The following is a 144,179-nucleotide window of genomic DNA, read 5'->3' as shown; positions in this document are numbered from 1 at the left end:
ACTCCCAAGGAATAATTCAAATCGGAAAGTCGAGAAATCAAATGGCAAAGTAAAAAGCCACAACACATTAAATAAAGGAATGGATTATATTGTCGTTTTTCAAGTGTTGGAATGATAGGTCTTATTTTTAAAACTATTTAAACGGACTAGATTTCTATTATTGGTTATGTTTTTGAGAATATTATTTTTAAAAAATACTGGTAAAACCGGCTAGATACACACTTAACCCTCTTGCTGCCGGAGGGAGACATATATCAATGTTTAAATTTGAGCAAGCTTCTCCTCTTGTTGTATAAAGTAAAATCACAAAAATACTGAACTCCGAGGAAAATATAATTGGAAAGTCCCTTATCACATGGCAAATTCAAATGACAAAACACACCAAAGGAATGGATAACTGTCATTTTTGACTTGGTACAGGCATTTTCAAACGTAGAAAATGGTGGATTGAACCTGGTTTTTATAGCGCTAAACCTCTCACTTGTACGACAGTATCATTAAATTCCGTTATAAATACAACGATGCGTGAACAAAACAGACATGTAAATAAATTAAAGAGTCAAAATATGGGTACAGCAGTCAACATTGTGTTACAATCTTAAAACAAACAATCATTTACTAAAAAGCACAAACGCATCTATCAAATTAAAATACACATTTATTGCTTCGCGTGTCTGACGTCAGAAAATGTAAACGTCACATAAGAAGAAATTGTGTCATTTAATGTTTATTCAAAACAATTTTATAATTTCACAAGGAGAACGTTGGTATACAGGGTTAAAAAATCAGAAGTTATGTTATCTTTTTCAAATAAAAGACGGAAGATTTTAAACAGTATTTTTCTTCAGTGGATCACAAATCTAACGTCATTTTTGGCTTGACGTCATATATCGAATGACGTCATTGTTGGACATCTGATGTAACAGAGACGTCGAGGTGACGTATTTTCTGGCACACGAAATACAACCTTAAAAAACAACTGGCATCAAGAGGGTTTAAGGTGGCTGACCCCAATAAGGACCCCCGGTAGATTTTTTTTTATTTTCACATATTTTGTAGAATTTTTTATACTGAATTCAAAAATGTTGAGAAAAATGGGGGTCATTAGGCTTGTTTTTTCCATAGAGTGCCTTGAAAAGTGTATTTTAGGGCCTTATTTGCAAATAATCGTGTCTTGCTATTGAGTGTGCTAGAGCGTATATGAAAAATAGTGTAACTGTCTGATATAGACAAATTTCTTCAGTAATATGTATATTTAAATTCTAGCAACTTTTTTGGACAGTTATTTCTTGCATAGCATATTAATGAGCCTTAAATACTTCAAAATGTCCCATTTTTCACGTTTGATTTCTACTAAAATTATCAAACAAACCAATACTGCTCAGAAATTTCCCGGTAGAATTTAAAAAAAAAACGATTATGTTAAACTGATGGGTTTTTGGAACATTTTGGGCACCAAAAAAATGGGGGTATCCAGCTTTGTTTAAATGGTACAGCTCAGCCTCAGCTCGACAAAGCTCCTTGTACCCAAAATTTTGTGTTAGTAGAAAATATGGCCTTATGTCACTTAATACTTTTATTTCTTAATTAAATCTACGTATTACTTTTTTAAACGTGTTAAGCATAAATAATAAAATTGAGAATGGAAATGGGGAATGTGTCAAAGAGACAACAACCAGACCAAATAAAAAACAACAGCAGAGGGTCACCAACAGGTCTTCAATGTAGCGAGAAATTCCCGCACCCGGAGGCGTCCCTCAGCCGGCCCCTAAACAAATATATACTAGTCAAGTGATAATGAACGCCATACTAATTTCCAAATTGTACACAAGAAACTAAAATTAAAATAATACAAGACTAACAAAGGCCAGAGGCTCCTCACTTGGGACAGGCGCAAAAATGCGGCGGGGTTAAACATGTTTGTGAGATCTCAACCCTCCCCCTATACCTCTAACCAATGTAGAAAAGTAAACGCATAACAATACGTACATTAAAATTCAGTTCAAGAGAAGTCCGAGTCTGATGTCAGAAGATGTAACCAAAGAAAATAAACAAAATGACAATAATACATAAATAACAACAGACTACTAGCAGTTAACTGACATGCCAGCTCCAGACTTCAATTAAACTGACTGAAAGATTATGATTTCATCATATGAACATCAGGCACAATCCTTCCCGTTAGGGGTTTAGTATCATACCATCATAACATATATGAGAAGAACATAACCCGTGTCATGCCAACAACTGTTTTTAGAATAAATGTGTTTAGTTCCGATGCAAAGACATTATCAGTGACTCAATATTAACGCCAAAATATGCAATCTTTAATGACTTGACAACAGTATCGTAATTATATCCCTTCTTAATAAGTCTATTCAAAGGTTTTGTAAGTTTCTGAGGTGAATACTGACACCTTTTTGCTTTATAAAGAATATTTCCATAAAAAATTGGATGTGAAATACCTGAACGTATTAGAAGTCTGCATGTTGAGCTATATTTACGAATGATGTCTTTATACCGATGATAAAATTTAGTAAATGTTTTGACTAGTTTGTGATATCGAAAACCCTGGTGTAATAATTTTTCAGTAATACATAAATTTCTCTCGTTAAAATCTAAAACATTGTTACATACACGAGCGAATCGTACAAGTTGAGATATATAAACACCGTAATATGGTGACAAGGGAACGTCACCATCTAAAAACGGATAATTAACGATAGGAAATGAAAAATCATCCCTTTTATCATAAATTTTAGTATTCAGCTTTCCATTAGTGATATAGATATCAAGATCGAGAAAAGGGCAGTGGTCATTGTTAGTATTAGCTTTATTTGAAGTGAGTTCAACAGGATAAATTTCATTAATATACATACTGAAGTCGTCATTATTGAGAGCCAAAATATCATCCAAATATCTAAAAGTATTATTAAATTTGTTTATCAGATGTTGTTTCGATGGGTCTTTGCTTATTTTTGTCATAAATTGTAACTCATAACAATACAAAAACAGGTCCGCAATAAGTGGTGCACAGTTAGTCCCCATTGGAATTCCGATAATCTGACGATATACGGAATCCCCAAAGCGAACAAAAATGTTATCTAGTAAAAATTCAAGGGCATATATAGTATCAAAGCATGTCCAATTAACATAATTTTTTTGTTTATTGCTACTAAAAAATGACCTAAAAGAGAGTTTGAACATATATATTCACATTCTGATTTTTTGAATGCCCATTTAATTAGGTGTGTGATTTTTTTCTTAATGAGAATGTGAGGCAATGTGGTATACAGGGTAGAAAAATCAAAACTTTGAACAGATTCAAAATCACCAATATAAGCATGCAATTTATCAAGTACTTCCAACGAGTTCTTGACACTCCAAAAGTAATTTATTCCACTATTTTCGAAAGCCTTATTTGAACAATTTATTATCAGGTTTTTAATTGTACCAAGTGTGCTGGTAAGAAGAATAGACAATTTAGTAGTTGAACAATGGCTTGAAGACGAAATAAATCTATATTTGTAAGGGGTTTTGTGTAGCTTCGGAAGCCAATACATAGTTGGGACTTTCATTGTATTTGGCTCTGCCTATTTTTTCAAAATGAAAAAATATTTTAATAATCCGTTTGAAATATTTTATTACGTGTTTTTTAACTATGTATTGCATTGTTATTCTTTCGTTATCTCCCTTTACTAATTCGCGCCATTTCTCTACGTCACAAAGAATCTACATGCATGAGGTTGGATGGACAGGGAAGAGTGGAATTACATCATATTTACCAATTGTAAGTTGCAATTGATGATATATAGCGTGCATCTCAATATATTATATCATTCAGATAACAGTTTTTCTCATTTCATGTCCTTAATATCCTGATATTAGAAAATTTTTCTGTGAAGCGAATGTGAGGGATCGTCTCAAAAGTATAATTGCAATGCAGAGCATGCAGAAACTCCAGAAAACAACGTTTAGTGTTTTTGCTTTGGTCTCATGTACTAATTTTGCTGAAATGGTATCAAATGATTAACGTTATAATTGAGTCATTTATTAAAAATTGATTCAGATAAGATAAGATAAGAAAAAGAACATGTAGTGAATGTGTAATATGGTGCGCATTTAGAATATATTTACCATATAAAAGTATTAAATACTGAACTCATTCCTGAAAAAGCAGAACCCTTTAATTTTTTCGAGTGATGATTAATACATCTGAATCAGGACATGTAGTTTGAACCCACCCTCCCCATTTTATAAATGGCTGGATCCGCCCCAGGTCTTAGATACGAGTACATTATTTTACCCCTTATAATACCAGCACTTGCCTCAAAATTATCAACATAACCCTCTAACTCTACTTAGAGAAAAGACATCATCGACTCCCCACCATCCCTTTTTCCCAGGTTCATAGAAGATTTTAAAGAAAAAGATGAGATTGATAGGGGACAGTTTAATTTATGAGACATAACTCATACACAAATCTCAATATTTGATTATATGATATTTTGTTTACCTCTTCCATATGCTGGTCATTTTCGGAAGTTTGTTGTGCATACAGGTTTGTTTGCTCTGCTAGAAAAGAATCGTTCTCCAAAAACAAATGAAAAAGGTCAACAGCTTGTGCGTTCAATGGCAACATGTGCACATGATCTGTCATTTCACTAAAATCTGGGATATCTATATCCTCCAGCTGTTCTGACCAAAAGTCCTCATCAGATGTACTAGTGAGTTGGCTGCTAGGTATTTCACTTAGCTGTGAAACGAACTCGCCATAACTGTCCGGCAATTCCTCAATATCGGAATCAGGGATTCTGTCAGAAAGATCTGAAGCTCCATCAGATTCTTCATTAAATGATAAGTCTGATGTTCTCACTGAACTAGGTGGGCTAAAAGAACCCGGACTTTCACTTTCGTCCTCCAAATCTGATAATCCGAATCCCGAAAATTGCAAGGATTGGGTAGAAAGGAAAATATCCATTTCTTCAGTTGGCCATGTTTTATTACCCAAAATGAATCTCCAAGTACACAAAAGTAAAAGCTGTGTATTTTTGTTGGAAAAATGATATATCATGAACATAGAAGTTCACGGAATACTGTATGGATGTTTTTATTGAAATAAAGTACGGTAATAAAAGGATTTCGTCTTTTTTATGCAAAAAAAGCGGTGCAAGTGGGGTACTACTTTGTTGATTCCGAGTTGTGGGCGGGGTTTGAAGTCCGAGAAGAAAAAGTTTAAAAACTGGTTATTTACTTAGAATTTTTCAAGAATTTTTTTTAAGGCTTAAATGATTCAATTTTCATAAGATATATCATAAAAATGCAATGAAAGGTTTATTTTTTCTGGTTGATAATAGTTATATGTTCCCGCCCACTGTATGACTCGTTGATGCGTAGTCGCCGGAAGTCTGAAAAGGGATTCCCCAAAGAATTCACATGTTTACATTTTACACGGTATCAACCTCTTGACCAAAATGTGTCGGAAAACAGAACGGTATGACACGACTGCATATCTTTCATTTCTTAAATGAATTCCTGATATTCCAAATGTTATTTTAAGCACAATTACGTTTTATAGAGCATTTGATTGCAATTTTCTTGTTGCTTTAAATTTGGACTCGCATCGACTTGATCTGCATCATTTTTGAAATTAAAAAAATCTTACCAGCACTCATTTCACTTCAAACTATATCGTACAAAATGAAGAAAGTGCATTTAATTGACAGTTTTATTAATAACTCATGACAGAAATCGTATTTAATTCGATTTCGGCTGCTTTGAAAAGTTGTCAAAATGGCGACGGCGTTAAAAAAAAAGAAAACAACAAGTTTAAAATTATAATTCACGTTAATAAACAATTATTTCATCAACACAATTAACACCATTTATTAACAAATTTATACTTCCTATTTTGGATACAACTTTGGTAAAATCTGACACGGATTACTTCATCTGAGATAGTAAATGAGGCGTCAAAAGGGGTCATTATGGAGGAAAGCGTAAAAAGGAATGGTTGTTTTCCTGGCTGCATCAAGTTTCCCTTTCCTGCATGTCTATATTGCATACATATTTAGCTGTGTTAGAACCAATAGTTACATTAAGTCTTTGTAAGACTTCTGTTGTGTATTTACTGCCATTGTTGAGTTTGCTTACTGCCGCAGACATTCTATAGTTGAGGGATCTAGATCCACCAAAATGCATGCTTTTTAGGGCTTTCTTGGCAATTACTGAATTGATGGATTCATTTTTTTGGCTTGAAGCTAAAAGAGATAATCTGAAAAATTATAATACAATTATAAATATAAGTAAGCCATCATGTATTGGAAATTCATAAGCATTGCCAATACAGGTTATAAGTTCGAACCCTACACATGGCAGGTGCATTTCACTACAATCATTATTGACTAGGATTATCAGTTTCACTGCAGTAGGTCATGGTTTGTTAACCGCACTAGAACCAGTTAGATATGAATGCCACGAAATAGCCAAAAGTGCTGAAAGTGGTGTTGATCATCTATCAATCAATTAAATAAGAACATTAATATTATGTATGCAAACTGTTTAGTAAAGCTGGAACTCAGTGAGCTGTTTTTGTTACATGTAAATTTTGTATACTGTGTATGTTAATTTGTATAGGATCTTAATCTTAAATGTTGTCCAAAAAATTGTTTTTACATGTGGTGCAAATTTTATGTGCTCAATGGCAGTAAGCCTCGAGTTCAATATTGCATTATTATACAATTTTTCTGTATTGATTTGAATAATAAATTTTATCTACAGGTATGGTTTTCAAAAGAGTTGGATTTTTATGAAAAATGTATGTTACCTGTCTGCATTATTAGCATTGACGTCAAACAAGGAAGTCAGTTTGTCTTTCAGAAGGTTGTCCGATAACGGTTTTCCCCTTGGAAGACCAGTGTGTCTGTAAGTGGTAGTGTGCATGCTATATTTGCACCAATTTCCACATTGAGTATGACCCCCAAATCAGTGCACTGGTATCGATCTGAATGTCGATCCTAGTTGTTCTGGTTTGTCCTTATTCTGATAAAGTGTGTGCGTAAAAAGCCTTTTAAAATATGCAACGACCATATCAGTACACTGGTTGTGTTGTTTTTTTTTTCAAATTCAATAGTTGACCATAAAGGGACCTTTTGGTGTGTTGGATATCACTCCACTTTGTGATTTGGTACTGCAGATTTTTTCTGACATGATATAGAGTTGTCGAGTCATCATCTCCTATAAGGGATGTGTAACTTAGTCCCGTTTGCTCTGACCTTTTAAACATGGTAACTGCCGCAGCAGCTTCCGTGCTTTTGGAAGAACCAGCATGGTTTCTTTGGTATTTGTGTTTTTTTACATTTGTGTTTTTGCATTTTCTGCAATCTTTGTTCATAATGTTGTTATGAAGCACTTTGTTGGTAGCTGCACCTACTATAACGCCAACTCCTGAAAGTATTATACAAAGATATTTTATAATTGTATTGGATATTAAATTTGATGTAAATTGTAAAGATAATTGTATATTTGTTAAATAATTTATTGAAATGTTGATAAACTTTTTGTCCAGTGACAAATATTTTTAACTTTCATAAATATTGTATGATTTTGTATGATGCAACTTGTATTAAATGTTATTTTTTATCAATAATATGTAAATGATGCACTTTTATAGGTCTGTTATGACTTATTTGATTTCTGGATAATAACTTCAGTTTTAAAGAATGTATCTATATGAAATTTTACAAGAAGGCTCAATACCAAAAAAAGAAAGGTTGGGATTTATTTACGGTGTAATGGTAAACAATTTTTTAACAACCTCACTAGAGGGCTTGATTGAGAGCCGGTAAGGCGAAAGTGAGAAAAGTAATTAAGTTGAGATGACCAATTATAATCTGTTTACTGCTATTCTACCTATGACGAATTTGTCAATTTCAATGATAACAGTCACATGCACCCTTAGTTTCTAGAGATAATTTTTCATATCACTCTACTTTTCTGAGAAATGAAATTATCAGTCCTAAAGATCAAAGAAAATTTCGTCAAATAATGATTAACCAGTTCACAACTGTGTGTTTTTAAACAATATTATGTCTTGTAAGGTAGTTAAAATAATGTCCGGTTTTTTGTTTGTTGTACCTGTAAGACTGGTGTGTGCTCGTCCTCTTTTCTGCTATCCCATGTTATAGCTTACAGCTATATTTCGAAAATCTTTTATTTCTATTTTATCTTGAATAGCTTTTTAAACTTTGCAAGCATCGCACATCTCTTCTGTATATTTTTCCAGCTTATCACCAACTTCTTCGTAGGAAGCCAAGGTTTTTTTATCAATGGTTGGTAGATCCATTAGGCTTAGAAGGGTGTTTATTTGTGCGTACCCAAGTCCACAATCGATCATACCTGATAAAAGACAATTTTAATCATAAACAGAATTTAGGGAATTTAATGTGCAAACAAAGACTTTAATTATTAGTATTTATATAAATGTATTTTAGTCGCTTATAATGTTGTGCTATATATTTATATTTATAACTTTTTTCTCTTGCTTGACAGGGTCAAAAAGCGAGACTAAGGTATGCTGTTTCCGGCGTTGGCCACAGCGGTGCAAACAATGTATTGGTTTGTGATTAGGTCTAGTTTATGGTGAACCACTATTGGTAGGTCAAATATTTGGTATGCAGTTGTATTAGTATTGGCATATTTCATTACCATGGATGACCCGCCCCCTCAGTCATGGGCTATTGACTTTGAAATTTTTGCTTATTTTTCATGTATTAGTTTTTGATTAGGTCAGTGTATGGGGAACCACTGGTAAGTAAATAATATGGAGATTTTGTTAACCCCATCCCCTCAGTCATGGTCTATTGACTTTTAAACTTAATAAGCCGGAGGTCAATTACATGTGGTGTATGGAATGATTATAATGATAACATGTTAGTCTGGCAGGTTTCAACTATCATTGACCTCAGTTTCATTGGTCAATGTTAAGTTTTTACACGACTGCCAAAAAAGATTTGCATTTGAATAATGGTATCACGTTGTCGTCAGTGTTGTATGCAGACACCTAATTTCCAGACAATAACTTTAGTATAAGTGTATGGATATTTTTGATATTGTACCACAAGGTTCCATACTATCTCAGAAACCTATGCTGTGTCAAGTCACAATATAATTTCAGAGATGTATCAAGCTTGTATAATGTATCTTACTGGCCCCAATTGTTCAGAGTTCAACTTTTGCGGTTGTATCAAGCTGCACCCTGCAGAGCATTTTATTGTATTTTAGTCTGTCTTTTAAATACTTAGAGTAAAAGGTCCGCTGTTTTCAATCTATTAGATAATTGTGAGGTGCATGTTTGTCTGGCAGATATCATCTTATCTTGACCTGATTTTCATGGTTCATTAGTCAATGTTAACTTTTTGTGTTTTATGCTAATTGATTTATGGAATGAGTGTATGGATCTGTCTGGTAGATACTATCTTACCTTGGGCTCGATTTCACGGATCTGAAGAATGTAAAACTGAAGGTTGATTAGTAAGTGCACTGTTTTTAGTAATGAAAGACAGGAAACTCGACCACAACAGCAATATAAATTTTTAGCCAATTTTTTTTGGCACAAACTATATAGAGTCAAGGTAGTTTTTTTTTTTTTTTTTGTGAAATTGAAGTACCTCAGTTTCATTGGTCAATGTTAAGTTTTTATACGACCGCCAAAAAAAAATTAATGACAAAAACAAATCGGAAGGTCGACCGGTCAAGTTGAGTTCAAGCTGGTCATTTTGAACATGAAATCAATATGAACTGAATTTTTGTTTTAATATTTGACAATTACTCTGGAGTAAGGAGTGAAGCATTTTGTATGATGAAAGCAGTCCGACTTGTGTGTGATGGAAGAGTGGCCAGAGAAAAAGCAGTTTTGATCTCGGAATGAAATTGATGTTACAATAAATTTAATAATAGTGTCTTTTGTTTACGCATCTTTGTTTTTCTGTTTTGATTTTTTCTTTTTTTTTTTTCTTTGTGGAATTATAAGCAGGTGCAGATTAATCATGTTGAGAGGAAAACCATTTATTTTATGGAGTTTATCTCACTCCATTTATAAAAGAGGGCACAAACTAGACTTACCTTATACTATTCTTGTATTGATATCATATTTTTTGATTTCCTGACTTTTACTCTCTCGTGCCGATATCTTGATGTAGACAGGAGAATCTTCCCCGCAAGCGTTGCATCGCAAAAATAGTTCGGATGCTGCTCTGTGTTTGATTTCTCCGACAATATTTTGCAAGAAGACTGGCTCTCCACAGAAAGTACCAAAATGAATTGGATAGAAAATAATCGATGTCTAACAATCTAACACCAACCGTTTTCCCGATCTCGTTTTTCTTTATATTGTATTTATTTGTTGCCGCGATTGAGAACTTTTGTTTTGACTTTGAACAAAAACGTCCATTGAGACGACCCCTGTCAGCCATGATTTCTGAATTCAATTGGACGCGCTCGGCGTTGAAAACATGCGTTAAAATGTGCGCAGTGTTAAAGGGCCGAGCCACCTTAACTTCTATCAAGTTTATTTCAATAGATAAAAAGTAACGTGGGGGTATCCAAATTACACATATTTTGACAGTTTTTTAACCTACGTTTATTTATTCTTCGGACAAATGTTTTCATAATGTGTTTATTTTGTAGATGTATCATTATTTACTATATGGTTTCACCACTCTAATTTTGATTCTAATATGACGTGCTTCTTTTGCTTGATGAATAAACCCATGCTCTAAATCCAATAAAGCAAAATAATGAATTTTATCAAATTAGCATGCATTTAATATATTTCATAAACTGAAAACTCTTCCAAACTCTTAAATGATGCACATGTTGTTACTAATTCATTTATTATGACTGGAATGTTTGACATATTTGACCTAGATACGACAACCGTTCATGCTGGCTGTTCCAAAACTCCTCTCTCTGAAAAATCACAGTGTCAGCTGTTTGCTTCTTTACAAACAAAAAAGGGAGGTTCCTGGAATAGCCTATACAATCGCTTAACCATCGGACATAAAAATGACTTTAAGTGTCCTAATTAGAATCGAAATATTTGATACAAGCTATACTTTATATGTTGTTTTAACATGGGTAGGCATTATATTCGTGTTATTTTAGCCCTCACTATCGCTCGGGCAAAAATAATCAAGAATATAAGGCCTACCCATGTTAAAACAACCAATAAAGTATAGCTTACATCAATTATTTCTTAAATCCATATGGAATCATAGAAAAAATTGGTCTGAACTGACCTCCAAGCCATCAATGATTCTGTTATAAGGTGTACTCAAATTGCACCCATGCGTAAATTCCAATACCATTACCTCAAATTTCTGGCACGCTAGTGAGCGATGCATCGTGGGAAAAGTTGATGATTGAAATATCTTTGTGGAAGACTAAGGATGGCAGGATATCGGAAGAAGTTATTGATGATGCAGAAGAAAAAGGTGGTGTGTGAGTCGTTATAAGAGAAGAATGAACAAATACTCCTGATAAAGTGTCGATGATGGTTTTGGAAGAATCTCACAAAATGGTAGAAATGGTGATATATTGATGGAAGATAGAGGGAGGTGAAAGACTGTCAAAGATACTATCGTACGGAGATTGGACGCCATTATTGTGTCTTCCACTGTGAAGGCCGATGATAAGTTGTTGTCGGTTTCAATAATAATTCCAAACTCTCCAAGGATTGCTAGGATATTATCTTCTTCGTCAATGAGATCATCTTTCTTGTCATCATCCAAAGACATTTGACAAATTTCATGTATGTCGGTTTTTTCATTATAAATTGGCTTGACGGCTTCCCATGCTAAGTTAAACAATATCTTGCTATGGGCCTCTGTTTTATCCGAAAGAAGTAAAAGTAGCTGTGTTTTCGAAAAGAATAATAGTAACAGAAGATCGAAAGTAAACTTACAAAAGATATAACCAAAATAAAACAAACAAACCAAGGAACGATATCAATGTAATTTAAACCATCTGCATTTGTTTGTTCCTGTCCAAAGTCAGGAACCTGTTGTTAAGCGGTTTACGTTTGTTGATGTGGTTCATGAGAGTTTCTTTTTCTCGGTTTTATTTTTATATTAACTAGAACACATACGCGAAATCGCGGGCATTTACAGATTGTAAACTGTTGTAGGAGGATTTTTTTATAAAAGATTTTATGTGAGGGGAATTTCATAAAAGGTATCAAAAGCCCTCTCCCTTTTTCCAAAGTCCGTTATTTGTTTCCTCTCTGTAAAACTCGATTATTATCGTGTTTCTGGCCTAAGACCTCAATTATTCTTCCCCTTTGCTACAATGCATTTTTACGTGAAAGACAAATTAAATTAAAAATTTTGCAGGGGTTTAAACATGAAACAAATGTAACTGCTTATAGACTATTATTATTCTGATAAAATATGCTTCTAGGACATTTTTTCTTTCGAGAGCCCTATTAACATGCCAATGGTAGGATTTGAATCTTGTACTTATAAATGATTATAAGGCTAATTTGAGGGGTGGTCGGCTGGGTCTTCATCCCGGAATCCCGGGCTTAAAAATATGAAATCCAGAAGTCGGAATTTAAAGAGATTTATATCCCGAAATCCCGAAATTCGAAAAAAGAATTCCCGGATCCCGTAAGGATCAATCCCGAAATCCCGAGCTTAAAAACAACCGATCCTAATGTCCCGAAAAAGGTTCTGTCCCCTCTAATTTCTACCCTACTTTCATTTTTGCCAAATCACTTCTTTCACTTTCAAAAATAAATTTGTACGCCCCATTTATGGGCATTATGTTTTCTAGTCTGTGCGTCCGTTTGTTCATCCGTCCATCTGTCCCGCATCAGGTTTAAGTTTTTGATAAAGTTGAAGTCCAATCAACTCGAAACTTAGTAGATATGTTCCCCATGCTGTGATCTTTCTAATCTTAATGCCAAATTAAAGATTTCACCCCATTTTTACGGTCCACTGACCATAGAAAATGAAAGTGCCGATGTGGCAACCATTTAATATGTACACATTCTTGTTTCCACATGTTTTACTTATTTTAATATATTTGCAACTGATATGACCCCTTAAATAGTAAACATATCATAGAAAACAATAGAAAGAATACAGAGAGTCACTATATATTATATAAGTATAATCGTAGTTTACATGTAGATAAACGCGAAAAATAATTGTCCTCTATAAGGAGGTATACCTTGTTGTGGTTCTTGCGATCTGAAAACTATGATATGGAGAACGCTCTGATTGGCTTATTTATTTTTCATTTTTGTTATCTATCATAAGATTGGTTATCAATGTACTTGTGCATGCGTTTAAAACCGGAAGTCTTATGTATGACTTTAAGTCACTCAGATGACGGAAACAATATCCGGATGCCTTTTTATGTCGTTTTCTCCCAAAAAAACTTAATCTGAATAATCATAAGTATGGATGACAAATGCGACTATGCATGTTACCTATAGGACACACAAGCATGATGATTAATTTATTGTGGAAGGAAGAGAAGCGACACACAAAATGAGGTCTTCTCGTTTAATAGTACAGATGACGTCGAATGGCGACGTTTCAAGACATGATGTTTTTTCAGTAAACACTTTATCTGAGTAGAAAGTTGATGAAACAGGGGTATGTCAAAGAACGTCTCGTTCTTTTTCTAAAAAAAGTTCATCGGAAGGTACCAAGACCTTGTTGATAAATATTCCGTATCAACTTCTCAAATAATACACGATGGTCTTGATGTATAGATTCTTCGTACTGATGTTGTTTATCATCTTAACAACGTGGTTTATAGTTCTTTCATTTGTCTTTGTTCTATTATTAATATTACTTTTACTGTTGAATGGTTTCATGTGATTTCCGTTTCACGTGGCTCGGTACTTATACATCTCGTCAATGTGTTTGTATCGGCTTTCATTTTTTTGTGGTTTGTTTTGTATTTGCGACTTTTTGTATTTCTTTTGTTCTTATAACGTGACTCTGTACTTTAAAAGATCCCGTCAGTAGGATATTGTTCTATTTATATGTCATTATGATATATTTCTATTATGAATCACAATATACGTTGAACCACAAACGTCAAAATCATTCAATCGCGTAGTGGAATTCACTATTTTTGGATTCTTATAAATTCTATATATAACTTTTGGACTAGTTTAAATCTCGGTCTATTTCTTAAATTTTTTCTTACATACTTTTGATTTTTTAACCCTGTATGCTAACATTCCCATGAAAATTTTAAAATTGTTTGTACGTACATTGAACGACAAATTTATATGACGTATAAAATTTTCTGACGTCAGACACTCAAATCAATAAATGTGTTCGTAGATAGTAGATGTTTTTGTGTTCTGTTAAATTGTTCCTTTTAAAATTGTTAAACGATGATGACTGATGTACCCATATTTTGACTATTATATTTATTGTGTCTGTTTATTTAACGCATCAATGTAAAAATATCGGAAATTGATGAGACTGTCATTAAAGTGAGAGGGTTAGCGCTATAGAACCAGGTTTAATCCACCATTTTCTACATTTGAAAATGCCTGTACCAAGTCAGGAATATGACAGTTTTTGTCCATTCGTTTTTGATGCGTTTTGTTATTTGATTTTGCCATGTGATTATGGACTTTCCCAATTGATCTTCCTCTAAGTGCAGTATTTTTGTGATTTTACTCTTTGATAAATACTGTGAACTTTTGTGTATATCTAGATATATTTACCTATGTTGAAAAACATGCATAGTATCAAATCATAAAAATATAAATTGTTTAGTCTTTAGAAAGTCTTGGAAGATTTCCGCTGCTAGTTTTGCTAAATAGGTGCAATAGGCCAGTTCCGGGATACGGTTTTCAGACGAGTCTGTCATGCGACTTCCATCACTACGCGACAAAAATGTCTGCATAGAAATTTCAAACACATGTTGAGCAAACAGGAGAAAAAGTTTTATTTTATACTGCGCGAAATATTTGGGAAAATAAAATCTAAAAGGATGGTCACTCTCCCTCGGTCATACGGCAATCACGATTGTGTACTTACGGAACATTAATTATGTCTATACTATCCTACAGAATGACGATTATGAAAGTTCTGGACACTTTTAATAGAGCAGGGATACAGGCGCGCCTTCTATCTGGTAAATGACGTCATAAAGGCGTGCGACCAAAACTACGTATCATAATTAGCATACATGACGATGGTAAACAAGGGAGTCTCATATAAGCGGCAAAGTTATTATTATTATTTTGTGTCAATTTTTATTGATATTTCTGCCATTTTTGCAAGAGTTATATCCCTTTTCAATGCAAATCTCCATAGGAATTTTATATGGTGATTTTTTTAGTCTTACTCCAGTAAGATTTTATGGGACTTTTTTCTGTGTATATTTGGGGTATAATGCTAAAGATTAAACCTTAAAAATCTTCTGTTGCAATTACTTTCAGGTTAGGGTCAAATTTATGCTAGATTGACTGGACTAAATAAGCCTTTTTTTTAGTTATGTGTATATGCACCCCCTAATGTGGTTAGATATTTGTTATTTTAGCTTCCTCTAATGAATAAATTTTACAAGATATATTTGTTTATATGGCAGAAATAATAATGACAGCCAAAATTTGGTGGTCATATACAAAAGAAATATTAAGTGCATTTCAAATATTAAATTCTTGCATATCTGTATCTTTCCTCTATCAATTTTCTTCTTAAATGACCTGAGTCTTCAATACAACAAGAAAATCCCGCGCCCTGAAGCGTGCTTTTAATAGGTGGTCCCTAAACAAAAATATGTACTAGTTCAGTGATGATGGACGTCATACTAAACTCTACATTTGTTTTTGTTTCAATAATGAAATTTCATGTCATATCCAGAATGAGCAGGTAGGCATTTCAATCTGTGGTTTATCATTAACATCTACATCATTAGGTCTCTGGTGGAGAATTGTCTCATTGGCAAACTTAACACCACATCTTTTCTTTTTTATACGTTTGTATGTAACATACACATAGAACAAGGGTAAAACCTGGATTGGAGTAATATAGACTATATCACAGGATTTTTTTGTGTTTATCAACTTGAAATAGATATTTTTTTATATTAAAACATTAAGGGCTGCTCCAGAAAATACTTTATCCCCCAAGAAAACATTAAGGGCAGTTCCAGAAAATACTATGTTCCCCCAGGGAAGGTAATTATTTTTTTTTATGTGGGTGGTTGTATTATGCATTATACTTTCATATATTAAAATAAAAACTTTAATATGTATGAGATATCATTACATTCTAGATTATATTACAATTTCAAAATATATGTGATAATTAAAATTTTATGCTTTAACAAAATTAAAAACAAAGGTCAAATGTTAAAAATAGTGTTGTCTCGTACCAGTAGTAATCTAAAAAATCTGTAAAATTTCACAAATATTTTTCGATTGCTGTAGTTAATTTAGTATAATACGAAAAAATATTTTGTTTTATTTTGTGAACAAGAATATTGTCAACGTAAGAAAACTTTCTTTGATGCAACAAAAACACACCAGACCACAAGATATTTTTTACTTTGATTGATATTTAAATTCATGGTTTCCCTATACCTATGAAATCAACAAAGAAACTAAAAAAATATGAGGTTGTCAGGTGTAGGGCCTGTCTTGCATAAGTTAGTGATTCACATAAACACATACCTAATTCTGTCCCAAACATTGAGAAACATTTAATAGTTTCAGGTTTCATAAATTTTGACACCAGAAACTAGATCATTTTTTATATTTAAATTTTCTCTACATCTATACAGGTGTCATATGTGAAGCAGGATCTGCCTACCCTTCTAGATCACCTCCAGTTTGTAATAGGGTCCGTCTTTAGTGTAACATGTTTTATACACTATTGGTTGTCTGTTGGTCTTTTAAAATTTTTCTTTGGTACCTTTTGCTTCTCTTCTATTATAGCTTTTGTTATAATAAGGGGGCTAGCGGGTCTAAATCATTTTTTTTTAAATATAGGATTTCCCTTTTCTTTTCTATAAATAAACTTTATCCTATTCTTAAAAGAAAAATTAAACAAAAATATGGGGTCACCGTTCATTTAAGCTCACAATCTTCATTTGAAAGAAGAACGTATTTCTGTTAAAGTACTTTTTTTCTGTTGAACTAATAGGAGAAAAAAAGGTAAAATCAAAATAAAAAAAGAACTAAATTACAGAAATTGCTTAAATTTTTCAATAGTTTAGTTTCAGTAAAGTTCATTTGAAAACAATAATAAAAAAATATAGGTCACTGGTGCATGAGTTAAAAAAGTTATTGCAATTTTTATGCAAAAAATGGCATTTTTTTCACCAAAGGATGATAATTTGGAGCATTTTCAATGATATAAACATTTTAAAAAGTCTTCTGGGGCCAAAACGAATTGTTTTTTTTTTGGTTGATTTTTGAACCATATCATAAAGTAACACTAATAGTGTAATAAATAAAATTTGAAATGAAAAAGCAAATGTTTCAATTTTTGCTGATTTTTTTCTTAAGCCTCCTTAAGGTGGTACCCAACACTTTCACTAAAATTAACTTGGCTCGTTTAATTTTCATAAAATTTTGACAATGTATTTACTTTGACCCTTCAACAAAAACATAAAAATTTCAAAAATTTTGAACCAACCGTTTTGTTAGAAAAATTACACTGGTTATATAGCAGTTTGACAAACACCAATTTTCATCATTGAGAATCTTAATATTCCCTTTACAACACAACGTAATTAAAACGTTTAGCTGACCTTACAGAGTTATCTCCCTGTAGTGTTAGGTACCACCTTAAGGGGAAAATGCAATAAAAAAACAAAAACAAATGGTTAAAATCTATTTTTAAGTTCAATATCTCCTAAATACTTCTGCAATTTCCATAATTTCTCTATCGATAGCATTTTTAAGACAATAAAAAAAACTTGAATTTGCCCTTCTGTACTATTTACAACCATGCATGGCAATTATGATGGTTGGCATGTCAGGTCCTGGGACTAGATACCCTAATGATGGTTGTGGACAAGCTTGGTTATATTTGACTCAGTAGTTTCAGATAAGATTTTTGTAAAAGTTAACAGACAATTACGACGGACTTCAAGTGATGAGAAATACTCACTTGACCCTTTGGGTCAGATGAGCTAAAAATGGCACGAATTGATACATCTATCAGCCAACACAAATAGCCAATGAAAACATTTGTATGAATTAAACACGTTACTATAGATATTACCATTTGAAGAAAATCCAAGCAACACTGCCAGTCTTTAATGCATGTTTTGCTTGTCTAAATTACTATAACCATTCACCTAAAAATAACAAAGAAACAATAACATGATAGCAAATTAATTAAAGTTGATAAAGAAAGAGAAAAATAAAAAGTAATAAATGTGTATTTTTTAATTAATTCAGTCAGTTTCCAATGGGAAAATCTATGCAAGAATGTAAGCCAAAGGGGAGATTTTTTGTTACATATTGTTAATATTTCTTGGTTAAGTGCTCACAAGTTATCTCAAATTAAAATATTTAATATGTGCCTGTCCCAAATCTGGAACCAGGAGCCTGAAATGGAGTGATTGGTTTCCATTAAAATTGTTTTCAATTTATTTGGTCCTAAATCTAGCCATTATTTTTTCTGTTTTGGTCTTTTATACTCATGGTTGAAGGCATTACTTATTGTCCCTTCTACCCAAATCAATTGTGACTAGTTGTCACATTGGTAATCATACCACATCTCCATCTTTTCAAACCTCTTTAGAAGCTCCTGTACATGTATGAAGTCTGCCTCATATGAAAAAAAGAACAAATATGAGTACAAATGTATATGTTGATCATATGTTGTTTTCCAAGCACAGAAATTTAGAAACGATTTAGGTAAAATTATTGATCCTTTAAATAAACTTATTTGAAACGGTTACCAAATCAACACTGTAATTAGGTCTTTAATTTTTGTTTTTATTGGTATAATATTGATTTGTTATTATTTAATTAAAATCGAACTTAATATTATAGTTATATACATATGCACATTTATGGATCTTGCAATCTGTCAATACCTGTATCTTCGCATTGCACAAGTTCATGTTTTTTCTCCGAATTACTTTATGACACCTGTTTACTAAATCCAGTAGATGGTGCATGTGTATTGATTGACAAATCAGTCTTAGATGCATGATTCTTTTTATAAGTTGTTATTGGCTTTGAACTAGCTGTCAGTAACTGTGAATATTTGTTTTTCATTCATTTTTTTGTACATTAATTAGGCTGGTTTTTTTTCTATTTTTATGTTGGGATGTACCAGTACCCATCCATGTCAATTTTCTGTTTTTTGTTAGTTAGATGTATTTCTATTTGTATCCTTAAGCTGAGTTAAAAAAAATTCCACTGATTTTCATAGTTTGTTATTATGTTGTATTGTTACACCACTTTTCCAGGTTAGGGGAAGGGTTAGTGCTTTCAAACTAGTTTAACCCTTCACAATCGTATGTGCCTGTCACAAGTCAGGAGCCTGTAGTGGATTTTTGTTGCTGTGACTGTGTTACATATCATTTTTTACATAAATTAAGCCATTACTTTTCTCGTTTGAATTGTTTTACATTTTTTTTTTGAGGCTTTTTATAGCTGACTATGTGGTGTTGGTTTTGTTCTTTGTTGAAGGCTTACAGTGACATATAGTGGTTAATTCTGTGTCATTTAAAGCCCAACAATATTTTGCAAATTTTGCTTAATATCTTTATTTCAAATTATTTAAATAATTTCTGTACAGTTGTAAGACATAATAGTAGTGTCCATGTGGACAATTTTTCATAGAATTTTGGTATTTAATAATGTCCATTGCCATGAAATATTGTCCCTCAACTGGACAGAATTTTACTGCAAAAGTTATGAAAAAGTGTTCACCTACAGAACAAGTTGTCATAGTAGTCACTATTAAATTGTGTCCTCCAAGGGAAGTAATACAAAGGCCATTAAAAAGTTTTATTACACTTGAATATTAATAAAAATCTGAAGGATTGATTAGAAATTGATTAATATACATATGTAAACAAAAAATTAAGGATGGAAGTAAATAGAGAGAAATTAAAGTTTTAAGAAATACCCAGCTAATGATAAGAACAAAAAGGAAGAAGAGTGTAAAGTATAAAATCAAATGTGAAGAACTATACTATATTTATTATGAGAAGAAGGCAATAGAAAATATAGAATTTTGGTATTAAACACTGTCCATTGCCATGGAATGTTGTCCCCTACGTATACAGCATTTTACAGCAACAGTTATGAAATATGGTCCACCTACAGGAAATTTTTTTGTAGTGATTGTTATTTAATTGTGTCCTTCAAGGAAAATAATACTGAACAGCATCTGTCACTTTTTTATTTCAATTTAAATCATCACACATGTATATATATTAAAAGTATAAATAGGAAGATAAGGAAGATATGAGTGTCAATGAGACAACTCTCTGTCAAGGTAACACTGTATTAAAGTTAAAATATGTCCAGTAATAACAAGGCAATGGACATCATTTAATATTTTGATCATATCAAAAAAATATCCTGATGGATATAATGTCCTGAAAAAAAGTGTCCACCAGTTCAGAAGTATAGTATTAAATAATGTTCATGTTCATAGACACTTTTTCATATCCAATGACATATTTTCATAGGAAATTGTGTCCAGGACACATCTAAATAAGTAAATATTGTCCATGTATTTACTATGAAATAATGTCCTCTGGACATCATTTCATAGGGGACATTATTAAATCCTACACAGTATGTGGTTTACCCTAAAACATCTTCTTATATGTGAACTGTTGGTGTCCTATTGTTATTCTTTGTCAAATTAATCATACAGTGTCATGAAGGTATCACTGCCAGATGGGATAGTATCTTGCTCTTTACTTCATCAAAAACTTTAAGGGCATCTGTACCTAAAAAATAAACATTCATTCATGTATGTGAATAGTTATCTAACTTTCAATAGTTAAGAGGGATTTTTTTCCCAAACCATTACAATATTATCTTTGAAAAAAGCAGTACTAGTACACAATGTACTACTGGAATTTATTCACGAAATAAATAAGAAACATTCAGAAACAATTTGTCAACATCTTATTGTGTTTATACATATATCTCAACTTGTTCAATTTGCTCCTGTATGTATTGTAACAATATATTTGATTTTAATGAAAAAAAAATTAATCTCTGAATTATTGAAAATTATTACAAAGTTCTTGATATCACAAACAAGTCAAAACATTTACAAAATGTTATCATCGTACAAGAACATCATTCGTAATTAAAGATCAACATGTAGACATCTTATACTTTCAGGTATTTCACATCCAATATTTTATGGCAATATTCTATACAAAGCACTGAACTTGAACAAGGAGGATCTGAATTAAGGTCATTTCCTGAAAATTGGGAAGCAAGCTAGAGTCCAGATGTAGGTTTTGTTTCCTGTTTGATTTTTTTTATGACCTGAACACCTTTCTTTAATTTCCTTTTACCTCTTTCATATGTAACATGGGCATAAGGTCTGCCTCTTTTCCTAAACAAAGGCATTTTATCTAAAAAAGAAAAAGAAAAAAAGACATAAATTCATCATGCTTTATAGACAGTCCTCAGGAGGGAACAAAGCTATTGAAAATAACATGTAGCAATATTTTTTTTGCAATTCTGGGTCTTGATAATTTATGCATAGCACACCGTGAATTAATTGGCCCACAGTGACACAGTCACATCGAACGTTTATAAAGATAAAACATGGTCCATTGAATTGGAAATGTGCAAATTAAAAGCGGATGCTTATAAAACACTAATAAAATGACAGATTCTAATGAATATATAATACATACTTGTAATTAATGAACAAGAGGCTCTCAACTGTAATTTTTTGCTTAAATCTTCATCAATTATTATTTTTGGTTTTCAAATTAAAAATGCATTTTACCCCTTAGTTTCCTTTTAGCCATAGGGCTGTTTTTTATATGCTAGGAAATAGAATACAAAATTTATACTAGATACTCTAAAGCTCATTCAGCCTAAGTTTGGCGGATTTTAATTCAGCAATTTCAAAGGAGAAGATTTTTTAATATTTAAGAGAACAAATTGTAAATAATAATATTGAGAATTGAATGTAAAAGGCAATTACTCCTTAAGGGTAAATTGAACATTTAGTTCAGAAGACTTATTTGCAGATCTTACTTTGCTTAACATTTTTGCTGTTTACAGTTTAATATCTTTATCTATAATAATATTCAAGATAATAATTGAAAACTGCAAATTTTCCTTAAAGGATCAATTCAGGGGCAATAACCTAAAAATCAGTTACCCTGATGATAATTTCAGGGCGGGTAGACCTTTACCTAATGAATTATATTTTAACTCCTTCTCTGATTTGCTCTAAATGCTTTAGTTTTTGAAATAATTAATTATTTAGCCAAAAACTGCATTCTACCCTATATTCTATTTTTAGCCATGGTGGCCATGTTTTTTTCTTCGGGAAAACAGAAAATAAAACATAAACTTTATTGGAGATACCCTAATTATAATTCACCTCAAGTTAGGTTGAAATTTGTTCAGTAATTTCAAAGGAATATTAAGATTGTTTAAAGTTAGCAAACTTATTCTAAAAGAATTGGTATTAATATTGATTTTGTTATCAGTAAAATAAAAGCAAACTAAATATTATTGTTATATACATATATGCACATTCATGGATCTACAATCTGTTGATACCTTATCTTAGCATTGCACAAGGTCATGTTTTTCTCTGACTGTTTATGACGTCTTTACACTAAATCCATGTGATGTTGGATGTGTAATGATTGATAATTTAGTCTTAGATGCATGATTTTTCTTATTGTTAATGGCTTTGAACTAGCTGTCAGTAACTGTGAGTACTCTCAGATCTGTACTTATGGTCTTTTTGTTGTTGGAATGTTTAAGTGCCCAGCCACTTTCACTCTGTTTTTGTTAGATATATTTCTATTTGTATCCATCTGATGAGTTAAGCCTTTTTCAACTGATTTTTATAGTTCGTTTCAATGTTGTACTATTACACCACTGTCCTATGTTAGGTATGGTTGGGATCTCGCTAACATGTTTAACCCTGTCACATCATGTATGTATGTGCCTGTCCCAAGTCAGGAGCCTGCAATTCAGTGGTTCTTGTTTGTTGCTGTGTTACATATTTGTTTTTCGTTCATTTACTTGTAAATTAATAAGGCCGTTAGTTTTCTCGTTTGAATTGTTTTACATTTGACATTTCCGGGCCTTTTAAAGCTGACTATGCAGTATGGGGTTTGCTCATTGTTGAAGGCTTTATGGTGACCTATAGTTGTTTATTTCTGTGTCATTTGATCTTTTGTGAAGAGTTGTCACATTGGAAATTACACCACATCTTTAATTTTATATGATGAACAAATTGTGCAAAATTGACTTTAAAGGGCAATAACTCCTTAAGTGGTCAATTGACAATTTTGGTCTTTTAACTTTGCTAAACATTTTTGCTGTTTACAGTCTTTATCTATAATAATATTCAAGAAAATAACCAAAAACAGCAATTTTTCCAAAATTTACTATATACATGTAGTGGCAGCAACACAACAATTGGTTGTTCCATTCATCTGCAAATTTCAGGGTTGATAAATCTTGACCTAATGAACAATTAAATTTTGATAACATATTTGCTCTAAACGCTTCAGTTTTTGAAACATTTATAAGACAAAAACTGCATTTTTACCTATGTTCTACAGTGGCGGATCCCTTTTAAAAAGGGGGGGGTTCCAAACCCAGGATAAAAGGGGGGGTTCCAGCTATACAGTCCCCATTCAAATGCATTGATCGGCCCCAAAAAAAAAGGGGTTCCAACCCACTGAACCCGCCCCCCCCCCTCCTGGATCCGCCAATGTTCTATTTTATTTTTAGCCATGGTGGCCGTGTTTTTTTTTACAAAACACAAAATTAAACACTTAGGATCATTTAGAATAAGTTTGCCTGCAACTTGTTCAGTAGTTTCAGAGAAGAAGATTTTTGAAAGCTAACAAACATAATGAACAAACTGTGTAAAATGGCTTTTAGTTTTCTCGTTTGAATTGTTTTATATTGTCTTATCAAAGTTATCAGGGCCTTTTATAGCTGACTATGCGGTATGGGCTTTGCTCATTGTTGAAGGCCGTATGGTGACCTATAGATGTTAATGTTTGTGTCATTTTGGTCTTTTGTGGATAGTTGTCTCATTGGCAATCATACCACATCTTCTTTTTTATATTTAAAGGGATAAATTCACAATTTTGGTCATATTGACTTATTTGTAGATCTTACTTAGCTGAACATTTTTGCTGTGAACAGTTAATCGTTATCTATAATAATATTCAAGTAAATAACCAAAAACTGCAAATGTTCCCTAAAATTACTAATATAGTGGAAGCAACCCCATACCGGTAGCCAGGGGGGGTTCGGACGAACCCCCCCTTGAAATCAAATAAGCACTGTTAAAGTCAACGTCTTGTTCAAATTGTGACTGTTAAAGTCGAGTTCATGAGTCCAACGAACCCCCCCTTGGAAATTCCTGGCTACGGGCCTGAACCCAACAATCAGTTGACGGGTTTGTCTGAAAATTTCAGGGCTAATAGATGTACAGCTAATAAACATTTTTACGCCATGTCAGATTTGCTCTAAATGCTTTAATTTTCAGATATAATCCCAAAACTACATTTTACCCCTATGTTCTATACATGTATTTAGCTTTGGCAATTTGTTTGGCACCCATGTTTTTTAGGAAAGGTGAGCTTAAAACTGAGAGAGACTATTTAGTAACTGTCTGTTTTATGGTAACATTTTAAACCCATGACATGTACATTGTACAGTGATTTCCACTGTGAATAGGCTGGGACAATGTGACCTGATTGCCTGCGGACTATATATAACACAGCTTGCAGACTTCCTCTAGTAATGGAGTTCTGGTATTATATACTCAGTTGTGTAGCCTACATTTTGTAAATTACCCTTATTAACAATACAATCTTAAAAGATATCATGAATATACATATACATGTACCAGTGGTGGATCCAGAGGGAGGGTTCAGGAGGTTGGAACCCCCCCTTTTTTTTGAAGATCAATGCATTTGAATTGGGGACGTATATTTGTACAATGCTTAAAATTGGTTAATTAATAACCCTAAACTTCCTTCAACAACATGCAAGACAGCTGACAGATCCAATGCCAATAAAACATAATCATGTCTCTCTACAATCTTAAGTTTAAGAGTACACCATTTGTAAAGTCAGTAACGAGAATCATTACCAATTTCTGAAGGGCAGCGGGCTCTCTGTTATTAGCCTATTGGTCCACAAAAAAATACACAGAACGGAATAAAAAAATTCTTGCACGTTGGCCGTTGCTCTTTTTACCGATTTCACGAAACTATTTACCCACTTTGCAGACTAAACAATCTCGATCATCAAGGTGTTATTTTCGACTGAATTCTAATTTATAGTAAAATTTACAACTATATACACTATTTATCTGTTTCTCCCTGTCAATATATTGGTCTTCGTGATAATGGCGACAGCTTGCTCATATAAAACCATATAAAAGTTAAAACGGATGCGGTAACGTCTTACAGTTATGCTGGTGAAGTTCGGATTATGATACTTATTATTGCTTCTATAAGACATTTGTTAGACCGTATGGTCCCACGGTCTTAATTTGTTAGTTATATAAGAAGGCTAAAAAACCTAATACATTTCTTATATTATAAGCTAAAAGGTATAGGATTGGGTGGCCGACTCTATATCGAATGTCTGAAATAATGAAACATTTTCTCATATTTAAGTATTTTAAGCATTTTCAACAAAAACAATGCAGTTAAAAATTAGGTAAATAACAATGTGTGAAAATCTTTGTTTAATTTTTTATAAATGCTATATTTGAATTACCAAGTAACGGGAATATGAGTTATTTCCCACTCATTTCGGTTGCATAAACAAACTATCCATCAATTTTTCTGACGGGCACTTGTCTCAAATATATAATGATGTTGATGAATTTAACCAGTATACAATTAACAGGATACTTTGTTTATGCATTGAAGATTTAGATGTAAAAAGGGATATAACTGGAATAAATTTGCAAGGATTTAAAGGGTTAAAATAAAAATAAATGTTTTTAATGTTTACCACCAATGAAATGTTCAGTGCACAATCTGGCTCCCTCGTCATCAGATTTTCAAAAAAAAATCCTGTTAAAGGGTCCTTCCTGTTTATTGCCTTTATCCAAAGCTGTTTTCTCATCATTTGGAATCCTGTGGAATTTGATTCTTGGATTTTTGTGACTATCTCGATTTCAGCAACCTAACACAACGCCTATTTACCCATGGTTTGTTAGTAAACAGATGGCAGCTGACTTCGGTTTAAGTCACATGGCGCTGAATGGAAATGACCGATTGACGGCTAGACTTGTATAAAAATATAACTGAGATGACGTCATCGATTAAAGGTTTGAAAATGTATAAAATTTAAATTTAAGACACTGAAATTGCACGGTTTACACAAAATTTCATGTATGATTTATCGAATTTACGTCATGGCAAATCACGACGTCATACCAAAGAAAACTTTCAAGCGAGCTGTTAGTCCAGTCAATCTAGCATAAATTTGACCTTAACCTGAAAGTAATTGCAACAGAAGATTTTTAAGTTTTAATCTTTAGCATTATGCCCCAAATAAGCACAGAAAAAAAGTCCCATAAAATCTTACTTGAGGAATACTAAAAAAATCACCATTTAAAATTCCTATGGAGATTTGCATTGAAAAGGGAGATAACTCTTGCAAAAATGGCAGAAATATCAATAAAAATTGATACAAAATAATAACTTTCCCGCTTCTATTCATCAGAATGTATTGATTCTTGATTTTTTAGCGTTCTTTAGAGTATAACAAACAACTCTAAAGCAGTTTTCATATCTTTTATCAAGCTATAATCTAGATTTTGTAATTCATTAGTTGACCATTTTTAAAATTTTTCAACATGTCAAGGTAAAGATTCTCAAATTTAATCAAAATAATTAATTATGTATTCTTCTTTTTGTGGTTTAAAGTTTCTTTAGACAAATAAGATGCTGAAAAAATATAATATACAGATAAATACCAAATTTTTAATTATTTTTTCAAAATGCTCACAAAGCTTCAAATTTGCAATTTCTTCAATGAAAAATGCACACAAAAAATATGACACTACCTATAACACTTCGGTTTTGTACATTTCATGAGCAGAAGATTATATAATTTAGTCAAATACCAACTTTAAACCCCATCAAAGTATCATCAATAAATTTCAAGAAAATCAACCAAAAACTGACCAAAAAAGATTCATTTTTGCGGAGTTATCTCCATTTTCAATGTTAATTTCCATAGGAAATTAAAAATGCTGATTTTTAGTTTCCTCAAGTTAGATTTTATGGGATATTTTTCTGTGTATACCAAGGGCTTAATGCTATAGATTAAAACTAAAACATTTTATGTTGCAATTAGTTTAAGGTTAAATCTTAGTTTGACTGGACTATGTATAATATTACATCTTACCTTATCATTTGCATCTCCTTTAACAGCTAACATGGTAATGCAACTCTTTGTTCATTGTTTCTCGCAAACACCAGACACGAGTATGCCACTGCAACACTGGTAATTTGCCTTAAATTCACTTTGGTTTCATCTTTCACACATACTGATACTTGTGTTTCAAGTAAATGTGGACTATTGTTATTCAAGAATGCATGTAAATTTATATTAAATATTAAAGTACAAAAGTAGAAAGAAAGATTAGTTTAAAGAATTTCAATAATACAAGTAAGTAATGATGGCTTTGCTTTATGCACACAATTTATTTTTAACTCTGTTTATTTCTTTGAATGTGTTTCCTGCAAGGTTGAAGTCTCTTGTCGATTTTCAAGTATTCTGGCCTTGAACATAACTGATGAGACATTAATTGTCCAAATATGCATATTGTGTTATAAAATTTGTACAGTTAATGCTTTGATTTTCATCATCAATATTCTATTTTGTCTAGAAATAAAAGAACAATCCTGTTTGAAATTATTGAATAAAAAGTTATTTCCAATTTTATACAGGAGAGTACTTATCCTGGCAGATAGAAATGTTAAAAGTTCTGTAACTACCCGTCTCTAGTCATGATTTTTTTTTCTTCTCTACCACATATATTTTTCAATCATTGATGTGGTATGTATCAGAATGTTGGTGTTTTATTATGAAAGTTTTATAGATTTTGTATATTGGTGAAGTTGTTTGATGACCTTTTGGTTGTTTGGATCTTTTTCAAATAAGCTCTACAGATAGTTGTCTCATTGGCAATCATGCAACATCTCCTTTTTTTCATACTGAAATCCTATTTCAGAAAATCTGACCAAAACATGCTATGGTGAAAATGATGTTGATAATAGTTATAAAAGCTACAAGGATTATAATTTAGTACGCCAGACGCGCGTTTCGTCTACATAAGACTCATCAGTGACGCTCATATCAACATATTATAAAGCCAAACAAGCACAAAGTTGAAGAGCATTGAGGATCCAAAATTCCCAAAAGTTGTGCCAAATACGGCTAAGGTTATCTATGCCTGGGATAAGAAAATCCTTAGTTTTTCGAAAAATAATTTTTTTTGGTAAACAGGAAATTTATAAAAATGACCACCTTATTGATATTCATGTCAACACCGAAGTGTTGACTACTGGGCTTGTGATACCCTCGGGGACGAAACTTCCACCAGCAGTGGCATCGACCCAGTGGTGTAAATAGTTATCAAAGGTACCAGGATTATAATTTAGTACGCCAGACGCGCGTTTCGTCTACATTGGACTCATCAGTGACGCTCACATCAAAATATTACAAAGCCAAACAAGTACAAATTTGAAGAGCATTGAGGATCCAAAATTCCAAAAAGTTGTGCCAAATACGGCTATTGTTATCTATGCCGGAGATAAGAAAATCCTTAGTTTTTCGAAAAATTGTAATTTTTTTGTAAACAGGAAATTTATAAAAATGACCACATTATTGATATTCATGTCAACACCGAAGTGTTGACTACTGGGCTTGTGATACCCTCGGGTACGAAACGTCCACCAGCAATGACATCGACCCAGTGGTGTAAATAGTTATCAAAGGTACCAGGATTATAATTTAGTACGCCAGACGCGCGTTTCGTCTACATAAGACTCATCAGTGACGCTCATATCAAAATATTACAAAGCCAAACAAGTACAAAGTTGAAGAGCATTGAGGATCCAAAATTCCAAAAAGTTGTGCCAAATACGGCTAATGTTATCTATGGCTGAGATAAGAAAATCCTTAGTTTTTCGAAAAATTAAAATTTTTTGTAAACAGGAAATTTATAAAAATGACCACCTTATTGATATTCATGTCAACACCGAAGTGTTGACTACTGGGCTTGTGATACCCTCGGGGACGAAACGTCCACCAGCAGTGGCATCGACCAAGTGGTGTAAATAGTTATCAAAGGTACCAGGATTATAATTTAGTACGCAAGATGCGCGTTTCGTCTACATAAGACTCATCAGTGACGCTCATATCAAAATATTATAAAGCCCAACAAGTACCCAGTTGAAGAACATTGAGGATCCAAAATTCCAAAAAGTTGTGCCAAATACGGCTTAGGTTATCTTTGCCTGGGATAGGAAAATCCTTAGTTTTTCGAAAAATTAAACTTTTTGGAAACAGAAAATTTATAAAAATGACCACATTATTGATATTCATGTCAACACCGAAGTGTTGACTACTGGGCCTGTGATACCCTCGGGGACGAAACGTCCACCAGCAGTGGCATCAACCCAGTGGTGTAAATAGTTATCAAAGGTACCAGGATTATAATTTAGTACGCAAGATACGCGTTTCGTCTACATAAGACTCATCAGTGACGCTCATATCAAAATATTATAAAGCCAAACAAGTACAAAGTTGAAGATACCGTGTTTTCATGTCTTGAATAATGCCCATGAAATGTCTTGTTCACTTAGGTCTGTTGGATTACACATCCTTAACATGCTTGCATAGTCGTAATCTGTATTACAATTTAAATTGAGCAGGTTTAACAAATCTGTTGTCCTATCATGACACAATAAATTGACATCTTCATCATTTTCTTCTTCTTCTGTGTACAAATGGCAAGAGAATTCATGGTCGTTTGAAGTGAAGTCGAACCACTTGCAGTTTGCCCTTTTCTGTTGAAATATGAAGAATCACTGAAACGATGAAAACGGAATGGTTGTAAAAGTTTTTTCATAGACATTGAGTAAGAGTGCAATAATTCCCCCTTTATTTAGCACATACAACTGTATACAAAGTACGTATTTTAAGAAAACATCATTGTGTGTGTAAGTGAAATATTTATGGTACAAATGACAAATTTATTGTTTCTATGTATCCTATGGTTATTCTTACTTTCTTAGATATGAATTTATCGACATATATTTTATCGAATATGTTCCTTACGTCGTAGCTTCAAACCACCATAAGATATGTGAATTAACTTGCAATGTGTGTGCCAAAATACCTGAATAATAAAATCCTGATAACTAAAAATCAACTGTTCGCCAGCGGCTATAATTTGAAACTGACTACTTTCTGAAAACGTTTCTTAAACGACGTCACTCAATACACGCTAAAAGAAGTACACGTGTACACTAATATGAGTAAACCAAAGTGATCGTTCTAGTAGACAAGTATGATTTTGGATAATTCAAACATTATAAGAGGATAAATATGGATTAAATAGGATGCATTAATAAATTCGGAACAGGTAATTGTGTTGTTACTATGAAAGATTATTCCGCATAACAAGCAAGTGTGCAAAAGTGAAAATGTGTCCCAGTTTCTCGGAAAAAATACGTCGGGAAATACAAATGAAGAGCAATAAATGAATGCTATTATTAAAAGAATACTGTAAATAAACAAGTCACAACACTGCTCCTCTTAATGAAAAGAGAATTATGTCCCTAGAATTGACATTAGCAATAAAATGGAATATTCAAATTTCAACACAAGAAGCCTATATATATAGCAGCAAAACTAATATATATCTTATATATATATATATATATATATACACGAGTCTAAATTGAAAAATACGTTCAAACATATGATTGCGTTGGATAAAAACCGCAATTTTTATACGTGTGCATGTAAAACAAATTTCGTTAAAGAAGGGTCTAAATACAGCACAAACAACATTTTCCAAAAAACCCAAAAAGTGAAAAAGTATATTTAAACAAAACGCATTTGACTATATATATATAGCTAACAGGTTGAACAACTGATGTTCTTTAACCCTGCTGACTGCCATTGGCAATTGCCAAATAAAATTGATCACAAGATGTAACAAAATGCATCTTAATATAAATTTTATACTAAACAGAAAACAATTAACTTGTGGCCACGATGTTATGCCACAAACATAAGGTGTCAATATTTTTTTTGTACACCAGATCCGGATTTCGACAATAAATGTCTCTTCAGTGATGTTAGGGATCGAAACGGTATTTGGAAGGCCATGTAAAATTTACCCTCATTTTGAGATAGACTCTTAAATTCTAAGATTCAATATAGGATGAACGGATCATATAAACCGGAGGGAAAATATGATACAAGCCCAAATGAAAAAACATAAACGAGTCTAAATTGAAAACTACGTTCAAACCTATGATTGCGTTGGATAAAAACCGCCAATTTTTATACGTGTGCATGTAAAACAAATTTCGTTATAGAAGGGTCTAAATACAGCACAAACAACATTTTCCAAAAGACCAAAAAAGTGAAAAAGTATATTTAAACAAAACGCATTATATATATCACAAAAAGTCTCATTCATTAAAATTTCAATAAAATCAAAAAGTTCTTTCTATTTTCATGATTCAACGACACCAACAGAACTTCTGATCTTCTTAGAGGATTTGGGCTGAGTCTCGCTTAACCTATTTTGGAGTTTTGTCGCTTCTTAAGAGCTGTCTTCCTTTTTTCAGTCTTTCTAGAAAATTCTCAAACCGAAGGCACTCAAACGTATGCTCTTCTCTCAAGTCTTTACGTTGATTTTCATTCCTATCAATTTATTCCCTTATTCCAAAATTTATTTTACTTTCACAATTTCAATGTCATCTTCTTGTATAAATATTTTGTCATTTATACTCACATTTGTCCTCACCAGCATTATTCAATAAATCTAAACCATTTATAGTTAATGTAATATGCAGCCTTCAATATATGCCTTCGAAACAAAGGTACTTTTAATTGAGTTAAGCCATTTCAATTATTATTTTATAGTGTCTTTTTTTATTGTGATGTTACACTATTGGTTTAGATATTAAGAATGAAGGTTGTTACATATTAAAACGTTTAAACTCGCTTCTTTGTCTGCACCTTTCCTAAGTCATGAATCATATTCAGATTTTTTAAATTATTAAAATTCAAATAGATATTAAGCCTACGTAAAAAAGAAACTTTGCTCCACGATGTCTTCTAAATAAGTGCAAAGTTAGTTTTTAACTGACATGAAAACACAGTTAGTGGTGTTTCGATGACCGAAATCAGTTGGTTGAGAGCCGCGATGTCGATAATCGATTATGATTTCGTTAAATCGATTGTCATAATCATTTCCGGAATGTTACAATATCTTTCCGGTCCGGTTTCGGTGTGCATTTACATGTACAATCATACAAAATGTCGTCGGCGGATGACCATGCTGACAATAATAATAACGTAAAACATCCTATAGTAGTGATTGAAAGTGAACAAAAATATAATGGGGATGATTTAGCAGGATCGTCAGACAATTTGAAAGAAATATTTAATCATCCTAGAGCTTTCGGCAAGGCCAGATCAGATGTATGGGAGGTGTTTGGTTTTCATAAAAAAAAAAATCCGGACCACCTTCCAAAGACAATCTAGATATGACAAAAGCAGTGTGTCGAATTTGCCGAAAAGAATATATCAATAAGGGTTTGTATTTGTTGTTTTATTGGTGATATGATATCTATTTATTTAAAATCTTGACTGTCAAATGTCAATAATTAAAAATAAAAGGGTACACACAAAACTGATACAATATTTCAGTAAAACAGAACATTAATTTTGCTTCCGAGTCCCCACTCATGCTTAGTGAACCAGGGATTTCTGTAGTTGGGGAATGGCTATTTAACTTTAAAAAGGATTTATGGTTTGTCACAGTTTTTTTTCTTTTTCAGTCTTTTTTTTTCTGGCAGCTCGAGTCGAGCTGCAGAATTAACTTTAGTGAAAAATCGGGCTTAATACAATTAACAAAGTTAGGTTAAAGGGTATATGATTGAAGAGAAACGGCCCAGAATGAATTTTTTTTATTTTCTAAAAATGCGATTATTCAACACAATATGTGTTATTTGTTTTTGTTTTCATCCTTGGTATTATCGGCATTTATTGGACTACTTTCTTATTGTCTTCTATATTTACTGTATGTTTATTGGTTATAAGAGTTGCTGACAAGAAGTAACTATTTTACTTATTAAGCCAAATAAAAAAAAAATCCCAACCAACCTACCCTATATTTTTCAAACATGTAATAGGAAACACACATTTTTTTTGGGGGGTTTGCATGATAAGAAATTTGGTTCAAAATTGACATGAAAACTATAGAAGATGGAAAATCTGTATGGCAAAAGTGCCTTAAAAAGACAACTTTTTCTAAAACCTTAATTATGTCAGGAATTTACTATGGTATAGTTGTATGTTCATTCCAAACTTATTCTAACTCGTATTAAACCCTGTGGAAAGGAGAATGTCCATGTGTCTGATTGTGGATGTGTTTGGATAGTGACACACTTTTTGCACGTATAACAACCCTTACAACATACCTTACGAAACCGTATCAAATAATTTAACAAAATACCAAACTATTAGGCAAATTCAAACAGAGGACGTCAATAAAAATAAAACACTTTCAATCGCCGAAACAAGAGAAAAAACAACTGCCAAATTCCCGACTTCGTGCAGGCATTTCCAAACACAATATTTATCAGTGGCCGTCAAAATTTGCGCACTAATCACAATTTCTTCCAATGTGACCTATCGAATAAGAGTTCTGAAATATCCCATATCTTTAATAAAATTCATGCAATTATTTTAAGAATATACCTGGTTTGTACTCGCATAAGCAACAAAATAGGTTGCACATGTGAAGAAAAATATGCATACTAATACGGAGAATCTGAGATCACTAAAGGTTTTTTTTTTTTTTTGCAGTTCCGTGTTGCTTTATCTTTAGTTTTGTGTAATGTTGTTCGTCTTTTCGCCGTGGCATTGTCAGTATTGTTTTCGACTGACCGAGTTAGACGAATATTCAATATTCCTTTGGTATGTTTCGTCTATCATCTTTTCAAGCGCATGAAATTCGTAAAATTTACATGTGGTCATGAATTATTCAAAAAGTCAAACTTGTTGGTCTGATAACTAAATACTTCAATTTTGTAAATGTTCATAGTTTATTATGGATGCACAATTTTCGGCAGCTATATTATGCAATTAAGTGGTGTTAGTATTGTAACATACAATTAATAAGTGCACTTCTAGTACCAAAATATAATATGTTAAGTTGAAAAATATATTCTACATGTGGAACATAATGTTTATTTTAACGTTAAAGAACCAATAAAAGCAGATTAATTAAAAGTGTTCTGCACGTTAAAAGATAGATGGAATTGATGAATAAACATGAAAAAGACATTTAACGATTAAACACATTTACTTTGAATCAGAAAAATAGTGTTTAAGTTAAAATTATAAGATAGCATCAAAAAGGAATAAAATACTGTCATTTAAAATAACGTGAAAATGCATTCTTTTACTTTTCGAATAAATACGAATAATTCCTTCTACTTAATATATCAAAGAGAATATATATTAAAGAATTTACAGTAAAGCCATGTTTATGTTAAATAAGGAAGTATAGTTATTGCAGATAAATTTTACCGATAGATATTCAACACAGACAATACGTAGATACTTTAATTAGTCCTCAATTAAGCATTCTTACCACCCCACAACTTATCGGAAATAGTTTTGTAATTTAAGACACAAACATAAGTATGCCTATAACTTGAATATGCTGGTTAAGTATCTAATACTGTAAATAATGTTTAGGGTTTCTTCCAACTGAAATATTGTAATCTTGTCAACATGGTCAAGTGAATTAAGTTTTCATTCTGGTCTGATTTATAATTGTATTTCGAAATAAAAAAAAGTAATCTTTATTTTGAAATTATGTCGGACTAGACATATATTAACCAGTATATACCAGCAATCTATTTAAAAAATTTCTGATAACTAAAATACACTCTACAGAACTTAAACCGAGAGTGAATTAACATTGGTTTCTGAAAAAGTGGTACACAAACAACATTGATAGCAGCTATAGAACATCAATACTAAAAATCATTAGAAACGGGTACTTTGACACTTACAAATTATTTTGTTTTTGCCTCATAATGTTTTTATTGTTCCAAAGATTGTTCTCCCTATACCAAACAACATGTACGCTTGAAAGCAGTCAATTTCCTAAAATTAGCACAGCATGTATCACATGACGTGGACATTCAAGTTTTAATCGGCACTGATTATTTTTGGAAGATTGTAGAGGACAAAGTAATTCGAGTAACCGGACCGACCGGGGTGAAATCAAAAGTCGGGTCCTGTTATATGGGCCTTTGCATCAAAATTCATCAGATAATTATACTCGTTCATCTTTATCAATCTTGAACACTTTATCTCCACAAAAACATAAAGTATGTGAAATACACATATATGGGCGGTCCTACTAAAAAACGCCCGGGAAAAGAAAAAGCGCCCGGAGAAGGAAAATTAGCGCCCGGAGAAGAAAATTAGCGCCCGGGAGAAGAAAATAATAATATTTTATAATATTTTTTTTCCCTTAAAAAATAACTAATCATTGCTTGTTTTGTCCTTAATATAAATGGGGATTATGAACGATGCTACATCTAAAGTGTTGTTGCACTTTTACATTTTTGATTTCAAAATTGTATACAAGTAAGTAAATAAATATAAATAAGAGTAGTAGGACCGCCTTTGGGAAATTGAGTCCAGTGGAATGGAAAAAAGTAAAATAACAATAATACCGAGCACGACAAAAAATTCAAATCGCAAAGTCCATTATCAAATGGCATAATAAAAAGCTCAAACACACTAAACGAATGAAAAACACGTGTCATATTACTTGGTACAGTAATTTTTATGTAGAAAAATAGTGGTTAAACCTGATTTTACACTAAGAAAAAAAAAACCTTTCACTTGTATGACAGTTGCTTAAAATTCCACTTAATTGACTATGTTTGAACAGGAAATCTTCGCAAGACGAAATGATTAATTATCAAGAATTCAGTATCTCGAAACGTCATGGATAGTCAAAGAAGACATGACTTGTGCAGTGCAGAAAGGTATAAGTATCGCAGGCATTAGAATAGCTAGAAGATAACCTTTTAATAAGTAATACTTTAAAATTGACAACAACGCTTCAAATGGTCTGCAATTTTATTATCTAAGGTCTATGTGTTTCGCCTACATGACAACAACGCTTCAAATGGTCTGCAATTTTATTATCTAAGGTCTATATGTTTCGCCTACAAGGCAGGCGTCATCAGCACACTTTTTATGAACAATTATAGATTTTCGAAGTACTCAGTGTGGTACATCGAAAATGACGTGACAAATGGTGAGGTTGAAATCATTCCTTCGTAAATTTTACGGACGCCATCACGAGTTGGTTGACCGTTATGGAATAACTGTTTCGCAGATGATATCGGATATGTTCCTTACGTCGTAACTACAATCCCCTTCCCTTTCATAAATGTGACCTACCGAATTAGACAATTTACCGGATTTGTTACAACATTAGCAACACGACGGGTGTTACATGTGGAGCAGGATCTGCTTAGTAATACCCTTCCGGAGCACCTGATATCACCTCTAGTTTTTATTGAGGTTCGTGTTGCTTATTCTTTAGTTTTTCTATGTTGTGTCGTGTGTACTTTTTTTTTTTTGTCTTTTTCATTTTTAGCCATGGCGCTGTCAGTTTATTTTCGATTTATGAGTTTGACTGTCCCTCTGGTATCTTTCTTCCCTCTTCTTTAATATTGGTAAGTATTGGTAACGTAATGTTGATTTTTATTGTACAAATACAAAATAGATTGAAAACGAAAGTGTTCCGAGTTATAAATAGATTGTCATAAAGTTCTATATCATTATCACACAGTGGTTTTACTGGTACACGAGTTTTTATACTTTCATCCTTTGTTAAGTGTTTTGGTGAGGTATGGTTTTGTTTGAAATTTTCACTAAATAACTGTTATTGTTTGTTTTATATTGATCCCAGCTTTCGTAGTGATGGTAATTCTCTGGGTAGTATGTTTTCTTTTCTGTTAAATATCCATATGTGTCGATTTTTTGGCTGTGGTTTTGAGAATTCACGGTAATATTCAGTTAAGTAAAGATCATTTTCCAAAATGTTTGGTGTATTGTTCTTCTTTTCCGGGTAGGTTACGATTGGTTTGCCGGGGATAACTCTAAAGGTTGGTTTCTTTGTAAAGTCCCATTTGCACTTTTCGAAAGGTGGCATCCATTTTTCGATTTTGGTGGCCATCTCTTTGGGTATTCCTGATGTTTCTGTGTAATTTTCTCCGTCTGTGCCCTCAGGTTTTTCACTGATGTGTTTTAGCGTTTTATTTCATAGTGAAGTTTGCGTCACATAAATTATAGTTGAAAATCTTGACTGTGTCTTCATGGAAGGTGCATTTGTGTCTTTCCGATGTTACGATGTTTGCAAGTTTCGTAAACATTTAGTGAAGTTGATCGCGATTGTCTTATCATTGTTGTTTTACCTATAGGAGTAGTTTAGGTTTTAGCTATTTGACTCTAGAAGCTTTCGTGGTAGCATTAATTATGACGCTTCGTCAGTGGGAACGGACACCTCAGTACAATGTATTTGGATAATGCCCCCACTTTTGTTTCTGCGGCATACCAAATTCCATGGGTTCTGAGTACTAGTATACAAATCAACAGAAAATACCTTTGGTATGTGGGGTGGTGGTAAAGACTGGTCGGAATAACAAATACAACACTTAAAAAAATCCTTGAAATATCCAAAGTTAATGAGTTTGTGTCCGCGCAGTTCCAACGTATATATTTACGACCTTTTCAGACTAGTCTGGCAGTCCACAGCACATGGAACCTATTGTCTATTGTAACTAGTTCAATAAACCACAACCATATCTAGGTTGATAATCCTATAGCTAGTTTTGTATATTTATGACCTTACCAATTAACCTTAATTGTTTACATGTACCTTCTAATACATTCTCCATGTTTACATTCGAAGATTAAAGTCAAAGGGTGTCCTTGTACTGTTTTTTCGATCTGGGATATTTATTTAAGATATCTATGACTGATAAAATACATTTTGTATGTTTACAATAGCTATCTTTGGGTAATGAACAGAAGGCTTATTTTCATGTCGCAATGCTTCATGTTGTTTGAATATGACAAATAAACTGGTCAAACTTAAGAAAAACAATCAAAAGAAAATTTGTGTCATTTCCATGATGTAAAATTGAAGCAGCTATTATTCAATATTAAATTTTACGAGAAAAAACCTGGATAACAATGGAACATGAATAAAAAAGTCTGTCAATTGATAGGTATACTTTTAATTTAATCTTGATATCTATGATGATATAAAAAAAAAAAAGAAGATGTGGTATGTTTGCCAATGAGACAACTATCCACAAAAGACCAAAATGACACAGACATTAACAACTATAGATCACCGTACGGCCTTCAACAATGAGCAAAGACCATACCACATAGTCAGCTATAAAAGGCCCCGATAAGGCAATGTAAAACAATTCAAACGAGAAAACTAACGGCCTTATTTATGTAAAAAAAATGAACGAAAATCAAATATGTAACCCATAAACAAACGAAAACCACTGAATTACAGGCTCCTGACTTGGGACAGGCACATACATAAATAATGTGGCGGGGTTAAACATGTTAGCGGGATCCCAACCCTCCCCCTAACCTGGGACAGTGGTATAACAGTACAACATAAGAACGAACTATAAAAATCAGTTGGAAAAGGCTTAACTCATCAGATGGACAAACATACAAGTGGACGTGGCCCGGTAGTTTATTTACATGATTATGATGATGAATCCTTTGTATCCTTATTTGGTCCTCTATTTTTAAACGGGTATATATCGGGTACTAAGTCGATTTTGATTATATTTATAGGAAAAACATCATAGATTCACTTTTTTCTTACAAAATTTCTTTTACAAAATTAAAGATCATGAAATTTTTAGACGAAAACAAGAAACAAATTCCATTGAATCTTGTTACCTACTCAAAACAGAAATTAGGTTTATGAAAGAAATAAGACATACAAATGTACAAATGTAGGAGAAAATACACCCATCGACTTCTTTACGCGCTTTTTAAGTATACAGCGATGCGTAATCGTATCCGTCGTGCTAAGTACAAATGGTATACTGGAAAGAAATATTCTGGCTTATCATGCAAATTGATTGGTAACATTAACAGGATAGATACCTGAGCAAATATAACATGAATACAAAATCGACGATCAGAATTGTAATCAAATTAAAGTTCTGGACACTCCGGTTAAATAAAATCGTCTTTCGGGCTCCTCAGAGGCTACGGACTCGTGTGTAGTATCTGTCAGTGTCATAAGTACCCCTTAGCCTAACAGCTCAGGAGATATAAAAACAGTGACCGAGTCCATACCCCCGTTAAAATCCCAGATACATGTAGCTAGTATTAAGAAATACTAGTAGGTGTGGGTTGCACAGTAATACTTGATATTTAAATATTAAAAATTGTAATGGATGTTGTATATGTTACAGTAAATAGGTGAAATTAGGAATTACATGTAAATACTAAAATTTAGGAATTACATGTATTTCCCGATGCACTTAGTAAATACAAGTAATTCCTAAAACTTCCCAGTAATTACCAGTAATTACTGATTTTAAAATGAATTTTTACACCTATTTACTAACTGTTAAAACAATGTTGTAATATGGTGAACTGATCAAAAGTTATGGTAATTATTAGAAAATCAGTGAAAATTCAGCTATCAAAATGTTAAGGGTTTTGCAGAACCCAGTGTCTCGCCTACTTCTGCTGTGAGTCGCAGGCCCAACAAAAATAGAAAAAAAAATATTTATAATTTTCCTCTAGATACTATCTTTTGACTAGTTCTGTAAGAATCTTCTATCAAAATTTGTTAAAAATTCAGGATGGTTTATGAAATCTAAACTTTAACTGCAGAGTGTATGTTATGTTAACTGCCGGAAAAAAATAGTCCGTTTAAATAAGTAATATACGAAAAAGCCACGGTATAGTTTTTTTTACAAACTTTATTTCTAGTTATCGGACCACGTTGTGATTGGTTAAATGCCGTTACGTGGTGACCCCTTATGAGACCGTATGGGGTTAGTAAGTTTTATATGGGGTTCATGACGCGTTAATGGCGACGTCATCTATTAATGTTGTTGTGTTTCATTGTTTATTTTTCAACAAAACGCCGCAGAAAAAGTCCAGCTTCCGATAAATTCGTTATACGGTTAACTACTGACCCCCTACAGATCCATAGAGGGTGAATAAAATTCATAGGGGACTCGGCCTCCGGCCTCACCCCCTATGGATTTAACTAACCCTCTATGGATCCGTATGGGGTCAGTAGCGAACCATATAACTTATAATATTATCTTATGATCATAAAAAAGCTTCTGTCCAATTTTGGTAGAAATCCAGGATATTTTGAGAAAGTTATTAAAATTTAAAAAAAAAAAATCCACAGTGTGAATGTAATGTTAACTGGCATAAAAACTAAGTCCCTTTATAAGTAAAATACGGAAAAACTTGATTTTATTTTTACAAAATTTACTTCTTGAAATTTATCTTTTGATCATAAACAACTGAATCTTCTGTTCAAGTTTGGTAGAAATCCAGGATAATTTGAGAAACTTATCAAAATTTTAAAAATATAACCACAGAGCGAATATTTGTGGACTACGCTGGCAACGGAATTATTAGGTTGGTTCGCTATGTCTCGCTTTTGCGACAAAAAACGCAAACGAAAAGGAAAAGAATGTCAACATTGAAAGTAAAACAAAAGGGATGGACCATTTAGTTGACTTTTTCAATCCACAAAAAGATCATTCTTATACAGGAAGAAAGGATGATAAAATTTTGTTGGAAGTATATAAGCTTAAGTTTGGAGGTCTTGATGAAATCATTAAAACACGGAAATATGAAAATGTGACTCTTAACGCCATCAATTTGTATAAAGTTTGTGAAAAATGTCAGCTTCATCGCAAATGTCTGACAAAAGAAGTCGTAGTTAAATCTATTTTGTAAAAGGAATTTAACTCATGTTATTGGCCAAGTTGATATGCAGAGTATGCCTGATGGAGATTTTAATATAACAAAATTATGAGATTTTAAGAATTATCAAGATCATTTAACCAAGTTTGCCAATAGCTGGCTAAGTTGCCTATAAATTTCTCAAAAATGTTTTTTTCTCAATTTTGGATTGATATCATTGTCTTGCATGCTCAAAATGACTTTTAGGGAGTTTCAAAACTTATAAAACAACCATTTTCAAGTTTCAATTCACAACCACTGAAGAGTATGCACTTTTAATGTGCCTTATAATCCTTGATCCTTAAATAAGCCCTTAAAATCCCTACCCCTTACTTTCTTATTTGATATCTTGAATTATGTCTTTAATTTTTAAACAAAAATATCAAGTTCGTAAATAGCTGTAAAAATGACAAAAAAAATCAGTAAATACTTTTTGACTACGCAAGTGCATCAATATGTATAATTTAAATTAATATCATGGTATGAATTGGATCTCAGAATTGTTGGTATGAAATTTATTTATAGCAGGATTACATAACAGGTCCACTTTCTCCATGTTCCCAAGGGAAAGAAAACTAGGGGAAGTTAACCTTCTTTTTTTTTTTAAATATAAGACCAAAGTCGTTAAATTACAAAAAAAACGGACCTTTCTAGAGTGCTTAGGTGACAGATATTAACCATTATAAAGTGTAAAGCCAGGAAAACATTTAAGTAGCATATTGACTTGTATGCGACATTTAATCGTTGTAAGCTGAAAATATGTTACTGTATTTATGTTGAGAACGGAAATTATCAAACCTTTAACAGACTTCATCCTGTTTGAAATTGATTTCACAGAATTTGAATACTTCATAAGTCAAATAACCTACTTCTGATAGACAGAACTGAGAAGAAAAAAACTACTATGTCATCGTAATATATATTTTTTTGAAAAACATATGGTTATGTAGAATTTGTTTGAAGAACTATTTCCAGGCGGACATGTCACAGGCAATATTGATCAGTCATAAAAAATAATTGGAAAATAGAGATATCTTCCAACCATATTGAAGATAAAATACGAGAAGCATAACCAGTTTTTATGCTATATCCATAGCATTGGTGGTTATCAAGATTATTATAAGACTCGAAAAAATAATTTGACATTCTTTAAAATGACACAAATGAAAAAAATACAACTGTGTCTTGAAATGGAATCATTTCATATCCAAGATCAAGTTTTGTTTGTTTAGATTATCATCTTATGATTTTAGATTGATGTTTAAATATAAAAGACTATTCGACCTGCGGTGACAAAGTGTCGATTAATCTTCTCAATTAATAACCTTCAGTTCAAACATGAACACTTGGTAATAGTTATTGGAATGATGGTTGCTTATACTTATCAATTAACCATTTTTTGGCAGTTATTATTCTGCTGAGAACGTATTCTTTTTTGCAAAAATAATAAACAGTATTATTTAACTACAGTGGAGATCAGTTCTAACCTCTCATAAATTCTGTCAGAATCTGTCAGGAGAATTGTTCTAGAACAGTATGAAGAACTGTCAGCCTGACACCTTTTAGTCAGTTCTAGGTTAGAACTGTTCTAGCTAGAACTGATTTGGTCAGTTCAACCTAGAACTGATTTGGACAGTTCTAGCTAGAACTGATCCTGACAGTTCTACCCTAGAACTGATCCTAACAGTTCTAGCTAGAACTGACCAGATATTTGGTCAGTTCTACTTCTAGAACAGTTCTACGGTTAGAATTGATTTCAAATTCTACGGCTAGAATTGATTTATAAATTCTACGGCCAGAATTAATTTATAAATTCTACGGCTAAAATTGATTTATAAATTCTACGGCTAGAATTGATTTATAAGTTTTAAGAAATATTTGTCTTAATATAAAGGCTTCGGCAAAATAGCGATTAATATTATATAGAGTTTTGCTATTTTGCCGGTTTTATTTCAGATTTATAATCGTCAAGAGAACATGATTAACCTCGCCATATTCTGCATGTATGTGCCTGTTCCAAGTCAGGAGCCTGTTATTCAGTGATTTTCTTTTGTTGATGTGTTGTTTTTCTTTCATTTTTTTAACATAAATTAAGCCGTTAATATTGGGGGGGGGGGGGGGGATTATTATTTCATTTATTTTACATTTGTCATTCGGGGAGTCAGGATGACTCGTTAAACATAACAAAATTATCTGACCTTAATGTAATACGTTATTCCGGCCCAAACCACCAGGGACGGATCCAGCAGTTTAAAAAAAAGGGGGGGTGCAACTTAAATTTATTGTCCTCATTCAAATGCATTGATCTTCCATAAAAAGGGTGCTGTACAGTAATTCAGTTATAATTTTAGGTCAAGAGGGACTGTAATATATACAAGTTATAGCAATATTGGAAAACAATGACCTCAAAATTTTGTACGCATGAATTTATAGTGCCAGCATGTCCTCTTTTTATTCAAAGTATTGAATCGTAAACAAATATCAGTAGTTTTCATACTTCAGACTGAGTCGTGTAATAAAATCTTTTGACCGCATCAATCTAAACTGACCTTATTTGTTCTTTCGTTCTGCAAATCTATATAGCTGTACAGTAATTCAGTTATAATTTTAGGTCAAGAGGGACTGTAATATATACAAGTTATAGCAATATTGGAAAAGAATGACCTCAAAATTTTGTTCGCATGAATTTATAGCGCCAGCATATCCTCTTTTTATTCAAAGTATTGAATCGTAAACAAATATCAGTAGTTTTCATACTTCAGACTTAGTCGTGTAATAAAATCTTTTGACCGCATCAATCTAAACTGACCTTATTTGCTCTTTCTTTCTGCAGATCTATATAGCTGTACAGCAATTCAGTTATAATTTTAGGTCAAGAGGGACTGTAATATATACAAGTTATAGCAATATTGGAAAACAATGACCTCAAAATTTTGTACGCATGAATTTATAGTGCCAGCATGTCCTCTTTTTATTCAAAGTATTGAATCAAAAACAAATATCAGTAGTTTTTATACTTCAGACTGAGTCGTGTAATAAAATCTTTTGACCGCATCAATCTAAACTGACCTTATTTGCTCTTTCGTTCTGCAAATCTATATAGCTGTACAGTAATTCAGTTATAATTTTAGGTAAAGAGGGACTGTAATATATACAAGTTATAGCAATATTGGAAAACAATGACCTCAAAATTTTGTACGCATGAATTTATAGTGCCAGCATGTCCTCTTTTTTTTCAAAGTATTGAATCGTAAACAAATATCAGTAGTTTTTATACTTCAGACTGAGTCGTGTAATAAAATCTTTTGACGGCATCAATCTTAACTGACCATATTTGCTCTTTCTTTCTGCAAATCTATATAGCTGTACAGCAATTCAGTTATAATTTTAGGTCAAGAGGGACTGTAATATACAAGTTACAGCAATATTGGAAAACAATGACCTAAAAATTTTGTTCACATGAATTTATAGTGCCAGCATGTCCTCTTTTTATTCAAATTATTGAATCGTAAACAAATACCAGTAGTTTTCATACTTCAGACTGAGTCGTGTAATAAAATCTTTTTACCGCATCAATCTAAACTGAACTTATTTGCTCTTTCTTTTTGCAAATCTATATAGCTGTACAGTAATTCAATTATAATTTTAGGTCAAGAGGGACTGTAATATATACAAGCTATAGCAATATTGGATAACAATGACCTCAAAATTTTGTTCGCATGAATTTATAGTGCCAGCATGTCCTCTTTTTATTCAAAGTATTGAATCGTAAACAAATATCAGTAGTTTTCATACTTCAGACTGAGTTGTATAATAAAATCTTTTGACCGCATCAACCAAAACTGACCATATTTGCTTTTTTTTATGTGAGTCTATATAGTTGAACAGTACTTCAGTTATATTTTTTTACTGTAGTATATAAATAACTGCAATATTGGAAATTAAACAAACATGACTAACTTATGTCTATGGGCGCTGATAACACAATAACGACAGCTAGAAGACCCGTTACATCCAAACTTAAATTATTAAATAATAAACCGTCACAAAAAATGACTTTTTATTTAGTCAGTAGTTCATGATGGTTTTTTTTAAACAGAACTATTTAACGGCATCATCCAACACTCACATCACTGATTCATATACTTTATTTTAAAATGAAAAGTACATATATGAGAAGTTCTCTTCTTGGAAAGGTATACTGACTATACTGTTAATATTTGAAGAAGGAAAATGATTGGTTTTGTTTGTAGCCTTACGTCCAGTGGCAAATATTTCATTCATGTTCTAATCAGATCGAGTATATTTTTCTGACGTTCCAGACTCCCAGATAGTATCCATTATCGTTATGGATAAGTTTGGCAACGAGATAATGCAAATCTGAGACCTCAGTGCAAATGTACATAGTTTTCTTGCGTTTAATAACAACACTGTGTTCATTACTATGATATCCCATAATTCATCCACTGTACAATTTTCGTTTGAGCATTTGTCAAAACAGAATCTAAAATCATGAATGTAAATCCAAGGCAAACAAGGTAAATTAAGATTAAATTTACTTGAATTAAATGCAGAGTTATATTTACGAAGAGACTGTTAAAAACGGGGAACGAAGAAACGTAAACAATGATGTTTCATTTGCAATCTCATAAAAATATTTCTCCGATGAGTTGGATAACCTCCTATCCACTTCGATAAATTTTGATCAGTAAAAATATAGAAACATCTGCTATTATATATAGTAAAGTAATTGGAACTGATTTTTTTCTTCTAAATTGCCCTTTCTGTAGTGACGTCATTTAGAACTGTTCTACAGTCCTGACTGATTTAGTCAGTTCTGCTGACAGTTCTACGGTTAGAACTGATTTGGTCAGTTCTACCTAGAACAGTTTTAGACAGTTCTACCCTAGAACTGATCCTGACAGTTCTACCTAGAACTGATTTAGTCAGTTCTACCTAGAACTGATCCTGACAGTTCTACCTAGAACAGTTCTAGGGTAGAACTGTTCTAGCTAGAACTGTTCTAGGACAGGTTAGAACAGTTCTATGACAGAATATTCTGACAGTTCTAATGAGAGGTTAGAAGTGATCTCCACTGTAGATGTTTGTGTAGTGAAAAGTTAGCCTTTTTAAAACTAGACAAAGTGATGCCTCCGCACTCCACTCTGACGTAACTGTAATATAACAAAGTTATTGTAGGACTTTCTTTGAGATATTATTGTGTCTGCGAGACACAATTGATGCCCTGCCGATGAAAAGTGTTATTTTTAAATAACTATAACATTTAACCGCTTATACCCCCAAAAAATTACAAAGTTCACCTTTAATATATGAACAAACAGCCAACAAAGTGAAAACTTCTTAGCATTAAACCTGTAGAAGGATTTATCTGGAAACGCTCCTCTTGTGCAAGTAAATACTCCAAAAAATGACTAAAGTTAATCAATCACCCAAAAGAGGAAATATTAAAAAAATAAAAACCAAGTTAATCTATCTCCCAAAAGAGCAAATATTAAAAAAATAAAAACCCTGACCACATGCATACCTTCTATACATGTACATACAGACAGCAAAGTTAAAACTTCCTAGGATTCTAACTCGGAATAGTTCAGTTAAATAGCTATATATCTAAAAAGGGTCGTACGGACAGGGGTAAAAAAATGTGCCCCCAACTTTCAGTTTAAATATAAATATTTTATTTTAAACCAAGATAAAAGTTTAGTAATATAGTTGTTTTTTGTCAATAATCTTTTGTTGAATGACGCTAATCTTATATATTATCATATTCATGGTCTTATAACCCAAAAAATTCATTTCAAATAACCGAAATGTTTGGCGTCCGCATTTGACAGACTTACAAGCGGTTTGTGTTTACAAACTGTAACAGCTGGTAATTGACTTTATAATAACAAAGAAGGTGGCGTCTGTCATCTGGTTATTTCAATAATAACATCTGCATGATTCAATGTCCAACTTGCATAAAATGAAATAGGCGAACATTGGCTTAACTGATAATTTATAATATATGCTTTAGAGACATAAAAAGTAAAATCGAAAAAAAAAACTGAACTCCAAAATTACTAAATAAGTTGTTATTTTACCTAACCAAGGTAACCAAACTTTAAAATGTGCTTATTTGGGTTAGGCAGTTTATTCCATGGGGTAAGCGTTACTAATGACAACCCTGGTCATCGTTTTACAAAAACTACGTACGTCGGTCATAAGTTTTTGACCGTTTCATAAAAAATCGTAAGTACAATTTTATCGTAAGTTTGATCGTAAACTTACGAGTAGCACTCGTACGACAAGGTTAGAGAAAAGAAAGAACGTTCCGAGAGCGGTCAACAGCGCTAGATATTTTTGACAGATCGGGAACTGATAGAGCGGTATCGTTTCCCTCGTCAGGGAATTTTGTTCGTGACGGATCTTGTCACAGAAGATATCCAGACACCAACATCTAGATGCCATGCCATCCCACCCTTTCTACAAGTATACTTTTAATAAAACAATATGAATAGTATCCTCACACCATGTCCCTGACAACAGTGTAATTAAACAAAAGCGACGTCCATGTCTAATTATGTCCCTTTTATATAATAACCTTAATGGACAAAGTCTTACCTTGTGCAAATCATACCTCAATATGGCACGCGGGAACCACATAAATGAGATAATCACAATTTATCGGGGATAATGATAGATTATCGGTCGACCATTATAGATGTACGGCGTAAAGTATACTTTACGGTTGTAAATGCATTTACGAAAATATCGTCGACAATCTATCATTATCGATCATAAATGCATTAACAGTCGACAATCTATAATAAAGGAACGCGGGAACCATATTATTGGATAATTACAGTTTAACGGGCATTTACAATAGGTAACAAAATGAATAACTACATTTTCATATAGCATTCCACTAGGTTAAAACATATTTTAATAGAGTAATTGCTATATCTTTTAACACTGTTACTGTATATATCTACAAGGGACGTAAAAGGGAAAAAAGGGGGGTGCATCTCCACGGAAGAACGCGAAATAACTTTGCTATTTCACAATACAAGAACAATTAAAAATGTCTTGCACATTGATCTTTTTATCAATTTCACGAAACACGGCGAGTAACGAACCTTTTTCACGGCTGCACGCGAAATAAAATTGGCAAAACACGTTGCACGAATATAACCCTTTACCACCCTCATCTACACTAGGTCATATAAGTGAACACGAGTTTGTTGATCGTTAAGGATACTAGTATCCGTTTCACAGATGATATCGGAAATGTTCCTAATGTCGTCAAAGTATGCTGAATCAATAAAAAAAAAAACACCCAAAGAATGTGCCCACAGAAAACTATATTTTTCTATGTTCAGTTGTCCGTTCTTACAATATTACAGTGAGTCATTCATAAAGCAAAATACTAGAACATTCCAATAGCATCAAATACGTTATGCCTTCAGATTAAATCTAGGACAGTCATATAGCATTACACTAGTACATTTTATTGCCTCAATGCAACATAGGGACATTCGTATAGCATTCCACTAGGAAATTCTTATATGAGCATACTACGCCAATCATATAGTATCACACTAAGTCATTCTTATAGCAACCCACTAGGATACGCAGTATATAATTTTCGTAACTTAAGTTGAGGAAAACTAAAAAAATGCAGCAATTTTTCGATTTCTAAAGGGTCAGAACTTATAAAACTTATTTCAATCAGAATAAAATGTTTACATCAAAATATAATATTTGTAGGTTATAGTTACACTAAGATTTCTGGCCATGGGATGTATAAAGCTTCGGCCAGCAGGTGTGTAAAAGAGGTAACATCATCAATCTGCAAGAGATTGCAGAACATAAAATTTCCAAGAGGCAATGCAGGAATTGATGCAGTGAAGGAAGGATTTTACAAAATAGAAGGATTTCCCAATGTGGTGGGAGCTGTAGATGGTACGTTCATTCCAATACAGAGCCCACATGAGGATCAGCCTGCCTATTTTTGTTGAAAAGGGTTCCCAGCAATGAATGTTCAGGTTATTGCTAACTCTGATTTAAGGTAAAACAAAAATATGTATCCCAACGACCACATTATTCAGCTCTTCAATTACCTCTTTCATTTAAACAATCAAACTTTGTCAAAGCCAGCCATATTTCGGCACAAATATTTAACTGACTACTTAATGAATAAGATTACAAAGTCACATGTTCAAGGGACTTTAAACTAACTTAAACAAAACACCTATGAAATCGACATGTTTCGTGAACCGTGAAATCTATTTCAAATCACAAGTTCAAGTGTGGCAGCTTGCATGAAACAGATACAAAGCAGTTGGTTGATATGTGACTCAGGCTACCCACCAAAGAAATGGCTGATGACACCACTGCTAAATACAGCAAATGAACAAGAAGTTAGATTTATTACAGCACACTGCAAGACAAGAAATGTCATTGAAAGATCTTTTGGTGTGTTAAAGTCAATGTTTAGGTGATAAAAACAATATTGCTGTACTTTATAATAAAAAAAACATTGATATGTTGCTGACAAATGTTATACATGTAAAGAAAATAATTTAACATAAAATACAATGTCAAATCTTACCAACAATATCTCAACAACAATTCTAAGCCAATCCACTTTTTTTTAGCTCACCTGGCCTAAAAGGCTAAGTGAGCTTTTCTCATCACTTGGCGTCCGTCGTCGTCATTAACTTTTACAAAAATCTTCTCCTCTGAAGCTACTGGGCCAAATTTAACCAAACTTGGCCACAATCATCATTGGGGTATCTAGTTTAAAAAATGTGTGGCGTGACCCGGCCAACCAACCAAGATGGCCGCCTTTATAACAAATCTGACAAGGAGTTAAATTGTTTATCAAGTCAACATCTAGCTGCCCTGAAATTTTCAGACAAATTGGACAATCGGTTGGTGGGTTGCTGTCCCTGAATTGGTAATTTTAAGGAAATTTTGCAGTTTTTGGGTAATATCTTGAATATTATTATAGATAGAGATAAACTGTAAACAGCAATAATGATCAGCAAAGTAAGATCTACAAATCAGTCAACATGACCAAAATGGTCAGTTGACCCCTTAAGGAGTTATTGCCTTTTATAGTCATTTTTTCGTAATTTTTTGTAAATTTTTGAAATCTTTTACAAAAATCTTCTCCTCTGAAACTACTGGGCCAAATTTAACCATACTTGGCCACAATCATCATTGGGGTATCTTGTTAAAAAAATGTGTGGCGTGACCTGGCCAACCAACCAAGATGGCCGCCATGGCTAAAAATAGAACATAGGGGGTAAACTATAGATTTTGGCTTATAACTCTGAAACCGAAGCATTTCGAGCAAATCTGATAGTTAAATTGTTTATCAAGTTAAGATCTATCTGACATGAAATTTTTAAGACGAATCGGACAACCGGTTGGTTTGCTGCCCCTGAATTGGTAATTTTTAAGGAAATTTTGCCGTTTATGGTTATTATCTTGAATATTATTGTAGATAGAGATAAACTGTAAGCATCAATAATGTTCAGCAAAGTAAGATCTACAAATAAATCAACATGACAAAAATGGTCATTTGACCCCTTAATGAGTTACAGCCCTTTACAGTCAATTTTTAACAATTTTCATAAATTTTGTAAATTTTTAATAATGGGCCAAGTTCATTAAAGATGAAGATAATTGTAAGTAGCAAGAATGTTCAGTAGTTCAGTAAAGTAAGATCTACAAACACATCAACATCACCAAAACACAATTTTGTCATTAATCCATCTGTGTCTTTTGTTGAATATGCACATAGACCAAGGTGAGCGACACAGGCTCTTAAGAGCCTCTAGTTTTAAATAGGAATAACAGCATGGCACATACACAATAGAATATCTGTCAACAATAATTCAGTTAATCTTTATCTTCATTTTATTTACCATTGTGACAAAGTGATCTTTGTTCATATTTGGTACTATTTTGACAAGCATCTTTTTACTACTTATCTTAAAATTACACAATTGCATCTTTAAAAAAAAAAGTAAACTAATCAATGGCATCCCTTCATGTGGTGATATAAGTTTGCAAGCAATTTATCTTTGCTCCAGTATCCAAATATTAGTACTTTTTTTCTTATATAAAAAAAAATGATTTATATTATTCACAGGTGTTTGCATAAAAGAGGGACGAAAGATACCAAAGGGACAGTCAAACTCATAAATCTAAAACAAACTGACAACGCCATGGCTAAAAATGAAAAAGACAAACAGAAAAACAATAGTACACATGACACAACATAGAAAACTAAAGAATAAACAACTAGAACCCCACCAAAAACTAAGGGTGATCTCAGGTGCTCCGAAAGGATAAGCAGATCCTGCTCCACATGTGGCACCCGTCGTGTTGCTTGTGTGATTACAAATCCGGTAAATAGTCTAATTCGGTAGGTCACATTCATGAAAGGGAAGGGGATTGTAGTTGCGACGTAAGAAACATATCCGATATCATTTGTGAAACGGTTATTCCATAACGGTCAACCAACTCGTGATGGCGTCCGTAAAATTTACGAAGGGATGATTTCAACTTCAGCATTTGGAACTCTTGGTTTAATAGCTTCCTTGTGAGCAGTAACCCTCTATCAAGAAAATCATGATAGGAAATGCAAGCACGGGAATATCGTATCAATTGGGAGATATATACCCCGTATGCAGGTGCTGCTGGAATGTTGCTACTTAGAAATGGAAAGTTCACAATTGGAAAGCTGAAATCATCTCTTTTTTCGTATAGTTTTGTTTTCAACCGACCCTCATTGTCAATTTCTAGGTGTAAGTTAAGATATGAAGCCGACTTAACTGTATCTGTAGTATCCTTTATCTCCAATTCGATGGGATAGATGCGTTTCACATAGTCACCAAATTTTGAATTGTTTAGTGAAAGAACGTCATATATATAGCGGAAAGTAGAGTTAAAGGATATAAAACTGATCGACACTTGCCATACAAGCCACCCAAATCTGTCAAAATAATAAGTAGCTGCTTTAAACTGCACAATAAGTGCATAGATGATGGATTGCCACTTTCGAATATTGAAGATGGAGGAAATGAAGTTGAGATTGACCATCATATTGACATGCCATCTTTTTATTTCAATTGTTCATAAAAAAAAAACTTTAATAAAGAAAAAGAAAATTGTAAGCAGTCATTCTAATAAATATAAACTTGTTATCCTATAAACTGTTCAAAACTCAGCCATAAATAAGTCTACATCTGCTAATGACTCACAGAGGTCTAAATTTCATGTATGTTTCAAGATTTGTCTCCCTTTAATTCAAAACAAATTATGACTTTACTAAGTCAAAAACTGTTATACAAGAAATATTTGACTGGAATTAAAAAAGTTGAAAATATTGACTTCTATAACCACACCAATGAGGAAAATAATTTTATATTAAGTAAAAATGTTCAATAACAAGTAAATATAGATAGCTATAAATAGTTCCTAGTGAACTCTAAAAGCGAGGTTAATGATGTCATAGGTAATGCACATTCGCCCACAATTAACATTAAGTCTTTTCATAAACATAAATAGAACTAAACAAGTCTGTAATTTTCTGACTTAAATGAAAATGAAAACACATTTTTATAATAAATAATTTTTTGACTTCTGTAAGTCAAAAACAATAAAAGCAACATATTTATCTCTGAACATGGCATGTCATAATCTATACTTATTGTTTAAAGACTGATAATGTAATATAGCCAAAGTGTCATTATTTTCGTATTTTAAAAATAATTATACTAAAGTTTGATTTCCATTTGCTTCTCCAGTACTGCATATTGAATTTGATGTACATCTTCAGCTGTCAGCTTTTTTTTCTTCTTTAGATTGCTTACTGTCTACAAGGAAAAATATAAAATGTTATTAGAATATTATCAGTAACTAAAAAAAAATTATATACTTACTTGTCAGTTATTGTCTGCCACAAAGCTGTTTTTTTCTCATTAGTCAATAAGGTAGAAAATTTGGACTTAATAAACTCAATGTTTTTAGCCATATTTTTTTTTTATTTTCCTGAAAAACAGAGGGCGATTTACCCGGATGTTACAATCGTCAATGCACACTTTTTCTCTCCTAAACTAGAGAACTAATCTAAAGACAAACGTAAACGTAAGCATTGCATATTGTCCCCGATAATTGCAGACATTGGTATAAAAGCAAACAGCCTTGTCAGTTAATTTGGAACACTATTTTTTTTTGCAGACAGGAAATAACTGTGTTATTAAAAGGCTGTCTGTTGCTTCAATGTTTAATTAAGTTTGTTGAAATAAATGTACATTTTTACCCTAATGGGGTTGAAGTTATACATAAATCAACAAAATAATTTTACAATACATCATAAAAAAATTAAGGACATTTAATGAAGATTTTTTGGTTTTTTTTGTGATCTGAAATAAATAATGAGGACTGCTTCAACTGATAAAAGCATTCATCTTTGTTCTTCTCTTTCAAATTACAGATGGCATGGTCATTTCTGATTGGTGTTGAGAATCTCAGTTAAATCCTTATTGGGTTTGTAACTTATCAAGTGTTTCTGCTCTGTATCGCAGTTAATATGTTAATTTTGCCAATGAGAACTAGATGAAAGAATTTAAAGCACTCCTTTGTTTTTAAATTGATTTGCATCTCATGAGCTGTATTAAGAGTTACACAAAATAATGAAAACTTTTAAACACCCTTTTTGAAAAAAATGTCCAAAACATTATTACTGAAGTCTTAGACATCGGCAAATGATAAGGTATCATCCTTAGACAATTGTGCATGTCAAAGACATGAAAGGTAGAAAACATGCATTTCTCAGTTCCCAGTTTCTGGTTCTAATAGCAACAGAAAAACCAAGATAACTCATAAAATCAGTATGTACAAAATAATCCCTAAAAAAGAGAACTCTCATCATATCTCCAGTTACTAAAATCTAACAAGTGGTCTTTGAAAAAGATAAAAACAATCTCTTTTTTCTTACAATAAGTTTCAGTCCATGGCAAGTATTTGAATCGGCAATATAATTTCAATTCAGCAGGACGGGGGAATGATTCATCTTATATGTAATCAAAGGAATCTTAAGTTAGGATAAACTTGGTAACTCAACATATTTTCTATAATTGTAACAAAAATCTATGAGTTACTGAAAATTAAGTAGTCATTTTCAACCAGCTACTTTAATATTAGCAACATATTTTTCGAGAATGGGTATTAAAAAAAACAAGACAAGTTTTCACCATACTCACTATTTGGTTTAAATAAATGTTCATCACAAAACACACCAATATTATTTCATGATGCACAGTTCTCAAATGTGTCATCCAAAATGTTAAGCACCTTTAGAACCGTTCCTGATCAGAATGATTATAATTTTAAACTAAAAAAATCAAAATGATCAGTCTTTTTCTGGACGTAATGGATATACTGATTATATTGAAGTGCACAATGAACGCAAAATCCGGGCTCTCTCTTAGGATGTAAAACAGCCTTCTTCGATATATTTTTTAAATTTAATCACGTAATTTTTCGAAGGTTTATGGGTTCTAACCAAGTTATCCCCCCACATGTCAAATGATTTCCTGCATCTTGTTGCAGAATTTTTTTATATGTCGCCAAATGTTTTGCTGGAGAACTCCGCATATTTCACATGATATTGTCTTTCTAATTCTCTATTTAAAAGTGGATTTACTTAAAGACGGAGTTTCCGTGGAGCATGTTTCTATTGCTGACTTTCTATTCTCATCAGTTACATCAGTTGGTGTTGACTTTCTAGTTTCCTTTTTATCTGTGGTTTTACTTATAGACGGAGTTTCCGTGGAGCATATTACACGGTATATTATACCAATGTTAACGTTTGCACCAAAGTAATGTGAATGTTCAACTTTTATTTTATTGCATAACGGCATTCAAATATTCTTCAAAACACATACCATTCCATAATTAAAACTGACAAATAAGCTTGATGACATATGGACAATATCTATTGAGTGTTTTTAAATATCAGCTGTATTTAGGGGAGACTCAAAAATCGTGTGTAGTGCGAGCTTTAGCATAAATTCCACTGTGATTTGTTGGTCTTTTGTCTTTGTTCAAATCACCCTTTTTTCGATTTATTAAATCATTATTATGTATTAAAAAAAAGATGTGGTAGTATTGCTAATGAGACAACTCTCCACAAGAGACCAAAATGACAGAGAAATTAACAACTATAGGTGACCGTTCGGCCTTCAACAATGAGCAAAGCCCATACCGTATAGTGAGCTATAAAAGACTCTTAAATGACAATGTAAAACAATTAAACAAGAAAACTAACGGCTTTATTTATGTACAAAAAATGAACGAAAAACAAATATGTAACACATAAACAAACGACAACCACTGGATTACAGGTTCCGGACTTGGGACAGGCACATACATACAGAATGTGGCGGGGTTAAACATGTTAGCGGGATCCCCCTAACCTTGGACAGTGGTATACCAGTACAACATAAGAACGAACTATAAAAATCAGTTGAAAAAGGCTAAACCCATCAAATGGGTAAAAATACAAGTGGATGTGGACGAATACTTGTACATCCCAACAACAAAAAGACACTAGGTACAGATCTGCGGGTGTTCACAGTTAACTGACAGCTAGTTAAAAGCCTCTAACAACTAATAAAAAATCATGTATCTAAGACTATCTTATCAATCCGTACACATCCAACATCCAATGGCTTCCGTTTAAAGACACCATAAACAGTCAGAGAAAACCGTGACCATGTGCAATTCTAAGATAAGGTATTGACAGATTATAGATCCATGAATGTGTATATGCAATGTTTTCCTACCCTAACAATTTGTTTGATATACCACTTCCCAGATCTTTTGTCATCTAGGGGTATTGTCCTGGGCGCAATATAAAGTGTACTTTCTTGTGCACCAAAGTCAGAAGGTCGCTTTGTGAATGATCAATTGAAATCGAAACATATTTTTATCTTTGGATTTAATCAAATAAAAATTGCGAAATGATATGCGCAGCCGTAGACATGTGAAATGTATTTGAAATGAACAGAAGAGTGCATACTTTATTTGGCTTTTTAATTAATTTTTTTTTATTCGAGCGTCACTGATGAGTCTTTTGTAGACGAAACGCGTGTCTGGCATAAGTGTAAAATTTTATTCCTGGTAGCTATGATGAGTTTATTTATGGATTGGTATACATGACGTACATGACGTACATGTAAATATTAGACATTAAATTCAAGTGAAGTTTAGGCAGAATATTATTAATGCAACAGACAAGTTGTAATGTATGCAGACTTTATTGGCATATACCCTTTGAAAATTGATGTTTACATTAAATATAAAGAGATGGATAAAAATACATTTTCAGACATTTGTAAAAATGATTTATAGTGTTCGAAATTAATTAGATCAGCTTTCATTGTTATGAGGTTTTTTTTAAATTCATTTCCATCAAGGCAACAGTAGTATACCGCTGTTCGAAATTCATAAATCGATTGAGAAAAAAACATCATTGACATTTACTTTTTATGGCAAAACTTGTATGTGTTCACATTACATTTGCCAACTTTGAAGGGTACACACAATGTGAATATATGAAGTACATATGTACATTAAACATGTTTGTGGGCATTTCTTCATTACTTTTTTTCTTTAAAAACAAATTCAAATACATTGTTCAATGGACATGTACTAGTACATTGTAGTAATAACTCATAATATCCTTTATGAAGCTTTACTTTAGGTGTTATAATTTAAAAATATCAAAAATAGACACCGAATTATTTCACAAGAGTGTCAAATATTATATACAAATTGGCATATAAAGCCAAATATTTGATGTTTTATGATTTTTTACAAACTACTCTATTTTATGTTTCTTCTTGAAAAAAATTCTACTTGTTCCAAGTGTATATCAACTGCATGTAAGACAACTCTTGGCTGGAAGAATGATTGCAAGTCGGGAATTGACATTTTCCCCTCAAAGAATCATTGAAATGGCTCAGCGAAAACTGTTAAATAGTTATCAAAGGTACCAGGATTATAAATTAGAATGCCAGACGCGCGTTTCGTCTACATAAGACTCATCAGTGACGCTCATATCAAAATATTTATAAAGCCAAACAAGTACAAAGTTGTAGAGCATTGAGGAGTTGTGCCAAATACGGCTAAGGTAATCTATGCCTGGGATAAGAAAATCCTTAGTTTTTCGAAAAATTCAAAGTTTTGTAAACAGGAAATTTATAAAAATGACCACATTATTGATATTCATGTCAACACCGAAGTGTTGACTACTTGGCTGGTGATACCCTCGGGGACGAAACGTCCACCAGCAATGGCATCGACCCAGTGGTTTAAATAGTTATCAAAGGTACCAAGTTCATAAATTAGTACGCCAGACGCGCGTTTCGTCTACATAAGACTCTTCAGTGACGCTCATATCAAAATATTTATAAAGCCAAACAAGAACAAAGTTGTAGAGAATTGAGGATCCAAAATCCCAAATCGTTGTGCCAAATACGGCTAAGGTAATATATGCCTGGGATAAGAAAATCCTTAGTTTTTCGAAAAACTCAAAAGTTTTGTAAACAGAAAATTTATAAAATGACCACATTATTGATATTCATGTCAACACCGAAGTGTTGACTATTGAGCTGGTGATACTACCAGTGTTAATTGTAAAATTTGCAAACGCACATATATTTTTTTGGCTTGTTTTAAAGGTTACCTGTGTTCTTCCTCGTATCCCAAAATAAATTTAGTTATCAAACCATCTAGTTTCCATATTACTTGTGGGTTGGAGGTACCAAGAAGATTATTCTAAAAAAAAATCCGATTATTTCATCATCAGTCAATGGACCAGCACTCTTTGTTTAAATATCCTTTTAAAGCGTTCCTGGTTAGAATGAATGTTGTATCATTTTTGTCACCTGTTATAATTGTGTCCATATTTGTGATGTGATATTTCAAAGTTCTATCAAAACTTCTTAACAATCCACTTAGGGAGGATGGATGATAGTCATTTCTCGCAATTTGGTTGGCTAATATTGTCCTAATAAATTTCAGTACAAATTTTTTATCACGTCAATTGGAATTATCTCCCTTATTTATTACGTCAATTGGAATTATCTCCCTTACACCATTGACCTAATAAAAAAAATTAGTTGCTTTATAGTCCTAATATTTTAAAGTTGTTACAGTTTCAAATTAAATATCTATAATATTTTTGGTTGATATTGTCCTAAAAATGAATTTGAATATATGTAAAATAACAAAATCAGGATAAATTCGTTACACAGTGTTCAATTGTCCTAATACGGAATTTATCGGGTCAATAAAATCATTATCGGGTTTGGCTTCGCCTCACCCGATAAATTCTCGTATTAGGACAATTAGTTTAGTTTAAGGTGGTACCCAACACTTTCGCTAAAATTAATTTGGCTCGTTTAATTTTCTAAACATTTTGACAAAGTATTTACTTTGACCCTTTTACAAAAATATATAAATTTCAAAAAATTTGAACCAACCGTTTTATCAGAAAAAATACACTGGTTATATAGCAGTTTGACAAACACTTATTTTGATCATTGAGAAGCTTAATATTCCCTTAACAACACAACCTAATTAAAACGTTTAGATGATTTTACAGAGTTATCTCCCTGTAGTGTTAGGTACCACCTTAAACATATTTATTTATAGTGGATTGGGAAACAAGTTTTGCAACTTATATTAATCCCTTTTCACTTTGCGGGTGCGACTGCTGCCTTGTAGCGGCATTAGCCTACTCTTTTTCGAAATCTACAAGGATATCCTATTTAACGTGCAAGAGATATGGCTCTCTCTTAACACGGGTCAGCCATTTATCGTCCCCTTCCGACGGACTATTATCGTTTCCTCAAGACCATACTCGCAGATGGTGTCAAGGGAGGGCCGAAAATTGAGTTCCTGAAATTTTCATCCCAAACGGGAATCGAACCAGGAACCTTTGTGTTAGTAGTCCGATGCACTAACCACTACACCACGGCTCTCAATTGCACACTGTGTAACTAATACTATCTTTTTTTCTGACCGTAAGCAAGACATTTGCCAGTACAACATATAATTCTGAGGTTGGAACTCGATGAATTTATCTGTTTTTATTAATTGTCAGAATTCTGAAACCAGACCCAAGTCAAGGGAAGTTTTTACGCTTTGTTTTCATTTTGTTGGCCATCTGAAATTCCTATCGTCACTTTCATTCATTCAAGAAAAGACTTAAGTGTGGGATCCTAGATTGGGGACTTGATTGTTGGTCACTGATTATCTGCGTGAGTTTTCGTGTTTTGAAAATTATGTGTTCCATTGATTGGTGCCAATGCTACAGCTATATTTTCTGTTGTGGGTGCATAAATTTCTGAAATTATTAACTAGTACTCTTACAATTCTGTGTCATCAACAGGTTGAATTATATGGAGCAAAGCCATAGATAAAAATGTTTAAAAATATCGGTCATATGTACCTAGAATGTACTGTTAGACAACTGAAAGAAAATAGTTTTTCACACTTAGTAAACAAATCTGATGGTTTTTGTTTGTTCTTTCCTGATGATAGATTACTGGATATTATACGTCTAGACCCTTCTATTCAAATACTAAATCACAAGTTCTGTTCTAATAAGTTTAATGCAAGTGATTAAGTTGAGGAATTATTTTGTATTTTCCTTTTTTGAATAGATGATCTGTTATCGGGCCATGAACAAAGGTACAGTTGTCTGGTACAAAGATGTAACACAAATAATCATTTATTTTGACAAGTTTAGAATGTGTCTGGAATCTTCAATGTGAAATTATCCAATAGTTACTATTTTAGGTTAATAATGGTATCGGGAATTTATTAACCGGCCACTTGTAAAAGATGAAGCGACATAAAAGGACACTTGTTACATTTATTGAGGAAGGAAATCAAAGGATGTCTTACTAATACGTGTCGAGTACATCTAAAATAGCATTTTGTATTTCAATATAATAAAGGTTTTCCTTCAATTAATCTCTTTCATACAGAATCATTGTGGCAATGGTGTTTTTTTCCCTGCTATATATATAGGAAGATGTGGTATGAGTATCACTGTATGACATTTATTCGTACCAACAATGTCATGAACCATCTACAATTTAGTATATCCAAGTAGAAACTGTATTGTCTAAGCATGATTGAATCGCATATTGGTTTATTCAAATTATCCGTTCTCTAGAACTGAAGCCTACTTCACTGACATACCTGACAGAAAGCATCAGTGTCACAAAATTTGTAAGGTAATTAGTTAAGCCTTAACTGATATTATCTACTGCTACCAATACTACATGTAATTGACCCATCGTTATTGAATGGAAGATTTTAAGATTAATACTTTCCCTGTGATTTTGTATCCATTCCGAATTTTGAACATTATCGTGATAAATTATTTGGGAATACTACTGCTGTTGTTTGTCATATTCAGCACACAATTACCCTACTTATGAAGACCAAACGTGCATCTGCCTTACCAAATTTAAAACCTGCTATCTTAGACGAGTTTTTTTGTAAAACCACTGAACGGCTCTTATTTCCAGAAAATTTCTTGCAGTTTAGCATCAAACATTTTCAACCATTCGCTCACTCAACGTGGGTCTGAAGTAACAATGCCTACATATTTGCCACGTGATGATGTAAGTCACGTGACAGATAAATTGAATTAAAATGAATTTTGTCTTAAAAAGAACTTTAAGATCAAAATTTACAAATCATTTTTTCTTGGTCATTTTTACTAACAGCCTCATCAAAACAGTATCTGATTCAAATATTTGATAACCCTTTTAGATATTTGGATTGATGTATAAGCTCTCAATATATAATAACTTCAGTATCTGTCGAATTGACTTTCAACAAAGCTAATACTAACAATGACTATTGCCAACATCCGAAAAAATGATAGAAACATTAAAATTTAATATAACACAAAACATGCAAGAAGTGTAAGCGTGATTCGAACCTGATCTTCAAAACAGTCTTTGATTAGTAGTTCTATGCTCTACTGATTGCGCCACGGCAACCCTTGACTACACTGTCTTATTTAGGAGCTATATCAGTACAATTTAGCGATGTTACAATTTTTTTATTAAAAGGTTATTTTCTATGTAATAAGGACACACCAAACCAATTTCATTTTAGAGGAGAAAAGTAGTATAAATTACAACTGTTATTTATTTTGGGTTTGAAATGTCCTTCTGGGGGGGATTCCCTGTTTTTCCAACCTAAAATCACCATAAATTCCGCATATTGGACTTTCATCCTTTTTAAGGGTTAAATTAACTATTTATCACACATATAATAATATATGTAAATCGAGATATTGATCAAAAAGCATTTTCATTTCTTGTTTTTATAGTAAATTCTATTCTGTCGGCACGTTTTGGAATTGGCCCTTCTGTGAAAAAAATCACGACAAATTGGCCCTACCTCTTAAAAAAATTATAAAAACGGATTTTTATTTTTGAAAAATTTATAATAGATTTTGAATTCCGAACTAAAATGACCCGAAAATTACTCCTATTTTCTTTGTGACCTCCTTAAAAACATCAGCTACAGATGTTTTGTTGTTTTTAAATCAGATCTAGTATAACTAGCGAAATTATAAATATGTCTCTAGGAAATAGTGAAACACCACTGTTGTTTAATCTTACGGTTTGTAATTGCATTCTTAAAACCTCTTCAACAATTCCATTAAAATTTTGAATGAACATTACATTGACATTACAGTTTTTATGACAGTAATAATGTCCTATCAAGAAAGAACATGTGTAAGATACAAGCTTACGAATAGCGGATTAACTGTGGTTAAATACCATTGACATGAGAAATCGTTATACCAATCATCAAAAAGAGAGGGGGGAAAAGGAACAGTAGGAAAGTTAAATCAATACGCTTCACATTCAATAGAGATTATAACAAATTTATATTTCAATCGTCTTTCATTGTAAATAAAGACCTTGTTTGTAAAAAGAAGGTGAAATATCTAGACTAAATCGAATTTTCTTGCATATAAAAATAACCTTTTACCCAGAACTTTCTTAGGGTATTAATTAAAACACATCTCCATCACCTATATAACCAAATGATGATTAAATGATGCAAGTTTAACTGTCTTAAACAAATTACCGAGATGGCGCGATACTGTCGCCGTCTATGTAAAAATCGCGATTGTCGCCCTTGAAGATCTGTCATATTCCTGACTTGGTACAGGCATTTTCAAATGTAGAAAATGGTGGATTAAACCTGGTTCTATAGCGCTAACCCTCTCACTTTAATGACAGTCTCATGTACATTTTATTTTTCAAAAATTCTTTCTTTACGACAATTTCTATAAAATAATCTAAAACCATATCCCAAGACTTGCACATTCAGATGTGTATTGATAATGTCTTGTTATTTAATAACTTTTTTAAAAGTTCTTACATCTCATTATATCTCATTTGATTTGAGATTTATTAATAGTTAAAGAGATGTGGTATGATTCGCAATTCGACAATTATCCACTAAATATAACATACGTTCAAATCAATTTACTAACAAACGAAACATGACAGACATGAACAAACGGCAACTACTGGACTATTCCTGACTTGAGACTATCACATACAATGTAAAGAATGTGGTCGGGTAAACATATATTTAGCGTTCAATCCCCCTCAACCATTTACTTGGGGCAGTGGTGTAACTAACAGTGCGCCATATTAAGGACAAACTATAACCAAAAGTTGCAATTGACTTAACTAAAAAGATAGGTACTTCTGAAACAGGATGACCTGCCACATATAGTGATCATTTCCATATAAATTAATAAAAATGCACTTCTGGTCACTTGATAAGGCTTAGCCTCTCATTGTGTTTTATAGGGGTAACACTACAGGTGTCATACGTAGAACAGGATCTGCTAAACATTATAAGCACTATGCATGTAGCATACTCAAAACCACAAATAGAGGATTGCATTTGCTCAAATCTCTTCTTTTTTTTTTACATGTGCATTAAAATTTGTCACTGGACGTTAAGCAAGAGGCAATCATTCATAACGTGTAATAGTATTATTTTATTTGTCTTTATTAATATTACTTGTACTGTTAAGTCAATTTTTTGAGATATTCTTTTGAAGTGACTCTGTGGTTATGTAAAACATCATACTTTGAACGACAAAATTATTTAATTTATTAATATATCTTTTACTTATGGATCTTGACATACTATGAATGACAAAACTATTTTATTCAATAATACTACTTTTTCTGTTATGATATACATTTGACGTGAAACTGTACTTATGTATCCCGTCATACTTTGAACCACACAATATTTAATTAATTATTATTACTTTTACTATTAAATCTGTTTTCTGTTATATCTACTTAACGTGACTCTGCATTTATGTATGCCGTCATACTTTGAACGACAAAATTATTTTTATGTCTACCTGTGCGAATTTCAAACGCGCAATTTTACACCAGTACTGAAAACCTTCTATCCTTTATGGGTAGACTTTACATAGATAAATTAAGTCGTATAAGAAAAACAAAATGAGTATGTTAAATTTGATGTATGCCTTTTTGTGCTTCTTTGTTACATTTGTTGTTTTGATGATAACACAATATTGACTGCTGTACCCCTATTTTTGACATTTTTTACTCTTTGAGTATGTTTGTTTTGTTCATGCATCGTTGACAATGTAATGGAATTTGATACGACTGTCATACAAGTGAGAGGTTTAGCTAGCTATAAAACCAGGTTCAATCCACCATTTTCTACATTAGAGAATGCCTGTACCAAGTCAGGAATATGACAGTTGTTATCCATTCGTTTGATGTGTTTGGACTTTTGATTTTGCCTTTTGATTTTTGATTTTCCTTTTTGAATTTTCCTCGGAGTTCAGTATATTTGTGTCTTTACTTTTTTCAATCAAACTTTCATTCAAAAAGTATTTATGAACAGCGATGACATATTGTGTAGGTTAATAAATTGCCCTATCAATAAAATCGATAAAAAATATGTACATGTACTATGTAAACAGTCATTACAGTATATTATCTTTTTTTAGAAAGATATATGTGCATTGTGTAGACATCAAACGAATATGATGATGAAGTATATTACACACATGTGGAGCAGGATCTGCTTACCTTTCCGGAGCACCTGAGATCACCCCTAGTTTTTGGTGGGGTTCGTGTTGTTTATTCTTAAGTTTTCTATGTTGTGTCATGTGTACTATTGTTTTTCTGTTTGTCTTTTTCATTTTTAGCCATGGCGTTGTCAGTTTGTTTTAGATTTATGAGTTTGACTGTCCCTTTGGTATCTTTCGTCCCTCTTTTACATAAAAGTTGTCTAAAGCATGTAAATGTGCATTAGCTACTTTCGTATCATATGTGTATATTTTTAAATTTTTTAACGAAATTGTTTGATAAATCATGTGCAATCACAATAGATGTATCAGGTGCACATGCATACGATAGTGTTGAAGACACTCTGAAACGTAATTAATACTGAGTAATTTTCATAATGATTTTAATATTCTTTGAACCACGAATCCTTTAGGTTGAGACATTTGTAAAACAAATAAGGGTGCAGTGCTATGAATTTGTTAATACGCAGACGTCAATCAAGAATTGGGGACCAACTCTTGGTGAATATATGGAAAATTAAAAACAACACGTTTAATAATTTAATGCGTCCGAAGCGCTGTTCTGGATTTACCTTCATCAGAAACGCTCAAAGCCAAACATATGAAATCCGAGGATGGAAACTCGCGTACCGAAACTGATGAAGAGCTATATGTTTAAAATACCTTAAATAAATAGCCAAATTCATACTTTGCCTGAGGGAGTTGATACCTTAGTTTCTTAATAGTTTAAAAATTTATAAACGGACAATTTTAGAAAGGTTTGTTTAATCATGTCAGTTCCGAAGTACTGACTTCTGAGCTGATGATACCTTCGGGGACTAATAGTCCACCAGCAGAAATGGCTCTTATGTTTTGCAGTCACACTGTAGTTCTAGGTCAGGGTAGGGTTAAGCTTGGCCACATTCTGTGTATGCCATGTCAGTGTCCTGTAATGCAGCCTTGTTCGTGTCTTTCATGCTTGTTTTGCGTTAATTGTTTTGCCATAAATCAGAATGTTGTTTTTTTCGTTTGAATTTGTCCACATTTTGTCATCGAGACCTATTATAGCATGCCATTGTGGATGAGTTTGCTCATTGAAGGCTGTACGGTGATAGAAAACTAATCCAATTCAGGTCATCTGAATATACCAGTTTTTGTTTTGCATTAGCTCGGTAGAGTGATATAGTCCAACGTTCAATTTTGTCATGTTTTAGGGACTTCACCTTATTTGAGTTCAGTATTTTTGTTATTAAAAATAACATCACATCTCGATACTTAATATAGATATCAAATTTGTAAACAGGGAGTACTTTAACCTGTACTCAAAAACTGTTCACCAGTATACAATGGGAGGTTTGCAAAATGATTTTTTTTTAATATAGTTTTTATGGTCCAAATAAACCTTATCAAATCTAGAAAAGGGATCTAGTTTGCCTCCTTGAGTTGATTATCAGCAATTTTATTTAATTTTATTGTCTTTTGTCAATAATGACGACACTCAAACAGTTAACTGCAGTTGGCTTTATCCTACAATGATTGAATATCAAATTTTAATGGTCAGATGAACTAGTCTTCTAAAGGGGCAATTTCATGTTCATAGATAGATTTGACCAAAAATGTAATATTTGATTTATCACATACCAAAACGTATATCGTAATTACAAAACGTCTAAATAAAAATGAAAATAAAACAAACACACACACAAATAATAGTACACAAGACACAAAAAAGAAAACTAAAGACTAAGCAACACCAAAACCTGGGGGTGATCTCAGGTGCTCCGGAAAGGTAAACATATTCTGCTCCACATGTGGAAGAAATGTGGACATTTATTTTACTTAACTCATGATTCCATTTGCACGTGTAATATTACAAAATGACTAAAAACGCATTTTAGCAACATTCGTTTATGAATAACCTGGCTAAAAACACTGGTTTTCATATAATAAATTTAGTCCTGGTATCTACGATGAGTTTATTTTCAAGCACTTTATTGAATATATTTTTTTATTTGAATGTTGAATGAAGTCTGAATGAATATTTGAGCTACTATAGTTTTATTGTTGGCAAAAAGTCAAAATCCCAAAAATACTGAACTCCGAGGAATATTTAAAACGGAAAGTCCACAATCAAATGGCAAATTAAAAAGCTCAAACACATCAAACGTATGGATGAAAACTGTTATATTCCTGACTTGGCACTGGCATTTACTTATGTAGAAAACGGTGGATTGATCCTGGTTTTATAGCTAGCTAAACCTCTGACTAATATTTTGATATGAGCGTCACTAGTGAGTCTTATGAAGACGAAACGCGCGTCTGGCGTACTAAATTATAATCCTGGTACCTTTGATAACTATTATGTGACAGTCGTACCAAATTCCATTATATTGACAACAAAATTGTCTGGCACTGTGTATATTATCAAACAGGGTAACGACATACGTAAAAGAGTCAAACACATAAATCGAAAATACACTGACAACGCCTGGCTAAAACTGAAAGAATACAAACAGACAAAAAATAGAACACATGACACGACATAGAAAACTAAAGAATAAGCAACACGAACACCACCAAAAACTAGTGGTGATATCACGTGCTCCGGAAGGGGAAGCAGATCCTGCTCCACACGTGGCACCCGTCGTGTTGCTTATGTTATAACAAATCCGGTAAATAGTCTTAATTCGGTAGGTCAAATTCATGAAAGGAATTGGATTGTAGTTACGACGTAAGGAACATATCCGATATCATTTGTGAAACGGTTATTTCATAACGGTCCACCAACTCGTGATGGCGTCCGTAAAATTTACGAAGGGATGATTTTAACTTCACCATTTGGAACTCTTGGTTTAATAGCTTTCTTGTGAGCAGCAACCCTCTATCAAGAAAATCATGATAGGAAATTCAAGCACGGGAATATCGTATCAATTCGGACATATATACCGCGTATGCAGGTGCTGCTGGAATGTTGCTACTTTGAAATGTAAAGTTCACAATTGGAAAGCTGAAATCATCTCTTTTGTCGTAAAGCTTTGTTTTCAACCGACCCTCATTGTCAATTTTTAGATGTAAGTCAAGATACTAAATTATTTTATATTACGCTTAATATATTTACAGATCATTGTATTGCTTGTACAACCTGTAACATAATTGTGAATCGTTAGCTACCATGAACTAATTGGGTCTTTGGGTAGAATTTTTTTAAATGCAAACGCAAGTGACCAAAACACACTTAAGTTTAAGCTGTAAAACGTCTGCATCACTAGCCTTTAAACATTGTGGTTGTGAATTCGAATTCGGCACGTGGCACTGCAATATAATTTAGACTATGATTGTCAGTTTTCCTATCAAAGGTTAGTTGTTATATCTAGACTTGCCGGTTTCCTTCTGAAGGAAGTAGCTCGTAGTGCTGAATGTGACGTTAAAACACCAATCCATAAATCATTCATTCTCATAATGTAACGGTTATCTTCCCCAAAACCTCCTACAGATTTATATCAGAACTTAACTAATGAATTTATTGTAAAGGGTCTTGTTCTTTAATGTATGGACGATTATCCAAACTATTACAAAGAATCAATCAAAATCTGTACATTATATATGTTTTAATTTACCATTGTTTTAAAATCCTAAGTTGTATTCTTGAAATCTAGCAATATCTTCTTGTGACAATTTAACTGAATGTCACCGTTCTGTACATTATAACAACAATAAAAGCTAAATCTACATTTACATTTACAGTTGCAAAAATGTCAGATATGGTCTGCATTAATCTGAATGAATTTAGCTATTGAAAGCGTTTTCAAAATGTTAATTTTGACCAAAACGCCTTGCCTTAATGGTGTTGACATTTACATATGGCCCCTGCGCATGTGTTTAACTAGCCATGAAACGATATCTTACAAACACTGGTCACAGCGTGTTTGTATCAATTTATACAGTCACTTTTTCGGAGTATGAAGTTTACTGGTGCATTTAAACCACAATATGTGATAAGATGAAATTGACATATCACTGTCTAAAAGCACTAAATGAAATTTGGAATACCAAATATTAACAATAATTCACACAGAATTAGATCCTGAATGCGACCCCGAATGGCCATTTCTAGTGCTCAATGTCATTGTCATTGTATGCTCTTCCTGAAGAGAGTTCGTTCTTCTAGCTTTCTTGCAACAACATGTAGCAAATATTTTATAAAATCCTCTACGAAATGTTTTATTCATCCAGACATATACAAACGGGTTGTAACAGGCATGACTCATTGCAAGCCAGAATGAGGTATTCCATATCAGTTTTGTGTATTCTTGTTCGTAAAGCCTAGGATCATAGTCTCCTACTAATGTTACAATATGAATCGGTAGCCAACACATTCCGTAAACAAGTACCACAATGATCATCATCTTTACCATCTGTAATTACAAATATTGATATACATTATGAATTCATCATGATTCCCAAGTTACATAATCTATATACCTAGAGTACATGTTGCTCATTAAAGTTTGAATTATTAATACTTTAGACGATCGATATAATTTTCAGCATATGAAACTTATTGTCTATCCTTCAAAACAAATCGTTGTTAAACTCAAGTTTACATGTTTAAGGAGGCGCAGGTATTTGACTGTGCTTCATTATTCGTGAAGAATTATTGTTTATAGGTAATGTTAATCACGAATTTAACAAAACACATCTTTTGAGTCTTGCATGCCGACTTTATCGAAACAGCGAAATCTTAATCAACGAAACAGGTCTTACATAGATACAGGAAGCTGTGGTATGAGTGCCAATGAGATAACTCTCTATTAAAGTAACAATTAATAAAAGTAAACCATTGTAGGTCAAGGTACGGCCTTCAACACGGAACCTTATATGCATACTTGTTTCTATTAACGGAAGAACTCGTAACAGACCTAATCAAAAAAGGTGTCTCTAAAATCATTGGGAAGTCCAGTGCTATCAGATTCCGCAAAAACACTACAAACGACTCAAAAGTTTAGAAATATCCATATAACAAAATTTTGATGAGGTATGGTTTATACCTTTATTTTTCTCTTGAAACAAGAAATTAAATAAAATTCGTTCAAAATAATGTTAATTTTATTGATATGTAAATGTTCCAGACCATATGAGTATTTGGACCGTACGCGTACGGTCCGGACCGTATACGTATACTCGTACGGTCCGACCATACGCGTACGGTCGGACCGTATGAGTATACGCGTACGGTCCAGCTGACCAGACATGTTTTGAGATCATATGGGTTAAAAACAAATATTTATCAAAATCTTTATTTTTAGTTATACAAATTGTTATTATTACAAATAGATGGATGAAGTGAATAAGCGAACAATTGACATTAAATATTTGTTTAATTGTATATCTGAATCCTCTTTTGTTACTCTGGCAGTATACATGTCTCTGCTCTGGCCCAAGGTGACACTAGTCTTGCTACCACAAGGAACGTGATATTTTTTTACATTATCATGTTTTGTTCATGCATGTTCCTTTGCATATGATTTTTTTTTGTTTTAAAGTTCCTAAATATTCTATGACAATTGTCCTCCCACATTATGTTTACTTCCGATAACTTCAATTTCAATGAGCATACTGGGCTGCAATTAATGAATTACTGACATGCTAAATACAGGAGATTAACAGATTAAATAAGCGTGTTTTTTTTAAATAGTTAAAATATTAAGTTTTTATTTCAATTACGAACTTTTTATATTAATTTGAGATATAAGTTATGTTGATCTGTTATATACATTTGTATCTAATAAACTTGACCAACTTCTTAATATTAGTCAGACCGTACGCGTACGGTCCGACCGTATACGTATTCTGAAAAAGTACGCATACGGTCCAAATACTCATACGGTCTGGAACATAAATACGATGAAATATTCTGAATACTTTTGTGTGCAGACATTTTAATTTTGATAAACTATGGTCATGTTGGTGTCATTAACTTGTTAAAATTGACATATTTGATTTAAATATACCATTTTTCTCATTATAGTTTTTGTCAAAATAAGATTTGAACAAAGAAGCCTTAAACAAAAATACAGTTTAGCATAAGCATCGTTGTAGAAGACATGCTTTATTTAGCAACAACTAAGACACGATATCATACAGAAATCATGTTGATATATTATTTGGGTTGGTACATGTATGTCTAGTTCTTGGTTCATATCTATATATCAGTAAGAAAAACTGAGGCTATTTTACAAGTTTAATGCAATTTCGCATTAAGTACACATAGTTTAAAATTTAGGGAGCTACCATTTGATTTTTATGGGAGTCTAGGATGACAAATGTTGTATGCATTTTTTTTTTTAAAGTTGTAATCTGGTCCTGCATTATTATAAGTTTATCCTGACCCTCTATTTTTAGATAAATAGTTTTTATACCTTTTTTTTAAAGTCAATACCCTAAATTTCACCCTAGCCTCCCCTTCTTAAAAATTAAATCGTAGTTCCTTTAGATAAATTTCTGAGGGATGTTTTTTACTCATTTAGATTCGAGTTGATAAATGCTAAAACAACTTATCTCAATTAAAAACTTCGTATTCCGACCATCGGTTACTTTTACATCATCTGTATTGAACTTTTCAGCATGCATAAGATTAAAAGAATTAGCTTATTAGGTCAAAGTCGGCTTAAAATCGATGCAGAATATTATTGCATAAATTTTGTGTTATAGGTATTATGCAAAAGAGGGGCGTTCAAACTCATAAATCGAAAATAAACTGACAAGGCTGAAAAAGAAAAAGGCAAAAAGGCAAACAATTATAAACACCAAAAAAAAACGTAGAAAAAAAAAGCTAAGCAACACGAGCCCCACCAAAAAATGAGAGTGATCCATTAAAAATAATGATTAAGGTTTGTAACTGCTAACTGTTAACTTATTCATCTTTAGTGATACATGTATGATACACACTAAGTCTTCTTTAATTCATGATTTCTCAGCATACTCTAATTAAATGATAATTATTAAGATAATGTCTCATAATAATGTTTGTATTCAATTTTCATGGACGTATAAACCAAATATTTAAAACAAACCTTGTCATTTTTTTTCCAAAAATATTACAAAAGCATTCTTAATATAGAATCTGTGGTATTACTTTTATTTTAAACCAGGATGTTTTCTTTAAAGTTATCTAATTATCTAAGCTAATAATTTGAAAGATCTGATAGACGATCAAATATCATAAAAGAAAATAGAAAAGTTCTCGGTTGTCTAAAAATCTGTTATATTAAGTCACGATTACCATATTTGTTTACGTGTTTGTCACATATATAATCACTATAATGACAATGCATAAATTGAAGGCAACAGTAGTTTACCGATGTTCAAATTTTACAAAATAAGAAGATACAAAGTCAAACAAAAAAGCCAAGGGAATGAGACCGGATAAGGCGTTGGAAAACCTCTTCTGCAAACATGCATCTTTCTCCTTCATCTGAAGTTAATTGGGATATATGAGATGCAAGTAGCAGTGAAAATTGGATTAATGAAAAACAGGACATCAACAATATAGCAAAAAGTGAAATTAAGAACTTTGCAAGATTCATTTTCATTTTGCAAGATCCAATTTCCTTTTGCGCGCGAAAATTTTTTGAAAGAATTCTGTTTTATATGAGTGCAAAATAGAGTTCACAATTAGTATTCATCTGAATGCCGATGGTCAGTCAATATATCCACCCACCAAACGCAAGCAATATCTTATCGATCAAAAAATCCAGAATTTGAATGAGATTATGATTTTGCCATTTGATTAGGGACTTTTCGTTTTTAATTTTCCTCGGAGTTCGGTATTTTTGTTATTTTACTTTTTTGGTGTATTTATTGTTCTTCACACACTTATATTTAGTATGACCTTGAGCAAGTAATTTGCATCTACTATTTCCATATTTATAGAAATAGTCCAGTCAAACTAAGATTTAACCTCAGACTAATTGCAACAGAAAATGTTTTAGTTCTAATCTATAGCATTTAGCCATTAATATAAGAAAAAAGTCCCATAAAATCTAACTTGAGGAAAACTCAAAATTAGCAATTTTAATTTCCTATGGAAATTAACATTTAAAGGGTGATAACTCCGCAAAAATGAGTCTATTTGTGGTCATTTTTTGTTTGATTTTCTTAAAATGTATGTCAAGTATTGTTCTTTAATGGGGTTATAAGTTAGTTTTTGACTAAATTATATAATATTCTGCTCATGAAATGTACAAAACCGAAGTGTTATGGGTAATTTTATTTAGTTGTGCATTTTTCATTAAAGAAATTGCAAATTTGTGACTTTGTAACCATTTTGAAAAAATAATGTGAAATTTGGTATTGTTTATATTTGTATATTATATTTTTTTCAGCATCTTACTTGTTTAAAGAAACTTTAAACAACAAAAAGAAGAAAACAAGCTTAATTATTTTTATTAGACTTGAGATTCTTTACCTTCACATGTTAAAAAAAATCAATAAATGGTCAACTAATGAATTACGAAATCTAGAGTATAGCTTGATAAAAAATATGAAAACACCTTAAGTTGAGAGTTTTTTGTTATACTCAAAGACGGCTTCAATATAATGAATCAATACATTCTGATGAATAGAAGCGGTAAAGTTATAATTTTGTATCAATTTTTATTGATATTTCTACCTTTTTTGCAGAGTTAACTCCCTTTGTAATGCAAATCTCCATAGGAATTTTAAATGGTGATTTTTTTGGTCTTCCTCAAGTTAGTTTTTATAGAACTTTTTTGGGGGTATATTTGGGGTATAATGCTAAAGATTAAAACTTAAAAATCTTCTATTGCAATTACTTTAAGATTAGACTAGTGTTAAATTTATGCTAGATTGACTGGACTAAAATGTTGACGAGATGATACGGTCCCTTTTTCAATTGAGGGATTGGAATAGTGTTGTTGTGTGTAGAAACATTAAGTTTTGATATCATTGCAAAATGTCATGATTTGATGTGGTATTCTATGATTAATTCAACTTTGGCCAAAGATAACAAAGAACATTTTCGGTTACGAGCTTATCATAAAGTACTATAGTTATTCGGCCGCTACGAAACTCATCGGTGGAGCTCGATACAAAACAATATCACAGCATGTGAATTTCACAGCAATTTCACAACTTCTTTTCCATAAAATGTGTATAACAAGCAATTGAGGGCAGATAGTATTATGTGTGTAACGTGTATCATAGAAGATGATTTATCTGTAAAAGACAGATAACAATGTGTACGACCAATGAACCTCATAAACCTCATTGTACGACAAAATGTATAGAATTTAGCTTACTCTGAATGCTTTGGAGCTAGGGAGAATTTGTTTTTTATTTTGTTATTAAATAAACAAATGAATAACATCGATTCAGGCAAATGTGACTAATAAAAATTTCCTTGTTAATTTCTTATTACTGCCAAATGAGATAAATGCATATTGATGGTAAAAAAAAATGCAGAAAAAACGACCCAGAAATGTTGGTAGCCTATTATAAACTCTTTACCTTTCTCTTTGAATTCGCTAATCGTTCATCTCTCATCGGGACAGCTTCGCCCGGTGTTTTCTTTATCCATATGATGTAACCTATTCTACTATAGGTACAAGCTAGAGCCATTAGAGGAATAAAATACTGAAGCAGCAAGATAACCAGACTATATACAGATCTGTTCATATATGTAAAAACCTCAATACACTGGCCTTTAGGACATTGATCTGTGTCATTAGAATATACAATTTTAGATGTTATGGCAGTCGGTAAAGGCACAGCGGCAGACATAATCCATACAATTATCAGTACTAGTACCACACCTTTGTTGGTTATTTTTGGTCTTAGCGGATGTAAAATAGCTATGTATCTGTCAATACTCATTGCTAGCATTGTCAACGCACTAGAAAATACAGCAACGACTTGAATGTAAGTTCCCAGTGGGCATGTGAATGATCCGAACGGCCAATAATGAAATATCAGATTTGCCATGATTGTTATGGGCAACATTAATGCTTTGATGATATCGCTAAAGGCAAGATTTAACAGAAATAAATTGGTAACACTGCGCATTCTGTGATCGTTAATTATAAGGTAGCACACAACGCCATTTCCAAATATAGCCACAATTAGAACAACACTGTACATAATGAGAAGAAAGCTCTCCCACGGACCGATCTCGGATACACAAACATCGTCTATATCAATTACAGGAAAAGATTTGTCTGTGCTGTTATCCATGGTGTGATGTTCTATCATTACAGTACTTTTATCCTGAAGAAATACAAATAATTTGCAGTTAGTATGAAATTAATATATGATGGATATTATGAAGTACATTTCTTTTTACGTACATAATCAACATTTAACAAGGAAATGTTGTCATTTTATTGCAATCTGTTGTCAGTTTATATGCATGATTGGTCTTTCAGTAGTAAGTAAATGTATAAAAAATAACTCCTGTAGATATATGTTTGAAAAAATATTCTAATTATAGACCGGTAAATATGCCGTTGACATATTATGGCGTTGGAATGTACTTTTGCCTGTAGACACGAACTCGAGTACAATACCCATATAATAAACTTTTCCCAGTAGAAGAGAGTGCAATGACCGTACATTAAAGTATGTCCTGTAGACTATCGTAGTATAACCGTATACTAAAATAATGTGGTGGCTGTTAAACCATGAAATGACCCGCTTATTATTTAAAATGTTTTAAACCGACTTTTTTGTTTTACCATCTCTTCAGCGTTTGTTTTAAATTTTGGGCTTCCAAATTCTTTTGCTTCGAGAATTACTAAAGAGCGATTAGTTTTGGTATTGCGCATCTGGTGCTATAATATAGGTACTGTGTATGTATTTAAAAGTGCAGGAATGCATCCTACTACAATGTTTAGTACGAAAACATTCACCTGCCCATTCAGTACATTAAAAAGTCATCAATATCAGTGCATTCACTTGATAAATATGCTTCTGTTTTATTGATAAATTATATATATATATATATATACATATATATTAGTTGAATGAATTCGAATTACAATTGATAACCGCTAATTAATCACGTTTTAACATAAACATGGTAATTTTCGTAAAAATTATCGACACGCGGATTATTTTTCTAGAACATATTATAATCTGACGAGTCACCATTTTTTTATTTTTTTTATTCCCAACATGCAGTATTAAAACTGAATTAAAACTGTGTTGATGCTTCAAAAGTCCAAAATCGATTGAGAGAAAACAAATCCGGGTTGTAAACTAAAACCGAGAGAAACACATCAACTATAACAGGAAAAACAACGAAACAACAGAAACTCTAAAGTTCAACAAAAACAAACGACAACGCAACTTACATGTAAACGAACTATTAAATAACAACTGCCATATTCTTGACTTGGTACAGCACATTTTAAGGAAAAAAATGGTAGGTTCAACCTGGTTTTGTAGCTAGCCAAACCTCGCGCTTTATGGCAACGTTAAATATACCGCTAAAATGACAACATTACATGAAATTCAATATCGCCTCCGTTGTTATTTATTGAGACATGAATGTAAAAAGTGAATTACGGTTTCATGTGTGACATAAAAATTATAGATAGAAAGAGAGCCTGAGAAAAAACGTCAAAGAAAAAGGAGACGTTACAATGTCAAAACTTGTCAAATTAATGAACAATCCAAAGATTGACATTTTTTTCAACAGACTGTCGGCATTCCACTAGGAACCAATTGTGCCCCTATTCTTGTCGACTTGTTTCTTAATTATTATGAGGCACACTTCATACAGAAACTTCTTATGAAGAAAGATAAGAAGTTAGCAATATCCTTTAACTTTACTTTCCGCTATATAGATTACTGTTCCTCTAGTATCTTTAGCCCCTCTTTCAACTATTCTATTTTAATTACTGCAGACAAAATAAGACTTTTATTGTAAAAACAATGGCGTCTTAATCAGCTGGTAGAAACTGGTGAATGCTTTTCGCCCCTCTATTATTTCGGTTCTTTATAGAAATTTATTCCACTGTTGTTCAAATATGTGAAAAGGGTCCCTTTAGAATGAATCTTTAAAGAATATTGTATATCCTCATTCCTGTCATCAAATCGCTGTTTGCCGTCGATATTGAAAGGACAAATTTGAAACACAGTTAAAAGATCTTGGAAAAATCTTTCCGGTCGCAAACAATGAAATAAAAATTGGGCTTTCTAGATCAATTTAATGTACTTGTTCTTGTACATATTCCATTAAACTGTCATGAACTCCATTTAAAATAAATGAATAATCTATACTATACAATAATACATGTAGATTAAACGACTCAAGTCCTACAAAGACCATTTGGTCGGGAAATGCCGTCTGAGGTACAAGATGTTATTTTTTTTAGAATTGATATAATGTCACTTAAATAACTCGACTTAAAGTCGGTTAAACAAAGCAAACATTGTGAAATTATTCTTTTCATTAACATGTAATACAGCTGTCGGTGTCAGCTCCATACAGCTATACAATGTAGACAACAGAAACTATCAAGACTTATTAAGGAAAATAAATTAATTAAAATAAGTAGTTAAAGCAGAAGCAAAACGAAACGCCAACGGAAAGAAGAAAAGATTGTTGCTGCAAAGTGAAACCTTTTTTTTAAAACAATTTTATGGAACAACTTTCATGAATTGAATTCTTATATAATTTCTTATTGATTATTTTGCCAATGACGGAGGGAGTTTAACAAGGCCAAAGCAAATTTATATCATTCGTCTCATTTCCGAATTAATCTTCTGTGCACAGCTTGCTGTTGACGAAAATGGCTAATAGATATAAGAAGATGTGATATAAGTGCCAATTAGACAACTCTCTATCCAAGTCACAATTTGTAAAAGTTAACCATTATAGGTCAAAGTACGGTCTTCAACACGGAGCTTGTAAAAGTTAACCATTATAGGTCAAAGTACGGTCTTCAACACGGAGCCGTGGCTGCTCACACCGAACAGCAAGCTATAAAGAGCCCCCAAAATGAATTTAAATCTATATACAAACGAAAAATGAGAAGAAAAAAAAACAATTGTGAACAACATCAACAACCACTAAACATCAGGTTCCTGGCTTGAAAATGAAAACAAAAACATCAACAAAAAACAATTTCGTCTCACCTATATGATAAAATTGTATCAAAATTATAATAAAGAAAATATAATATAAATCTCATCAAGTGTTATGCATAATTCAAAATATATAAATTACGTAACATAATCTACGACTTTAAAGAGTTTATATTATAACTTTGCTTAGAAAAAATTTAAATTATTATCATTACCATGCATTCACAAATTGATAGCTCTTAAATACGATGATATCGATCAAACCTCAAATATAGGAGCAACAGTGTAGTCAAAATGAAGAAAACGAAATACATGCAGTAGCCATCATTACACCAATTAGAAAGAACAGACCATACTAAACCCGAACATGAATCGCTGTATAAAATCTTCTTTATATGAACAAAAGAACTAAAAATAATTATGAAATAAAAGTTCAAAATTGTTTTTGCCTGGTTTAAATGATTTCAGAACCGATCGAGCATCAGTTATCTACTCAACACAGTTTCCCTTATATATTTATTTTGCTTTATATTACTCCCTGATCTTTCCTGAGAATAAGTGAGATTTTTTATTTATTGTATGCCTTTATTTTGCAAAATTATTATTTCGTTTAATCTTTATATACAATTGATAATAATGTGGATTCTGAACGTTAATCAATGATCTATCAACAATTATATATTTATGTGTAAAAAGCACAGATTCATACCAATTTATCAAATAACATAAGCACAAGTAACAACAACAGAACATCGCGACACTTATTGTAACAACAATTGATGCGAAGTAATTGTAGAGTCATGGTTAAGGGAAAATCCAAAAAGTAAATATTCTATAATTTCATATTTGTTTAACACTGATACTGGTTAAAGTTCGATCATGTTTTTATTTCTTTCTATGGATAATCATTATCGACATCGTTTCCTACATCGTATTGTGAGTGTTCCTGCTTATGACCAATCTATTTATGCTTTGTTAGCTCTGTCAATAACAATCAATGACTGCCATCAGCATGACTGATCTGGTTGATCACCTTTTGTTTATTTGTATTGTATATAATAAACTTACACTTTTCAATGGCGTATTTCGGAATACTTTCGAGTAGGTCATTGATTTTTTTTACTGTCAGTAAATATGTCAAAAAAGAAAATGAGATTTGAAAAATTATTAGGATTGAGATAACTTAATTAAATCGACTTGTGGAAGCCAGTTCAATTTCATGTTTAAATATACAATTGTAATAAACCAACAAAAGTGTTAATATTAATTTCGTATCGAAAGTTTTAATCAAATTACATGGTTGTTTTTGTAATGTGTTGTACAAAAACCATTTGAAACATGCGGACACGAGATAGAGTTACTTTAGGATGCCATTAATATAAAGTGAACAATTCATAAAAGTACAAATGGTTTAGGATGGACAATAGAAACAGTAATGAATTGCTTTAAATCCGCCAAATATAATGAGGGCAAATTCCTAATCGTGTTATAACTTTTACAATCCTAAAATTAATTGGCCATTTCTACTTGTAGCACTGAGTAACTAATGGCCAACAAAAAGGGTTGGTAGTCGCCTACAACCACAAGCTTTTAAAGTCATTGATAAAAGATTGAAAGGACTTTGAGATAAACAGGTGTTACACCTTCATTTCGTCAATTATGCTATCTGGATGCTGCTATAGCTAAATAGAGAAATTGATTTGTATGGTCACATATGTTTTTGATCTATTTATTACTAGCATCTTACATTCAGTCCAAACTTCAAACTTCCACTCATGTCTAAGCTTATATAAACTTTTGTATTATACTCATATACTTTCACTGTGTGCACGCTTTAATACTTTTACTTTGGCCTCAAAGTTGATTTTGTTTTGATCATTTCCCTAATGCAGAAATCTCAGACTGACTTCAGACTTTGACAAAACAAATTTTGTTTTGAAAGACTTATTCATACCACTCTAAGATATTAATAATTAGTTTAAAACACTAAATTTAAATTTCAAGGAATGCAAATATGATATACAACATAAATTTTGTTTGTTGAATTAATAGACAATAACTGATTAGTGTCTTTAAATATTAGCTGTATTTGTACTCGGCTCGAAACAGGTGTTATAGCTCGCTAAAAGCTCGCATACACCTTGTTTCCTAGCTTCGTACAAATACAGCTGATATTTAAAGACACTAAACAGTTATTGTCCTGCAATTAATTCTGTAATTATTTGTGTTTTGAAAGACACAAAAACACATGTTTTGCATTTATTTTCGATTTGAAATCCCTTGAGGCCAGTGTAGTAATGCGATACAGTAATCACACATTCAGCTGAAGACGGGTTCGCAAAAAAGAATCTCGAATTAAGAAATAATTCCTTCATGTCATGCTCTATGCTCATTTTAACATGGTAGGCGTTATATTTGTCGATATTTTACACTGAGCGTTAGCGAGGTGTAAAATGTGGTCAAATATAATGCCAACCCATGTTAAAATGAGCATAGAGCATGACATGAAGGAATTATTTCGATTCTAATAGGACAAATACAGTATTTTTACAGGTCGAAGCATACGAAAATACCGTAAAAATGTTTAGCTGTTCCCGTTTCCTCTCCGAGGAGTCTGTTCATTACATTTCATATTTGATAAGTTTAAAAGATACGAGCAGGGTAAATATATGGTGTTCGATATAACATATATTATAAAAGTTTAAGTAAGCTACTGGAATGTATATATTTTATAGGCAACGATGGAAATAACTTTAATATTAACATAAATTTGTGCGCAGGTGTCAAACATATTGTGTGCTCATTAGAACACAGCTTTGTTTACAAAGCGTAATAAGGACGACATATTAGAATGGTCAATAATTGAATAATTGTCTATTTTAAAATAACAACTAATTTCAACAGTAAAATCAAATAACAAAACATTGTCCAATTTGAAACAGGAGTGTACGAGTTGTCCTACGCTTCAGACTCGACATTCACTAAACATGCACGCTTAAATTGACATGGTTGTTTTTGTTACACAATCATACACATTCAAGTTTTGAAATCGATAGTTGTCATCGCAGAAAAGACTGTTGTTCATGTGTGTATGTTATCAGAAAATTGGTGTGATTCTTATTGCTCAAAAGAAAAATGTTTGAAAACAAACAGAACTTATAAAAGTTATCGTTAATTCGCAATAACTACGTCATTGGAATGCGACCGCAATACACATTCTGAGGTCACGCAGGTTCATTCAATACTCAGTCCGGCAATGGGCGGAGCTTTAAAGCGATATATGAAAAGTATACAGATACAGCATCACGATATCTGTAGGGCTGTATCCCACGGCCGACACTCGGCTAACCGAGATATTGGTCGGTTAATCTATATTGAGTATGCGGCTATATCGGCGGTTGGTCTTTTAATCGGGTTGGCTAAAGTCTGTTAATCAGGTGTTATCGAGAAAATCATTGAAAGTTCAGCATGTTTCATTGTATAACTTTTTTTAATATATTTTTATCATAAAAATTATTCATGTCTAACAAAACAATTCAATGTACTGAATCCAGTGGTGTAATTATTATTTTTCTAGCTTCGATGTACAATCTATAAAATGAAAAGGCGGGCTACTCATCAATAAATTTATACACATTTTACACACACCAAATTTACACAAAATGACACGTTGGTTGAATTTACTTGCATGCAATATTTTGAACATCGAAAAAAGACAGGCATTATGTCTGTTAACCATATTGATATCATTGTGTGAAAAATCTACACGAAAATCTGTATTTTGGTGACATAAATCAATCTTTATTTAAAACCTGGTCTGTTAATGGGTCGGATGTATACAACCCGGTCTGTTAGTTGGTCTGTTAAGAGTTATGAATGGCAATAAAAGTATAATTGTATTGCTATATGGGGTGTTATCGGATCAAATGGGTATAGGCTCAAGACGAGCGGCTAAAATATACGGAAACAACACATGAGCAAAGAAACATAAAATATACGGAAACAACACATGAACAATGAACAATTTACACAATGGAAATTGGAAATTGATAAAAATGGTTTCAAAAAGAATAATATAAAAGTAATATTAATTTCATCAAAGAATGGTCGAATATATCATGTGGATTCTGTTTAATTGTCATGAATGACACCAATTTGTCATCTACATTGGTAACCAGTATATAAATCAGAGATAAACTTCGTAATATAACTAAACATCAGTAAGTAAAATATATTGGGATGCTAAAATATAAAGAATAGAGAAAGAATAATGAGTAAGATAAATAAAATGTAGAGAAAAGTGACATAACAGTTTAAGGAATACAGAAATAAACAACACCCCCAATCCGGACCATCATGGTATACACGAGAATCTGGATGTAGACGCAGAATATAGAATAATAGATAAGGACAGTAGAGAGTGATGCATTGCTAAAAAAGAGAGAAAAATAATAATTGTTTAAGAATACAGACATGAAACACCGCTGGGTGTTGAAACAGTAACGGATTTCGATGTACTCATATTGGTGACAAATGCTAGAAGTTTACATGCGGACAACTGCAGTTCTCCTCTGCATTTATGTAGAAAGGAACTAAACGGAATAAAATGAATTAAAACTTAAGATAAACTAACGTAGCTGCATTCGCTCCTTTCCATTTACTTCTTTAGAATGATTTGTAAACAACATATGATTGAGTAATAGAAAACAGAACCATTTGGATGATGCTGACGAATTAGGGTTTAACGTCCAGTGACAAGTATCATGTACATATGAGAACGACAATAAGTTATATGTACCCTGTGTTGTATTAGAAAGACACTTTCAGTCGGATTTGAGAACGTGCTTCTTTGAACAGACACAAAAATTAAGGCTGATTGAAAATGTTAATAATAAATCCATGCATATTCCAGCGGCCAATCTATATCACGCTATATTGAAGTGACACACCCTTCAATAAAATGCAAAGAAAGTCAAAATAAACATGCTCTTACTAGAAGGATACTGTTGCACCGTATTGTCATTGTTTTTACCCAAGAACATCTCATTCTTAACTTTTTGAATGGGAAAATATAAAGGTAGCAAAACTAGTGTCGTGGTTAAATAACTCTTAACTGACACAATTTCAATTGTCCAACCCATTAACAGACTTTATTCCCATAATTTTCACTAAAACGTGGAATTATTAACGTTATATTACAATTATGAAATATTTACTAATGTCAATTTATTTTTTAGAACCAAAGTACTATTTTGTGACCTTTAAATGATATCTAAAATTGTTTGTTTCGCCTTTTATTAAAAATATTGCTATGCGTATAAGCATAAATACTACATACTTGCGTGACGCCTTTTAGGTTTACTGAAAACTGCGCAGACTAGGAACTGTTTTTACATGTGGAAAATGTTCTATGATAGATATTATTTTGTCAGACACTTTTCTTTTTTTGATTTGGTTCTCATGATATGCCAAAAATCTGTATATTTAATAGAGTTGAACATTAAATTGTGCGTTTTACTCTTAACAGACGTATAACCAACCCGATTAACAGACCAATCGCCCATATAGCCGCATACTCAATATAGATTAACCGACCAATCTCTCGGTTAGCCGAGTGTCGGCCGTGTATCTGTATAGTAGATACCTAATTGCAGGATAAAGCTAGGTATCCCTGTCTATCTTTTTTGCTTTAATTTTTTAAATCACAAACATCCTGGTTCTAGTCTAGTTATCTTAGTTAGAACGAAGGTATACATAGCAAGCATTTTTACTTTTGTATTCTCAAAGGTACAATCACATAAAATGGGATGTGGTCTATATGAATGATAATGGTAACCCTAATTTTGCCTACTTCTTCAGCAGTTGTTAAATCGGTATGTCTCATCGTAATCATATTTTTATTTGAAAATGTTTATGTTGATAGAAACCTGTGCTTTCTAATTGATTAATTGATTGATTAGTTGTAGGTGTTTAACGACACTTCAGAACTATTGGCTATATATATCATGACAGACAGGGGTTTTTTTTGCGAATGAAGCCGACGTGTCCCTATAGAACAAGACACGTTTTGTCTAATTCATTCAGTTTTGATTATTTATAGCTTGATATAAGTATAAACAACTTTCCATAGTGGAAGAAAAAAGGAGTAAAATCACAAAAATACTGAACTCCGAGGAAAATTCAAAACGGAAAGTCCCTAATCCAATGACAAAAACAAATGATAAAACACATCAAACGAATGAAGAACAACAGTTACTGTCATACTCCTGACTTGGGACAGTCATTTTCTAATATAGAAAATGGTCGATTAAACCTAGTTTTTAAGCTGGCTAAACCTCCCATTTGTATGACGGTTGCATCAAATTCCATTATATTGACAACGATGTGTGGCTATATGTATATTAACATCATTTTTGTTGTTAGGTCGCTGTCTCATTAATAAAAATACTGAACTGAATTCAAAACGGAAAGTCCCTAATCAAATGGCAAAATCAAATGATAAAACACATCAAACGCATGAACAACAACTGTCATATTGCTGACTTGGTACGGGAATTTTCACAATCTTTAACTCACATTTTCTATTTTAAACTACAGCGGACAAAATACGACTTATAGTGTTAAACAATCATGGTTTCCCAACCAGCTGATGAAGAACCGGTTATTTGCTTTTAGTTACAACAAGAAGTCTTTTATAAAGTATGTTATCGTGATGTGTATATACGCTTGCTGTTATAACGATATTTCTTTATGAATTACATATCAACAAATTAGTAAATTTGATTTGCCCGTTAGAAATTTGCCTTGTTTTACAACTAGATAAACATGTTGCCAAACTTCTTTGTAACATAATTATGTAAACATTTATCGATTTCAATACGGATATATTCATTCGCGGTAGGCCTACACATGTAAAGAAATCTGGGATATGGTTTTAAGAAAGTTAAAATTGAAAGGGAATAAAGTATTAATTGGGAATTGTAATGTTTATATATATATATAATTTACATTTCCCATAGGTTAATACATTGCGTCTGACTCACAAGCTTTACATAAAAGACCTTTTGGACCTCTTTTTTTTAATGGTACTCTTTTTGAAATTAGATTTAGGTTGTGTTTATAAGTTTGAAATTCCGCCTGGTTGTAACTCTTGATTTATTGTTTGCAAAAGTATGAGTTATTCTAGATAATAAGGATGTTCCTATCCCAGGCAGAAAACCGTAGTCGTATTACGCACAATTTTTTTGAATTTTTGGTCCTCAACGCTCTTCAACTTTGTACTTGTTTTTGGCTTTCGAACTTTTTTCATTTGAGTGTCACTGGTTAGTCTTATATGGACGAAACGCGCGGCTGGCGTATTAAATTTTAAACCTGGTACCTTTTGTTAGCTATTATTCGTGTGTTTCTCTGTCCTATTTGCCATGTTCAGGTTCAACCTACCATTTTTTTCTTAAAATGTCCTGTACCAAGCCAGGAAATTGGCCATTGTTATATAATAGATCGTTTCTGTGTGTGTTACATTTTAATGTTGTGTTTCTGTTGGGTCGTAGTTCTCCCCTATTTGATGGTCCTATTTGATGTGTTTCCCTCAGTTTTAACACGGATTTGTTTTTTTTTCTCAATCGATTTATGAATTTCGAACATCGGTAAACTACTGTTGCCTTTATTGATGTATTTTTTTTATACACGCATACATTTTGAAACCTTTAATAAAAATATATTGAATATTTCTATATGTCTTGTACACGTTATTATGACCACGCGTTTGGGGAAACAATAAATGGACGGAATCATGACATTTTTTTATGTTTTCTTTTGTCTCATACGAAACTGATTCAAAGCAATAATCGTGTCATGTTAAAAACAATTTTCTATATAATCTATCATGCCTCATTTTTGTTCAATCCGAGAAACCTTGTCAACGAAGTAGTTTTTAATTTGATTCTTTGTAAAATCCTCTTATTATTACTATCTTTGAAATCTCATTTGAATTAATAGGATATTTGTTTTCTGTGGAAATTACATCTTTCTTCTGATTTATAGAGAGAAGTCGATATACGTATTTGTTTTGTGAAATATATATCATCCTAAAAATCTCTATTTTTCAGTGTAGGTTTTCATCCTTAACAGCAAATACAGAAAACTATGTTTTATATAGACCACTTTTCCATCTCCAAACTTATCTTTTTAATTAAATGTCTTTCTTTATATTCTAATAACGACATAAAGGTTTCTGTAATGGCCACTTAAAGGTTTTCAGGGTTGCATTAATGACGATTTGATGTTATCTGAATTATTTTATCAAACGATTGATTAAGCATCGCACATTCATAAAAGAAGCAAAATAAAAACTCGTCCATGTGATGTCATTTTGACGTCTATTGAATATATATATATATATAACATCACGCATGCCTGCAGACGACATTTATATTAGTGTAATGATTTGTTGTCTGAATGTGAATGTTTTTTGAATTAAAAGAAAATATTGGATGTAATTTTTTTTATATAGCTATTGCTTAAATCACATTTATAGATGATAAGAGCCCAAAATATCTCCGCGCTTTTGTTATTGAACAGAACATGATGTCTTTTGTGCTTTAATGTTGTTGTTGAACTTGTATCTCATTGACGCAAGCTCCATATATGCTTTAATTTATTTATAGAAGACTAAAAATGCTTTACATTATATCGCACTGCGTCAGATTGATTGTAGTCAATTTGCATAATCTTTTAAATCGATAATGATAAATATTTTCATCGAAGAATAAGATTAAGATTTGTCGTTATAAGTCTTCACTAGGTTTGTATTTCACTGCCAAAAGTAGTCCACAATTTTGAATCACGTATGTTCAATTTTAATAAGAACGGTCAAATCTTGATAATTTAAAATTTCGAAGACCTCTTTCATGTGCTATTCAGAGTCTTTTAATCTTTTAATGCCCTTTCATAAATAGAAATAAATTTAAAGGAGTCAACGGGCTAGTAACCCAACGACACATATAACCAAAAAAAACCCAACATTTCATCACAATTAACATTTGACCGGTTCAGATTAATTAAGTTGCTAACTGTTGTGACATTTGGAAAACATAACGAACTTCTATCTAGAATGAAATTCAAAACAGTGTGGCTGTGGCCATTGATTGACACATTAAATTCATCTATTGACTGGGACAATTTAGGTGAACGTTTGTATGTAACGACCTCTTCTCACTATGTACTTTTTAAAGACACTTAAACTATGGGGTCACCAAAGGTTCTCAACACCTTAATAAAGTAATTCGAAAAACCTGATTAATTTTTCGAATTATTTTATAATTAAAGGCGTTAAGAAATCTTTGGTGACCCCACAGTTTAAATGTCTATCGTAGGTACAAAAATGTACGTCGTGAACAGTGGTCGTTACAGACAAACTTTCACGTAAATTGTTCCAGTCAATGGTTGAATTAATGTGTCAATCAATGGCCACAGCCACACTGTTTTGAATTTCATTCTTAATATAATAATTCTATATAATTCATGTAGATGTAATCATTAAAAAAAATATTCACTTTGATGTCATTCAATGTTAACCGGACATTGTTAGGGGTTATATATTATTTTTGTGAAGTTGGACTTTACAGCACATCTGATTGCTCATTCGGTTATCTGTAAATTCATAGATGTTTAAATTCACATCTACAGGTCTTTGGAGGATTGTTTTTTCTTGTGGCAATCACAACACATCACCTTTTTTTATTTATTTTTTTTATCATAAAGATGTTTATTATACCATAGATGGGTATTACATCCATGATTATTCTTATAGAAAAATCATTTGAGCGCTCGTTGCAAAAGCGCGTATAATGAACGCTATTAAATATTCTTTGTTAAAGAAGGATATATGTTACAGTAGACGGCGCGAAACCAAAACAACTGATGCAATTAATATCACCGTAAGATAATCAGACACGAGTTAATAAAGTTATACAAATGAAGGTATCTGGTACCATATTATATAAATGGTTACTGCACAACACATTGACACAATAAATATCAAAATTGTAGTTAACTGGATAAATGTGTGCGGTCATGAAATCATAATATAATTATCCTATCACTCTTTCTTTCAGGAGGTAATTTGTTTAAAAACTTGAAGAAATGTGTATCATATAGTCGGAACTGCTTCAGTGCTTAACACAAGCATTGTCGTCATCGCAGGTAGAATGAACAATCAAAAGCAGCATAAAAGTCCTTCAAATTGCTATCTAAAATAGAAACTTAATTAGCTTGCACCAATAAACCATTGAAAAATGTCAGAAACAAACTTAAGAACCGTACTTGTAAATATTACATTTACTATCCTGTAAAGTATAAACTCCAATAAATCCAAGGCTTTGGTTGGATACGAGTCATTAAATTCTTAGTTTTATAGTTGTGTCTCTTTATTTTAACCGATATCTTTTCAATGCACTCCTCCGATTTAAATTTTTATAGACACAGAGATTTATAGTAATATGAAGAACTTTTATGCTACTTCTCATTTATTGTACAGTTGTACATGCAATTACGGCAATGATTTGCGTAAAACGTTATAGCAGTTCCCATTATCTGATACCGATTTCTTTTATGTTTTTTTAAACAAATTACCACCTGAATGAAGCATGATATGACACATTATAATTAAATGCCCACCACCACTTTACTTTTTTTAATTTATTTGTAATAATCTGTCATTTCGTCAATTTTCATGAGCTTAAGAGAATAAACATCTGAAGTAGTAACTTTACAACACTATGGTATAGTAAAATGCATCTATGCTTAGCTGATGTATTTCTTTTTACATACAAAAAAAAAGCAAGCGGTGATTTAAAGAATCAGGTGAATATGTCTGAATACGTCGACATGTACTTTATTCTGGTTTTATATTCTTAAAAAAAGAAATAAAAAAACATCCTCAAATAAATACAAGAACATAAATAAGACCGTTAGTTTTCTCGTTTGAATTGTTTAACATTGTCATTTTGTGGTCTTTTCTAGTAGACTATGCGGTATGGGTTTTGCTCATTGTTGAAGGTCGTACGGTGACATATAGTTGTTAAATTCTAGGTCATTTGGTCTCTTGTAGAGACTTGTCTCATTGGCAATCATACCAGGCACATCTTCTTTTTTATATAGTAAGCTTGAGACAAGTACATTCTAAGAAATGAGATAGCATATGAGAACCCATCTTTATATCTAACTACGTTAAACTTAAAGCTTTTGGCTGCAAAAAGTCTATAATTAACTTGTTTACAGTCTCTGTTTGCAAAAAGATCTCTTTCCGTTTACAGAAAATGTCCACCTTATCATTAAGAATGGAGAAAAAACAAATATATCAAATTTCAAGGTTGATTCATAACACGAAGTAAACAGATCACTTCTAAAACAGTGTGGAACAAATGAAAATGACCCACGGGCACAAGTCTGGGATACAATACCGCATGTCTCATTATGTATTATTGTGCATTAACACATCTCGGACGTTAAAACCTTTAATCATGGGCGTTATAGCTATAAACTCAATTGTGTGTGGTTTCTTGTTTGTCAAAAACAAAAGCTAAGGTAGACGCGAGGAAGAGAAAAAAGGAATATATGTAAATTTTATGATCAAAATTTCCGAAGTGACATTTATATAGGTTTCCAATTGTTGCATGGTTGTGTCTTTTTAAGTTTAACGCGATGATGCAGAATTTTTGTAATACTTTTTCCAATACATGCAATGATTTAAAAAAAAATGCTTGAGAAAATTCATGTTCTTTTTTCACAAAATTAACCGTATCGTTACATCAATGTTTATTCGTTAACAGAAAGGTTCGAACTTGCAAATAAATCATTCTTTTGTTTCATCCTTAAAAGGCATATTCGTATAAATGTTAGATATGGTTAATGATTTGTCAGTTAAAAGGCCAAATGAAAGATAGGAGCTTCAAACAAATGTTGACATGTCGTCATCAATTTTATTGGTGAAACATGGAAGCATTTTTTTTCATTTTAACGTGCTAAAGGGTTTTCTCATATATAGACATACATACATCAATACTGATCACACATGCGTTCTAAGTATTGGCGTTATAATGAATCAAATATTATTTACGAATACAGTTCTTTTAAGTTAAACTAATTCTAATGTATTTCAGTTTAGTAGCTTCGTTAAAACGTATTGTACGAAAATAATATTATATATAATATCTAATCATGTTAAGAGCATGTCAGTTGTTACTGCTAGCTTTGACGCTACAATAGTGCGTCGTATTAAAAGAGAGCCCGAAAATACCAAAGGGAATATTAACACTCATGAGTCGTTTTCAAACGGAAAGGGAGTCGGCAAAACACAATATGGGAAATACTGAAGTATGTACAATGCAAACCGTACCAAATTATAAACTTGAGGTTTGAAATAATTCATGACTACAATGGCACTCACCATCTAACAATTGGGTATATTTTGATCTAATTCAAATAGTAACTAAGTGGTGGTTTTATTAATGACCACCTTGACTGGCTGGTAAGAGCTCGCACTGTCGGCTCGGTTTGGTGAACATTAAATTTGTTTTTGTCGTAACCATGGTAAAGTTCAAAAGGATGGTTGCCATTTTTGTTTTAGTATGATGGTTTGGTATGTTAACTATTTTGTTTTAGTTTACTGCCTTTGCAACGGCTGCATTCATGGCCAGGGTGATCATCTGGGCAGCCTACTTACCACGATGATGAAGTTCTGGTCGATGAGTCTCTGGCGTAGTATTTACGATGACAGAAAGCATTATTAGAACCAAACACGGCTGACATTGTAATGGCGCTCCATTATCTTACGCCACGGATACAGGCCCTCAAATGTCAGTCAGCATGACACTCCCCCATCCATAATTGGTATTGGAGTGTAATAACGCAGGGTATTTAAACTAAGCAAAATGTTGGTTGTACAGCGTTGGGTCAGTTTCTGTCTTAGAACGTAGTACGTCGTTTGACCATCTTTAAGTAAACCAACATTGTAGATAGCGGATAATGAGGAGCTGACTAATTATAAAAAAAAGAAGATGTGATATGATTACCAATGAGACAACTCTCCACAAGAGACCAAAATGACACAGAAATTAACAACTAGTCTTCAACAATAAGCAAAGACCATACCGCATAGTCAGCTATAAAAGGCCCAAAGCACATCCGTTTGGGTGTAATGAATTTGATGTAACCGTGAATTATTCAAATAGATTGGAATGATATATTTTTAAATAGTAAGGGCATAATATATATATTTTTTCTGACTGTTGATGAAGAATTCAGTTTATTTAGCGACATTTGAAAAAAAATCATGTCGTACGCGTTATCAATTTTTAGGGGTTTGAAGAATTGCGTTCAACGTAGTCGATGAAAAGAGAAATTTACAATGTAAAACTTTTTTCTATTTTGATATTCCTGATAGCCATTTCTTAGACTAACAAGTTACAAAACTAAAAACGAGATCATTTACTTCAATATTTAATAACCTTGGCATAATATTAGCTTTGTTATCAGATACAATCAATTTGTTTGTAATAGGAATTTTGATGACGCAGTCACAACTGATGATCGAATATCATGTTAACCATTATAATAAAATGTTAGTCGTCTTAATTTAAAAAAAAAAAAAACCAATTTGAATATGTATTATCAAGTTTTCAATGTTTTATCATATCACAACATTAAAAATACGTCTAAAGCTCTATTCATTTTCAACTCAGCAAGCACAAAATTGCTTGCGTGATTTTCCTGTCATATGGAACATATTCCATTTTATAATTGAGATGAACTCGTTAATACTATTAATATATAGAAGACGATGCAGTGAATGTTGCTGTGTTCGAGTCCAGAGGAAAGTAGCTGCAGTAGAACAATGGCTAGTTGACTACATGATCGATTCGCGTCAATGGAAAATTGACAACTTAAATAGAGGTTTTATTGATTCTGATTTAGCAGCGTTTTAATAAGAAATAATCTACATCGAATGACATGGGGATCCAAATATAATGTCTTGTATAATCTTGTACCTAAAGCAATTATCTGTCGAAATGAGATTGCCACGTTTGAATGTTGCCAAATTATAGACATTTCTGTCAGATGCAGTCATTTAAGGTCTGCTTATGGGTTTCATGATCTGCCAGCTATAGTAAATGAACTTAATTACACATTTATTTCAAATATTTACTGTCAGGAAACAGGAAAATTGAAGAAAATGTGCTCTGTCCATAGGCAACTGGTGAAGATACTGTTTTAAGGAAGAAGCGAATTTTTCAAGAACTTATCGTCCCATTTATCAATATTTCATTCATGTAGAAATGTATGTCATACAAACAAAAACAAAACAATTTCAGAATATTTGTACAAGTTCAAGTCAATCAAAGATTCACATTACATGTACATGACATAAGACATGTACAGCATTGGCACATTTGTATCTGATTCCGAGCAACCATATCACTTTGTAAATTGAATCCTTTTTATTAAGCTGTCAAATCCTGTTTCGATGATGAATTTATCACTGTAAGGTGTAAAAGATAAACTGACAACGACTTGGAAAATAAGAAAGAAACCAGTACAAGAAGCGAATTATTGGTCTTAGGAAAATATAGTGACTGTGTTTTGAATCAATTTATCCACGTCTATTAGATGTCAAAACGTATAATATAATTACCGAACGACAAAGGTAAATCCAAAACGGAAAATTCGATAAAACTAACAAAATCAAATTCTATCAATCAACGGAACAAGTGAAAAACAAGTCATATCCCGGACTAGATATAGATGGTATTAAAAATATAATATCCCCATATGCGACAACGGTTTCGAAAAACAGACTTTAAAAAGTGGATTTTTTAACGAAACATTACTAGAATTAATTTAAAAGAAAATCATTCGGACAGTACTTTTTGGTCCAAAAAATAAAGGTTCACGTTACTTATCTTCCATGCCTATCAATTTTGCATTGAAAACACGCATCCCGTCCTAGCGTTGAAAAGACATATCAGTTCTGTTACGGCTAAAAAAAATATTTGCCTTTGTATAATGCAGAGTGCACGAAGTCTCTAATAATAAAAAATAACGGGCGCACATATCGACCAATCAGCAATAACCATAATCTTAATTCTAAATACCATTTTATGTTCATAAAATGGCTGCGCCAATGCAATCGATTTATTGTAACCTATAGACATTTTTCGAGAGAGAAAAATGATGGGTTAAATCTATTAATACAGCTAGCTTAACCTCTCCCTTGTATGACAGGTTTATAGTTTCGTTATATTTACAAAAGTGGGTGAGCAACCCAAACAGACATAATAATGTGAAAATAAATAGGACCAAGAGGCCAAAGCTGTTTAAACATACATCACAGACATACAACACAACTAACTAGAAACTTTAAAAATACATACATATTAATATAACCAAGACTATATAAAGTTGTCTTGTCGATGTTTTCATCATTTTCGTCGAAGGTTCTCTTTTTTCAATATGAAATATAATTTTTATACTACTTTTACTGTTTGCACATTACAACATTACGATGCTTGCCAGAATCATTTACCGATAAGTTTAACACTATTTCTCGTTTCCAATATTGAAACATGATACTATCTTTACGGAAGCTAATTACGCGCTTATAGTTGGATTAAAGCGAGGCTCTCTGCGTCATGTAAGACAACCTAGATCATTATGGAATTATAGGAACCCTTATCAATTAAGTATCAAACATTTTGATAAATTGAAAGACTTAATGAGAAAATAATTACTGGTGAAGTAGAATGTTGTTTTTCACTTTGAGGCGATGACAATTCCATGTTCCTATTTATCAAAATTGGCATTCATGAAAGAGCATGAACTGTTGCTTGAATTGATTTCAAAGCTTCTGTTGCAAAAAAATAATTCTAAAAGCAATTTTATTATCTGATCTGATGCAATTTAATGCACAATCAATTGTTTTTATAGGTTTCTTATTTAGTAATTATGATATATATTGATAGAACAGAAACCAACTAACTATAGATAAACAATGAAAGTAAACAAATCAAGCAGATGCTTTCCCAACACTCGGCAAACAAAGCAAGGTACCATACTGTATTAGATGGAAAGAAAAACACTATCATAGTGTGAAAACTACCGTAACGATGGAGTTACTACACATCTTTTAACGCACACAGGCTTAAATGAACTTGTCGGGAACCTGTTGTTCGTTGGTTGTCATATGTTGACGTGGTTCATAAATGATTCTCGTTTTTCGTTTTTTATCTAGATTAGACCGTTTGTTTACCTGTTTGAATTGTTTGGCACTACTTATTTTGTGGCCCTTTATAACTTGCCATGACTCTGTGTTGAAGACCGTACTTTGACCTATAATTGTTGACCTTTTACACATTGTGACTTGGATTGAGAGTTGCCTCATTGCTCTTATAACACAACTTCTTGTTTCTATTGCTTTTATGGTAGAAACATATAGTAGCACTTTATACATTCTTTATATCCCATCGCCAGCAAATTATAAGGAGCGACACTAAAACGAATAGATTGTATAGTTCGACTGACAATGGATTAACATTTAAGCATGTTGTGGTTTTGTGTTGAGATCGCAATCAAAACGATAAAATGTGCTGAATATTTTTCGCATGATTTATTCTTCAGTCCTTGTTTCCAACAAAGATAGAGCCAACTCACATAATAAGTTTCAATTCGAGTTTGCAAACTCGTCAATGGTATCTTCAGAATCTGGTGACAAATAATAATACCAATGATCTCTTTCAAAATCATGTTAAATAAGTCTCGTCTCTTCAATATTGTAATTATTTATAAGTAAAACTTTCGAATACTTATTCCCATGTTGTATAATTGGACGTACAAACATCTGTTTTGAATCTATAGTTATATATACAGACCATATTTCACTATTACTCAAACGATACAACAACCTTCATATGGTTATTTCCACTTTGATGCGTTTGCTTATTTGGTTAAGAAATATTTACTGTGTAGACAATCTCCTAACTAATGTCATAAATTTTCATTCTTCGTCCAGTTCTAATGACCAAATTATGGAAATGATTCCTATTACTTCACCAGTGCCATCATATAGGGACATACATCTGATGTCTTAACTTTTTATTCTGATTTATTTATGGAATGATAAGTTTCGAATTAGCTACCAAAAATAAAACGATCTGAAAGATTTTATTCCGACTATTAGGTTGCAGGAAGGTGAACGAACGACTTTGTAGTTAATGAAATATCTGTAATTGGAAATAAAAGTCTGAAATATCTGTAGATAAAACGGTATTGTTGTATGATACAACATTTGTCATGTCTGTTCAATGAATATATCACGCCAATTAAAGGAAATTGAAAATATAAGACCAGAATCCTTATGCAAACAAAGAACAGTATGTTAAGTAATGACACACAGCAAAATAATCATTGTATCCACTGAATCATTATTTGGTTCCAAAATTAAGACGAGACTTTGGTTTTATAAAATAAGTACTTACCAAATTTGGAAGCACTCATTACTGATTTCAGTATTTTATTTTCTATAATTTGTTGTTGCTTTTGAGGTATTGAATGTGATCTAACATCGTGAATAATTTGGACTAACAAAACACTCGTCTGGCATATATTTTCAAACTTTTATATTTTTATAAATTTGTATGGTTAAATTGCATGTGTTTCCTTTTCTCTCAAGAGAGTAAATTGTTCCGTCAAATTATGAATTTCCCTTCAGGAACTGAATTTACGTGCTGAAAATAGGAATTTATGAATGAAATTTATTTTGTTTCCCATGGATTGAATGCAACTTAATAACATATAGCTATAAAGTACATGACCAAAAATATCATAAAAAGCAGTAGAACAATTAAATCTAAGGTACATGTAAACGTTGCGAGAAATACACGTATATGCAATTCTAGTTTCAACACATTAACAGAATTTATGAACTAAATACGAACGTTTTAATTCATGTTTGGGTAATATTTAATACATAACATCTCTCTCACTCATCCGCTTTTTTTTTTAACCAAGAATAATGTTTCGACAATATTGCTTTATGGTACGGGATAAGCAGTTTAATACAAGTGAAACATGATTTTTTTATGATTAAAATGAACTGAAATGGGTTTAACTCATTGTTGAAGGCCGTACGTTGACCTATATTTTTCGTTTCATTTTTTCTCTTGTGGAAGGTTGTCTCACACTGGCATTAGAGCCACAACTTTTTTTTTTATTTCCACTATAGTTTTTGGGCAAGATCAACTAGTAAAAATGTATAATTTTCAATGATGTTTTTTCTTTCCTCATTTCAATGTTACCGCGAAGCAACTCGGAAAGATAGTTTTATCTTAAAGCTACAAATAAATCTGACAGCTGCATGCGTATTGTCCAAGAAATAAACAAACCAATTTAACGTGTAATAATTCACAGTAGCATCGTCAAAGTAATTTTACTTGTACACAGATCAGTATAAAAGAGTTTTAATTAAACCATAAAATTTCTGTATGTCTGTTCAAATTATCTCTATGATTATTATATTCAGATAACCGATAAGCAAATGCTATTTGCGAGTAGCTTCGTTAAGCTCGATTTCTTTAGAATTCTAGAACACGCGTACCCTATCACCTAGAATTCTCTAAACTACTTTTGTAGCACCGTTTGTAATACCAGTATTTTTTTCAAGATGGGTGTTTTTTTCTAGATTAATTTTATTATGAGAAATAGATGATACATTACTGAAAAATGTTTTTTTTTTAATTATCAGTGCATTTTACTCATTATCAATTATACAAAATGATCTTCTGAGTTAAAAGCAGATATCACCGAAGATAAAACCTGCTTTTGATTTCAGTGAAAATGAATGTATTTTGCTTGATGGCTCCACGCTAAGTAAAATAATTTACATCTTTTTAAGGTCTTTCCTCTCCGCGAGGAAAGACCTTATTGTTTTTCTAATGTTTTTTTTTCTTTTTTTTTTCCTTCCAGCATTTGTTTGGCACGCCCTCCTACCGCTTCTATTGGAATTATCAATACCAAATTTGAACCATCGATAGACCTCATCACGAACTTTTACCAGATGAACTTTTGTAGGATTTCATCATCCCCTTTAGAAGTTATCTCCCTTTTATTGATTTTTTTCAACATGGCCCCCCCCCCCCCCCCCTAAATGTTTTAAAAGATATCATGACCTTATTTGGACAATAGTTAGATCTCATCATGATGTATTACCATATGAGGCTGCTAAGGATTTCATCATTCCCTATGAGAGTTATGTCCCCTTGAAGCAATTTCTTTCTTTTGCATTTTTCTTCAAAATCATTCCAGATAGAATCGATTTGAAAATGACAGCATGTACAAATACAGAAGGGAATGTTTATCAACATAAACAATTAATTTGTTACTAAGCCTTATAAGGAGTTATTCCCCTTGAAAAATTGTGTTCAATTTTAGAAACGTTGTATTTCAAGAACCGGAAGTCTAAGAGACTTGGGACCTTCACCAATAATCTTTATTTCATGTGACCTTTAATATGCAGTAAGGTCAAAGGTCACAGAGTGCAAAATAAAATTACGCCGCAATTTCAAGCTTACATATTAGGAAAACGATAAGACTTTGCTGCATACATACAGCGTATAAAATGTTCCTCTCGACGAGCTCTATATTTTATATAATAAGTCCAAAAATGTCCGACCGTCTGTTCAAAAGTTACAACGGGATGATTCTTTAAAGTATATCATTTTGTGTATATCTTTTTAAAGGTATAAATATATATCAACCTACTATAAACTGCAAAGATGATCAGTAGTTCAAGACCTTCAATTTGAGGTCAATGTCAGGTCATGATGAAATTTCACATTGACCTTCACATTATACTATGACCTTGACCTTGTGATATTTGAAAGGTCACGTGGTCCTGAGTTGAATGGTGATAGTCCCATGTCTCTACGACTTCCGGTTCTTAAGTTTGGTATTGCATCATATATTTGATGATTAATTATGACCTTGGTGAACTTTAAAATTGTCCCAATTCTTTTTCTATAATGTTGTCCTTCAACTGTAGATCATTTATCATTTAACAGATTTGAGATATCTATTGTCGTTTTAGAGATAATGCAGTTTGAAATGTTGCGAGCGGGGGCATGTATTTCTGAATCAAGAAAAGCTTACCACTTAAAATGTTTTAGAAATTGAAGAGGTTAACATAGTTATATGTTTGCCCAAATACCAAAAACATTCCATGGAAAAAAAACACCAAAAAATCAATTTGAAATTTTCAAGTTTTGCATTGACTTTGTAAGTTTCATAACTTCTATTTATATGGTTGATATTTCATCATTATTTGCACTTTGTCAAATGGGGTCATCTGATATATCAAATTGAAGGACTTAATAAACTCTACTTACAAATGAAAATTTTAAACCCCCTTTTTATCCAAGGGGGACGGGTTGGGTGATTTAGTGCAAACATTTTAATTTCTCAGATGGTAAGGTTGTCGCATATCAAATGAAAGAACATAAAGCGTACATTTCAAATTTCAAATTGACGTCTCCCAAAAATGGGCTCGATGGGGTCATTTAGTGCAAAAAATAAATTTTCTTTTAAGATAGGGTTGTTGTATATCAAATGAAAGATCATGATGTGTACATTTGAAATATCAAATTCCCGACCTCCAAAAATTAATTGGATAGGGTTATTAAGTGCAAAAATCAAACTTTCTAGAACATGGCGTTGTTCCATATCAAATGAAAGCTCATCTACTCTATGTTACATATATCATAATTCCAATCTCAAAAATGTAGGCGGATGAGGTCATTAAGTGTTAAAAGCGAAAAGTTTCAGAAGGTATGCTTGTCGTATATCAAACGAAATGTCGTACAAAGTACATTACGAAAACATCACTTTTACAAGAAAGACCTTTCAATTGTTTTACAAACAATTGAGATACTAGTTTTATATATAGTTTATAGCTAAATCGTACAGACGTAGCATGCGATGGTGATGACTCTCGAACTAAGTGTGCTTATAAAGTAACTTTGTTTAATTAACAATGAAGGAGAAATGATTGGTTTACCCTTTCGAAACACTCTTGCTTTTGTGCTGGTTGGTTTAGCTCAGTATTTGTTTTCCGGTGTTGTGTTTCGTACACTGTTGTTTGTCTTTTGATCGTCAATAGTTTTTGCCATAGCATTGCTTGTCTGTGTTCGAATAATAACTTTTAATATCCCTTTTGGTGTCTTTCGCTTCTCTTTTGAAGATATTAAACACTCAATGTATAATTTCTCTATGTCTTATACGACTCTTAACACGTAATATTATCAAACAGAACTGTTCCTTTTGAACAATAAATAACCTCACCATGGCAACCAGGATTAAATTTTGTATATACACCAGACGCGCGTTCCGTCTACAAAAGACTCATCCGTGACGCTCGAACAAAAAAAGTAAAAAAGGCCAAATAAAGTACAAAGTTGAAGAGCATAGAAGGCCAAACATTCCTTAAAGTCTTGCCAATTAATTTGCTCTTACAATGAATCTGAGCGTTAATTTGTCAGCTGCACCATTATGCACGTGTTGTGGTTAAGACTTTGATTATGATATAAACATACAATAGTAATTACGACATATCCTTGAAACTTTGCAAACAGGTTGCACATACATTGACGTTGTGCATCTGCTATTATGGACTTTTTTCTCCATTTTACAAGATTTGGGAACCAAGTCATTTTTCATCAAGATAAATATTATTTTGCATAATCAACGCATGATCCTTGAAATTTAAGAAAAAATTGCGAACATATTGAAGTTATAAAAATAATAATTATCGAATGGTGTTAGCAAGTTTTTCTTTTTCCCAGATATGAGAACTTATTGAGGTAGTGCACCTTTATTAAAGACTTCTTTACAGTATTTTCCCATTTTATAACTCCATACGTGTATAATGTTCATTTTGGACCAACACGTGAACAGTTGTAGAGTAAAAATTTAAAAAAAAAAAATTAAAATTATGATATGCCATTAAGTTAACAATAGTCTTTCCTGGATTTCTGAGTCGTAAATAAAAAAACAATATCTTGCAGAAATTACATTATTTTCTTTTTCTGCGCAAGTCATTTCAAGTTATCTATTATTGTACAAGGACCATACAACTGTTTCCAACGACCTTTCGGTAAAATGATTTGTCTGATTAATGGAACCAATATACAATCCTGTTTTATGTGGTCGAAATACTTTATTCTACGTGGTGTGAATGTGAAATTTAATAAAAACCATTCATAATATACAATAAAGATAAATTTTCTTAATTTGTCTATTCTCAATATTGTAAAGTAGCCCCGGTATTTATATTGTTTTATGGAAAATAGCAATGAACTTAACTGTACCTTTCAGACGTCATATAATAATTAATAAATGGACACTACAGTTGATTGTCGGATTTCAACCCATGGGTTGACTGGGTTAAAGAAAGATGGTCACTTGAACCTCTCCCATCTAGCAGTAAAACAATCGAAAAGAGATGATTCCGTTTGGCTTTGTGTATGGGTACGCTGTATAGTAGGGATGATGAATTCACTGTGTGGTTCCTCTTATATAAAGAAAAGGGGATTGTTGTTATACGTCAATGAAAAGCAATTTAACAAAAACATTACACCAAAAAAGGTATAACATATTTAAAGGTCAGTATAATTTATGGTCTTCAGTGATAGACAAGTGTCCATCCTATATGAAAAGATATTTCTAAAATAGAACTGGTGTTATTGAACTGAATTGAGACTACCGAACTCAAATATGAGGATGTAAATTGGGATGTGTGGTAAACGTCAATGAATCGTCTTAATATATAAACCTAACAAAACATCTAATTTAAAGGTCAACAAAGTAACGGTTTTCAACAATTAGCAAATAGCTATACAATGTTTCAAGCTAATAATCGTCCCAAGTAAATGTATACACAATGGTGAATTTATTTTTCAGAAAATATCTAAGTTCTTTCATTAATATCAAATGTTATTGTACATTCTTGGCTGGTTTGCAATAGTGACTGTAATTTTAATGTACGATTCATTGTACCTGTAAGTACTAGAAAAACAATTATGAATCCAGGATTTAGATACTTTAAAATTTCAGAAATTTTAACCACATATAACGAACTTATAAACAAGAAAAGGAAGATGTGGTATGATTTTCGTTTTGGCAACTCTCCAAAAGAGACAAAAATGACAAAGAAATTTAAAACAGATTTAGGTCACCGTACGGCCTTCAACAACGAATTATCTTTTAGATTGCTCATCAACATACTTAAAGAGTTCAAAATATAATTTAAAATGTTAATTTTGTTTCTTTATTTTGAATACCTTGGAACTAATTTGTTGTAGGCATTTCAATTGCACCTTTATATGACGCTTTTATATGAAAGTTATTTAGAAGTGCACTTGTCAGTCAAATGAAGTTTAAGAAGATGATATTTAACAACCAGAAAATAAATACTTAAAGCTTGCTGATTAATCTTTGATACGGTATTATATGTAGTCTTGTTTTATCTTGCGATCCGTAGAAAAGGGAATGAATAACGGAATTAAATTGTTGAAAGTTGAAGCGCAGTTTTGAAATGTCAAGAGATTTCTGATAGCTGTTTATAAACGGAATCGCTCACGTATTGGTTTATTATTAAGTTTAACCCCAGGATTTTGGATTCTGCATAGAACTATTGCATAATTCTCCATTGAAGTTAGTATAAAAAGGATTATTAGCTGCAAGACCGTTGTTAGGTTCCGTTTCATTAATGAAACTTCTTTTCTAGTTAAAATAAGTAATTACATTTGACACCTGCTACATAAGACATATTTGTGTTAGTTAAAGATCATCATGAAAGCTTCTTGTGGTCGCCATCGCTTTCTCAGCGTTCTGTGTAGGCTGCAGTTATAGAAATAGAGTTCCAAGATGCTTGTTGTCGTTATGGCTTCCTTCTGCAACATCAGTTTTAGACAAATGATCCAGAAAGATTCAAGAAAAAACGAATTGTAACTGTTATCAGACAGACGAGTTACATTATATGGGGAACAACGAAGGAACATAGATGAACTCTTTATATAGAGTAGAAAAGAATCGATTTGTAAGCAATGCATCACGCACTGAACTTTTAAAATCACAATTTAAATATAGACAAAATTGAGATAATTTAATGTTGCTTGATAGGGAAATGTTCTTCTTCCTCCAAAAAAAACCCCACCTGTAAAGAGTACTGAAATGATCCCAAGAAACATATGAAGACCTTATCTTTATTTTATTTTACTTATAATTTTGACAAGGGCTAGTTAAGTTACCAATGTAACACTTGTAGGTTTGTTTATGGTAATGTTTATCAGTGATACAATGGTGGAAATAAACATGTAAAACACAGCATAAGAACAAACTTAAAACATCAGTTCATAAGAGCCGCAGTCTACATATCGGTAATACGCTGCATTTTCATTTTCGGTAGACTTAGGTTTCAGAATTTTTAAACTTTTGGCTATAATTCATTTCTGGTAAAAGATATTCAAGAATACTTTTATGACAGATTACAAAAGAATTCTACTAGATCCATTTACAGCCGATTGCAATGAGTGTGTAGGTAAAGTTGATATCTTTTGTTAGCTTACTTGCTAGCTGAACCGTGAAATCATTATTATATAAGGTATACTCCTTTCGAAGTAGTCTAGTCCTACAGAAAGATAGATTGGTTATCTGACGGACTTGTCTACTCTAAAAGGAGGGTAGTTTACCTAATCTAATAATGACTTCGCGGTTCAGCTTGCAAGCAAGCTAACAAAAAATATTATCTTTACCGACACACTCAGTGCAATCGGTTGTAATACATTTTCAAGACAATGGAAAAAAGATACAATTGTCCTATTCATTACAAACAATTTTATAGATGCAAACGATAAAGATCAGAAAATATGGAAAGAAAAATATCTGAAAAAAATCCTGTTAATAATTTTAAAAGTGCTACTGATCTACATGCAATTGAAACATAAATGATTCTCCTTAGGAATTTAAAAACTTGGCACTAAACAGCGCATAAAAAATACTTTCAAGTGAAAAGGTCAAGCAGAGATGTGCACTTTAAGACATGTTCAACGTTACGGAGTCGTAAATATGAAAGAATATAATAAGTATGCCCCTCTACAGTTTAAAATTTTGTCTGAAGAGCAGAATATATAGAATCGAATTCATAACAGTGTGGCTGTGGACATTGATTAGCGCTCTTTAATATCCCATTGACTGGGACAAATTATGTGAACGTTTGTCTATAACGCCAAGGCCGTAACTAGGCATCTTATTTTAGTGAGGCAAAATAATTGAGCCGAGCGAAGCAAGGCGAAATTTTTTTTTGGAGGGTATGAAATGAATGGTGCAAAATCCTGCATTCTAGGCATTTTTAGAGAGTTTGATAATGTTTTGAATTGGGACACTTTTTATATAAATTTTTCATATTTTGAGACTTTTTTAAAATTACTAACACCAAATTTTCAACAACTTTATCAAAATTCATATGTAAGATAATCATCCAAATATCACTGATTTTAGCCTGCTGCTAGAACATAGAACAAACATCGATTCAGTAGAGTTTGCCAAGTTTTTTTCTATGGCCGGTTCAGCCGTCAAATCGTTTCAGAATCATTTGGTCTGCTGATATCCTTATCACGATGAACATGGAGCATGGCAAGACCGCACAATCTTTCGCCACTCATGCATGCTCTTTTCCAAGTTTTCAGTCGTTGCAGGGCAGTCTGTGTTTCTAAAGGTAGTACATTATCATCAACACAATGATCAATGTCTTCTTCCAATTCCTTCTCCATCAGCAATTCGGTAGCAGCATCGGTAGTAACAGTTTTGTTTGCAAAAGGGAATTAAGCTTTCCTGTAAGTACCATCATACAGTCGCAGTTACAAAATATTAAACTCGATTTTATGCTGACAAAGAGTAGACAAACTAGGGATAGAATGAGATAAGATACATGTATATGATTCTATCTATAGAGTAAGTATATGGGTACAGGGGAATTGGAAAGGAGTTTTTGACGTTTACATGTAGTTCCGTAATTTTAAATTATTTCTGGAAATAGTTGGTGGTATTTTAGTTCCAGAATCTATAAATTTAGGGGTTAGGGGTTGGGTGTGTCCAATTCCGAAACCCCGAATATAAAGAAACGAAATTCCGTTGTCCCGAATAAGTAAAGACAAAATCCTGTGTTAAAGGTTCTACCATTCCTCAATAATATCAAATTGAAATATGGAATATTCTTTCAATTTTTAAGGTTAAAGAAACATCATCAAGAATAAAAGCTAATCCATGCAATCATGTTTCATATTATTTATATTTTATTTATCTGTAAAGAGAAAGATTAAAGTTCGTGAAATGAATACGCAGACAGGACTGCCCCCTTCCGAAGACCAGTACTTGATTTGTCAGTCTACTTATCCTAATGAAGTTATATGCAATACTCAGTTTACTAGAATAATTCCTTCTTTGCTTCAGTGTCGCTTTTCCCTTTTCTGCAAGAGCCTGTTTTTAACTAAAGATCCATGATGATTATCGTTACTAGGTTTAATAAGTTAATCGAGAAACATCACCCGTTGAGGTGCTGAGTTATATCCAGGAAGAATAGTTTAAAAGGAATGATGACAAGTTATAGAAATTAAGGTTGAGACAAAACAACAAATAACTATTATATTTATATATATATGTATAAAAAAAATAATCAGTGTCGAAATTTTAGTGAGGCAATTGCCTCACTTGCCTCAAGGGTAGTTACGGCCTTGAACGCCTATTGCTCACGACGTCCTTAACAGTGTAGACAGTAAAAAGCGTGGGGTCACCAAAGGTTATCAACGCCTAAATAAGATAATTCGAAATACTGATCAGGAATTTGTGTTTTAATTTATATTGATTAATTAAACGTCCTTTACTTGTGTTTTTGTTTCGACAATCAATTTTCATAATATGATATCACATGTTCTTTCAGAAAAAAGAATGACTTACTGGCTTTGAAAGTTGCAATGCATGTGTTGATTGATTATCTTTTTCGGACGTCAAAGCGATTTTTAACAAATTCGAATTATGTCATCTTTTAACATTTATTTGGTCTAAAATTTTATTTTAGAACGAATGCATAATCCACTTTCAAAAGTTGTGCAAATACAAAACATATAGACAAAATATACTTCTGCCCTGTCTTTTTCGTACTTGAAAGGTATTGGATAGTAAGAAAGCTATCTGGATTAAACCTTGTGAAATTTGCATGCATTTACGTTATTGTATTGGTAAAATGTATCATTTTGTGTATATAGGAAACTTTAACTGTTCTGCTACTGTACTTGTGAAAAGCACTTGGCAACAGAAACGTATTCATCTTATTTATATTCAAATCGACCCAATTTACATAGAAATGGACGTCTTCGTGCATTTTGTGATCGCAAATAAAATATGTTCCGGACAATATTTTTTTAGGTGTCATACCACCAATTAAAAGTCCCTATCTGTTCAACCAAATTTTGCCATTTTCACAGCTTTCTAAATATTTTACCTTAAGTTTAACTTCATAGAAACCAGGTATATCATGAATCATACATGTATCAGCTTTCTACATGCCAATTTTCAACAGATGTTTAAAGTCATATAAAAAAGAAAAGGTCTTTCGAATAGAGGTACCACTAAAAATAACCCCTGGTTTTCTGCATTGGTCCTCAATTTTGGACCATACGCGTAGACCATTTTGAGCTAAAATTTACTTGTTAATGAGTTTCATTAACAAGTAAATTTTACCATTTTGAGCTAAAATTTACTTGTTAATGAGTTTCATTAACAAGTAAATTTTAGCTCAAAATGGTCTACGCGTATGGTCCAAATACTCATATGTTCCGGAACACATACATGGTATTCTGTGCGTTGTAGGTCGTCTATTCATTTTTTTTTCTTTTGTTGATGGATGTGTCGTCTTTCTGTGAGTGATTATTTGTTAATGACTTTAACTTACTTAAAATGATTTAAACAAGAGGCTGTCACAACGACAGCAAACTGGATTTATTAATATTTATTTGTGTCCTGGCAATATCACAAGAACCATTACTGATGAATGGTGAAAGTGAAAATCGTCAATATCAAATTTGAGCTCCATTTTGTCATCAGTATCAACATCTTAAAATTTGAAAAGCTTAGATTGAATGGTTCATGAGTAAATGCAACAACGTGAATTGAAACGCCATTTCACAATCTTTCAAGAACCATAACTCCTGAACGGTAAAAGTCAAAATCGTCATTATTGAACTTGACCTCTAATTTGCCATCAGTAACAACATATAAAAATTTCAAAAGCTTTGGTTGAATGGTTCATGAGAAAATGCACGGACACGACTGGAAACACCATTTTTCAATCTTTCAAGAACCATAACTCCTGAACTGTAAAAGTCAAAATCGTCATTATTGAACTTGACCTCTATTTTGTCATCAGTAACAACATATTAAAATTTGGGAAGCTTTGGTAAAACAGTTTATGCATAAATGCACGGACACGACTGGAAACACCATTTTTCAATCTTTCAAGAACCATAACTCCTGAACGGTAAAAGTCAAAATCGTCATTATTGAACTTGACCTCTAATTTGCCATCAGTAACAACATATAAAAATTTCAAAAGCTTTGGATGAATGGTTCATGAGAAAATGCACGGACACGAATGGAAACACCATTTTTCAATCTTTCAAGAACCATAACTCCTGAACTGTAAAAGTCAAAATCGTCATTATTGAACTTGACCTCTATTTTGTCATCAGTAACAACATATTAAAATTTGGGAAGCTTTGGTAAAACAGTTCATGCATAAATGCACGGACACGACTGGAAACACCATTTTTCAATCTTTCAAGAACCACAACTCCTGAACGGTAAAAGTCAAAATCGTCATTATTGAACTTGACCTCCATTTTGTCATCAGTAACAACATATTAAAATTTGGGAAGCTTAGGTAGAACAGTTCATGCGTAAATGCACGGACACGACTGGAAACTCCATTTTTCAATATTTCAAGAACCATAACTCCTGAACGGTAAAAGTCAAAATCGCCATTATTGAACTTGACCTTCATTTAGTTGTCAGTAACAACATATTAAAATTTTAAAAGCTTTGGTGGAACGGTTCATGAGTTAATGCACGGACAACATTTGATTGCCGCCCGCCCGCCCGCCCGCCCGACCGACCGACCGACCGCCCGCCCGCCGTACATCCCCAAATCAATAACCGACATTTTTGTCACAAAAATCCGGTTAAAAACAAAGACTTGAATTATAAAAATGTCCAAACAAACCATGATTTTTTTTAAAATCATACATCACATCCATTGAAAAAGGCTAAAATTCGCCAGGTCTTTAATTTCAACTAAAGTAATATTGCGGACCATTTTCCAATTTTCATGCATTTTCGCTCTACTTTCGTGTTAGTTTTTAAATGCCAAGACCTCTTGGAGCTTTTATTCAATAAAGTGTGTATTTTGCTAATGGATTACAAAACCAAAGACTTTTAACCTTTTAGCAAAAACAAGTTAGTGAAAAAGATCAGATAAACCTAATAATTAAAAGAAAGTTGTTTCCTTCCTGAATTATCATACTTGGTACCTTACTTATTATATCTGTAAACATATTTTAATTGAGACAGGGTTATCTCAGAAGCTTGTAAATCTGTGTAGACATCCTGAATCCTCCTTTTGCTCAATGCCGAAGAAAGAGGAGTTATCAAGCACGTTGAGTCTGAATAGGCACTCCAACAACACAAACACATCAGAACGACAAAATACGGTCTTCAAAAATATTGAAGTGTCTTACAAATTCTGTCAAGGTCAAAATCGACACAAGAAGCAGCGAAAAAAATAATCAGACTCAAAAGATATGCCATCGTCAACAAATCCAATAAATATCATTACAAAAAACTTTTACATTGGAAAACATACCATTTCTTCTTGTTGATCAATTATGAATGTTCACTGAAAACAATCTCAAATTAAGTAACATACTTAACTGATGATAAATACTCCCCTATAAAATCGGTTGCTGTACTATTTAGGATATTTCACAAATTAACGTTAAAGCAGTATATGAAGTCACGATCGTGTGTAATGCCATAGACACACTTTTTGGACCGACTGTACAAAAGTTTAATGCCGAAAAACAACACATGCTAGTCTGGCATAAAACTATAAATTAGAGAGTTAATGCTCATGCTCATTAAAAAAAAACTACAAGACGCAATGATCGCTCAGTTACATCAAAAGACAAATTTGGTTGATAAAGTCGTACAAGTAGATACTTTAAAGGTTTGTAGCAAATGAATTTAAACTGCCTTGAATATTTTGAATGTAATTCCTTTGAATTAATGTTGAAAATTTATTTAAATTAACATCCGATTGACACTTCCTTTGGAATAATTCAATAAAACGAGAAAAATTCTACAGTTTGAATATAGACTATCTCTAATTTTATCGAACAAATGACGCATGGTAAAAATGGTATCGTCACAAATTGAATAATTTTTATTGAAGCTCGCAACATTCATTTCCTAATATTCAAATGCAAAGTCACAAGTATTTACTTAAAATTCATCGCAGGCTTTGCTAGAGTATATTGATATTGTTTTTTTACAAACCTTTAGAGTTGGTAATATATTTATTTCGCGATTTATGAATCTTCTAACATACAAATCATACCACATCAATTGTTTTAGATACACTAAATGATTGATGTTTTAAAAATAACACGAAGATTTCAAAAAGGTCTTTAAACGATTTGAATTCAAGGATATTTATCAGGTTTTATTTTGGTTTGGTGAGCCTGCTCTTCTTGATAGCTTGTTGGAACGATTTTAAAATGTTGGCATTTGATACATACTTTTATCTATTATAATTGACCTTTAAGTAGATGTGTTGGTTTTGTTTCTATTGTTCAGTTAGTTTCATAATACCGAACATATAAAAATTCAGAGAGGGGAAAACATTGTTTCTATTGTTCAGTTGATTTCATAATACCGAACATACAAAAATTCAGAGAGGAGAAAACACAGAAGGTTCATCCAACCAAAGAGGGAGAAATACTTAGCACGTGAAAATACAAAAACATAAACAAAACTTATGACATTGAGATTAAGTTATCTAGTATCCATTTCTGTACACACATTAAACTTCAGTGGCGGATCCACAAACTTTCATAAGTGGGGGGCCACTGACTGTCTAAGAGGGGGCCGCTCCAATCATGTTTGGGTGATTCTCTATATAACAAACCAAGTTTTTTGATATTTTGCATAATTGGTAAGGTCATCTGCAACTTCTTTTTTCCGAAATGAAGATTTTCTCAACATGTTGATTAGACATTTTACGTTTTATATTGAGCGCCAGTTTAACAGTGCACATTAGAAACTCGCCCGTTTACCCAGATTTTGACATTTGCTTTAAGGTCCTACTGGTTCATGACAAATCTATACTGTTTTTGCAGTATGATGTATGGTCAAAAGCTTGTCTAGAATGAAATGCATACAGTTGTATAACATTTCGTCATATACATATCTAAGTTGGCTTATTTATGAAGATGAAGTCTTTATGTTAAACATTATGACATCTGTAATCAAGTTAAAAGCTTTTTGCGTAAATGGCATATTACTAAACCATGCTAAAATATTATATTGAGGACTATAAACTGCATCACTAAAGTGCAACTGATCAATGCATTGTAATGTTATACTTTATTATAAACATGATTAAAAGCTTCTGTACTCATGGGAATCACGGCGCCAATGTCAGTCAGTAAATGTTATAACCAAGAAGAAAGGGAAAGATAGAAAAAACAAAATACAAAATGTATACTGTAAATTGTGGCACTTAACGACATGTTGGCATTATTATAGGAAGGTATGTTTGAGTTAATGTAACCACATCAGACTTAGGTTATTTTACTAACAAACTTTTAAGAGTTATTCGAACGTACGAAATTTGAGAAGTGCTACTGTCATTACTAACACTGTGTGGATACCACTGCTAGTAGACCGATAGACTGCATGAGCCCTCAATGTAACCATTACTAACACTGTGTGGATACCACTGCTAGTAGACTGATAGACTGCATGAGCCCTCAATGTAACCATTACTAACACTGTGTGGATACCACTACTAGTAGACTGATAGACTGCATGAGCCCTCAATGTAACCATTACTAACACTGTGGATACTACTACTAGTAGACTGATAGACTGCATGAGCCCTCAATGTAACCATTACTAACACTGTGTGGATACCACTGCTAGTAGACTGATAGACTGCATGAGCCCTCAAAGTAACCATTACTAACACTGTGTGGATACCACTGCTAGTAGACTGATAGACTGCATGAGCCCTCAATGTAACCATTACTAACACTGTGTGGATACCACTGCTAGTAGACCGATAGACTGCATGAGCCCTCAATGTAACCATTACTAACACTGTGTGGATACCACTGCTAGTAGACTGATAGACTGCATGAGCCCTCAATGTAACCATTACTAACACTGTGTGGATACCACTACTAGTAGACTGATAGACTGCATGAGCCTTCAATGTAACCATTACTAACACTGTGTGGATACCACTGTTAGTAGACTGATAGACTGCATGAGACCTCAATGTAAACATTACTAACACTGTGTGGATACCACTGCTAGTAGACTGATAGAATGCATGAGCCCTCAATGTAACCATTGCTAACACTGTGTGGATACCACTGCTAGTAGACTGATAGAATGCATGAGCCCTCAATGTAACCATTACTAACACTGTGTGGATACCACTGCTAGTAGACTGATAGAATGCATGAGCCCTCAATGTAACCATTACTAACACTGTGTGGATACCACTGCTAGTAGACTGATAGAATGCATGAGCCCTCAATGTAACCATTACTAACACTGTGTGGATACCACTGCTAGTAGACTGATAGAATGCATGAGCCCTCAATGTAACCATTACTAACACTGTGTGGATACCACTGCTAGTAGACTGATAGAATGCATGAGCCTTCAATGTAACCATTATTAAAACTGTGTGGATACCACTGCTAGTAGACTGATAGACTCAATGTAACCATTAGCTCAGTGCTCAGTCATTTTTCCAACAAGCGTTTGCATTTTTTTCAAATCCACATTAGCATTATAGGCAGTACATGCAATTAAACGATATTAAGGGTTACCCAAAGCAAACATGAGTCTTCCACAGAAAAGCTAAATATAGATAGTAAATCCAAATCCGTGATGTGTCCCGAAGAAGGGAATTGATTTTAGTAGAATTATCAGATTTTCCTCAACGTGTCAATTTGTAATCTTAATAAATTGAGGGATTTCTGACTTAACTATTTTCTACGGCTTCATATGGTTAACTTTCAACAAGCAAAACTTCTTGAAGGAAATAATATTAGTACGAATAACAATGCAGTTGCTCTCTCTTTTTTTATGCCCCACCTACGATAGTAGAGGGGAATTATGTTTTCTTGTCTGTTCGTCCGTTCGTTCGTACGTTCGTTCGTACGTCTGTTCCGCTTCAGGTTAAAGTTTTTGGTCAAGGTAGTTTTTGATGACGCTGAAGTCCAATCAACTTGAAACATAGTACACATGTTCCTTATGATATGATCTTTAAATTTTAAAGCCAAATTAGACTTTTGACCCCATTTTCACGGTTCACTGAACGTAGAAAATGAAAGTGCGAGTTTCAGTTTAAAGTTTTTGGTCAAGGTAGTTTTTGATGAAGTTGAAGTCCAATCAACTTGAAATTTTAGTACACATGCTCCTGATGGTATGATCTTGCTAATGTTAATGCCAACTAAGATTTTTTACCAACTTTTTCACGGTCCATTTAACATGGAAAATGATAGTGCGATTAGGGCATCCGTGTACTTTTGACACATTCTTGTTATCAGAATGTTTTTGGGGTTTTCCATGTCAATAAATTAACCTCTTTATTTTTCTATATGAACTTAACAAAAGAAGAACACATGTCCCTTCGTCTATCCGTCAATTCTAAATGGATGTAAACTCAAATATTGTTAAATACATAATCACATTGTGTATTTATTGATATCAATGGTTTAGATGGTTGGCCGTTGTAAGTAGTTACTGATTTTTTTTAACTTGGCAGCATAGAAATCCTATATCCTCAAAACTGCCAATACAAGCATTCGATATCGTATACCCCTATAGTTTTGTAGGGTTTACTGCCAATACAAGCATTCGATATCGTATACCCCTATAGTTTTGTAGGGTTTACTGCCAAATACAAGCATTCGATATCGTAAACCCCTATAGTTTTGTAGGGTTTACTGCCAATACAAGCATTCGATATCGTATACCCCTATAGTTTTGTAGGGTTTACTGCCAAATACAAGCATTCGATATCGTATACCCCTATAGTTTTGTAGGGATATCGTATACCCCTAGAGTTTTGTAGGTTTTGCGTTGCTAAGTCTTAAGTTTTCTATGTTGTGTTTTGTATATTTTTGTTTGTTTTTCCTTTGGTCTTTTTCTTTTATTGACATGGCGTCGTCAGTTTATTTTTGTCCTACGAGTTTGAATGTCCCTTTAATATCTTTCGCCACAATCTTTGCAACAACAAGGTCAATGTGTACCCCAATTTTATTTTTACATGGATGTTGCTTTTTTTTATTTTGTCAGGAGCGGAATATAAACGTTGTTAGCCCTAAACCGAACGTTAATCCTAAACCTAGTACATCTTGTCGATTCCTATCATAGCACGTATGGGTAATGGTTGGTAAGGAATACAGTATAATTTAATGAGTTTGATTTATTGCTTGGGGAATTATTATGGTCAGATTGTCATTTTATATTAAACTCGGAAATCTGATTCCTTGTCATTTAATTTAACATCCTGATTGCCCGAGCACAAAACATCATTGCTTGTTCTGACGGGTATGCGAGCTTTATTAATTACAAACCTGTTATATATGTCATCTTGTTAAATGAAGGCCAGATCACAGTCGACAGTAAACAATTTGTATATCTACACAGATGTCAAAACCTTTAACTGGCATTGCTATGGAATTATCACATGAAAAGAGTTTCTTTCACGGAGTGCATTTAACCTTATTTATTTGTGAGAGTACATTTCAACTCATCTTACATGTATCAAACCTCGTTTAATCTGGATAACGGGAATAAAAGTACTAATATCCAAGGTGGGCGTTTAGTTCTACATATTAAACAAAGCTACCAAGTTAGAGGTAATAAAAATTGAATTACAGAGGAAGACGTATAATATCACGGACCAAACAGTAGTCCAAACGCAGTTACTAACTGAAAAATATGCTATGATAAAGTGTTACAGACAGTAACTCATGTATTGGAAAGCATGGAAAATGTGAAAAAAAAAACCTAAATCATCATCGCTCTATCATCTCACTTATTCTTTTTAACATTTCATTAGACATGTTACGAAAAGGTATATTCTCGACGCTGAGGTTGACAAATTAGACTTTAAATTTTGGGAGGGTGTCAAAACATTGATTATAGATTTAAACAGGTAATATCTAAAGTGTGTGCGTCTTGGTAAACTCAAATCGCATTTATCTATAACATCATAATGTAACATCCTATATGATAGTTGCTTTTGTGATATCATTGCTGGCTATCATAAGACATGACAGGTGTACGCGTGCAGGAGTGGGTGGGCTAGAAAAGGGAGTGAGAGTAATACAAGTTCATTCTATTCTAGATTGATAATATACAATGTAAACATAGTAAGCTAATTATATTATTAGTTTTATTGTTGTATTACAGTTCCTGAAAAAGTTCATTCTGTCGCTCCACTAATCCCATATAAAGCTCTACATTCTGGTTGATTTTTTTCTCTCGGGTGTCTCCATAAGCTTCATATGATTGAAAGTTTTTTAACGCCTTAAAGCGTGTTCGATTTATATCCGAAACTCTGATAAATGCAAATTCATTTGTTTGCATTTTCTTCTTTCTACTCGTGGTTTAGCTCTTAGTTGATAGCGTCTGTAGAGCCGTTTACGAAGAACAAATATGACAGACAGTAGCTAACGACCACCACTGAACTACAGGCCCCTGACTTAGGACAGGTTAATGAAAGAATTGCGGGCTTTTCTGTCCTGACTGCTTAATAGTTTATTCTGCCTTTTTTTTTACATGAATTGTCATCCTGTCTTTTTGTGTGTGAAGTTGCTCATTCTGCCCTTTTTAAAACTCGAAACTCCTATCCTGCCTTTTTTTCAAATTAAATCCTAGCCCCCCTCCCTAAAAAAAATGTACCTCTGTAGAGTAGTAAAAAAATGAAAACAGCACGTTTAATAATGATCAATAATGTCTTGCGTCCGAAGCGCTTTTCTGGATTTATCTTCATCATGAACGCTCAAAGCCATATATTTGAAATCCGAAGATGTATAAGTACCGAAAATCGTTTAAGAGCTATATATGTCAAAAATACCTAAAATAAATAGCCAAATTCATCTAAAGCCAATTTTGCCTGAGGGAGTTGTAACCTTTGTTTCATAATAATTTCAAAATTTATAAACGGACAATTTTAGTAAAGTTTGTTAAATCAAGTCAGAAGGTACACATCCAACAGATTGAATATAAAAACGCCATAATTATTTTTAGAGAACCCCCCATGCATGAAATATTTGCCACTGGATGTAAAGTAATCAACAACCCCCTTATAAAGAAAATACAAATTGAGCTGAAACTGTTTAAATTAACACAAAGTTGGAAGGAAATAAATGAATAAAATACATGTCTTCAAATCTATAGGACCGGGAGTAAATTTTCTAAAACTATAATGCAACATGTTTCAGGTTGGAATTGTATAAAAATCCTGTTTAGGGTGTTTTAAACAGACCCCGTTAGAAAACAATTAAGGTGGCAAACAACTGGATCGAAATACATACACTCCTTTGTTTGCTTTTCATAACTATATAAACATTACCGTAACATATATATTCACGAGTAGGTATATAATAGATTATAATACTTCAGATTATTTGAATGACCTAATAAGGGCTCGCCGAAGAATTCAAACACGTATGTACCCCGTGTCTCCGTTGCCCCGCACATCTACTGCATTTACATGACCGCCCTCCCCCCCCCCTTTTTCAACCAAGTTTTTGCATTACTATCCATTTCTTATGGTAAAAATGTTATTGAATATCATACGAAATTGCCCCCAAAAGGATCAATGCAGTTTTTAAATAATAATGTTCAATATATACACGGGTTTTCTCTTTTGTGTTTTGACACATTCCCCACATTTAAAGTGTAATTTGTCAACTTCAGCGTCGTGAATATACCTTTTCGTAACATGTCTAATGATTCGGTGTTGATTGTTGAGTATATATATATATATACATACTAGAACACACCCGTGATATCACGGGTACGTGACTGAATTATAGTATATAACTATGCGCAAGCCTTATTTTAGTATTAGTATTGTCATCTGATAAAGTCATGCCGATTATAAGATACACAGTTTTTCTCTGCTTTCAAGTCTTTCTGTTTGAACCCGTCGAACTGAAACAATAATATTAATTATTTGGAAAACAAAAGGTCCTGGAATGGAGTATTTTTTAATCAACAGCATTGTCCTATATAAGTTATAAATACAGTTGAATTCTTTGCTTCGCTGTTTTACGTCATGCCCACTAACAAATTGAAAACTGTACCTATACGCCTTATTTTTAGTCCAGATTTTTAGCATTCGTATTGTTATCTTAGAAAGTCTTACTAATTAAAATACTACAATAGGTAACAATTTGACAATTTAGTAGTGTCAACCCTGTGGTTACGACCCGTGTATATAGCATATTAATCCTGAAAACAACGTTTGGTGGTGCGCCTGTCAGATGCGGAACGTACAGATAAGGTAATAGGTAACAGGTGAATATACTATTGGTATCGGTAGCGGACTCGACCCGGAACTTCTTAATTATTGGCAATATTAATTACATGGAAAACAAAAGGGCCTGGAGTGGTGTAATTTTTAATCTACACCTTTGTACTATATTAGTTATATATAAAGTTGAATTCTGTGATTCGTCGTTTTTACGTGATGACGGCTAACAAATTGGACCTCGTAATTTTAGTATTATAGATATATATGCATTTGTTCAATAATGACTTGTCCTTAACATTTTAACCATCTGACACTCGTTTCATATGACTTTAAACATCATAGTGTAAAATATATGTTGATGAAGATGTAATGTATCTGAACTTGTCTCGCCTGTTTAACTCTCAATTATACCACGAAGTAGCATAACATAACATGTTTCATTACGTAATAAGTTCGTGTGAAAATAAGGCACAGTTTATTAATTTTAAAATATATATGTCACTACCTTATGGGTATTTATGACACACCATTTGGCGTAGCAACAGTTTTTTCCTTCTCTCTTGTTCCCAGATGTTTTGCTAGTCCAGCGACACGAAAGGGTTTAATAGTGAAGTAATTACAGATTACACTATCGGAGCAACTGAGTAACCCCTATTTCGGTTGTGTTCTATTGCTTCATTACTAGTTTAAGATCTTATAGCTGTTGAATAGTCCCAAAAAAATTAAAAAAAACAAGGAAACTTTCTTCGTTCTTATTTTGATTTGCATAATACAGATCGATTTGTCTAATCATTAGAATATTTCAAAGAAAGCTTGTTGACCGAGGATTAAACTCCCTTTGGTGAACAGCTAGCCAATATAAGTGGTTCTTTAATTCCTTATAATAACTTCATTTTCCGACCGGGATTCTCTTTTTTATTACATTATGATGATCTTGGTACAGAAAAATTAGTGGTTTGGTGAGAAAGTCAGTCTATTTTAATGCAGTTTACATATACAAATAAAATTCTTCTGGACAAATGGGTAACAAAAGAGTAGATGAAAACCGCCAAGGTTAACACTCAGTAAATTTTTCCACCATTACCCTTTTTAAGACTAAATACAATTTTTAAATAAACATTGAATTTATCTATCTTTGCAAATACAGTTTCAATACATTCCATGTTGAAATCAAAATCAAAGCGACACGTCGTTTTTTTAAACAGTTATATGTTGTGAGCAAATAAGGCCAACTAAAATTAATTAGTAGATTTTCATCCAATTTTTTGGAAAAGATGGGGCGGGCGGGAGGATTTTATATTCTAATTTTTATTTCTTATGAAACCCTCTTGTGTTCTTCATATATGCAAGTGTGTGTAATAATAAGCTTATATTATGTATATACATGTATAAGAAATCGTACATATTTTTCAAATCTTAAATAAAAATCGCTGATTGGCAACACCTGTTTTACATGTAATTGCTGCTTTAAAAACCTATTTTTATTTTTCTTCAGTTGGACTACCTTCACCAAATTTGTTTGTCTTTCTCAGCGTTTTTTCTCTCTCAATAAAATGAAACAAATATGCATTGGTATGCAACAAAATAATTATGAGTACACAACAAAATGAAAACTCAAACAGTTTTGAAAATTACAATAAGTGGGTTGGTGCTTTTATGATTCTTCTTTTAGATGCAAATATAATTAATATGTAAAACATGAACTTTTATAACAAAAAAGAAGAAGTTGTATTATAAAAATGACTCTAATGAGAGTAATGGGACAGAAGGTGTTTCAGTGCTGTTTGTCAACAAAAAAGCAATAGCCATGGGTACATCTAAGTGTGTATGTTTGCCGACTTTTTGAACTCAATATGCTGTCATAAATCTAACAAGTTCGTGCTTGTGTCAATTTGTTTAATCCAAAATGTTTTTGTAAAACGGTGTTCTAATCACAGAAATTTGTGTCATGCCGCGATTTGCGGTCTTGGTCACAGTGTATTACTTGTAACCCGATTATTTCATGCCCTTCTCGTAATCAATCTCTATTCTCGGTAAAAGATTTTGTCATTTTAGAGCTACAGAATAATTTTAAATTACTCGAAGAAATACGAAAACAGAAATTTGAAACAGGAAGTTTTGAAGGAAATTAAATTTTTGACGGTTGCCGGAAACGGAAATGAACAAAATCCGGAAATCGTAATTGTTTTAAAATTTTAAAAAATCGGGTTGGGATGATTTTAGAAAGGCGAGCTGGGATGAAAATCTATCAATTAATTTTAACTGGCCTAATAGTTAATTCAATAACATGTCTGTTCGACTTCAGAATCTTTTAAAATACTATCAGGTAAACTGTAGTACTAGTATAATTTAGATCATCTGTTCAACAAAATATATTTATCCGTTTTTAAATGATTAATTTTATTTATAAAAAAGAAGATATTGCAAATGAGACAACACTGCACAAGAGACCAAATGTCACAAACATTAACATCTTTAGGTCATCATATGTCCTTCAAAAATTAGCAGAGCCCATACCGCATATAATATGAAGGGGTTATCTTGTTAGCAAGCGCACAAACCCTCCCCTAACTTAGGTTAATTTGTTTCTTATGTTCCACAAATCAAATTTGATAAAGTCTTAGAATTTCAAAAGTGGTTAAGGTTCAGTTTCAACTCGTGTTAATGACTTACATTCATAACGTATATTTGATTGAGAAATTTGAATTTACATAGGACCATACAGAGAGGTACATTATGCATTTAACACCACAACCGATCCAAGTTTGGAAATTATTGGTCGGACTCTGATTACTGTTGTATGTTTTATGTTAACAGAATCAGTGTTAGTTTTCATAGGAGTTAGACGATATATTGTGTTACTTTCAGGCATTTATCAAATAAGGTCATTGTATGTTATATACAGTTCATCCACTATACTTTTAATCGTCTATTGGCATTGGAGATGGATTGGTATCCTGAACAACGCGACAATCACCAGAAGAAGTCTCGTTGTGCTTATTAAGATAATTACGACAAGTTGCTAAGACTTTTAAATTGCAGTAACAACTGGTGGTTAAAATTGTATATAATGTTATATTTTTTCTCAATCCCGTTTTCATGAATGCAAAATTCTACAGAATTATAGACGACGATTTTGCATTTAAAAGATAACATATGAAGATGCATGTAGAAATTTATAAGTAACTGATACTCAATAATAACTTAAGTTGGCACCAATTGTTCCATGTTTATCATATCATGTGGCGTATGGAGATATAATTATAGAAAAGATTCGAATGGCTATGCTTTATTAATTCTTAAAACAAATCCCTATAGGTAATTGACAAAAGAATGAAGCAAAGAAAAACTTTTTTTCAGGTGTTCATGTAAAAGTCATTTTGATGTCTTCAACACTGAGCCTAAGCAATTAACTCACTGCAAGTTCGTTCAAGCGGTGCACTATAAAAGCGATTAAAACGAACCTATATTGTGTTGCACTTTTATATTATGTAGTCTGTATTGGAATCTTTGTCCCGATATCTATAAATCTAGAAATGTATTCATCCAAAAGCAAAGTGGGCATTACAGAATGCGGAAAACAGAAGTATTTACACCTGATCCATGGCAAATGCAATCAAAAGTTTATAACATTACTGCTATCTTCTAATATTAAAATAATAGCTTTCTTTGCAAGTTGCCTTAAAAAGTAAAATCACAAAAATACCAAAATGCAGTGTAAAAGTACAATCAGTTGTCGAAAATAATATTTAATGATACCAATATGAAAGTGTAAGTCGATGAGACAGCAGTTCATCACACACACATACATAAAAATATATATATAGAGGTCAATATACAGTATTCAACAATTATTAGACAAGTGTTTAAATTAAAATCGTGTTCGTACTTATGATGTTCGCTTCTCTTTTTCAAAGTAACAAGCTTTTCAATACATATTAATAAGTGATTGATTAAGGAACCAAAAGAGCGGAAAAAAAATATATAGGTCCATGTGCTTGTTTTTGAGATATTAACCATTGAAATTTTGGCGGGAAAAATGTTCTCTCTTGATTTTTCTTAGCTTTTTCATCGACAAATAATAATTCTCAAAAACCATTAGAAAATAACAAAGATATCATAAGACTTTTACAGATGGTTTATAATTATACACGTAAAAGATTTATAAAAAAGAAAAATGGAGGTTAGTGGGCATTTTTTAAGGCATTCAAATGGATAAAACTAGAGGATTCCGAAAATCTGACAAAGTCCAAAGAATGGCAAGCGAACATCTTTTAGCGTTCTATGTCCAGCAAGTATAGAACATAATTGAAATAGCGCCTCAACACCAGTGACAGTACATTGATATACAAAAAAGACAAAAACTGACAAGGTCCTGATTCGGATAAAACACAAACATAAAATATAAATAATTTTCTTAAGGCTCCTTCTGATTTTATTTCAGTGAAAAAACGAAGTTTGCATATGCCAGTCTACATTTATATAAAGTTCATTTGACCCTTCAATCATTATTTGACACGATTTAAATCCCAATTCAATGTGCGTGTCTTAACCACCATTAAGTTAAGTGCCCGTTTGGTTGAGAAATTTGTTATATCTGTCAAATTAATGATTGCTGAACGTTCAGTAGCAAATATTTCATTAAATATCGCGAAATTATACCAAATAAGTACTGAGTGAAATTGAAGAGTAATCCAGGATCTAAAAAATCAAACGAAGGACATCGAAACTTCTTCTGGGTATTGTCACGTTGACCAGGATACCAATCCATCTTCAATGCCAACGGTCGATTAAAAGTATATTGCAGGAACTATACATATATTAAAAAGTTCAATGACCTTATTTGTTAAATGCTTTAAAGTAAAAGTAATAATAATTTGAGATCGAATTTCTTTTTGATGACTTTGTACACATTTCGCCTTTTTACTAAATTACTCGCCCAGCAAATTATGGATTGTTTATGATTTTTCCAGTCGTACAACTGTTGCCTCGGCGCTGCAATGTGGGATATCGGAATTCTTACGTTTTTATCATACATATGTCAGCTTGCTCGAGTTACTAATGAACACCGTACGGCCTTCTGAGATGTATAATTCTATTTAAATAAGGCTGAAGTATTATTTTATTTTGTTTCGTACTTTTAACAGATTTATCTGCTGTGATTACTATTTAGCAACGTGATGCATGCACTGATTGAGTAGTCAGAAGATTGATGTATTCAGATACTTATTATGCACTTTCTTTCTTCAGTTTACATTTAATAAATCGTTCATCTCAAAGTAATGTTAAAATGAACAACAAATACAATAAAACACGCAACAAAATCTACAAACATGCCAGGAACTGAATTAATTAACAACGGTTGTCTATTCTTCTCTGGGAATTAAGCATGACAGCGAGGAAATGAAAAGCTAGGAGTCTACTGAAGATGAAAGCCGTTTCTTATTATGCAAGTTTATTATTGATATTAATATTATTCTTGGTGGTGTATGCTACGAAAGTAAACTGGTATATCTATGTTTGATTAATTTCCGTGTCAGGTATTTTTTTTTTATAACAGTGGGCAATATACTCAAGAAATATCTAAAAATTCAGAGGTCTTTTAAATTGTATAATACCCGATAATGATAAGCAATATTAATTTCATACTAAAAAAAAAAGCAATAAATATAAAAGAAAGTGAAACATTATTGTGAAGTAAATTTTGGTTTCGCTTTGGTAAATGCAAATTATATTCATTACAAGCATGAAGGTGTAATAATTGTAGCCTTGGTTTTTTTTTATAATTCTTTAAACATTAAATATCTTCCACAGCGACTGAAATAAGAAACAGCAAAGTATCAGATTACGGACAATAGGGGTCTGACAGGTCTAAATGTGCTCATACGTAACAACTAATCACGATATATATGCTGACCAAGTATGAAGTCTTTCAGCTGTACTTGAGAGAAATGTAACGAAAAAATGTAAGTTCGTTCGACATATTGAAAAATTTCAAGGATCGGCAAACATAAAGTAAGTGTCCGACAGATCCGAAAAGAACTTACACGCTAAAACTCATTACTGTCAATCAACATAACCAAAATAGTCTCATGTTCATTTGGCATCTCTTATTTGTAGTTATCACACTATTAAAATTTGGCATTGTCTTTGTCCCTAAACAAATGATGTGAAAGCAGTGTTTCGCTCTTCTGGCCTACTTGGAGATTTTTGATGGTATGTGTTCTTATTTAGATAAGATTAGGTTTAAATAGCACCCTGTAGACTTCATACTTTTCATCAGATTAGTACGAAATGTTGATAAAAAGTGGGTTTTTTTTTTTATTACCATTATTGAAACTATGTCTTCTTTTAGACAACAATGCTGGCATGGTTATCTTTTTAATTGTTCCATACTAGTATTTTGTTTTGTTGGTATCTTACTGGGTGCGTGTTTGCCGGCGCATTAAGTCAGTGCAGTGACTTGTAGGTGTTTGCTTCTATGCCCCACGTAGGGGCATTATGTTTTTCGGTCTGTGCGCCCGTTCGTTAGTCCGTCGTCCCGCCTTAGGCTTAAGTTTTTGGTCAAGGTAGTTTGATGAAGTTGGAATCCAAGCACATTGACACTTACATGTAGTACAAATGTTTCCTATGATATGATCTTTCTAATTTCAATGCTAAATTAGTGTGTTTATCCAAATTTCGTGGTCTACAAAACATAGAAAATGATAGGTGGGACACACGTTTACTATGGGCACATTCTTGTTTGTCCTGTTTTGTCATTGAAAAATACAATTTAGTCGGGTTGAATTGTCTCTTTGACACATTCCCCATTTCCATTCTCAATTTTATCGTATCATTCGAAGTCTGCAACATTTCCTATTATCATATTCACATGTCCATATGTAATTAATCTATTTACAAAATGTAAACGAGAACCTGTGGATAAGATATTAAGACAAATGGCCCTACTACTAGAATACAATGTGCATTTGATTTCACTCCCGTCTGCTTTTAATGCTGTCATTATCAGTGTTTCATGCAATAACAGATTTTCAAATGTCTTGACACACGCACGCAATATGTGTACGTATCAATAAGTTAGATGACCTTTAGGATCGCTGATTAGAATAATTTACCAGTTGCTGAGGCATGCAATATTTTATTGAATGAATATCAAGTAATATTTATAGCTTAAGGGTTTTTGAAATTGAGATTCAATTTGTTATAATCAGTGTCTCAGTGGTATAAGCTTTTTCGTGTTATCAAGACTTTAAGAATAAACAAAAAGTGCTTGTGAGAATACAAATGAAAATAAATGAGGGAAACCGTTTAAGTTCTAAGATATGAAACGTTGAAATTTACAGCACTGTACGCCAAAACAGTTATAGAAGCTAAGTTACGTTAAATCGGAAGGTATTTAACATTACTTGGTTTGGATTTTCTCCTTTATCGGTTATAATACTTTTTTTCATTTTTTTTTCTAGTGCGCATGGTCGGCTATACGATATGGTCTTGCTCATTGTTGAAGGCCGTACGGTGACATGTATTTGTTAATTTCTCTGTCAGTTGGTCTATTGTGGAGAGTTGTCTAATTGGCGATCATACAACATCTTTTTTTATATGGTGTTGTTTCGTTCCTTACTTTTTTACTACCCCTCTCCGTTATATTATCTTAGTTTTTGTGCAAATAGATGTATGGATTTGAATCAAGAATTTTATCATCTATGGTTATATTCAACCTTTGCATATATTTTGAGAAATATTGTTGTGTCCTTTCCTTTCCGTGTCTGACTGAATGATTGCATTTCTGTCTGTCGGTCCTTGACACATAATTGTCAATCCCAAATCTCGTTCAATTTATAACAAAATGGAATGACTTTGACTTATTAGCTATTTGTTACAGCCACCATGAACTTTATCAATTATATATACAAAAGTTTGTAAACATCAAATCTCAAATCATGCACAATTTACAAACAAATGACGCTGTAGACTTGACTGAATTTCTTTACACTGTGTGAAGAATTGCAGTTGATTTGTTTCATATAAGATTGACTCTTATGGTTTAATCTAACAATTAATTGACTTCAGAATATCTACATATGACGAAGGTTGTTGTCGGAAAATAGCTGTAACTTATCTTAGACATGACGTTCGAATCGGGAAAACCTTGACAAATAAAACAAGAATTTGCACGTACTTTTAGGTTTAAAACATGGCCTTTGCCATTTTAACATGTTTGGAAATTTGTATATGCAAAATCTTATTAATTTTACTGTGGAATTGCGTATTTACTGACATATTTACTTCGATCTTTGTGTAATTATGACTTTTTTCTAATTATTTTTGTAATCAGATTTGTCTTAGGGAGTTTCCCTTTTCCATTACAAAACATGAACTTAGCTTTTCTTTATATCGGAATTGTAAATACAAAATTTCTTACAGTTTACATTCCATTAATTTGAATTGATAGAAACTTGACAAAATTGTGTAACCACATGTTTACTTTCGTGGAAATAGATAGTTTGTTTACACATACTTTATACTATCCATTTAACTTAGGAAACGGAGCTAGGAGACAAGTTTTTGTGTCGAAATAAAACTTTCTTATATGATTCTACGATGATTTGATCAACATGTTATAACTTAATTTACTATTAAAATTTATTAATAGAATTATGCAATTACGTGAACAAAAAATCAGAATGTCACACCACCAAACACAGATGGACTTGATCGAACACGTAGATGAGGTTCCATAGATTAATGAACCTTCGTTATGGATTACCATCAAATCCTTGTTCCATTAATGTAAGCAATGGTGATGAATTATGTGCATTTGTGGCTTTCTCTTAATTTACTGTATCTATTCCTAGCTATTATAGCGAATAAGGCGTTCGATCTGATGTTTTGAATAATTACTTAATGTCAAGATTGAAGCATAATAAAAACGAAATTGGTTACTTGTATGTTATTGCTGAGATTTTTTCTCTCTCCCAGTTATGACGTTTTGATGATTTGTTGATATACAATTGCAAAATTAATTTAGTTTTATTCGTCATGTTTACGGGCTCGAGTCTTTAGTACATTTTCACAATGGACTGTACTTTTAATCGTGATTGACTGTTCTAATTAATGTAGTTGACTGTTCTTGTTAATTGATTATTGTCTGATTTACGTCCTTTGTCTTATTTTTGTAACATATTTTAATTTCAAATATTACTGATGAAGAAAAAAGATGGAGATAATTGTGTGCATGTTGTAGACTGCCTTCTAAGGATTCAATTTTACTCCTTTTAGGAAAGTCTTTTTTTTTTGTATAGAAGCTTGAGTCTAGTTGTATATATCCCTATTATAACAAAAGCAATGCATGTATCGTCGGAACAATAAAATGATTTTTAAAACCTTTTTGTTGCGAATCTTTGTATTATTATTTTAATAAAAGAGGGACGAAAGATACCAGAGGGACAGTCAAACTCATAAATTGAAAATAAACCAAAATACTTTATATTATAAAGTATTTTATGGTTTCAATTTACCTTCAAATGGTTCAATCTGAATCTGTGTTTCGTTTTTTCTTTATTCTAATTACCATGACTTGTTAGCTGATAAATGGTCCTTTACAAACATTTTATATTCAATGTATCTTATTATCTTTACACTAATACTCAGTTGATGTAACTTCTTCTGGACGTATCAGGTTTTTTTCATATTGATATCAGAAATAAATATAAACTGCGAGCCACAATGTGAACTTTTTCGGCGAATAAGAGTAGCTAAAGAGAAAAAGGCTTCACAGATACTGTGTCTGCTCTTGTCTTACTACCTTAGATATTTTTGTAAGCTCAATAAAGTCTCTTCACACACTTGAATAACGGAGCCACCGAACAGGTAGTAGGCAAAGAGAAGCACGATAAATGATCATATTCAGTTATGGACATACATTCATGATCATATTCAGTGCTAGTTTTAGACGTAATTTCAAAAGCATATTTAGTTATAGATGGCAATTCAAAGCGCTTCGGACGCAAGAAATTATTAAACGTGTTGTTTTCAATTTTTTTCACACATGTAAGTATATTTTATCGTCCTTCCCTACGCCTAAGTCACCCTGCTCTGTCGCTCAGTAATTCTCGTATCAAGACTTAAAAACGAGACCAGGCATTATCAGCGACGTCACAATGTGAGAGGAGAAGTTATCAGCGACGTCACAATGCTAAAGGAGACGTTATCAAGCTTGCTTTCGTCAAGCGTAAAACTGTCTTAGGGAGAGAGAAAAAGACCAGTAATAGAACGATAAACAGATAATCGGGGTTTCTTCGTATTGACATCGTAAAATATCAGCCGCTCGACACAATGTGAAATTTTTAAGCTCGTTCGCTACGCTCACTCGCCAAAAAGGTTCACATTGTGGCTCGCAACTATTTTACGATATCAATGTGTAGAAAACCCGATAATCTATAACAGTAAAGACATAACTCCATCAGCATATCCAATTAATGACTCCATAAGCATATTCGGAAAGTATGTTTAGTTTAAGAGGTAAGTGCATAAGCATATTCAGTTAAAAACGTGACTTCATAAGTAAACTCAGTGCTAGACGTAACTTCAAAAGCAAAATTTTAAAAGTGGCAGACGTAACTTCATAAGCATAACGTAACGTCATAAGTCTATTATGTATAAAGATGTAACTTTTTAAGCATATTCAGATAAAGATGTAACTTCATATAAGTAGGCCTATATTCAGTCAAAGACGTAACGTCATAAGTATATCCAGCTAAAGACATTACTTTAAGTATTTTCAGCCGAAGACGTTATTTTTAAAGTAAATCCAGCTGAAGACGTTTCTTCATAAGTATATTCAGCTAATGGCGTAAATTCATAAGTATATTCAGCTACAGATGTAACTTCATTAGCATATTTAGTTATAGACGTATTAAATATTGATCCTGTAACTCACTAAAATTTCCATATAACTATACTAATCAACAAAAGTAACGATTCAGAAGTTTTACATCATACAACATAATTAATACGATAAATTGTTAAATTATCCAATGACAAACATTTATTTGCCAAGATATACATATGATCCAGAAAATCTGAACGGGTCACAAACTGAGAAAAATGCCGTGTTATTGAACACAGGTACTGAAAATGTTTTAAAAAAACACGACGGACAATTTCGAATGAAAATTCAATATTGAAGTATCAAGTGTCTTACAATATATATCAGTACCAGTCTATGGAAAAAGCGATTCGATAAAAACTTTTCTTATATCAACGAGCGATATTGTCTTATATCAACGAGTTGCATTGTGGGAAATTTCAGACGAATGTAAGAATTTGTACGAAGAAAGGCAGATTTCTCGGCATAAAGTAATGACTCTTCTTAAAACAGGGTGACATTTAACACGACATACGTCTGGTGTATAATTTCCATGAATTATTTTATGTAATAACAAGCAAGGTGTATTTAAACGAGAAAATTGAATTGTTGAATACATGAAACATAAATGCACAATTTATCATTTGTAGATGTACACATTCTATAAATATCATGTAACAAATTCAGTGGAATGCAATTGAGATGAATTCAATTGCTTGCTAAGCCAAAATCACCTATATAAGTCAAAGATACTGCTATATTTTATTATATCAATGCGATATTTGTCTTATATCAATGCGATATTTGTCTTATATCATAGCGATGATTTTTTAATATCAAAAAGGACTAGGTCCGGTAAGGGCCGATTTTGGCCTCAAATTTCAGGTTCATCTAACGAAAGATTTTGGACACTTTTTAAACACTTAAGTGTCTATTTCAATTGATTCAATTAGTTTATGCGAAAGATTTTAACTGATTTAGTCATTAAAAACGCTCCGATTCAAGCCTAAATATGAAAAATCTATCAAATATGCCAAAAACGACACTTTTCAGATGGTTTTAGTCAAAAATGAAAGTGGCCGCATCCGTGTTCATCCTCAACCTTTATATATGTTATGTATTGTCATCAAATACAACTTGCATTTCAATATTATGAATGAACACGAATGCGGCCACTTTCATTTAAGACGGAAACCGTCTAAAATTTAACTAAAATGCTAAAATTGTGAAGATTTCCGTAATTTAGCATGACTAAATGATGCTAGTACACGATACATGTACATTTTTTTTGTCAAAACAACCCATATTTATGTAGCAGAAGCATTCTTCTTTCCAGTAAATAGCTAAACGATCACATTTTCACAATTTTGTAAAACTGCTATATTTTGGGGCCAAAAAGGGGTCTTACTGAACCTACTCCTTTATGAATGCGATACTTTTCTAATATAACTGCTATAGTTTTCTGATATAAAATGAATACGATGACACGTCACAATGCATGTCAAGAAAACAGCAAACATAATTCACATACTTAGATCATGACCGGTTTAATGTTTTATAGGATCAATTACACTAAAATGTCGTAACTGTAACACAATTAACGCTTACATGAACTTATCATTTCGAAAATGTTGCTTGACCCTATTGATAGTCGAAAGTGTTAACAACCAAGTCTATTGTTTTTAATCACATGGTTTAACCGACTAATTCTATTTGAAGTGATGATGCAATGGCGGAATTTAAATGCGGTTGCAAATAGTCTACCGACCTATTAGATTCTAATATACTGGTCACACTGCTATAGCCTATCCACCTTGGTAATATCGAAATAGACAAAAAATATCATTACTTAAAAGAAATATCCATTCAAACAATCCAATCCAATACAGCTCCAAATTACAATGAATATTGAAATGGTGAAATAAATAATCCAAACAAATTAAAATGTACAAATGCTGATGTCCTGAACTTTGAAGATACCAACTGAGTAGCCTCAGACTATAAATTGGACAACTTCAGATACGACGAAAATCAAAAATCTTGTCAAACAGAAAATGTATTTATTATTAACATAGAAAAAAATATTGAGAAGGAAAACAGTCCTTTTTTTAATATCAAAGACTTTTCCCATTGGTTAATCGATATCTCTATGAACACAATCAGCTCGCCGCGTGGACGCTCTTTTACATCGCGATGACCATGAGGGCATTCCGATGTATTGTTGCGACAGAGATTTGACTTTCGTTTTTGACAAGTAACCGATCGTATAAATACGCGAACATTTCTTAGTGCAAAATAGCAATCCGTATCGCTTGTTATAAATTCATTTCTTCAATGAGTACTAAAAAAAATGTTAAGAACACAAATAAATAAGATGTAAATGTCTTTTGACGTTAGAAATGTGTAACGTGAGGGTACCCAAATTGCACCTATTTTGACAGTTTTTTAACCTACGTTTTTTTATGCTTCAGACAAAAGTTTTCATTATGAGTTTATTTTGTAGATGTATCATTATTTAATATATGATTTCACCAAATTAATTTTAAATCCATATAGAATCATAGAAAAAATGGTCTTAACTGACCTCCAAACCATCAATGATTCTGTAATGAGGAGTACCCAAATTGCATCCATGCTTAAATTTGCATCGTCAAAAGTCGAATAACAGAGTTGTCGTTTAATTTCTTCAAATATTTTTAACAATTGAATATTAGTCCATGCTTACTCTTAATTTTTTAACAAATAGATACTTTTAACACATTGTATTTGCTAATTTTAAAAAGATGACGTTTTGATGACGTCGCACGGTGACGTTTTCGTACATTTTGCTTTTTCAGTAAACACTTCATCTGTTGATAAATACTGTGAACATTTTGTGTACTAAAATTCTGAATGTATATTTAGACTCAACTGTTGTTTATATTTGAACAATAAGTTTTAAAGTTAGTATTTTCTTAATTTTTCGTTGCCGAAAACAACTTTAATGTCTGCATATTTACAATTGATATTAGGCAGCAACCATTTGATTTTCTGGGGGGGGGGGGGGGGCTATGGTTTTTTTTCTGTACAAACTTTTTTTTTCGCCTACGGCGAAAAACAATCTATTTTTTTCGCGACAAGTCGAAAATAATTTTTTTCTTTCAATTTTAGCATTACATATAGTGGCAGCTGAGGGTGAAACAAACAATTTTTTTTTCTCAGAATCAAAAACAAATTATTTTTTTCTTCAAAAACTGGAAACAAACTTTTTTTCCCAAAAAAAAACCATACCCCCCCCCCCCCCCCCCCCCCCACGAAAATCAAATGGTTGCTGCCTTAGACAATATCGCTATGTGATATAAGAAAAGTTTTTATCGATACGCTTCTTCCATATACTTAGTACTGATTGCGAAGACATTAAAAATTTCAATCAAACCATGTTTATTCATCAAGATAAAAGTTCTAATGTAGATTTTTAAAGTTTTCAGAAACATTTTGAAATTGCGATTTAAAATGCTTGTTTTCTTAAATCAAATATTAGTACTAAGATTTTTAGTTTCGTACGTGCATCCTACGTCATACATGTTTGTTGTTGTTGACCATAAAAGTATTCTATTACATTGTATGTTCGTTGGGTTTTTTTTTTGTGTCTTTGATCCACACATCGTTTTCATTCTTTATAATTTGCCGTAGAAATGGTATTTCAGTTGAACATTGTAAATAGATTTCAAAAGAGGGACAGTCAAACTCATAAATCGAAAATAAACTGACAACGCCATAACTCAATGTATGTATCAAACTTAATGGAAAAAAAAGAGAAAAACAAAGAAAACTTCAGTTAAGTAAATATTTGAACAAAAATAGGCCAAGCCATATTATTACACAATATCAAAAATGAAGTTTAAAATGTATGGCTACAGTTGTAAGTATCAAACATATCGTAAAATATAATGATACAAGGACAAACAACAACATTTGACATTGAAACTAAAAACAAATGAAATCGTCTTGAACATACCTAATAACATACCTAATAACGTACATGTAGTGTAAAATGCGTGTGTGCAAAATATAGTTATCTAAAATATTTGTGTACAGAAACATTAAAAGTAGTCGTTTTGACCAAGTCGCTTTGTAATAGCTTTTACTCCTCTCTTTGCGGTGCTTAAACTTTCACTCAAGAAAAACAATCGATCTCAGCATTTTCCTGTTGATTTGCGTACCATTTTTACCTGGTGTTCATGATATCTTACCCACGGACAATACTTCTGATAAGAAACTTTAGGTGGTAGTTTCGTACAAAATACTTGTTCTTATACAGATAAATCGTATTTGGTGCAATGATCATAGCTGGCTTACATCATGACACTATGTAAAATCAGTTATCGAATGAATAGAAGCATTTTGTCTCTATTTTATCAGTGATCCCTATTGCAAGGTACAACGATTTCACGTTAACTTAAACGATTTGATGTTTAATCAGCTATTCCATCTCTGGAATAGCAATTATAGGTCTAAAAGAATACATGACACGAATTCATTTCAATCTGCTTAGTTTAATGAATTGGTTTGCACCCTAAAATACCATTTATTTGATCTAAAGGCTTAGAGTAAAAAGAAAGGTATTAAAAGTAAAAAATCCCGATAAAACTTAATTGAGGAAATACAAATGCTTATTACTTACATCAAAGACTATTCCTTCACATTTACATTTATCATACAAATATTTACAAGTCTATCAAGTCGGTATAGAAGTGCTATTCAGGAAGAGGATGTATAATTATAATCTTACTTAAAACTTTTTTAGTTGTGCATGTCTTCGCACTATAATTAATAGTTTTTAGTTTCCTATGTAATGTTTTTTATCGCTTGTATGATGATATTTTGCCATTGGCTTATTGTAAAGCTTTCAAACTCCGTGCTTAGAATGATTTATTTGATAAGTGTAATCATTCATGTAATATTTTTAACAGAATACAATTGCACATTTTAAACTGCATAGTCTATTCTTTGTACAAGTATTTGGCTGATCAAATAGAGAGGGTTTTTGTAAATTACCAATTGCGCAAATGGCAATAATTAATTACGTTTCTCAAAGGTCTTTACCTTGGTCAATATAACTGATGGATGAATCCTTTATGTATAAATAATTATTTTTCATCCATATTTGAAATGCGTGGATTTTTAACAGTGTTTTAACTGCTTGAATTAAACAATTTCTTAAAAGATATTAAACACTCTAATTCCTTGATTGTGGATATCAAATTTAAAGCTGGAAAAGGTTTTCGAATGTTTACCAGCTTATGTATCAGATTTTGTTTGATACATGTATGTCTTGAATGATATTTTCTTTTCGAAATCTACAGTCCTTTTAAAAAGCTTTCGAATGTTTACCAGCTTATATATCAGATTTTGTTTGATACATGTATGTCTTAAATGATATTTTCTTTTCGAAATCTACAGTCCTTTTAAAAAGCTTTCGAATGTTTACCAGCTTATGTTTAAGATTTTGATTGATTTGTCTTAAATGATATTTTCTTTTCGAAATCTACTGTCCTTCTTAAAAGAGTAAGAACATTGTTAAACCAATATTCGTCAATGAATGTATCTAAAAGTAAAATCACAAAAATACTGAACTCTGAGGAAAATTCAAAACGGGAAGTCCTTAATCGAATGGCAAATTCAAAAGATAAAACACATCAAACGAATGGATAACAACTTCCATGTTCCTGACTTGGTACGGACAATTTTTTATGTAGAAAAGGGTGGATTGAACCTGGTTTATAGCTAGCTAAACCACTCACTTGTATGACAGTCGCATCAAATTCCATTATATTGACAACGATGCGTGAACGAAACAAACAGAAATTTTAGGTTAAATGTCAACAATAGGGGTACAGCAGTCAACATTGTGTTATAATCTTAATAAAAAAAAAACCAAACAAATAGGTAACAAAGAACTGATCATTGTCATATGCAAGTTTCCTTCTACATTACATATAGGACAGTTTTATACAAGGTAATTAAAGGAAAAGCATGAACAGCAACTGTCTTACGTGATTTTATGCAAAGAGCGCGTTTACCATGAAGGTACAAACCTAGTTTTTTTTCGTCGGTATAAAAAATTCAAATGTGATATGATTGCCAATGAGACTAGTCTTCTGTCTTTAAGTGACCAAATTACGCAGAAATCAACAAATATAGGTCATCCGTCAACAATGAGCAAATCCCATACCGCATAGTCAGCTATAAAAGGCACAGAAATGAAAAATGTAAAAAAAAATCAACCGAGAAAACTAACGGTCTAATCTATGTTCAAAATAATGAACGACAAAGAACAAATTACACAGCAAAAAACGACTACCACTGAATTACAGGCTCCTGACCTGGGGCAGGCACATATATAATGTGGTGGGATTTGAAGGCGCCAACCCTCCCCTTACCTACAATATCAGAACAAACTATAATTCCAGTTGAACAAAGCTTAACTCGTCAGATTGAAACAAATAAGATTACACCTAAAGTACAAATATGAGATACTCACAGTTACTGACAGCTAGTTCAAAGGCAAAAACAACTAATTGCATCTAACTAAGGTCAATGACATTATAAATGTGTATTTAGGAGCAGATCGGTTGTGGTTTACATCCTTGAAATTTTACAAACTGCATATTCCGAGTGATACAGTTGTAGATTATGTGCCATTTACGATTTTTTTCTGTACAATATTTTGCAAAATGCTGTTCTGTCGTACTGCAAAATTTATTTGTTTGCGGTACTTCAAAAGCATTCTTTTTAAGCGTTCATAAAAGTAAAAAAGTGCATAATTGAATGTCAACCTGTGATGAGCATTCAAACACATGTTATTAATTAAAAAATAATAAGCTACTTGAAGGAAAGGGTATACATTAGTGCAAAAGAAGGGAAAACCTCTCAAACTCTTCGCAGGTTTTTCTGAATACAAATGAAAATAAGCAAAATTAGTATGACAACTCAAGTAAACGCAAATCAGTACGTATATATCTTAAGTGTTATGTAAGGAGTGAACTATTAGTGCAGCTTGCCAACAAACATCGTATATAGGTGTTCATTTGTTTTATCAATTATTTACAACCAATCTGGTTAATTGGCTCTTTACTAATCATCTAATACGAGATATTTTGTTGATTATAATATTTTTATTAAGCGGATAGTCTAATATCCTACTTTTATAGTTCTTGAGAACATCAAATTTTCAGGATACACATTGATTGAGTATAATCTATCAAGTTCATCGAGTGTTTTTATTTTTTATTATTGAAAATCAAACAATGCGATGTTTGAAAATGGAAGAACAGATATACTATATTCGTGATCGAACTTTTCAACGAATCCCTACTAAAACTTCTTTAGAGAATTGATGTTCTCATAAAAGATATGATCAGTCGTTGTAATCCCTATGTCTCTGCTAATCCGCGAAGTTTTATAGTCTATGTTTTCTGCTGTTTGGTCGGGTTGTTGTCTCCTTGACATATTTTCAATTTTCAATTTTATATACAGCTGTAGCAAACAGTTGTTATCAGAAATAATATTCTTACTTAAAATATACATTGGCGGATCCAGGGGGGGGGGGGGTTGTCCGGGGGTTGGAACCCACCTTTTCGTTGGCCGATCAATGCATTTGAATGGGGACATATAGTTGGAACACCCCCTTTGTCCTGGGTTGGGACCCCCCCTTTTTTTAAATGGCTGGACCCGCCCCTGATATATATTGTTGCATATGAAGAATACCAGCTGTGCACATTGTTTGGCGAATAAAGTTTAGCTGATTTTTAACTGTGGTTATAAATATGAATTTTCCCTTGAATTACTTAATTTACGAACACAATGTGAATAGATGGAATGTAATATTTTTTTCGGTTTTGAGAAGCAATAGTCTCATGTGTGCCATTCTCATACTTTGCATCTCAGAATAAATATATTTTTCAAATACAACAAGAATCTATTGTAAAATCTGTTCAAAGTATAAGCACTTCATCGTCGAAGAATACTAATGGTGTCACGTGTAAAGCAGAATCTTCTTACCCTTCCGGAGCACATGAGATCAACCTCAGTTTTTCGAGTTGCTCGGTTTTTAGTTTACTATATTGTGTTTATGTACTATTCCTTTTTAGTTATGGCGTTGTCAGTTTATTTTCGACATTTGTTAATGACGACATGAATATTGATTATGAGTGCCTAATTCAATTTAAAATACTAGTACCTGTGGTGTCGAGTTGTTCAAGGTAATATACCAGATCTTAATTTTATCCGCCTCCATAAGAGATAAATGCAATTATTATTTAAATTTGATAAAAAAGATTTGCATCCCATATTTATGAAACTTGACATCAATTGAAATGTCAACCACGCGTCTGCTGGTACCCAATACTACAAAAATGTACATGTACATGTAGCTACGCAGTTTGCAGAAGTCAAACAATTAAATACAGACAAGTTAATTAATATGTAAAGTAATCAAAATAGTCAGGATTTAACAACAATATTGTCACATTTCTTCTTCTTACAAAACCGTTATGTTTAAAACGATAATAATTATGAAAACAGACGAATATGTTTTTCTATTATTGTGTTAAGCATAAGGGCCCGATAGAGGTATCATTTGGTTGTCGGGCAGTGACCTTTATAGCTTCCTATTGCTCATATTTGGGGTCATATTAGTTGTTTGCAGCCTCGTCTATCGACCTCTGGTGAATATAGGTGTCTCGTGGGCATCATGCAACATCTCATTAATATATCCATATACAAAAGTTAGGACATTTAGAATAACATGTTGAAATTGCAATTCTGTAACGTCGAACTTCAATCTGTTACATACATGTATATTCCGAGTTTCTGAAATAAAGGAATTGTCTCCCAATCGATCATTTCTTTTATCTCCATGTCTCAAAGCAATTTTTATTTTGAACATGAATACATGTATATCCATTTCAGACGTGTGTGATCTAATATGTTTTGTTTTGTGTGTGTATGTGTGGGTTATTTCGAATTGAATATTTGATAATATTGAAATAACACTGTAAACCATACAGCACTGTATTCATTAATTTTTAAAGAGATTGAAATTGCTAACACAAAAAAAAACTCGTTTGAACATCTACAAAGGAAAGGCTTTGATGTAAATATTGCAACGTTTATTGCATGTTGCCTCTCATAAAGAAATGAGCATAGACTCATTTGAATCTTAAAAAGTCTACTAAAATTAATAAGATTTTTCTTCTGGGAGCTAAACTGTTATAATGTGTCCTAAAATGAACATATAATGCCTTAACAATTAGGAAAATGAGTACATTACGTATAAAACAATCGAACAAAGTCGCGGGTTGTATAATATAAATTTCTTATAAAAATCAATTATGCAAGTGTGACAGTAATTCGTTTTCAACTGAAACCCTCAGTTATAAAGAAAAGATACCAAAATGCGCTAAAATGAAGGTTTTCCTGGTTAAAGATAGAAAACGTGTATGTAAGTTCGTTGTAGTTTCACATAGTGTTATGGCAAATAACTAGAAGCTCATAAAAGTCTGCGTCGCTCAGCTGGCAAATTAATTCCTTATTTTTTTACGAGAAGACAACTTTTGACAAATTTAGCTACATACAGATGGATATGTTTTCGGTATTCTTTCAATATTGCAAAATGTTTTGTCTAGTAGTTTTCGATGAAAATATTTTTGAAAATTAACAAAACAGAATCAAAGATAATCGGCGGTAACATGTTTTTCGTCAAATCGTAAAACTATGAGTAGTTCATGTATATATCCTAAAATGCATTATTTCTAGATATTTTGGTAATTTCAGAGAAAAAGTCAAACGAAGACAATAAACTTTAAAGTATTCCTCATTTGGCGTTCGAGTTTGACTGATTAAAGAAAAATGGCCACCGTTAACAATATTAAATTTGATTAACAAATTTTCAAAATATTTCTCCTCTTAAAAGAGGGGAAAAAGATACCAGAGGGACAGTCAAACTCATAAATCGCAAATAAACTGACAACGCCATGGCTAAAAATGAAAAAGACAAACAATTATAGTACATATGACACAACATAGAAAACTAAACAATAAGAAACACGAACCCCACCAAAAAAGGGGGGGGTGATCTCAGGTAGCACTTAGTTTCTACATGTAAGTATTGAATCTCTATGAGTAATACTATACAATTCAGACCTGGAAAGTTTATAGTTAAAAGTTACATCGAGTTAAGGTTCATCATAACAAACGGACAAATATGGCTGTATTCACATGCCAAAAATTACTCTGAGTACAGACTTACCTGTAAAGTTGGAAAAATTTTAATGCCTAGCATCCACTAGATATAATAAAGTTAAATGCATTTTGTGTTTCATAAAGATAAAATCTCTTTTGGATTTTGATGGGCATTTTTTTTCCTTCATGCAAAAGGTGTGAAAATTGACTAAGTTGTTGTACAACTATGAGATGCTCCCTCAGGTAAAAAAACCGGTTTGTATTGTTTTCATTGTCCTTAATTGACATGGACACCAGGTATCTTCACAACTATAGGTGAGTTAAAGAGTTTATCTGAGTCAGTGAGTGGACAGTATCAAAGTAATTCAGGTGTTCGTTTATTTTTGCACCTTCTGTAGAAAGGAAAAAAAATGCCCATCAAAAACCAAGAAAGATTTTATCTTTCTAAAACACAAAATGCATTTAACTTTTATATATCTAGTGGATGCTAGGCATTAAAACTTTCCAAACAGCACAGGTAAGTCTGTACACAGAGTAGTTTTTGAGGTGAAAATACGGCCATACTTGTCCATTTGTTATGATGAACCTTAAAGGGAGAAAAATTTAAATGTATAATCGTCAATCTGTTTTTTATAGGTAAGTTTCGCATCTAGATAAGGGAGCTACCATTTGATTTTTATGGGGGGGCTAGGAGGAAAAAATTTGTCCTGCATTTTTTTTTAGCTGTAACTTTGTCCTGCCTTTTTATTTTTCGCTCTGTTCGGTCCTGCTTTTTTTTTTTAGTTTATCCTGACTTTTTTTTTACCTAAATTGTCGTCCTGACTTTTTTTTTTTGCAAGTGTCTCATCCTGCCTTTTTTTTTTACTCAAAACTCCTGTCCTGCCTATTTTTTTCAAATTTCATCCTAGCCCCCCCATAAAAATCAAATGGTAGCTCCCTAAAGATTAGAAGATTTGGTATGATTACGAAGGAGACACATATCCACCGAAGTTCAAGTGAATTGAATATAAGTAATAATATAAGCAATAATAAGTTACCGTACTCTTTATTCGGCATATCAAAAGTCCCAGAAATGAAAATGTGAAAAAATTCAAACTAGAATCTTAACGCCCAAATTTATAACAATAGAATTTTCGAATTATATTGATATAAATTTGGCATTTAGCATTCCATTACTATGCATTAGGTTTTGGTTTGATTTTCTCGGTCACAACAGAGAAAATGACACTGTCGAACAGAAATGGTATCTTTAGCTATGTGAACCTGATGCACTATCTTGAAATCATCCTATGCACAAAGAGGTAAACACTGTTGAGTTTTAAATGAAGTTTCAACTGACAAGAATAGGGAATAATAATTCACTTCTAAACTTTGATCGATGCTAGAATAAATCAATGTACATAATAACTTGGCAATTTAAACGAAGAAGAATAGAACATCGATAATTAATTTAATAATTTTGGTTTCGGTTGCACATCACCAGCCCTCCCTTATGTACTACAAACAATTCAGTTATAATCAACTACAATGGATCTTGGAGTACTTTCTAAATTATCAAGGATTTCTTTTATGTTCATTGTAAATTATGATCTATTTATTTCTGCAGTGTGTCCGTATGTAAGTTAAAGCAACCTTTTTGGAACTTGAACTTTATTTAGATGTTTCTATATTGTGACAAAAAAGAAAGAAGTATTTTTTCTATCGGTTGCCAAGTCATATTGGCATATTTAAGAACACATTTTGTTAACCAGGGAACCAAATGGAATAAAATTCTCCAATCCAACATATTATCGGACTTTAAACATCGTATACAAGAGTATGTTATCAAAAAATGTTTCTTGAAAAGAGCCATTATTAGACTCTGAAATAGCAAAAATAGTAAAATGTTCAATCCTTTCAAAATTATATCAGTTAAGACATGGTTAAATCTGGATTGTTTTCTTCTTAAATTGTATTTGTGCTGCCACTATTGCATCATAAACCAATTGAAATTGACATACTAGTATTTAACTGAAAATTTCAAATTAACACATCGGGTTTAGGCAAAATCATAATACGGGTCAAAGTCTTATCCAAACATATATTATGCCCACGTAAACATCTTTGCATAAGACATCTTGTTGCTAAATTTCTTATTAAATAATACATGCTCATGTTTGAATGACAAGCTCTAAAAATAAGACTAATTTGGCAAATTTTGCGTTGAAAGCATCAAATTAAAAAAAAAATCTTGTGTAAAGTATGCAAGGCAAGGTTCGGAAATATTAGTAACGTCATGCAATCATTTCGTCTCTGTATATAATTTTCGGAAAATACACCCCCCCCCCCACCCCCGTAAAAAAACACCAAAAAAACTACGAACCGGTGACAAATAGAACAGCTTTACACTATCTTCCGCTGTATATTGTATTTTTACTAAAAACTGCAACCACACACATCGAAAAAGGTCCCGGTAAGAAATTAATGCAGATTAAATTGGTCCTTAATCTTTAATGATGCACTGATACGGATCGTTAAGTAAAAAACAAAATAAAGTAAGACATACATGTATTGCGGTAAAACTTAAAATACTTTTTTTTTTAAATAAAAGACATCCTGAATGTTTCCAACTGCAAACATATGCTTGTATAGTATATACTGTATATTTTACAGATGCAAGTGATATATGTTGATAACAATAACGGATTTCATTTAACTGCATACAGCCCAAGGGACTTCTTTCAAAGAAATATGTTTTTTTCTTAACAAAAAACTTTTTTGTCAAGTTTTTCACAAAATCTCATACCGTTTGTTGCTATTTTAAGAGTTAAAAGTATGATTACTCTATGATATTAAGCATGCAGTACTATTTGCACTATAACATTTAATTTCTATTGAGATAATTTGACCCCGCCGTCTGTCCTGGTCTACTCAACAGCTTGTGGATTTTCTTTGCTCCCTTGTCCTTATTAATGTACTGAACATATGTCACTCAAACTCACATATTGCCTTATTTATATAGAACTTGCCTTAGCTACGAGATAGCAGTAACATCTGATCATGCAACTTGCTCTAAGGTCATCTCTATATAGAATTGATACTATTCATCCTGGTTGTTTAGCTTTTTTTTTTAAATTATTGATTTCCCAATAAGCCTGCGCGTATAACACCTACGTCGAAAAAATAGGACACAAGGGACTCACTTGCTGAAATTAAGCGGAACAACTTTCGCGGAATTTATGAAGTATGTTGATTATTTATAGCAAGAAGTAAGAGTGTCCAGTTTCGTGAGATCACTAAAACCAATCACATCAATTACAACCTATTGTCACAAGAAAGAAGACCCGTGCGTATGACATATTGTCAAATCTTGACAGTTCCAGGTTTGCAATTAATTTTAACGATGACCACGGAAAAGATTACAGATGTAACCACAAACCAAATTAAAATCTAATGTCATTATTGACATCTCTACAAGGTCATTATTAAAGTCTGTACAAGGCCATTACAGTCTTAGGGGGATGTATAAATGGCAACACAATTATATGAAGCATGCGGTTTTATTTAACTATTACATATCGCTGTCATTTAGATTATTTGATCCCGCCTTTGTTAATATGCCATTTGCATTTTTTTAATGATCGTTTGCGCTTTAATTATTCGGACAATTGCGCTTTTTAAAAGGGGCATTTGCGACATATATACAGGATTGGAAATTATAAGGAGTAAAACATGGTAATTTTCTGTAACAGGGTACAACATTTTTTTCAATCAACTCCTCTAACAGTTAACAACGTTAACACATACAATGTACCCCTGAAACGTATTCTGTAAGGATCTTATTTACAGACTATGGAACTTAATTATTTTTGCAAAATTTATGAAAGAGAGCACTTGTTTGATGTAATGAAACCCTCATATACTTTTCAAAGCAGACCACTATAACCTTACAGAAAAAATGTAGAAAATTAAGTTGTGCGCCAACTATTATGGAATTGTTTGACGAATTTCAATTTTTTTCCGTACTTCGGAACATTCTAGATTGACTAGTCGCTTTTATTTGAGATTATTTTTCACTTAGAAAAATAATCTACAGAATTTCGATTAAAAATTATATGTTATTGCTGTAAACACTACGTGTAAATGATAAATAAATAGAAGGTCACTCCATTCGACTTTTTGAGAAAAAAAATCAATTAGACCAACCTGTAGCGTGGAAAAGGTCTACAGGAAAAAATAATCAACGTCTTCACCGGGTAATTAAGCAAAATCGCATATTCTTCATGTATCTTTTCTCTGTCATACTTAGATAATTTAAACAGTAATTGCAAAGCCGATAACCCCTTACATTTGCATATCACCCGCAAAGATAAAAACAATTCTAATGCAATTATTTTGTAACAATTGTTTTGATTGGATTACAGCAAGCGTAAAATTCTCTATCTCCTTGTCTGTAACTAAGGAAGCCGACATTTTGAATTTCGGAATGTATTGACATGTTATTTCTACAATAATAAACAAAAACTCACTTGTTGCGCCTAAAAATCTTCTTTTTTATCAAATTTTATTACATTCTGAAGCGGCACAGATGCCAGAAAACGCCCGGTGTTTATGTTTGACGCCGGAAGCATACATATGACGTCACTTAGTGTAGGGACCAAAGAAGATAACGTCTTTTCGCGGAATTTTCTTTAATGAAGATTTTACACTGAAATAATGATTGAAATTTATTTATGAACTTGTTTTGCATTAGAATAGAGATAACTGTATTGAATTATCCTTTATTGTCCTGAACATACGTAATATATGTGTCACTGGACGTTAAGTAACTTAAGACAAATTACAATTTGTCTTGAGTTTTTCAGAAATATGCCGTTAGTTTTCTCGATTGAATTGTTTGACACTGTTATTTCGGGGCCTACTATAGCTGACTGTGCGGTTTGGACTTTGCTCACTGTTGAAGGCCGCACGGTGACCTATAGTTATTAATTTCTGTGTCATGTTGGTTGCTTGTGGAGAGTTGTCACATTGGCAATCAATCCATATCTTCTTTTTTATATGACATCATGTATGGTTTTTAACAAACTTGAATAATAAGTGCCTTGACTTTTATGGTAAAAAGGACGGACAGAGGACCATATTATTTCTTTAAATCGTTAAAACGGAAATATGTATCAACATTTTAATCGACACTTTTGGCAACCTTGGTCGTGTCATAACATTTAGTTTTTCTGTATGTAGGAAGTCGGAATAACTTCAAGAAACAATAGACCCATGTAGGAAAACTGGTAATCCAAGCGAATTTATATCAGAATAGAACACACATTGTCGCTTCGAACTCACAGCATAAAGAGTTAAAAGGGTAGTGATCACTAGCTTTAGACGAACTACTTGGACCATTCGGTTACCGAGATCTATATTGTAAACGTGAAAAGCAAAATAATCTAAAAGAAAACCGAAACTGCCACTTACTTGTAGATGTTACAATATTCACTTTTGGTTTATGTTATGTTTTAAAGCATGATTTTCGTAGTGCACCAAAACAAAACCCAAGTTTGACTCAAAGGTTTGTATTCCTGTGCAAGGTATAGAAGAGGTCAGATTTACAGTATTATAAAATTAACTGTTCGAATATCTTTGTTAATAATTTAAGGCCTTTTTCAATGCCAGCACTTTTCAACAATGATATATCGCTGATTTTTCTATAGATCTCTTTATATTCAAAAAAGAAACTGCTGAGCCCGACAGTAAATTTGGATTTAACGATTAGAAATAGCCGTTTAAAGCAACGAAATAGTTAACGATAAGTAAGATCTGACATTTTAAGCTAAAAGCTAATTGATTTTGAAAAAAAATATTTACTGTTTTTTTTTCATTCATATTTTTAATTGAACATATAAAAAGAAGTTCTTATAACCCTTATGATGAGTTAATAGGAAATAAATTTGAAAAAATGCAGACTTTTGTTTTGAATAAATAACTGCAAACTAATTGGTTATGCTTACTTTTTTAAACATTTCATATAATTATAATATTAAATTACAAAATGATCTTACCTTATACAAGTATGTTATAGTCCTTGTGTAATTCTATCTTCTTATGCTAACAGGAATCAGTTATTACTAATTTACATATTAACACTGTTAACTTCTAGGAACCTAATACAACACTAGCAGTGTCTATTGAAACGATTCGATAAATAGGTTGTTTCTCCTGCGTATTTCTGATAACGTTTCCACATTCCCTGGGATATCACATCTAACACTCAGTAAGCACGTAGATAACGGTATTTTTTGTCTCTCTTATTTCCTTTTAAAACATTTGATCACAATTTCATAAATATTTTTTGTACAGAATCAGATTTGAAATGTCAGTAATATCATGGTCAAAGTTTTATTTATAATAATAAGTTTAGCAAATGACATGACATCAATATAGTTATGTGTAAATGATTTGAAGAAGAAAGAGTTTCTAGGCAAATGAGAAATAAGTCAATACCTTTTGATCAGGTAAACCGCATTAGAAATAATTTAGTATGAATTGAGCACACAATTTCACAACCAATAATTTTACATACTTCAAATTACATTAACATATAACCCAACCCATTGATGTGAATCTTAAGATACAATCGTCAGTAAATGTTCTTTTCGTCTTTGTGTTGTATTGCAATAGAATACCTCGTTTAAACTGCATTATCTTAACAATGAGTTTTCCTGGATGATGAAATTTATTTACTATAATCATGCTCCATTAAAACAGTGCTAAAAAGTTATTGTCATAATTTTGTAATCTTAGATGTTTTCAGATGTTTTCGAAAATGATAGATTGTTTTTACACAATTGTATAACCTTTATAAAAATATGAATGCTACAGTTTAAATTTTTCAAATAAACACTTTCTCCTCTAAACTTTACACTTTGCGGTTCGCTGTTTCTGATATACGTAGTATAGGTAAAGGTGATAATTAATGTCTTTCACACTGTAGGCCATTATTAATATATATTCATAAAAAAAATCTTCAATCTGCATGTCAAAGTTGAACCAATTATTATATAATTGCATTTTAACGATTGAAACAAATGTTGATCGAATCTTAAGAGAGGAAGTATCTGATGAAGGAATTAATAAAAAAGTATTTAAATCATATAAATCAGAATATTCTGAGTAGAATGATCACAAAAATAAAAGTTATTCCGAAGGAAAAAATACTATTCATTCAACAGCATTGATGTATGATCTATATTTGTTAAACCAACAACTTTGACTTTTTTTATCTTCAGTAAAGTCCACG

The 144,179-nt window shown here is 32.4% G+C and overlaps 1 protein-coding gene and 1 long non-coding RNA gene across 3 annotated transcripts; both read right to left on the bottom strand.

Annotated features, from left to right (window-relative positions):
* Positions 1–15,258: 15,258 nt before the first annotated feature.
* Positions 15,259–25,598, bottom strand: LOC139487860 (uncharacterized). Of its 2 annotated transcripts, none has more exons than XR_011655889.1 (5): positions 25,568–25,598; positions 21,553–21,612; positions 20,826–20,970; positions 18,270–18,345; positions 15,259–15,742 (listed from the first exon to the last, which is right to left on the bottom strand). It is a non-coding gene; the product is annotated as an uncharacterized lncRNA (long non-coding RNA). The 2 variants fall into 2 exon arrangements; XR_011655888.1 differs by having other exon boundaries at positions 25,481–25,589.
* A 42,754-nt stretch (positions 25,599–68,352) lies between these two features.
* On the bottom strand, positions 68,353–143,284 carry LOC139487859 (RYamide receptor-like). The gene is made up of 3 exons (XM_071273028.1): positions 142,942–143,284; positions 74,292–75,047; positions 68,353–69,178 (listed from the first exon to the last, which is right to left on the bottom strand). Exons 2-3 carry the CDS (start codon positions 75,030–75,032, stop codon positions 68,831–68,833), a joined length of 1,089 nt encoding a protein of 362 aa, XP_071129129.1. The 5' UTR covers positions 75,033–75,047; positions 142,942–143,284; the 3' UTR covers positions 68,353–68,830.
* Positions 143,285–144,179: the final 895 nt, after the last annotated feature.

This window comes from Mytilus edulis, chromosome 9 (assembly GCF_963676685.1).
Source record: "Mytilus edulis chromosome 9, xbMytEdul2.2, whole genome shotgun sequence".
NCBI classification, from domain to species: domain Eukaryota; kingdom Metazoa; phylum Mollusca; class Bivalvia; order Mytilida; family Mytilidae; genus Mytilus; species Mytilus edulis.
The sequence above is the reverse complement of the archived record's forward strand: the minus strand, read 5'-3'. Positions and strand labels throughout refer to the sequence as shown.

Excerpts from the sequence above, each read along its gene's own strand:
- LOC139487859 (XM_071273028.1), bottom strand. The coding sequence starts at position 75,032 with ATGATAGAACATCACACCATGGATAACAGCACAGACAAATCTTTTCCT. Across the intron at positions 69,179-74,291 it reads TAGCGAATTCAAAGAGAAAG|ATGGTAAAGATGATGATCAT; the intron begins GTAAAGAGTTTA and ends TTGTAATTACAG.